The 119620-nt window shown below is 54.3% G+C and overlaps 3 protein-coding genes, 1 long non-coding RNA gene and 1 other non-coding gene across 6 annotated transcripts; 2 read left to right on the top strand and 3 right to left on the bottom strand.

Moving 5' to 3' along the window:
* Positions 1 to 29667: 29667 nt before the first annotated feature.
* Positions 29668 to 33147, top strand: LOC147414441 (uncharacterized). Of its 2 annotated transcripts, none has more exons than XR_015183907.1 (5): positions 29668 to 29704; positions 30477 to 30565; positions 31545 to 31713; positions 32440 to 32506; positions 33057 to 33147. It is a non-coding gene; the product is annotated as an uncharacterized LOC147414441 (long non-coding RNA). The 2 variants fall into 2 exon arrangements; XR_015183908.1 differs by having other exon boundaries at positions 31542 to 31713.
* LOC147414442 (small nucleolar RNA R38) lies at positions 30332 to 30406 on the top strand. The gene has a single exon (XR_015183912.1). It is a non-coding gene; the product is annotated as a small nucleolar RNA R38 (small nucleolar RNA).
* Positions 33148 to 35452: 2305 nt separating the features above from the next.
* ST6GALNAC2 (ST6 N-acetylgalactosaminide alpha-2,6-sialyltransferase 2) lies at positions 35453 to 45038 on the bottom strand. The gene is made up of 10 exons (XM_086473751.1): positions 44914 to 45038; positions 39254 to 39346; positions 39075 to 39132; positions 38246 to 38420; positions 37297 to 37462; positions 37072 to 37210; positions 36803 to 36906; positions 36558 to 36641; positions 35862 to 35961; positions 35453 to 35644 (listed from the first exon to the last, which is right to left on the bottom strand). Exons 1-10 carry the CDS (start codon positions 45036 to 45038, stop codon positions 35477 to 35479), a joined length of 1212 nt encoding a protein of 403 aa, XP_086329877.1. The 3' UTR covers positions 35453 to 35476.
* Positions 45039 to 54182: 9144 nt separating this feature from the next.
* Positions 54183 to 66734, bottom strand: ST6GALNAC1 (ST6 N-acetylgalactosaminide alpha-2,6-sialyltransferase 1). The gene is given in 9 exon segments (XM_086473767.1): positions 54183 to 54353; positions 54776 to 54875; positions 56068 to 56153; positions 56479 to 56595; positions 56978 to 57116; positions 57497 to 57668; positions 57860 to 58028; positions 62834 to 63443; positions 66604 to 66734. Coding segments are annotated over 9 exon segments (1695 nt in total).
* Positions 66735 to 86858: 20124 nt separating this feature from the next.
* MXRA7 (matrix remodeling associated 7) lies at positions 86859 to 115901 on the bottom strand. Its single transcript, XM_086473705.1, has 5 exons — positions 115464 to 115901; positions 108021 to 108116; positions 105599 to 105659; positions 101409 to 101508; positions 86859 to 86973 (listed from the first exon to the last, which is right to left on the bottom strand). Exons 1-5 carry the CDS (start codon positions 115899 to 115901, stop codon positions 86859 to 86861), a joined length of 810 nt encoding a protein of 269 aa, XP_086329831.1.
* Positions 115902 to 119620: the final 3719 nt, after the last annotated feature.

The following is a 119620-nucleotide window of genomic DNA, read 5'->3' as shown; positions in this document are numbered from 1 at the left end:
GCAGGAACAGGCTGGAGACAACATGCTGGGGGATTAAAAGGGGCTACAGCCAACAGGACACCCCCCCCGGCCCCAGATCCAGCTGGGGGTGCATCACTGCCTGCACCTCCATCACGTGGGGGTGGTGAGCCCACGCAGCGTGTTGTGGGATCCCCGTTTAATCACGCAGCCGTTGCTGGTGTCGCTGGCACGCTTGGTCGCCAATTTACTCATAAAGACCAGTAGTATCAAAAGACTGGGATTCCCCCAGCTCCACGTCCTCAACACAGCTTGGGAAGAGCTGGGCGAGGGAAGTGACAGTGCAGAGAGCTGCTGTCGTCGTCCCCCCGCACCGCTGGCCCTGGGCAGCCCGGGGAGGCGAAACCCAGGCTGCCTGTGCAGGGCAAAGCCAGGGGCAGACATTCCTCCTCTGATTGAAACCAGACCTCAGGCGGTGCTGCCGGAGCTGGTGGGGAATGTGTTTAAACCAAACCAGCCTGGACTCTCCTTCTTACACAGAAACTGGACTTGTCTGCTCTGGGTCAACGTCCAAACAGATTTTTGCAGAGTCCGAGGTCTGCGGTGCCACCGAGGCAAACCCCCCAGTGGGGCCCTGCCCCAGGTCCCCAGCTCCCAGAGGGGACCCCAACCCCTGGGGCCACCCCCGCCTCCAGTTTGCCACCCCTACCTGTGGGAGCAGGATGGTGTGGGATGCTGGGAACACTGGCTTGGGGGTGAGGATGGCAGCAGCGCTGGGGTGACGCCTGGGAAGGGAGCACGGGATGAAGATACCCAGGTAGGACCCTTGGCGGCAGCAGGCAGAGGGGAGGTGGGTGGGTAGGATGGGGACAGCGCAGCCTCCCTGCGACTTTCTCAAACCTTGTGTCAGCTTTCCACTTCCCTCTCCCAAAAGTCCCTGCCAACCTACGCAACTTAAATAAACCCAAGGATTAGGAAATCCAGGGGAACAAAAGGAAGCAGAGAGGGGCCCTGGGAGCAGGGCTGAGTGCTGCCTGGTGCTCACAGGCAGGGCAGGGTAGGACGAGAAGATGCAAAGGCAGCCCTGGAGAGCACTTCCCACCCAGATCAACCTGATCCTGGCCTGGGAACTGTTGCAAAAACCCCCAGTCCCACCCTGAGATTTGAGGAAACTGAAACCTCGTGGTGCAACCAAGAGGGATGAAGCAAGAGTCGCTCGCTCAGGAAGCAGATCCAGCACCACGGGGGCGCAGGGACAAGGCATCAGCCAGCTGCTAAACCTCCTCGGACCCTGAACAGCCTCCAGTGTCAACACCTTTCCCTTCACTCCCCCCATGCCGAGCTCTCCTGCCCGCAGGAACTGGCCACCCCCCCAGGAGCACAGCCCTTGTCATAGCCGGACCCTTCAGCAGTAAGCAAGGATGACAGGGTTATTGGGAAACAAGTCGACACTTCCAAACAGATTCTCTTTGCTGCTCTTTTGCTTCCTGAAGCTGGTCTGAGCGTGGCAGGGGTTGCTCAGGAAAGCCAGCAAGCTAATGTATTCATGTCATCTTGCATTTGGTGCCAGGACATGAAGTAAACACCGTCAGGGACCTCGCTCCGGTTCAAAGACAAGCCCTGTTTCTTATTCCGATCACATTATCCATGCTCCCCGTACAGCTTCATTGATTCATATCTTAAAAAGAAAAGCCTTCAAAACCCATTAAGTCTGCCTTGCCATTCCAGCCCTGCTCTCAAGGGCTAGGGCAAGAAGCATTAACTAATCTGCTCACATTACCTTGCCTTTGAACCGAGCATCTCTTGGTGTCAATCAAGAGTGTTTGGAAGTGATACGCTCCTGCGCAGGGTGAGTTTTGGCCACTGAGGTCACCCAATGTCAAGCAAGCAGAGGGACTGGCCACTTTGCACCAGGGAGCACCCAGGGTTCGTGCCTACAGAGGCGTGGTGGAGCAGTCCAAGACCGTACGGTCTTCTCTTTGGTGGTGGTGGAGGACCACAGGGTTATAAACAAGCCCATGAAGGAGCAAGCTCCTGCGGCTGCTCTTTCTCAGGGCCTCAGACAGCATTTGGGGCGCGAGAGCGGGGACACTGCTGGTGTCAGCACGGCTGGGTGTCGGCGAGGGGAGAAGGGTTTGCAAGCAGTGATGTCCTCCCAGGGGTTATGAAAGCTACACTGCCTATTGCCAGGGAAAAGAAGGTCCTTCCAGCCTCTCGGGCTCCAGCTCAGCCAGCAGCCGCTGTTTATCTGGCTTCAGCAATTTCACAACGTACTGAAATGTGCTCCTGGGGACCCAGTGTGCTCCAGCGTGGCTGGTCGGGACGTCGGGCTCGGCTGCCCCACGCACTCCCTGGCGCCTTGCGTAAGGCAGCTCTGCACCCTTGGCCTGACTTCTGCTTGGGAAGAAATGATTCACTCTGGATTTTCCAACCGGCTGCAGGAGACACTTGGGATGTTCTTTCTGCCGCCCTCCCGAAGGCTTCCCACCCCGCCAGTGCCAGCAGCGAGGCTTGATCCATCCCCTCTGCCCCTGGCTGACCCCCAAGGTCAGGGTCGGAGACTGTTTACTGGACGGGCTTAGAGGGATTTGGTTTTACTGACATCCCAAGTGCTGCTCGTGACTGTTGTTTTTAGGGTTTGGAGCACTTTGAGAGGACGTGTCCACCATGAGGGGATCAACCCCAGGTGCCTGCCATGGTTCAATTTGGGGGGACACTTCCAGCCCCAGCTGGAGCGGATGGAAAGCCAGGCTTCCTGGAAAGCTCGGCTTTGCTTTCTCTTTCAGACGCAACCAGCCACTGAACCTGGGCTGCTCAAGGTTGCTTGGATTCAGTTCTGGTTTCGAAATCCTTTTGCAGGGGGAAGCCGCTTTCTAACTGACTTACTTCAACGGCCAGCTTGGGGCTTGTCTCAGCCGTCCTGCTGCAGTCAGCGTCCATCCCACGTCAGCCCCCATCTTGCACCCCGGGGCCAAAACGGAGCCGAGGCATGGTGTGAGAGGAAGAACACACAGGGTTGTGTGCTGCTCCCTGGGCATGGCCCCAAAGGGAGACACGTCCCAGCTTTGGGGAGCATGAGCGTTAGACCCCCGAGGGTCTCCATGGCCCAGAGCCTGCTGCCGCGGTGTCAGTGCGGGGCAGGCAGGGAGCATTCACCTGAGGTCCCTTGGGGCAAAACCCCACCCTGTGGGCAAAAAACCACAGGGGGACAAAAACCCACAGGGGCACCGACCCATGGCTGCCTGGGGGCTGCCCCTCTGCTTGCTCCGGGGCTCTTCTCCAGGTCAGGACCCCCATGCACCACTAAACCCTACGTGCGTGCGTTCACAGGCACACACGTGCACACACACGGCTGTCTTCCCCTCACCCTCTCTCTTACAGAGGTTCCTTTCCCAGTTGTTCTCTTTAACCTAAACCCACAAAGTGACTCGACTCCAGAAGACGTGGTTTGCATTGCAAAGGCCTGAGCTGGGACGAGGTGTGTGAAGGCACTTTGGGGACATCTAAGGAGCTTATAGGGGAGGGAAAGGCTTCCCTGGCAAGACAATGGAAACAGGCACAGAGGTCTGGGGGGAGACGGTGGGGCCAGAGCTGTGCCGTGGGGAGAGGCGTGCGTGCTGCTGAGTGATGGGAGAGCGGGGAGGAGGAGGAGGAAAACCCAGCCTGGGTGAGGGGAGGATGCAGACAAGGGATCAGCTGGCTGAGACACGTCCATGCGGAATTACAGACGGGTCTGAGCCTGTCAGATTACCGGAGATGGGAAGGGGGAGCTGGTTGAGGCAGGTCTGGCAGGACCTGGAGGGAAAGGGAGGAACAGGAGGGAAGGTGGGCAAAGGGGAGAGGGAGGCACATGGGAAAGGGGGGAGCAGAGGGGAGCACTCAGCCCTGGTGGTGATGGGGCTGGTGGGGGGCAGGAAGACAGGCTGGGGGAGCCACGGCATGGATGGGGTGGCAAATGGCTCGGTCCATCACACGCCACCCCCAGCACCTGCCTGGCTGAGGTGTGGGGCCGGGGGCCAGCCGGGGCGGGAGCACCGCACGCCAAAACTAATTAAGTGCTCAAAGAGTCACGGACCAGCTGCTCAGCTCCCTCCTACCCGAAGGTCAGAGGAGAGCGTCCTCATTTGTTGCCTCTTAATTACATCTGATCCTGCCCTAATTCCTCCTAAAACCAGCCTTGAGAGCCTTCAGGTGACTGCTGGGGAGAGGTGCCTGCCAGCCACGGTGACAGGCCAGCCGGGCACGGGTGACAGCCCCGGGCTGAGTGGTGCCTCCGGGAGGGACGTGAGGGGCCGGCAGCGCTGCGTGGTGATGGAGGAAGCGCCATGTGCACCACCGTCCTGCTCCTCGGCACGTTGGTCATGATGCTGCGGCGCCGCTTCTTCAACAAAGTCGAACCGTACGTCCTCTCCTGTCCCCTTCCCGTCCCCTCGGGGCCCTGGGCTGGCGATGGGAGGGTGAGGGGTGACCCTGGGGTGGAGGATCTCACTATTCAGCCTAAGATCCATCCTTGGAGATACTTGCTTTCCTTCTAGTTTCGGTCCTCTGGGTGACACCAGGAGACATTCCCTGGTGCTGGGCAGAGGGGAGCCTTCTGTGACGTGCTGTCACCTCCTCCCTGTTGCACCAGTGCGAGCGAGGAGGAAATGCAGGATTGGTCCCCTGTCTTCTGGTGCAAAGAGACAGGGCAGAACTCCTGGGGTGCTTTTACACGCATCGATCCAGGTGTTTCCCAAATGGAGCAGTCCAGCACCCTGCTGTCCATCCAGGCGAGCAGCCTGGCTGCCTGTTTGTCTTCATGCCTCAGCTGGGGAGGAGACTGAGCAGGGCTCTCGGCCGGCGGGGAATCACCAGGCTGTCAGTGACACCCAGCAGCACCCAGCTGGCAAACCTTCATCTGGCGTAAAATAGCCCCGGGGAGGTTCCACTCCATCCCTGGGGTGCTGGGAGGTTGGGTGAGGGTCTGGGTACGGAGGATGCTTGAGAGCATCAGCTAAATGTTGGCTCTGGGAAGAGCCAGCAGCCACCACCCTGCAGCTGTGGCCCTGTTGCGCTGCGCTCCGTGCCCACGCACACGCTCACACACACACTCACGCACGTCCTGGCTCCGAGGCAATGGCAGGGAGCAGATGGGAAGGGACTTGCTGCAGTCCCACGTCAAGGCAATGACAAAGCCGTGACCGGAGCACAGGGTCACCTCCTGCTTGGTGCAGCCCCGCCGCACCACGGGCACGGTGCCGGCGGCTGCGGCTTGCCACTACCTGCAGCTCCCCGTGTCTTTCGGGAGGGAGTTTTGTTCCCGTTCAGCGCTCGCTTGGCTTCAGCTCGGCGGCAGCGGGGCCACGCTCACGGCGGGGCCGAGCATCGCCCGCACTTGCTGTGCAGCCGCTTGCTCCAACGCCAGGCTCAGCTCGAGGAGGTTTCCGCTGGAGACGCACAAATCTATTTACCAGTGGAGACTGGAGACATCTGAAAGTGGGGAGGTCAAATTAGCACTTAATGAGCCAATTAAGTCGGGGGAAGGAGAAACAAGACTGGAAGCAGGGAAGGCATCTCCCGGCCTGCGTGCTCCTGTCCCTCCCCGTGTTACCTGCAGCACCGTCTGAACGAAAGACTCATTAAGTGCCTGAGCAAACACCCGCTCGCTGCAGAGGTGGGGGCTGTCTCTGGGCAGGGGGTACGAGGGCGGCTGGCGAGGCCAGCAGAGCTGGCAGCCTGCAGGTCCATCCCTTGGGAAGCTGCAGGGCGAGCGGGCAGCGCTGCCTGCACGCAGGGCGGGTACGTGGCTGGGGGACAGGTCGCCTGGAGCGATGGCACCGGTGCGGGCAGCCCAGGGACCCGGCCTCGGGGAGGCAGCTCCAGCCACAGGAGAAGCCCTGCCCGTGGGAGCAGCCGTGAGCTGCCTTCAGGGCGGCTGGGGCAGGGGCGTGGGGGCAGCTCTGCGGCTGCCTTGGCACCCTGTTAGGTGTCAGGGCTGCAGGACTGGTTTGCGGCTCAGCCACTGTGTCCTGGCTGTTAGGAGCAAGCAAAGGGAAAGCACAAAGCCTTGTAGGAGGAGGTAGGATGGAGCCTGGAGCCAAAAAAAAAGCTGGGCTTGGGAGGGACAGCGAGGCAGTGTGAGAAGGGAGTATGCCTGGGGCTGGCACCAGCAGCTCAAGGCTGGACTCGGCTCATGGCTGTGCCCCAGCATGGCTCAGGGCCCCAGGGAACACAAGGGAGACTCACAGCTGGATGGCCGGGAGCAGCTCCCTTCCAGCCCCGCTGCAGCTTTCAGGCTGGCACCTGGTCCGGATGCAAAAGCACCAGCCAACAGAGAAGCCAGTCGCTGCTAGATGAGTTCTATCGGTGATTAATTGTTCTCATCATTAGAGGCCAGCGGCTATTAACAGGTTTTCTACTTGCTCTATTTTGGACTCTCATCTACCCACCTCACTCTGTGCTGGCATAAATCAGCGCGGTTCCACTGACAGCTTTATACCAGGAGGGAATTTGTCTCCAGGCTTTTTGTGTTTTGGAAAAGAGAAGTAGCAGAAGCAAGAGAAAGAAGCGCTGCCAGCCAGGGACTGGGGAGAAATGGTACAGGTGACTAAGGCAGAAGGACTGAGGCTTCGGATGGGCACGGTGGAGGGCAGGCAGCGTCCTCCAGACCACAAACAGACTCGAGTCACCAGAGCCCAAATCCAGTTTTGATCCAGCTGGATTTTGGTGAGTTAGAGGACCAGGCTCAGGCTGGGCAGGCACCAGGACCCCATACAGCAACAAGGAGCAGCACTTTCAATATGTGCATTAGTCTGGATGACCCCTGGATTAAACACATCCCTGAAAATCAGCACATAGCGAAGAAAAAGACATGTTTCACAGGATAAAGCTGCCTCGGCGCAGGAACGTCCCTCTGGCTCTGACGTCCCCCTGTGCAAAGCAGAGCGTGCGTCCTGGGCAAAGGACACAAATGAACAGCACAGGCAAGATCAGATTATGTGAAATCCCCTGCTCACTTGACCTCCTTCACGTCCCATCTTCTATTTATATGCCTTGGGGCTGCCAGGGACAGCGCAGGTTGTCCTTGGCCCAGGCTCACAGGGCTGGTGGGCTCAGCCATGGGTCCGTGGGGTTAGGGTTGGTCCCTGGAGCTGGCTGCTGCTGTCTGGAAAGGAGAGGTTTGAAGGGTTTCCTCCTACCAGCCAGACTGTGGGGTCTGCTATCCCCTCTTCGCTGGAGGTGACAAGCAAACTGAAAGTCTACCCTGGACGAAGCTCCCTGTCAAGGGACAGGAAGGTCAAGGGGGACTCCTTGGGCTTTGGTGCTTCAGTTTCCTCAACAAGCAGTGATTTATTCTTTGGTTTACGCAATATTTAACGAGAAGGTCCTGGCCAGGGGCCAGGGCTGGTTACAGATGCCTGCTCTGTTTGTCTTTCACATGTTCTACCCCTCTGGTCCCTTCCCGGTGGGGGCTGCTCACTGCCTGCTCCTGAGCAACGTGGGGGTTTGGGGAGGCAGAGGTGGCCCTAACCCGGAGCCTGGGGTTTTGTCTGGGTACCGGTCCAGTGTGGGGTGACACAGGGCAGCAGGCACCTACGGGAGTACAGGAGCACCCAAAGGAGCCTGCTGGGAAGAGCCAGGTCTGTCAGGGGAGACGTCCTCCATGGAGAGCTCTTGGAGACAGATCAGGTCAGGGGCTTGGTGGGGCAGGGCTGGACTGTGGCAAAGCAAAGGAGGCGCTTTGGGGAAGTGAAATGTGCGTTTGCCTTTACTGCTGCTTTCTCAGCCCCCTCACAACAGGCTGGACACGAACCCCCCAGGCCCCAGAGGGTTTATTTTCCTAGGACTGGGAGCTAAGGCCACGGAGAGAGGGAGCGTTTGATGCCTGTGCCCATCTCTCCCCCCATGAGGACACCCTCGTCGCACCCCACACACCGTGCTGCAAAGCAAGAACAGACCCTCTGCACCTCAGGCTGGAGAAAACAGAGCCGGTAGCTTGGCATCATCTGGATTTAACCTTCCAGCTTAGCCCTCTCTGGGAAGCAGGAGGTGACCTCCTCATTTCCAGCACCCAGGCACGGCTGGCAGGCGGCGGCACACGGCTCTGCATCTCCGGGCTGGAGCAATCAGCGCGCAGCAGGCATGCACAGACAAGTGTCAGCTGAATTTCTGTACGACTTTAAATACATTAGCAAGGCCACAAACACAGCTCCGAAGTGCTGCAGGCACAGCCGAGCCGATAAATAACCGCCAAACCCCCCGGCAAGAAAATAACCCCCCCTTTTACACAGGAGACGAGGCTTAGCATCGCTTTCCCCCTTATATCTGTACAGCAGCCGAGCAGATCCACCCTCTACCTTGCTGTGTTTGAATCCAGTACCAGAAGGGTCAATTCTGTGCCACTTCTGCGGAGTCATTATACTGTCGGTTATATAAATGTCTGGGCATGCACAAAAGGCAGTGCTGATACAGTGACTCCAACACCAACTCTCTCCAACACCTGCTTTTCAGCTGGAGAGAAAGCCGAGCACAAGAACATCTCGAGAGCTGTCACACAGAAGGCTGCTGTCTTTCAAGCTGAATGGAGGTCTAAATAGCTCTCACTTCTCCTTTAGAATCTCATTTCTAAATGCAATTAATACTGGCACATGCATAATGAGAGACTGACGAGTGAATACAGACTCCGGCAATAAAGAAGCCAGCCCCAAGTGCTATGTAAATATTACAAATCCTCACTAGAAGCTGACCCGGGGAAGACAGCTTTCTGATGATTAAACCCAAGTGACAATACGACTGGATTCCTACATCTGTCACAATACTACCTGCTGATACATAATGAGCTACGCTAAAAGAACTAGCTCTTGCTGCTCTTCAATGCAGATAAAATGTCTATTTGCAGAATGTAATTAATCTCTTCTTCAAAATCAGGAACCTTAGTGTCCTTGGTAACAACATGCCAGTGACTCAGAGAGCATCTCCGGCTTTTTCTTCTGATTTTTGATCAAGTTATTGAAAGTGACCCCAAATTCTAGCACTGAAAAGGAGCTGTGCTTCAGAAGTGGAAAAGCCAGACGGGTATCTGGAGGTGGGGATGGGTTTTACCCTCTCTGGTCTCTACAGGGCTTCTTCGGCAGCTTAAGGAGTTTCCTGGACTTGTTTCAGCCATGTTCCCTAGGATGAGACGAGCTCTGTCCCAAGACCCGGTCCCCAACCCAGAGAGCACAAATTCTGTTTTACCATCAGGTGTAACCAGGCAGAGAGTAATACTGAAAGCAGAGCAAGGGTGAGAGTCAAAGGATGAAGCTGCTCCCTCTTCGGCGTGGTTTCCACAGGCAGTAAGCACTGTGTGGTCACGTTCTGGGGTGGGGGGGCATGGACACACGTGTGTGGCTGCTCCCCCGGATGGTTTTCAAGCCTGCTGGCTTACTTCAGCCAAGCGTGGTGGGGGATAGAGGTTCAAAGACATCCAGTCCCTACCCGGTGGCGAAGATGCAAAGCCATGAGGACTGGCGCGGCAGAGGGATGCAGGGAATTGTTGTTGGCAGAGCCCCAGGTCCCTCGGAGGGTTGTGCTTGGGCATTGCCAGCTCCTCCAGCCATCCCACTCCGGGCTGGCTGAGATGGGTGCCAAAAAGGGAAAGCTGGCCCACTCAAAAGCACCCAGGGGCCATATCTGCTTTCTATGAATTTCAGTGGGAAGCAACCGCTGCTGGATGTCGCTCACTGACCCAGTTCCGAAGCCCAGGGGAAGGATGGGCTGTGATGAGGGACAGCTGGTTGGAGAGAGGCAGTGATGGAGGACTTGCATGATTTATTTATCTACGGGCAAAAAAAAAGGAGAAAAAGAATTGTTGGCTGAAATCAGCGTATTCCAAACTGTGCTGCAGCAACGTCTCATGGGACTTGAGCTGAGGTGCCTGGTCCCCTGCAAGGGATGTTCACCCCTGCCCTCTGCACCCTGCTTTGCAGAGCCAGGGGGGACATGGGGAAAAGGAGGATTTTGTTGTTACTGCGGGCTCAGCTCCTTCCACGAAGAGCCGCCCTTTCTTGTAGCAAGTTAACACCTTTCGTTCAAAAAGCCAAACTAGTCCAGAGGCTCTGCTCCCACTGAGAGCGAGGGTTCAGAGCAATTTGCCTCCAGGCTGCCTAGGGGCTGCAGTCGGCACCGCTCACCCCATCTCCTCTGTCCCCAGGCACCCCGAGGGAGAGGAAGAGACCAGGACAGAGGCTGGCTCTGATCCTCACGCCACATAACACCGCTTCGGAGTAAAATCCAGGTGGGATGTAGCAGTTATCTGGGATAGATGCAGCTTCGGGGAAATTGTGGAAAGAAATTGCTAGTTTGGGGTAAGAAGCCTAGTCTTTGCCTTTCTGTCCTGCTCACAGACACCTCAGGCATTTTAATGATGGTTTCTTCCTGTTTCACCCAGGATTTATAGGTCTCTCTGCCTACTGGTGAGGCTCTGAAGGCTCTAGAAAAGTGGCTCGCTCTGAGGGAAGGGAATTAGAGCCTGAAAAGGCCAGATTGGAAGGGAAAAGCCCGTTTTCCCATCACTTTCAATAGCAGTTCAGTTCCCAGGTAAAGGCACATCCAGCCCTTTCTCTGCAACCTCCCACCCGCTGCCTGGATGCCAGGCGTGTCTCGTAGGGACAGAAAAGGCAGCAGAGCCACTGGTGATCCAGGCGGGGTGGGGATGGGGTGCATGTGACGTGGGGAGTTGGGACTGATGTGGCTTTGTCTCCTGCACAGTGACCTCAGAGAGCGAGGGCCAGCTCCAGGCTGTCCATCCGCAGTTCCCGGCAAAGGCAGGGCAACTCACGTCGCTGTCTTGGCTCCGGGAGGAAACCTTTGGAGTTGAGGGTGAGGGGATGCTGGCCTGGGCTGGGGCATATGGGGTTTCGGGGGCAATTGAGGCCAGGGCTGTCTTTCCTAATCCCCCCCCCGCCCCAAACCATGAGGCACTGAATGCCCGTGAGCAGCTCACAGACTCACCCTGCCCTGCCTTCCCTTCGGCAGATCCCCCAAGGCTCACAACCTCATCCGTCCCAGCTCTCAGCAAACGATTAACCACGATTCCTTCTCCTCCTGCAGCATCCCTGCGCCCCGCAGCCGGCACCCAGCGCGCCCCAGCCTTGGCACATGCCAAAACCCCCGGCAAACCAACCCACGACGCCAACCCGCGCGCCGAGGAACCCACGTCACCCCGGCTCCCCTCCCGCAGCTCAGGGGGGACCAGCCACGGGGTTAAATGCCGGTGCAGTAAAGCCATTTGCCTCTCTTCAAGGCTGAGCCCTGCGGGGTGGCCGGCAGCCCCGCGGTGATGCCCTCTGCAAGCCGTGCCACAGCCTGCGGGCACAGGGCGACCGGGCGTCCCGCTCCGGGCAGTGGGGTTCACCCACCCTCCGCTGCTTTCCCATCTATGTAAATACATTAATAAAAGATCAGTTTGCAGACGCAGCTTGCTGTAGATGACAGCATTAGAGGCGCATCTGTTTCTACTAAGCACCAGTCTCGTGCTGGGTTTATTTGGTCCATTTGCGGCGGGGAAGAGTTGCTTTCGGCATTCAGAGATGTCTCGTGTCTGGGAGAAGTGGGGGGGGGGGGGGAGATACATTTTTGGCTCTATTTAGCCACAAAAATTTGGTTTTAGAGTAAAGAAAAATATTCCTGTTTTCTGTTTGCTGCCAAACTGAGGCAGGCGATTTCTTGTGCAAGCCTTCATTTGTTTGAGAACTCCGTGTCCTGTTGGAAAAATAAATGTTCTGATGGGAAAACTCTATCAGCGTGTATTGATCAGTCATTGCTGGACTTGCAAACACCAGCTTTGACCTAACTGAAAAAGCAGTTCCAAAAGCTTTTGCTAATACAAATAAGGCAGAAGGAGACAGGTCTTTGCTTTTTTGGTGAGTGAAGTAGTCGCACAGCAGAATCCTTTCTGCAGGCACAGTTGTGCCGGCCTCACCATAGCTGGGATGAATTTTCAGTGCCAGCTACACCCCTTTTGCACCCAGAATAGGCTGTTTGCTCCTTTCTGAGAGCCGACCACCGCTCGCAGCCACGAGCAGGACACAGCACCGGGGGAAGGAGAGCGGCTGATCAATGACAGAAGCAGCCCGGGATGTGGCTCCTGCCTGGGATGCTCCCGGCTGATGGCAGCACCTTCTCCCCATCCTGGGGCTGTAGGGTTACCTCCCCGCCACCGAGGTAAGGCCAGACATACGGACAAGAGCTCCCAGCAGCTTGGTTCTCCACAGTAAGAATCTCACAAATGTCTGTAGAGCTTTCCTAATTTTTTCCCCTGAAGCTTTTTAATTAAGCCTTTACAACCTCAACTCAATTTAAACAAATTTTTTTCCCTTCTTTTTGGTAAAGGAAATATTACAATCAGGAAGAATAAAACTGCTGTTTTACCTGGAGCTGCCTTCATTTTATAGCAGCTTAAAAGCAAGATGGAGAGTTAATAATGCCAGGAAGGGGGTGGGTCAGGGATGAATACAACATACATGCACTGAAGGCAGCGCAGAACAGATTGGAGGCTGGAAAGACAAAAGCTTATCAGGATTGAAGCCTCAAAAGTAGAATCAGCTCCTCAGATGATATAAATCACCTGGACGCCCCTGACATGCTGGTATTGCTGTAGCATGGCTTTTCTGTATTGATTTAACAGAAAATAAAGGTCAGGGGCTTAGCTGCCGAGGAGGCATCAGGGCTAAAGCTGTTCAGCTCTGGGTGGGAAGCGATGAGCAACAGGGAGGATCTGCAAGGTCAGAAACAGGATGGAGAGGAGCCCCAAGAGATGCACACATGCTGGAGCTGCGATAGCCCCAAAGACGAGGAGCAGAGCCTCGTGTAACCACCGAAGGCAGCCGACCGGAGCACAAATTTGCAGGGTTAGCCCAGGCACAGTCATCCTGGGCTTAGGGAAAATCCAGATTTCAGTCTAGACCTTACCATCAGTAACTCCGACCTTTCTCCCCATCTGGACTAGCACACAGAAAAAATCCCAGAAAGGACAACGTGGGGCTAGCTGGAAATGCCGCCTACAAATGTCACGGTGCTGCCGGGAACGGGGCCACTGCACCGCAAACCCGGGTGTGCAAACACCGCTTGCTAAATCGACTGCACGGGGGTGTTGTAGATTTGGGGGATGAAGATTTCCTGAGCCGCAGAAAGGCCAGCTCTCCGCCTGGGGACCTCCGAGAGGGTGGATTTCGTGAGAAATGTTCTTTATTTACTCAATCAGCAGCAGCCAGCAGCTGAGCTAAGAGCGGGCGAGTCTGCCTGTAGCGCGCGGCTGCGCGAGGGTTGCTGGCCGCGACGAGGTGTTTGCTGTCTGCAGTGAGATTTGTGATGGTCCCGGAAGGCCCTCGGTGGGTGGGAGTGGGAATTTGCTTAACCTCGTTAACTGCGTCCTCTCCGCTGGCCAAAACCACCCTCCGCTTTACGAGAAACACAAGACTCGGTAGTGACAGCCCTCGTGGGCCAAGCGCGGTGTCACCAGGGGTTCTCCGAGGGCTGGGAGGCTGATGGTCTCCTCGGGGCCAGGAGGCTGAATGACACGGTCCCGCCGTCACGGTCCTGCTGTCGTGGTCCCGCTGAGGAGACGCCGTTTGTGCGAGGAGGCAGGAAGGATTGCGACATCTCTGCTCTTCTTCTTTCCATCTCTGTCCCCACTGAAACACACTTTTGGAAAAAGCAAAAGGGAAATGAAACAGTGAGTGGGCTACACCCAGCTGGGGGGTGGCGGAGGTGGTGTGGGAGCAGCAGTCCCACGCAGCCTGGAGGAGGCGAAGCTGTGGGGCCTTGCCGGGCCCAGCTCCCCGGGGTTTATCTAACTGTCTGTTTTCATCATTTCTCTTTGAGAATGGAAAGGGACCACACAGCAGCAGAAAGCCCTGGAAATCTGCGAGGGAGATCGTTCCCAGCACCCTCCCCTCCACCGTCGCCCCTGTATACAATTGGCTATGGAGGACCTATGGCTCTGTATAGGCTCCAACTCGGTGAGATAACGCCTCGCAAATAAATTCCTAATTACAGGCAGTGACTGCGCTTTCCCAGCTCTGACCCTCCCGTCTCGGTTGCACACGTGGTCACTCTGACGGACCAAGCGGACCAGTGCTGGGGTCACTCCATCTTGACTGGCCTGTCTGCTCCAACCCCTCCATACCAGACGCTGCTGTCTCTCCTTTGCTCCTGCTTCTGAGGCATCCTAAAGGCTGCTTGTGCCCTATTACTTTTCCTTTTCTCAAAAAGCAAAACAAACAAAAAAAATCAATCAAAAACCTACAGTAGAAGCAAGGGGAGGAAATTGCTTCACGTTTCTTAACTATCTCATGGAACAAAAATGCTTCTTAAGACTGTTCAGGGAAAGAGAGGGTCAAATGTCCCTCATTAACGCTGATTTACTGTGAGGGCTGGGAAGTGGAAGAGGGAGACGGTCCAGCTGCCTGTCTCAGTGCACAAGGAGCCCAGTCTGGGATCCAGGCTGTGAGGTGAGAGCTGGTCCCACCAGCAAGAGACCGGGGTGATGGGTTTACCAGCAGAAGGTACAGTGGGGTGCAGGCTGCTGTGCACCCACGCTGGGCTGCCCACACCCCAGAGCAGACCAGACCTGCACTGTGTTACGGCAGAGCTCTCTTGGCTTTCAGCAGCTGTTTGGAAATTTGGTGACTTTCTGAAGAAAAGAGCAGAAGTTGAGTCCTTTGCAGGGAGGCTGGTGCTGGGTCAGGGCAGTTTCCTTGCACCAACCTCAGCCCCTGCTGCCCTTCGCTGGGCAGCCTTCAGCTGGAGCCTGGCGGAGAGCAAAGGGAGAAGGCTGGCCCAGATTTGAGGGTGTAAATCAGCAGGGTTCCTCTCCAGAGAGAGCTCAATTACACTGATTTACACTTGCTGTGGATTTGGTCCATTCAACCCAATTAAAACTCCAGAGGAAGTGCAGAGAGGCAGGATGTAATTACCCGCGCTGGAATCCCAGTTCAGAACAGGAGGCAGAGCTCTCCGGATCAAATTAATCCCTGGTGTAACTCTGCCGAAGTTACACCAGGGCTATAATTGGCCTGAAACATTTTAACTATCTCATTTAATGTTATTCATGCTCTGCTGGAGATGAGAATGTTTATCCTAAATGAGAGACTCTAATGCTCCGTAGCAATAATAGAGTGTGAGGCTTATGCGGTTTCTCATTTACAAGGATGCTGGGGAGGCCAGATTGTCACGGAAGATGCAGCAGATATGGACTCCCCAAATCTTTAACCATTTCCACGGCTTCTGCGGTAGCTGGTTGTCCAGTTGTCCTTCGTCCAGTGTGCCCATCCTCCTCATGCCCAGGCTGCTTTCCCATCCCTTGGAGATGTTGGGGACTTGTAACCCAGACCCACCCAGGGGCAGAAGTAGGAGGAGAAGTAAAGCGGTAGAAGAGGGAACAGAAAGCACTGAGAGAGGCCTTTCAAGATTAAACCTCCTATAATTCAGCAGGAACGAGATTTCACAGCAACAGACTTGCTCCCCGGCGATGCTAAAAGAGGGGATTTCCATCGCTGAGACCTGGCTCCACGGCCGTTCTCTGAGTGACTCCAGGGAAGCGGCCCCCCAGGCTCCTGCAGAAGGAGCAGGATCAGCGCCGCAGGTAGCTTAGCAAGCACGCAGAGCACCACGGTCCCCGCTGCCAGCCCCTACGGACAGTGTTTCCAGCTGGGTTATCCACCAGGCTTAGAGAATGACCCCACAGCCACCTGAGCCGCCACCCCAGAGGAGGCCTGAGCCCTCTCCCCACGGTGGGAGGCAGCAAGGGACTGTCACCCTCCACGGGTAACACGTCTTGGGAACGGCGATCCATCCCGTTCCCCTTCCCATGGCGATGCCGTCGGCCAGCCCAAGCACGCATCCTGCCGCTTGGAAAGCCCAGCCTGCGGGTTACCTCCCTCCCTGTCACAGCTGTACCCTGGCTAGTGGCACCCTGCCAGGGATGCCATTTGGCCCCGAACCTCCGCTGCGCGGCCGGCATCCTCCCTGAGCCAGCCCTGGCAGGCGCCGCTCACTGCAGGCTCTGCGTCGGCATTACCGGGCTTTTGGAGGATTGTGATTATCTGTCATTAAATCGTACTTCCACTCCCTAGGCTGTTTTTCAGACAGACCCCTGGTCTTTCCCTCTGCTCCCTTGCCAGTGGAAACCGCAGGAAAGGCAGATCTGTTTGTTCCGAAGCAATTTTTAATGCCCTGTAGCTTAGTAGAGGCTCAAGCATTACAATTCATTCTGGCTCCTCTCTGTTCCTCAGAGGATATTAGAATCTTCTCTTGATAGTTCCTCACTCTTTGTAGATGTTACCCTAGTTTTAAGTTCCAGGGCTTCCAGACTGTTTTTAACAATGCTGAGCTTTCAAGTTGCTTCCTTCAAACTTTCTCCAGCCATGCTTTCCCAGAGCCTAAATAGCTTTGATTACTCCCAGATGTTTCTAGTTTGTTAACCCCAGAGTAGTATTGTGTAATGGCTTGGAAAGAAGACTGGTAGCAGGCGTCCTGGGTTCTCTTTCCTGGTTCACCAAACTACTTCCCCAGCAGAACATCTACGGGGTTTATCCTACAGAAGCAATGCCATTAGCACCAGGTTGTCTCGCTGTAGAGAACAGGACTAGAGGTGGCTGAAATCCTCTTGCTGACAAAGATAACCCTATGAAAGCACGTGTCGTTTTCTCCACCCAGTTCCTCCTCATCCTCTCTGCTGAGATTTCTAAGCAGGATGACACGTTGGGGCAACAGGCCCGCAGGGAAGCCTTTGAGCAGGCATCACCAAGGCTGCCAGGCAGCACCTCATGGAAAAGACCTTGTTCACCTCCAGGTCAGGCTGGAGTCAAGCTGTGGCCATCCCTGCCCGCCAGCCACCCGGCCAACAGCAGCTCCACTTTTCCCTCCAGTTTCCCTTGGCCAGGGAGGGTGCAGGCGTGTATCCTGACAGGCCGAAGTGTGGGGAGTAAGGAGGTTTACACAACTGGCTGAGCTCCTAACAAACCTCTGCGGCCCTCCTGACTCCAGCAATCCTGCCGCTCTCATGCTTAAGCCATTGCATTGCCAAACACACATAAAAAATATCCCCGTTCCCACTAGCGGAGAGCCAGGGTGTAGCCGAGCTGGCAGGGGATGCGGTTGCTCTTGATCATCCATAAATCTTCTCGAGATCACCCCAAACACCCCATGTTTCTTGGTGCCTCCACCCAGCCCGCTGGGTCCTTCCATTTCCATTTCTCAGCCCAGTGCTCAGCTCCTCAAAAGCCCAAGGTTACTGGGGTGGATGTGAACACATCACATAGCATCTCCCTCCCATATGCGGAGGACCACGCCTGGACAGGGCAAGGAACAACAACAAAGAAGAAGGAAAACAAGATGAGAAAAGGCAAAAAAAGCACCATGGGATTGTTTTTCTAGCAGAGGGCTAAGCTAAGGGGTACACCAACCTGCCCTGGGGTGTCCCCATGACTGCAGTGTGGTACCCAGCCTTGCCAGCTTGTACCAGCTACAGCTGGGAGAGCAGGTGAGAAGCAATCCAGCAGCTTTAAGCCCTTGTACAGCCAAACTCACCTGCTGTACGAAGACCCTACCTCAAGGAAAACGTCCATGCCTCTGCCTGGGACACAGAGCACCCCCAGCACCCAGCCCCACCACAGCAGGGTGCGGCGTAGATGTGCCTCAGATCAGCTCTGTGTGAGCTGGTCGGACCAGGGCTGCACCAGAGATGCTCAGGAGAGCAGGGAGAAGGTTGAGGGAGGAGGATCAGAAAGCCAAGCTGTGAGTGAAGTGTGTCAGTGCTTGGAAAGCGCAACCAATTTGCTTTTAGTACAGTTCATGCCTCTCCAACAGTGCCTAGAATAATAAATTCCTTCCACCCTCCGAGCCTGAATGCTGGAGGAAGCTGCTGAGAAACTTAATTGATTAGCTGGATGCGTGCACAGAAAAAAATTGCCCAGCATCAAGGAAGTCACTGTCTTGACAGTTAATGCAGACACTGCTGGGAGACTAGAGAGACCAGCTGCAGTTTTTTATCACACAACCCCTTCTTTTTGGCTGGGAACAAGGCAAGGTCTGTTTTGATGGGGGGGGACACCCACTTTGCAGTGGCATCGAAGGGCTGGAGCATTAGGGCTGTGTCCACGCTGCGCTCACCACCCACCCAGGGCTCGCTGGGCAGCACGGCCCAATGCTCAGTCCCGGCACCTTCAGCTGGGGAAGGGCAAGGAGGCAAGCTTTGGGCTGCCTGCACCTCTCACCCCCCACTCTCCAGCCCCAGGGGTCCTACCAGCCCTGGCAGCCCCTGAGCAGCAGGAAGAGATGCCCTGAGAGCAACTTCAGCATCCAGGGTGTAGCGGAGGGCGCTGAGCACATTGGAGGAGCCGAGTTGCCAGATGTCTGAGAGCATCCTCCCAAAAAAAGAGGTGCCCAGCTTCCCTAGCCCCCGCAGGCCATCCCCCCCCCCCCCCCCCCCGCTCCCAGCCCCTGCCTAGGCTTTCTGCTTTGCTCCCAGCATCTCTAGCTCTGCCCTGCCCACCACAGGGTCACCGCCTGCGACTCTGTCACCGCGCAGGATTGCTTTCGCCATTTGGCAGAAGAAAACAAGAAGCCAAAGGCCTGCAGGGGCTGTGAACTTGCCTGTCATGTTCTCTGACAGTATCAAAACCTTTTGCTGCTTGTGTTTTTCTGAAACTGTCATTGCTCATCCCCCCCCCCTTGTTTAAACCTCTGATCCTGAAAGCTTCCCTGATCCTTCTGCAAAACAAATGGAGAGAGCATGATCTGTTCTCCAAGGGGATCAAACACCCCCTCAAAAGCAACGAGGCTGGCAATGCCAGAGCTCCCCAGAGCAGGTACAGGCAGAGCCAAGCATGCACGCCTGTGCTGTGTGGCTGCCAGAGGCGGGAGGCAGGCAGCCTGCTAACCCCCAGCTTCCTCCTCTCCCTCAAACTGCTCAGCTCCTGCTTTTTGCCTCGGAGGAGGATGAAAGAGAAAGAGCTTGGCCCTCCTGTTTGCTCTCTGCTGAGCAAAACTGCTCTCCTGCCCCTCATTTCCCCTGTTGCTGCTATTTGCTTTTTGACCTGAGCAGCCCAGAGGAATTTTAGTCACAGCGCATTCCTAGCACAGCATCGGTTTTCTAGCGCAAAACGGGAACAGCTGCCAAGAAACAAATCTTCCCCTGACGCCTGGCACTTCTCATGGGTGGAACAAACCTTCTTGAAAGCCCAGGGGAAAACCCACCAGAGCTCAGCTGCAGCAAAACCCATCCCACTCCAGCCCGTCCCCTCCAGGGATTTTTGCAGCATGAGGGGGCTCAGACAGAGACTAATGAACATCATGATAGCATCCATACGGCATCACTTTGAAAGCCTTGAGTGAAAGAGGAGCTAAAGAGAGATCTTTTCTTTAGCTGAAGGCAGAGTGCTGTGGGAATGAGTGCACTCTGGCTGAACCCTCCCAGCCCCGGCATCCAAGTCCAACTGTGACCAGTGTCCTCCTACCTGTCCAGGCCTGTTGTGCCTATTGTAACCGGGCAGGATAGAGGCAGGTAGATGGTGCTGATACGGGACACATTGAGTTCACACATGACTTGCCGTGAAAGAGCTCTTGAGGCTTGTCAGGGCTAAGTGAGGTTTGTCCCCATGAGCTGTGAGAAAGCCTGGTGCTATCGGAGCCAGCCTAGCGAGGGGGGGTGCACGCAGGGATTGCACGGGCTGAGCTGGCTCTCGGATTTCAGGCGGAGGTGTCTGTGTCCATGGGATTACTGCATGCTTGAAGAGCAGAGCTGACAGATGTACAAACCCCTTTCTCCATGAAAGGTCAATATCTCCCCAGGTATTAACCAAACGTGGGACAGAGCCAGCAGTACTCTCTCTGCCATGCTCATCGGTTTCTTCTCGGATTGCTGTGGCTCAGCAGGGTTTTCAATGGAGGCCAACAACTGATGTACAGAGTCTCTGGTTACTGGGAGGAGTAAGGAGCAGGGCAGCTCAGGTAGCTGATGCCCTCAGGCAGAGCTCCAGCAATGCTTCGGGAGCAGCAGCAGCATTACTTGGGAACAGGGAGATGGTCAGGCATAGCCAGAAGGGAACTGAGGAAAGACTTTCTGGAGGCCTGGGACCAGCTGAGACACACAAGCAGCCTCAGAGCACATGGTTTCTTGGCCCTTCCAGCTGAAGGAACAACACTTGCTCTGTGTTTGCTCACATCTTGAATGCGATAAAGATCAGAAATATTGATAACCCAGTTTCTTGGGGGGCTTGTATCAGCTGACATCTGGTTTTTTTGTAGGTAACGAGGTTCCACCCTCAGCCATGATCCAGAAGGACAATAGCAAGGCACTATGCTTTTTCTTGTTCACCCCGACTGAGACTGAGATTTATCTTGAAAGCACCTATTGCAGTTAGGGCTCAGCAGTCTGAAAGCAATGGGCCTGATGGAGGTTCAGGTTCACCTTCCCAGTGCATCATTTTAGCAGGACGTGCTGGAACAGGCTCAGCCAGCAGCAGTACCAGCCAGTAACTCACACCATCTCAGTGGTTCACTCATGTAAGGGCACTGTTTCACCAACCGTGAGGATTTTTAGGCATGAAGCACGTACAGTTCACAACTAGGCCAGATGTAGCACCGACCTGCTAAAGCCTAAGGCGGTGACACCAGGTTAACCCCAGTTAAGATGCATTTAGGTTTTCTGTGAAGGTAACATGAAGTTCACGTTGCAACACGCACCACATCCTCAGTCACTGCGAGTCCTGGGAGATCGCCGTGAATGCTGCAGAGCGACTAGAGCTACGGGCTGCAGGCAAGTTATGACAGCACTTCAGTTTGTAAGGTGAAGATGGCCAAAAAGTCTGATCCTTGAAAAAGCAAGAGTTCCTTTGTGATCCAGGCTCTCAGGCCAGGTTTACATAGCAAGCCAGTCTCAGCAAGACTAGACTGCGGCTTCTCCTTCCACTTCTTGGCTAGACCAGGGCGTTCTGTTATAACAACACAAGCAAAGTCCACCGTCACAAACACCATCTGCTGAAGAGGAGGAAGGTTTCACACAGTGTCAGTCTCTTTTATCTCAGTGTAGGTTCCGCACAGGAGCTGGCTGAAGTTAGAAAAGCAAAGGAGATCCCAGCAACAGCTTTTCCCGGTGCTGTCTGTGGGTAGTTACTGAATTGATGGGAACAGGACTTCAGAGAGGCAGGACAGCACACAGGCAGTCCCTCACATCACTTTTCAGGCTTTGGTTGAAAGCAGTATCAGAATTTTCCCCCACCAAATTGCATGAAGCCGCAGGCAACAGAAGCAGCCCTGCTCAAGAGCTAAGCCAGCCCAGCTGAGCAAAGTCCTTCTGCTTTGGACCAGGTCACTCCAGCAACAGCCAGGATGGGACTAGCTGCAAGAGGAACAACTACATCCATCTTCCCTCCTGTATCTGCACAGAGGTGTGGCCACACACAAGTCAGCAGCAGCATCTTAAGCCACCCAACAGGTATTTGAGCTTCTCTGGAAACAGCATCTTCAGATCAGAGCTCAGTACCATTTGCCAGACTGACCAGCAGAAGCAGGAACAAAATTCTAGAGACTGTAGAGCAAATACAGCAGATCAGAGCACATTTCTGTAGTGATACAGGTCGCACACACCATCCAAAGCAACTCACAGCAGAAAGTGGCTACCCAGCTAGGGGTGCTGAGGTGATACATACCCCACAGCTCGGCGTGGGGCTGAGCAGGATTGGGCCAGAAGGCGACCAGGGCAAGGAGTAGACTAGGCAGGAGCACAAGCCCTTTCCCTGGTTGGGCCGCAGCAGAGCAGGTGGGACTGGGCAGAATTTAGCCCCAACTGGGGGCTGGCGGCCAGCTGGGGCCTCAGGCAGGTACAGTCCTCTGCTACTCCCCAGGGACCTTGTTCACATACATCCTTCTTACGGGTGCACCCTCATTTTCCCAGCCCAAAGTCTCCCCCGTGCTGAGAAGGATGCCCCCCTTCCCCTAAGATCCCACACAGATGATGGTCCTGCTCCCAGGCAGATGCTCCGGGGCTTGGGATCTGGGACCCAGAGCTTCAGATCCATACGGAGGCTGGAGAACAGCCACCAGTCTCCAGCAGCCTGCAATACCCAGGGCTTCAGATCAAGTCCCTCTCAGCCTGGAGCCAAACCAGGATACAGCTCCAGCTCTCAAACAGCAAAAAGCTGAATTAGCTAAAGTCGTGTTGCCAGCTGCATATTTAAAGCAGGAATTACACAGGGTTTCTGCTGTGGTAATGCACCAGGTGCCGGTAGTGCTACCGAAGCCGATGAGGAAGGAGGGGCAGTGGGCTGGGAACTGGTGCCCCCATCTCCTGAAAGAGGTGCTCAGGGGAAACAGGGGCTCCCAATTCCTGCCCCGCTCACATGCAAGCAAGGTACCCCAGCAGTCAGCCAGCCCGCAGCACCTTGCTCCTTCGAGCTCCCTGGCTCCTGCTGAGCTTTGACCACCACGAACCTTAGGTCTGGGAAAGAAAAACATTGTTGGGAGCACTCCCAGCCCCTGACTCCTCGCATAGATGCCCTGGCCATGAAGAGCGATCCTACGGCACGAGGTGCTGGCCAAACGCAGACATCAAAGGTGGCGCCTGTGCCAAACTGCAGCCTCCTGGAGGAAGACGTTAGGGAAGCGGTTATGAATTTGGAGGCTCCCAAAGCACGTTAGCAGCTGGATCCTCTGGATGAATAAAACCCTGCCAAAAATTAAGATCTGTTTCTGTGAAGCTGAAACAGCAAACTTGTTTGTCTTTCCTCCTTCCCCTCCCAACCATGTTGTTGTTTTAAACATTTACAGAGACCTTTTTACCGTTTAAATAATGATGGGGGGGGGGGGGGGGGGGTGTGTTTTCATTTTTTTTGCCAGCTGCTCCAAGTCAGCAGCACTTCACACACCACTTCTGGTAAATCAGGTGTTGTGGTTTGAGACAGTACCACCCACACTGTCCTGGTTACCCCTGCCTCAGTTTGCCTGCCCTGCAGCTGGTCTGGCAGAAGGAACCCTCACGCCCCCCCCCAAGCCTCAGTCATGCCCCCTCCAGCTGCTGGGGAAGGGGGTTACCCTGAGCTGCCACAGCTCCCCCTCCTCCTCCGGCTCTGCTGGGTGTCTGGGCAGGAGGAGTGCCAGCAAGTGCAGCCCCTGGTTTGCTAAAGGGGTGTATGTCCAGCTCCCACCACCCTCAACCCCCCCCCCCCAGCAGCACTCCCCAAGCCACAGAGCTCGCACGCCAGTGCTGGTGCGCACATACGTGCCCAGCAGCTGTGGTGGGGCTTTCTCCCCTTGACACGGCGAGGAGAGATGGAGGAGGATGCTGCCGTGGCTGAGTTCTCCCACCCCTGAGCACAAGTGCTACGGAAGATCAGCCATCTCCCACGGCGCGAGTTCTCCCGCCCACCTCCTTCAGCAGCAAGGCTGCTTGAGATGACAGCTCAGGGGGGAGAAAGGAGAGCACTTGAAATGTGCAGCGGGAGAGACGGCTGAAGACAGACCGACCTTTATGCAACAGCAGAAGCACCAGGTCAACAGCAAAGCAGCAGTACATGTGTTGGTAGTTAAATCAGAAAGGCACGTGAGTCTCTCCCTCACGGGCAGGTCTCCAAAAATTTTAGGGGCTGTGTTGGGCTGATCGAATTTTATTTGTAACCTGGCAGAGGCTGGGGGGGGGTGGGGAAAGGGAGTGAGGAAGGCTGTTGGGGAGACCTGGAGGCTTTTTGCAGGATGTTTGGACTGAAGGAAAGGACAGAGAAGGGAGTACGAGACATGCTGTGGAAGCAGGATGTGGGATATAGAGAATGTTTATACAGTCAACTGTGGGCTAATCCACGGGAGGCTTTAGAGACCATAAAAGCCATCTGCAAGTGGATAGATCACATTCTGTAGGAAACTAGTGGTTTAAAACAATGCTACCCTCACTCTTTGAAGAGATCAGGCTTAGGAGCCTGAAGAGAAGGGTAGGATAAGTGGATCCATAAGTTCTGCCTGCACAGGCAGGGTGGGTAGGAAAAGGCATTCATGGTCTCTTTGTGTACAAGAACTCGGGGCCATCAAATAAACTAACAGGAGCCAGACACAGAACAAACAAAAACCCCTCTCGCAGCACGGGCTGACCTGTGCAAGTCCTCCCCACGGGAGGGAGCGGCTGTTACAGGTTCGCAGGGGGACTGGGCAAGTTCATGGAAAAGAAAATTACCGAGATCTCCATTCCAGAGAAAACCCGTTAGTGGAGGCACTGAACTGACATCTGGCTCTCGAAGTTTGCACCCCTCGAACGGTTGGTGGCTGGGAAGGTACTGGGAGACGTACCATAGTTAATCACCCTGCACTTGCACTTTCCTAGGCATCTATTTTGGACATCTCTTGGAAAAACTACAGTAGTCTGGATGGCCCTTGGTCTGATGCCCTGCAGCAGGGCTGCTTCAAGGAGATGTCACCCAGAGGCTGCCCTCAACACATCTTCTTACAGACAGCAGGAGGAACAACTGCGGCTTTTAACCAACTGCCCTCTCGTGAGACCTCAGTCTACCACTTTGGACTTGGTCAAATGAGGGATTTGACCTGCTTTCCCGGCATAAGGGCAAGAAAAATGACCTAACAGGTCCTGAAATAATGTGGCCTTTCGTCATTTAAACGTGTTCTTTCCCACTAAGCAATGAAAGTAGCAGAGATGCTGTTCTCAAAAGTACCTCAAAAGAATTATCTCCTTCCTCTGATATAAACGATGGGAAGCAAGAGGTGAGCCAGAGACATGGCATTTGCAATTCTCCATTTCCAGTCTTCAGTGGGAAGAAATGTTGACGATTCGCATTGTGCTCTGACACAACCGCTTCACCTCAGTGCAGCTTATGCTAATCACTTGCAAGAATATGCTTGTTTGCTCCGTGCGTGCCTAGCATATTCCTTGTATCTAAGCTTGATAGATGAAATATTGCTTATATGACAGTGCAGATTGGGCTGACAGAATCAACGGCTGGTTGGCCGAGTAATCCAAGCAAACAGAAATACTGTTTGCCATAAAAGAGACCTGAGAAGTTCCTCATACAATATTGCCTAGATATTTTTATACCAACTCACTCCCTTTCTGCTTAGCACGTCTTTAATCTCTCAGGCCGACACAGGAAATAGAAGATCCATCTCTTTGCCCAAAGCAAGGTCAACTCTCCATTCCTGGTAACTGCTTATCTAGTTTGGGCTTACAAACCTTCTGTGATAGAAATCTTACTCCTGGTTTCACTAGCTTTACAGCGCTAGGTTTTTCCTGCTGTCTTTGAGTGCATTTGTGTAGCTGTACACATCTGCCGCCTCCGAGTACGCTCTGAGGATATATATTTTAATTAAACATATTCATCCATGAAGAAGCTGGATTCCTACTGCTACTGTTCAACAAGTGCATATGGCCGGCCCCAGGATTTATCCGTGCATGCACTGCAATCGGAACCGTTCCTTGTGTGCTCTCCCTTCCGAACGGCTCCTCCAAGGAGCGAAGCCGTGAATGCGAGCTGGCTAGCTCTGACAAGATGGTCACTTTGCCTAGCTGGGACATCGGACCTGAAGCGATCCAGTCAGTCGATCAGCTTGTCTCCATTCCCCTGACACGATCTCCTCAAGCTCCATTCCCTGTTGCACTTGAAGACGGTACCTTATGGCTGGGTTTGTTGCACTGTGCCCAAAACTCAGTCGAGGAAGGGGGGAAGCAGCGGGAGGAACAGCCGAGTGGCTGAAGTTGCCATTTCCTTTGCTGTTCAGCACCATCGGGAGGAGAATGTTTTCTGTTCTCCACCCGCAGGAATCTATATCATAGCCCTGCCCCCAGATACTACCATGCTCCCAGGAAAGCCATCCCTTCGCTGCGCAGGTACTCCATAAAGATAAAGCTCTTGTGGGTGTACAAGGTTCAGCCTTTAGATAGGCCCCAGTTACAGCAGAACATTTCTGAACCTGCTAAAATTCTCCGTAAGCACACAGGACACGCTGAGGAGGAATGGGTTTAAGCGTGTATTTAACATTAAAGGGAGGCTTAAGGGCTTTGCTGCTGGGAGAAGGGAAGGACGTTTTGTTTGCAGCGTGCCTTGTCCTGCGTGGGAAGATGTTGCTCGTCTGCTACCGAGCTCCAGAGAGCCTTTCTGGTATCTCTTGGGACTGATTTGAAGCAGCAGACACCAGGATCTGGGACCTCATGGCAGGCTTTTTTTTTTAACACTACAGATCTTTTCTCTCAAAAGTCTGGCACCTGAAATACCAGCAAGCAGTCTCCACCCATACCCCAAGGGACTGTTCTTTGTGCACTCCTGTGCACACAGCGTATGGAACAGAGACAAGCTGCAACCGAGCTGCCCCCTGCACCTCGGCAGCTCCTCATGCCTCGCACACTCAAGCCATGCAGGGGGCTGGTGCCTTCCAGACGCGGTTAGCAATGGGGGATTAGCTTTTGAATGTGTTGAAATATCCTGGTTGCTTCCCCCAGCCATATGTAGGGGATGATAACCACAGCGGGGCACCTCTGAATGATCAGATGCTTTGTTTCTCCGGGAGCCTTGTCTGCAGGGTGGGACCAGGAGAGGCAGAGGGGGAAATCAAGAGGAAATCGAGTTGCTGTCAGTAAATATGGAGAGTTTCTCCCTGGAGGGACTCACAGGCAGCCAAGAGGGGAAATGGGTGGGAAATTGGGAGGGGATCTTGTCCTTCAATTTAAGCGTGGGATCAAAGCTCAGCTGAAGTTGGAGAGGTTCTGCCATTGATTTCTGTTTGTCTTTCCACCTTTCCCTTCTGTGTCACATATTCTGTCCTCCTGTTATCTGCTCTAGGGATACCCAAATACCCCACAGCTGAGCTCAGATCTCTTTGTAGGGGATAATGCTGTGGCTTTGCCAGACAGATACTGAAGTGCCTTGAGAAACCAGAAAGATGGGTACTTAACATAGCATACGACTAGCAGGAAGAAGTAAACCCCTCCAGATCCTCTGCTAGGAAGTTGAGAGCAGCCCCAAAACATTCACATGTAGAAGATCTCCGTGCCCTTTTAATAGCTTTCCTTACTTGCTCAAGCTTTCAAAGACTGGAGCAAGAAAATCCATAACTGATGGAGATTGTCCACAGGAAATCTACCCAAATTGGCTTTGGGATCGCATTGCAACTGCCTGAGGAAGGAGGCTAGGTTCAAACAGAACCGTTCAGACCAGTCTGTAACTTCCTTCACGTCCCTAGGAAGGTTCACAGACTCTTCAGAAGAGCCACCATGTTCTGCTGACCTCTGGGAGGCTTTGCCTTGTACTGCAGCTCCCGGGTGATGGTCACACACCGAAGCTGCGTGTGACATGGACGCCCTCTAAAGGGAAGAGCTGAGAAGACTTCATTGAGTCCCACACAGGCGAAGTTGCAGAGATTTGGGAGAGCGTGGGCATGGGCGAGGCGACGACCATCTCTCTTCATCCAGTCTTTGTTCTGCCTCTAGAATACACTTGGAAGCACTGCCTATGAACAGCAACCGTGAATAATTATAGCCAATCTTCTGCACACTTAGCTTACGCCTTTCTACCGAGACTTTTTTTTTGAGCCACTTCATTACTCAGCACCTGGCAGAACGTATCCATTTCTAGCCACAAGCAGTTCAGTCCATGGTCTGAGCAGCTTCAGCCCAAAAATCAAGATGGTGACAAATCCCTCAGTACACCCAAGCCTATGTCTTCTCTCCTTCCAGGATCTGAACCCTGCACAACGAGCAATTTCAGTTGTTTCATTTTATAAAAAAACTGATGTCCCTTGGGGACTTAGAGGGCTAATTGTAGTTGTGGGGGGTTATGTATTTTATTTATTTGGAAAGCTAAAAGTCATCAGGCAGATTGCCAGCCGCATCTTCACGGAGCAAAGGCCGCAGCAACGAAGGCTGTGATAATCACCGCCGCTCTGTATCGTCGTCTGCCTTCCCACCAGGCCAAACACTCGTGCCACAGGCTCCTGCGGGGCAGGAAGGTGCTGAAGCTCTCTCACATCCTCATGCCAGAGGATGGGACTTGCTGCAGGCTGCTGCCTCCAGGCTCCCGCCCAACCCACCGCGGCAGCTGCTGGGCTTTCTGCGGCTAGCAGAGGCCACAGAGGGCTGGGGAAGACCTCAGTCAGCCACTTAGGTTGCAAGCGGCTTATTTTTAATAGCACGTTGGCATCTCTTTACAGCCGCCTTGCACCACTAAAAAAAAAAACAAAAAAAAACAAAAAGTGCCTCTTGCAGCCTGCTGACTTTTTAGGAGAGAGTTTTAAGAAACAACATGGGCCATTCTGGAAGGCAAAGGACTCACCAGTTGGGTTAAATCTATGCTCTTGGGGGAAAAAAAAATAAAAAAATCAGGTTCTAAACCAGGAACAAGGCCAGGAGGATCCACGAGCTAAAAATAACCGTGAAGTCATGCTGCCTTTCCCTGGGAACTCATCTGCCTTGCCTGGAGAGGGGCCTCCCGGAGCGCAGGGCCGGCTGGTGCAGGGAGCAGCACGGAGCCATGTCCCCGCCGTCGGAGGGAATCCAGGAGCAGAGGGACACTGAGCTCCGCGGCAGCGCTTCCCTCCAGCTCAGGGGACTCAGCTGTTCGGGGTAACACGAGGTGCTGTTTTCAGGCTCAGCAGCCAGGTCAGACCACAGCGCTGGCCACGCCGTACAACGCCGACGCAGGAAGCGTACTCCCGCTGTCGCTGTGAGGAACCGGGCAGCTTTCCACGAGCACATCTTCAATTCAAACGCCCCAAGGGACTGCGGATCCCCCACTTCTCTCAGGTATTTTAGGGTGACACTGGTTAAATACAGGACTTTTATCTGTACTCAGACTTCTCCGCTTTCAGTCTCGAGTTTGTCTGCTTTCCATTTTCAGTCACTGGAGCTTTTCACCACAAGGGCGGATAAAGCTTTGGGGCAAAAAGTGGCTCTCAGCTACTCCAATTTTTCCTCCCCTTGATTCTGTTTAAGCTTTGTTATTGTTCATAAGCTAAACAGGATCCTATAGATTTCATGGCAGGTCTTAACAGCGAGGAACACAGTGCACACTGGAAGCATCACATATTCGAAGCATGGCACATACGTTTACTAACTAACCTCTGACTAACCCCCAATCTCCAGCTAATTAGCCTTTTTTGCAGTGTGCCCCTTCCTACACGAGCTAAGCCTTGTTCGGCCTTCGGAAGCATTTAGCGTGCTAAGTTCAACCAGCGTGTTTCCCTAGCAAACCGGGCACACGCCGTTAACGAGCACACGCCGTTAACGAGCAGCACCATGCCGCCAAAGCTCGGCGTGCCGAGCCCGGAGCTCACACGCCGCCATCCCCCAGGCTGACCCCATCCCCGCACCGCCTGCTGAGCCCTCGGCCGAGGCCCCAGCTGCAGAAGGGGCCTCTGGAAGAGTCAGTCCTCACCCTAGCGCGACACGACACCCGCCTCCGTCCATCCTCCTCTCCTTTCTCTACCCCAGCAGACACGGGACGGAGCCAGGCAGCTCCTGCCACAGGAGCCCTGGCCCCCGCACGGTCCCACCTCGTCCTCCCCCCTCGCTCCCGGGGGCCGGCCCCGAGGGCAGGGTGCCCCCGGCCGTACGGAAGGAGGGCCCGGAGCAGGGGGGGGGGGAGCACGGAGGGGCTGGTCGGGCCCGGCGGGACAGGCCGCGGCGGGACGGGACTACAGTTCCCATCGGCCCCCGCGCCTCCCGTCAGCCTCAGCGGGCGCGCGCAGCCCGCCCCCCTCTCTCTCCCCCGCCGCTCCGGCTAAACATGGCGGCTCGGTGGTGAGTAGGGACGCGCGCTATCGCCAGCCATCCGCAGGCACGGCTGTCCCGAGGGGCTCGGGGACAGCGCGAGGGGGAGCGGGGGACTCCAGCGAACCGCCGAGGCTTCCTATGGGGGGGGGTGGCGAGGCCTCGATGCGCGCCTGCGGGGACGGAATGGTGGCCCCCACCCCGCCATGGCGGGGGGAGGGAGGCGCTGCCGGCTGCCCTGGGCCCCGCGGCTCCTGCTCGCCGTCTGCACGGGGCTCCGGCTGTCGCCGTGCGGGGGATGCTCCTGCTGCACGGCCTGGCCCGGGCGGTGCTGGGCTCACAGATTTTGGCTGCGCTTGGACCGATTCTTCCCCAGCAGCGCCTGCGGGAGGGTGTTCGATACCGCGGCCTGAGCGTGCCCCTCGCCCGGGCAGCAGCCGCCCCGGGTGGGTCCGGCCCGCTCCGGAGCCCCCTCTGCGCCGGCACTCGGCCGAGTTCGATGGGCAGCGAGGGCTCAGCCCTGCTCGCAGCGTGCTCGGAGACAAGCCCCGATGCTGCCCTGATGGCAACGCTCAGGCCGCGGTGTTAAAGACGGAGTCAAGAAGAGGCTTGAGCCCTTGGGGTGGGTGCACGGTACAGGTTTGGCCGCTCTGGAAGCTGAGCTAGTGATGATAAAGTTATCCCTGTCTGAAATCCATCTTTCCTCTGTGGAAGCACCTCTCTGAGGCTCAGCGTTAAGTGCACAAAGGTAAAAAAAGAATGGTCTGTTACGTGGATTAACTGTCCCCTTCCTCTGGTTCAGGGCACAGCATGGTGTCAAGCAAGGGTGGAAACACTCACCTGGCTGGGGACCCGATTCCTTCGCTGGACTGACAGTAAACCTGCACGATGGTGAGAAACACCAGCATCTCTCTTACCGTGGTCTAGTTTTCGCCTCTTGCTGAACTGTGGAAGTAAAGACTCATTCTGCTGTGTCAGATGATATCCTTCTGTGCCCCTGGGGCTACTGGGAGGAGAGAGAAAAGCCCAATGGCTTGATTAATGTAATTAAGCCAATCAAGGCTGCAGCTTTGTTGCAGTGGCCACCTGAGTGGGCAGCCCTTTGCTGCCACCGAGCAGGAGTTGAAAGGCAGCACAGAATGAATGGAAATTTAACTGCAGGTGGTGCCCAGCAGACCACCTGCTTGTCAGCGTGGTCAAAGATGAGCAAGAGTAGAAGGGATCAGAAGTAGGAGGGATTGGATGACAGTCCATTATGGGGACACTTGACACAGCTCATCTCATAACTGTATTTGTCACAGAAATAGACCTAGTGAAAGAATAATTGGTCTCGTTCGCCTGCCTGCAGGTGCACTGGGACGGTTTCAGACTTGCATCAGGTTGCTGGGGGTGGGGAGGTGCAGTTCATGCACAGCAAAGGGTCATCCTAGAAAGGACACACCCTGAGGAATCCTTCCCCAGAAGGGATGTGTCTCTCTTCAGTCTGCTGGAATGCATTTCTCAAGATAAACCTGTAGACAGTTTACATCCTGGATGAACAGATTGTTCTTGTGTGCAGGGAGGGAGTTGGGTTAAGGTGTTTCTGTATGACGAGGAGGGGGATGTCTGCTTGAAACAGCTAAAAAGGGTCTAAACCACACAAGTCTCAGAGCTGTTGGGGTTTTTTGCTAAGCAAGGATTTAAATAGCATCCACCTCCCAAAGTTTCTTGTCTCTGAGTGAGACAACTCACTGGCAAACATGTTCCTTTGTCTCCAAGGGACAGGTTTCTGCTCTGCTTAAGTTTGTGAGACCAAAATTGCCTGCGTCTGAAGAGAAAACTTCCTGTCTTTAATTCTTGCTCTGTGACCCAGTGCTGTTTTGTTCAGCAGGGGCGGCGAAGAAATGAGCGGAGGAAAAACTCTACGCGAAGTGCTGTCGCTAACAGTGTTCAGCGCAACTTGTATTGAGGAGGAAATCGGCCTGCAGCATCCTGGGGCTGTGCTGTTGCCCAAAGACAGCTCTGGCAAGAGGGCAGCTGCTGAGTTGGGCTTCAGGCTGGTAAGAGAATGCTTCGGTGTTGCATGTTGCTCGTTTTTAATTTATTAACTGTGTATCAGATCCGTAGGCAGCGTGACTCGTCTGCTGAGCAAAATACCTACTGTTTGACCACGTAACCGGGGAAAATCTAGTCAGCAGGAAGAACACCGGCCGTCGGCATCAGGGCGTCTTTGCTGCGTGTAATTTTGTAGAACTCGCGGAGTTCATACAGCCACGGGCAGGAGGGAAACTGAGCCCGTGATGTGCTGTTATCCCTGTCTGACAACTTGGCTGTGAGGCAGAAACAGCTGTCCACTGAGGCTTATGTACTTCCCGTTAGCGGGTCTCCTGCCCCTTGCAAAGACTGAGACGACACCAGTGGCACCAGTAGGGCAAAAGCAGCGCCTCTGCCCTTTCCTCCTGCCCTTGGGGTGTGCGGCTGCAGCCCAAGCGCTGTCCCATACCCCCCAGGCTGCTCAGCAGCCAGCTCACCAGAGCCCAGGCACGGTACAGGGACTGTGAGCCCTGGCTGCTGTTGTCATAGCACAGTTTAGATCTGTGGAGAGCTTTTAAGTTGCTTATCCAAACAGTGAGGCACAGTGGAAGGGCAGTTAATTGCGTTTTTATCTCACCTGATACACAGTCACTGAACACACACGCTGTAACAGCACTTTGTCTCTAGGTCGCTGACAGCTGCATTCTAAATAATTTCACGCTTTATTTAACAGAATTTGTATTTGTTTGCAGAAGATCAATAACCTTCACTGACAGCCTGAACCGGCAAACTTGACGAGAGTGGACTTAAGAAACCAAGGTTGGTATGCAGGAGGGGAGGGAATGGCACTACAAGGCAGCAGGCCGGTTGCTCTGTCAGTGCAGCTGTGTTCCACCTACGGCCAGGCACTGGGAAGAGCCCGTGGCTTCCGAGGAGCGAGGGGCAAAAAGCGAAGAGGCAGCCCGATGATAAATGGGAGAAGTAAAAGCTGCTCAGTCCTTTGAGAATAGAGAGGGGCAGGAATCGGTTCAGAAGAAACATTTTCAGGAAACCAATTCCAGCGTTGCTTTGTGGTGTCTCCTGACTCCAGAAGCAGCAGAAGGAAGATTGTTCTGGAGTGGGTCTGGATACGGTGTGAAATGGCCGCCTGTGCCTAACGGCAGGCTCCGCCTCGCCGCTGGGTGCTTGCTGCCGCCCCATCACGGGTACCTTCCCAGTAAAGCCAAGGAGGATTTGGGGTACTAGTGCCAGTGGCTTGGGGGGAGCAAGTTTTTGACTCCTGAGACCTCTACTCTCGGTTAAATCGTGCAAATCAGGAACTTGTCAGCTGACAGTTGCTTTCCTCTGACACTGTCTTTTTTTCCACTAGGACCTGATCTGACAGCTGGCTGGAGGATAAAGTGGTTCCCTGCTGTCTTCTGTTCCAGAATAAAATAAGAGATGGAAAATCCTGGGAGCTGAAGTTGGGTTTTGTTTGGTTATTTTTATAAAGGTTATGTACTTGAACAGCAATGGTTCTGAGCAGGTAGGTGGGATTTGGGGTTAAAAAGCTTTCTGAAATTCAAGCGGTTGTGAGCTTACCCTTCATAGCAAAACCTGCTCCTCCCTAAAGACTTCAGTGCCTGCAGCCGCTGAAAGTTGAAGAAAAGCAATTCCTGGTACCAGTGGGACAAAACTACTTGTGGCTAAGCCAGGACTGGTCACAGAAATGGTTCTTGTGGTCTGCTCGGAAGCTCAAAGGTGAGGGAGAAGTGAGAGGCAGTAGTACAGCCGGCAGCTTCCTTGTCTGGTAAGATGGAGTGAGTTTCACTCCAGGGCTAGGCTGCACCCTTAGCTAGAAAGCCTCCCTTTGTGAGATGAGGGAGGAGGGCGTGCGTAGTCGTTCCTGATGTGCACAGACAGCTCTGCCCGTGAGCTGGATGGCATTCCTGGCACCATGCTGCCCTGCGACAAGCGCTTGGTTTTTAAAACCTGTTCTTTCTGCTCTGTGTCAAGGCGCTGCCGACTGCCCTGTTCAAAGCATGGGCTGTGCTCAGGCTTGGCCAGAGCTGGTTTGAGGAGGTTTTGGTGCTGTCTTGGTCAGGTGATGTGAGAATCGGGCTCGTTCTTGTCATGAAAGGTTTTGCTGAGTGCTTGTGAATGAAGAAAACAGGCCTGACAGGCTGCCTCGGTACCATTGCAAGGTGGCTCTGATGCAAACAAAGGCAAATTTGAGACCTGGGAACACAGGATGGGCTCCAAGCTAGAGATTACATCTGAAACGGGCGTATAGACTAACCTGCAATGCTCATTTGAACTGGCTGAAAGCAGCCTGCTGGGAGCTGGAGGGGGTTTTGAGGTTCCCTGGCTCAGGGCCACGATATCTCTCGCCATCTCTGCAGTTAAATCGTTCCTCCCCAGCTGACATACAGCAAAAGCATCCCAAGTGGAAAACGGCCATGCTCAGAGCTGCTCCCAGCGAGCCAGCAGAGCCTCCCTGCCAGCCCAGGTCACGGCTGAACCCCGCTGCCATTCCCATCCCTGCCTCTGGGGCCCTTCCCCGGTCGAAGGCTCGCTCCACGATGTGCTACAGCTCATCTGCGGGAGGGAGGAGGGCTCGTCCCCACCGAGTTCATGAGAACAACAGAAAGGGCAGAAAAGAAAACGATCATTCAACATTTATATGATTGCACAGAGCGGGGACGTGTCCCAGATGCCGCCGCTCACTGCCATGCCGTACCAACCCTCCGGCACCGCCGCTGGAGCAGCCTCCCCGGTGGCCCTTCCGCAGCGGCGCTGGCTGACACGGGGTGGCTGAAGGGTTCAAGCCCTTCGCCTCCCTCGTTTTCAAAGAGTCACTCTCACTTAGACTCACCCCACGGTGAGCTGGCAGGTTCCCTCACCCACCTGGCACGGGGCTGCCTTCTCAAAGCACTGGAGACACCACGTGGTGCCCGTGCAAGGGAACAAACCCAGCAGACCCGTAGCCAGCTCTCGTCTCCAGGGTGCTCCAAGGCCAGCCACGTTTCTGACGTCCCCGCTGAGCTGCAGTACCCCTGCTCTTGGCTGATGGCTTTTTAAGACCCTTGGTTGATGGCACCATGACCTAGAGAAGGGGAAAACGCCAGGGCACACTGTGCATCTGTCACAGGAGAGCGTGGCCCAGCCGCTCCCTTTCCAGCTGATCATGGAGGCAACCAGGTTCTTCTGGAAAGCAGCTCATGGCAACCTAGAGCTGGCTGGAGTCCGGGCTTTCTGCAGTCTTGGGGGGAGGTGTTCTCCAAACACACCACCTTCCTGTTAGCTGGATGAGCTATTCTCCACGCCAGGGATTCGTCGTGCCTGGTGTGGTCCCACCACGGTGCCGAGCAGTGGAGCCAGAGTGGGATGGCAAGGTGAAGGGCGTTTTCCAGCCAGAGGCTTCCAGATGTACACATCTCCAGCGTCCTCTTCCAGCATCGCCCAGCCCCTCGCGTGCTTCACAGGGGCCACTGCTGCCCCCCAGCTGCGTTTGTGGGGCTGGGAGGTCACAGCCACGTGCCGTGGTGCTCCTTGGTGCTCCAAAGGCCACGTTCAATCACAACGAGCCACGAAACATTGCCGGAGATCCCCGAGGAAATGCAATATTTCTCTCCCAGCTTCGGCTTGCCCCTTACCACCACACCGCTGCCAGCTGGAGTGCGGCGGGTCTGCTCCCTGGGCGGGCTGGCCAGCTGGGAAAAGCCCTCAGGAGGGAGAAGGTGGCCTTCGGGAAAGAGGAGAAGAGCCACAGGAGTCCTTGGACTTGCCCCCGTGGCCGCCCGCCTGGCCTCACCGCTGGTAGAGGGTCATGATCCCTGCCCGGTGCAGGCTCCTCCACAGCGCCGCCTCCAGCATCATGTCGTGGTTGGCGTAAAACACCAGCGGTTTCTTCTCCAGCTCGTAGTAGTGGTCTGAGAACTGCTCGTAGTTGGTGGTGATGAACCCGTAGGCACTGACCTGTGGGACAGACGGACAAAAGACAAGCTCAAGAATCCACCTCGGGTGACCCGTGCAGCACCCCCACCACCCCCCTCCAGGGGCAGGCGGCGTAGGACAGCCACCAGGACACGCCGGTCCCCACCAGGAGCCTTCCAGCAGCTGTTCACAAGCCCCCAGCAGCCAAAGCGGGGGATGCCCTTGCCCCCAGAAGGAAGGTGGCCCCGCGGCCTCTTACCTGGTCGCAGGTGTGGAGCGCGGTGAGGAGCATGAGGGCGCCGGTGCTGGGCATGTAGAGCGAGCCGTACTGCGTGTTCAGCAGCTCCGACTGCAGGAACCTGCCAGAGACACGGCAGGTCGGGGCGGGGGGGCTCATGGCTGCCATGGCACCGCGACCCCCAGCGCCAGACCCGGCAGCACCCAGCACCCATCCAGTCCCCACCAGTGATGCCAGTGCCCGGTAAGGCAGGAGCACCGAGTGGAATGCGGGGGGGCGGGGGGGGGGGGCTGGTGTGGGTTCTCTGATGGCTGCTACGAAGGTTCAGCTCATTTGCCGCGGGTCACCAAAAGGCACCTCTCCGCTGTTCGAAATCGCCACAACCCAGGTGCTGGCTTTCGTGAAAGGTAGGAGAAGACAATCCCTCCGGGCCCTAACTCTGCTCCTGTTAGTCTAGGTCAAAATTGAATTTATTTTGGGAAGTGGGAGGTTGGAGGAGGGGGTGTGAGCTGTGCTGCGGCGAGTGGGAATGGCAGGGGAGAGCCTTGTCTGCAGAGAGCAGGGCAGAGTGGTGCCAGTGGCTGGGGAGGACTGGGACTGCCCTTTGATGCTGGGCAGCCACTGGTCTGTACCGGAGAGAGCAGTGGCAGGAGGCAGGTGGTCTGAGCCCAGCCTGGAGCAGAACTGGGCAGCAGCCGCGGACCTCCTCATCCTCACCTCGCTGTCAGGTACTGCAAGAAATCTGGATGCAGCAGCGTGAACTTCTCTGCCGACGCCTCTGGTCCAAAATACTTCTGTGGCCTGCAGAGGGACGAGGAGAAGGGCAGAATTCGTGTCACGGGAGTCCTGGAGCGACTTGGGGTTTATCCCACCAGGGACAGAGAGGGGGTGAGGGGCAGACAAGTCCTGCTCCCTCCGGTGCATCACCAAAGGTGCTGGGGGGATCTTGGGGGGGTACTTACTCATCCCCCTTGTCCGAACCCTCGGGGACTGGGCTGCCCTGGATGGCTGACTTCAGCATAACGTAGTCACGGACATCCGAGGGGATGAAGATGTACCTCAGGTTCTGCAGGGGGGACACGGATGTGGCACTTGGGGGGGCTTTGGGGCACTGCCAGCACCAATGGGGTGAGGACTGAGGGCTCCTGAGATGGGGAGAAGGTTTGGGGGGCAAGTCCAGCCTCAAGAGACAATTTGGGGTCAGCTCCCCAACAAGCCCTCGGGATCTCACCTTGGCCTGGGGTATCTGGGTGAAGCCATACTCCTCGTAGGCAATGAGGGAGTTCTTCATGGTGTTCACCGTGAAGCCGTAGAAGGAGATCTTGGTCCCGACGTCCTCCTCGAAGCCTTTGATCACAGCGCCGTTGAGCCTGCGGGAAAAAGCACAGGACGCGTGTCCAGGGCTGGCCTCTCCCCAGCACCCATGGCCCCATCCTGCCCGGGACCCCTTCCGCACCTGAAGACCAGGTCGTGGGCATCGATCGCCTTGCCCTGCCGCGAGCCGTTGAGGATGCCGCCGTTGCCCACCACGGCGCAGCGGACGCAGCCCCCGGGGAAGGCGTCCCTGTCGAAGAGGTGCCTGTTGGCGGAGGCGTTGAGGAGCCGGAGGGTGCTGCCCACCACTGGAACGGAGCAGGATGGGGCCGGTCAGCAGGGAGAAGGTGTGCCTCAGCCCGCGTGAGCACGCTTGGTGCAAGAGCCCGCACGGGCAAGCTCACGTGAAAGCACATCGCGCAAGAAAGCTCACACCATCCTGGTGCAGGCGAGGGGTCTGCCGGTGAGGTGGGGAGACACGAGCCAGTCCCTCCTCTCCCAGGCTTGGTGTCACCCTCTCGCAGCCAACCCCCCCCTCCCCATTCCTAAGGCTGCTCCAGTGGCCACCTGAGGCCGTGCAAGGCGCAGGGACACATCCAGACATCTCCAGCCCTGCGGATGTCGCTGCCCATGTCCCCTCCCAACAATGTCTCTTTGCAGCGGCACCGGTTCACTCCCCCCGCGCCGTCCCCAGCACTTCCCAGCCCAGGGATTGAAGCCGGCAGCTGCCGGGAAGAGCAGAGAGTGGGTTTGGGGTAGGAAGGGAAACAATTTCCATCCACAACAATGGTGCGGGTTGTCCAAGCTCCTCCGGCCCCAGTTAATAATCGTGCACACACTGGAGCTTTTATTCGGGGAAAATGTCACAAGATGCAGCAAGCGGCATTTGCAAAGCTGTCCCCTCCACCCCGCACCCCAGGAGGCAGAGTGGGAGGAGATCAAGGTCCGTGGCTCCTCTGCAGAGCTTTTCTGCCTGCCCCATGACTTCAGTCCCTTCTGCTGGGCTCCCTGGGGCCCTCGAGCTGCTCCGCACCCTCCTGTCACCCACCTTGCCCCATCTGCTGCCACCCCCATCCCGGCTGGGTCTGTACCTGCGTGGGACAAGCCTTGCCAGCCATAGGGGACGTGTCGTGTCTTCAGCCTGTCCCAGGTCTCCGGGGTGAAGTGCTGGTCCCACATCAGCACAGGGGTGTCGAAGCGGAAGATCTCCCCAAACTTGGGGTCTGCCTTTGCTCTGGCCGTCACCGAGCGGAGGCATGTGCTGGGCTGGAGGGGACGAGGACCTTGGCTCAGTCTCCAGCCTGGGTCTACCTTCCCTCCAACATCTCCACCCCTCAGCAGGCACCAAGGAGAGGACAAACCCACGGGCAGAAATGTTCCTTGTCCATCACACACTCTGCTGGGTCACCCAGGCAGGGCACTGTCTCATGCCTCACTGTCCTGCTGCAAAACACCCTTTGGTACCCAGCTCACTGGGGCTGGAGGGACCGGGGCTTACAGGGTCACCTGAAAGCATGAGCCCCGTGAAAGATCCAGCACCTTCTAGTGTGGACACCCTGCTAAAGGCCTTTGCCGTATGGGAACAGCCCCAGCGCCCAGGACCGGTCCCTCCCAGAGCCTGGGTCCATCCTCACAAGTCTCCAGCCTGGGCTGGTGGCCTAGGTGTCACGGGGTTGGAGGGAGCTGGTGATGCTGGCTCCAGCCTCCACATTGGGGAATTGCTCCGCGGGGTGCTGCAGCCGCAGCAGGGAGGCCCGGGAGGCCCACGTGCATGGACGGAGGAGGTTGCCCCTCCACACACAACACAAGAGCCCTTCCAGACCATGCTGCTCCTCCTCAGCTTCCCACACAGACCTTCAACCAACAAAACCCACCAAGGAGGGGCACTGGGGACACTAACCGTACCGTGCTAACAATTACCTGCTTTCTGCTGGGCTTGGGCTCCTCCAGCTTGGTGGAAGGCTTGAAGGACTTCCCACTGGGAAGGGGGGAATGTATAGGGGAGTTAAAAATTCATCACTGGGGCACTGGGGAACCCCACAGAGGGCAGGGGGCTCCCAGCTTGTGCCAGGACCACCGTGCACACCTTCCCCCCTTACCTCTCTAAGCTGCCTTCAGGGGTCTCTCTGCGGCCGCCGGCTCGGAGCGATGTCCCCGTCGGAGCCAGGACCAGCGGCTCTGGCTGCAGCAGGCTGGGGGAAGAAGCCAGTTGGGGGCTCAGCCGAGGAGGTGACACTGAGCCGCCGCACCCTGCCACCCCCCTAGCTGCGAGAGCCACGGCCAGGACCGTGTCACCTCCACCGCTGCCTGCACCCACCCCCCCATCTGCACGTGTTTCTGCGAGCAGAGAGCCATGGATTTGCAAAATACCGGGTTTATGCAGAAAGCGGCAACCATCTCCTGATGGGTCCCAACTCCAGGACCCCCACGTGCCAAAACCCGCTGCCTGCAGCATTGAAGGGACCCTGTAGAGACCCCCTGGCTCTTCCCACCATCCCACCCTCCATGAGCCCAGGGGGGACAGGCCTTCGACAAGCTGGGCAGACCAGCAGGACACATTTAGTTGCTGCACTGGAGAAGCAACTGGCAACTGGGATCTGGAGGCTCTCGGGGTGTAGGTGACCCCGCTCTGCCACGGGGCCAGCTGGGGTGTGCCCTGGTCCTTCATTCAGCGCTGGGGGACAGAGGCAGAGGGCTCCCCACCCTGAGCATTTCAGGGTGCCCTGAGCCCCGGGGGGCCAGGCAGAGCAGACCTAGTCTCCCGGGGGGAGATGTGGGGCTGGGGGCCGGGGGCGGGCAGGGTCGCAGCCTGGCAAGCAGGAGGTGGGAGCCCACCGGAGGGGAACAGGCTCCCATTCATCCCCGCACAGAAGGGCCCTTCAGAGCCCCCCGGCGCCTCCTCCAGCCCAGCCGGCAGGTGCTCAGGCCAGAAGGGGGGTATTGTGGAGGAGACAAGGGCCCCCTTGTTACGGGATCTCTGCTCGGGAGCCCGGGGACAGGTAGAGGCAGGTGGGGAGCGGAGCTCTGCCTCCCCCCCCGGCCCCCGCCGGCGCGCCGCTGCCCAGCACAGCAGGCGTTGGGTTTCCGTCCCCGCCACAGCCCCTGTCGACACCAGCAGCACCCACAGCCCTGCTCGGGAGTGGATCCAGACCTGTTTGCCACCCAAACGCTGCTCTGTGCCACCCCAGGGCTATGGCACGACATGGGGGGGGGGGGGGGGGACAGCCCAGCGCCTCGCCTGGGTGCTGGCAGCGGGGGCTGGAGCATCTCCCCAGGCATGGATGGGGAGTCAGAGCCAAGTGGGCTTTAGTCCCAGCTCCCTCCTTGCACCATCCCAGCACCACCAGCTCTGGGCAGGGGATGCCAAGGGCGAAGGCATGTCCCCAGCACTGCTAGCAGAGCAGGGCAGCATTTTAAATGAGACCAGTGCGTCTTGCCTCTGTGTCCCATAAAAAGGCAGCTGCTGCCCTGCAGAGCCCCCACCATTCCAAACACACACTCGCCAGCCCAGGGGCAAGGTCCGCGGCTCAGCCCTGTCCCGTGGCCGCATCCTGCCCTCCAAACACGTACGAAGAGCCAACTTGTTGCGTACAGGAGTGCTGACACCGGGGCTGGCCCCAGAGTCGGGAGAGGGGTCAGGCACGGCGCTGCCCCCACCTCCCCTCACAGCCACCAGCTTATCCCTGAGGCTCCTCCTGGGAGCACCTAAACTGGTGGAGAGGAGGGAGGGCAAATCCCCAGGAGGGTCCACCAAGGTGGGACTGAGCATTCCAGGGAGATGCTGGAGCCGCAGCTTTCTGCGGAGCCCTTCTGGCGCTGCCGTTGTGAACATCGAACTGAGCCCAGCCTGACCAAACTCGCCTGCTCCCTGGGCTTGCGGGCAGGAGCGGAGGGACCTGGCAGGGTCTGCGCACAGCAAGGCACCGGCTGGGAAAGGCCATCCAAAGCCTGTACAAAACCCCGTGGTTACGCTGGAGGCTGCTCTCCCAGCCCATCTCTGCCAGGTACAGGCAGCACACCCTGCTCCAAGCAAAACTCACCCACCCAAGGCTTGCAGCAGCTCCAAGGCGAGCTCTGCGTGCTGAGCCGGCTCAGCGGCAGCGACCTGCCGTGGGACCCCCAAGGAGCTCACCCCCAGCGAGCCGCCCCAGCCCTGCTTGCTCCCTCCATCTCATGCCACGGGAGATCCCCGGCCCATGGGCCTCCTCAGCAGGAGCTTGTTGACACGACCAGCACCCGAACGACGACGGACCAGGGACTGAAGAAACCTCCCTGCTCCAAACCCCAGAGCCAGCTCCTGCCAAGCACAGAACTCCGTGCCGCAGCAACCCCCTGCCCCCAGCACGCAAAGCCCCTGCTTTGGCCACTCACCCTTTTTCTGGACGCGGAGGCGCAGCCCATCACCAAACCCCAAACACACCGTGCCCAGGCTCTCCTGGCCCTGCTGCCTTCCCAGCCCTTCCCCGTCAGGCTCACGAGCCCCAGCTGCACATCTCTGCCCACCCAGCCCCTCCCCAGCCCTCCAAGCTCTCCCACTCGTGTTTCTTGGTACAGAGCTTTCCCTTCCCCTTCCCCGGCTCATCCCAGTCCTGCAGGACAAGGCGAAGACCCGGGCACTGGCAGCAGGAGGGTGCTGTACTTCTTCCTGAGCTGCCAGGGGTGCTGTGGGAGCGCCCAGGGCAGTGCAGGGGGCTCAGACCCCGCTGTGCTCAGGCTGGCTGGAGGGAGGTGGGTGCAGGCTGGGAGCTGGGGCCAGGCACAGCACGTGGCACTTGCTCACCGCTTCTTCCAGGACTTGTGCTGACGTGGTAAAACTCAGCCCCCACGTCAGCACCTCCTTGCGCTCGCATCCCGGCTGTGGGTGCTGGAGCCAGCTCCCCAGCATCGCGGCAGCCATCCTGGCTGTGGCTGCTGCCCAAACCCCTGCCGGGAAGGGCGTGGGGCGGCTGGGTGCCCCCTGCCAAATGGCAGCTCAGCGGCGCATTGGGGAGCCAAACGTTTTGACGTCACCCGCCAGGATGTGGTGAAGCACCTTGTGATGCTTGATTGACTCAGAAGATGACAACCCGCCCCGGGCCCGGCCGATGCACAATGGGGCTCTGGGGAAGGAGTGGCCCATGGCTGCCCAGGCACCAGCGCCAGCCAAGCCCGGGTACACTCTCTCACCACCGTGGCATTCACAAATATGACGTCTCTGGTCCACGGCCACCCCCTTTTTCCAGAAGATAACGCTGTGTACGAGTGTGGCAAGCATAAACTCCGGCCTTATCTTCAGCAAACACTCCAAGGGCCCCGCAGAGCCATTTGAGAGAGCTGAAGCAGCAACGTGAAGTCGCTCTTGGAAGGCGTTTGCTCCATCCCACTGCGAAGGGCCGAGCTCCAGAAAGGATCTTTCTCCAGCACAGAGCCAGAGCAGCACAGCAAGGCTGGTCCAAGCTCCACACTCATCCCATCTGCCCCGATAACAAAGCCACAAGCGGTTCCGGCAGCTCGCCGGCGGGATTTCAGAGAGGTGGCCAGGCAGGAGTGGGGCTGGGCTGTGCCCGGCTGCACCCTGGGGACTCCAGGGATTCGGCTGACTGCAAGGTGGCCAGCTCTGAGGAAACGGGGGCATTTTGCCCATCTCCATAGTGGTTTCACTGCTGCCACCAGCTCTGCACTGAACTGCAGGGGGACTCGGCGTTGCCGTGGGTATCTGGTCTTTGGGTGAGTTGGTGCTGGCAGGAGCCAGCATCAATCCGGGGGTCAGCTTCCTCCCTACTCCCTTCATTCCCCCCTAAGTCTGCACGGAGATACTGCTCACATAAACCTCCCTGCCGAAATGCGGCTGCCTGCACCGACGTGTGAGCACCCGCCACCCTCCCTTTCTGCCCCGATGGCAGGCAGAGCGGGAAGCGTGCGCTCTGATGGTGCATCAGCCATGCGAAACACCAGCCATCCCGGTTCCACCTCCGGACCCAGCCCCGCATCCGTCGCCGGTTCCTCTGGATGCATGGTTCAGGCTGGAGAAGCGGCAATCACGGGGCGGCGTGTTTGTAAACACAGGGAATCGGAGCGAACAGGACTCGCGCTCGTTTGGGTCTATCTTTAGTGCTTGGATTAAAGCCAAGAGGAAAAGTCCAGGAGAGCTCTGGAGCGCAGCTCAGCTCCCCGTTACCTCGCCCTGGGCGCCTCGCTGGGGCTGGATGAGCTGACCCTTGGTCCCACCGCTCATGGGGTGGGAGTCCGAGCTGGGTCTGTGGTGGGGGCACCCGGGGCTGGGGCAGGTGCAGGCAGGGCCAGGCGGTGGCTGAGTGACCTGCAGCCTGCCACATGGTGGGGGGAACCTGCTCCCGGCTCCCACCCCATGGGTCTCCTCTGCACCCTGCAGAGGCTGGGCCACGGACCCTGGACCAGGGCAGGGCTGGTTTCCATTCCCAGCTCCAGTGCAGTCCTTGGGCACGTCCTGTTGTCGTCATGGGCCTCAGTTTCCCCTCTCATGGCCATCAAGCTCTTTGCGAGGAGCTGCTCCACACTTCAGCCGCAACCTGCCCCGAGCACTGTGCGGGGTGGGGCTGATGCTGCTCACCCAGCACAGCCGAGGGTGGAAACAGCCAACCTCTGCCCAGGCTGCTGGGGATACTTCTGCTCTGCCAGCCCAGCAGGAGAGGGGATCTCTGCCCTGGGCAGGACAGGAGGGGGCAAGGAGAGCTCCTAGCTCCCAGCTGGGGAAGAGAGAGCATCTGACCCCCAGGGCAGCCCAGCCAGCTGCATCCCCAGAACTCCCAGAGCAAATCTGGCTGCACTCAGCTCACCCCGTGCAGGACCGGCTCCCGTCCCCACAGCATCCTCCATTACTGGGCAGCACCCAGGCAGCGGGGCTCTGTCGCACCAAAGCACCCAAGAGCAGCCAGTGTGGAGGCAAGGGCCACCCGCAGCACTCTCCTGGTACACTGCCTGCTGCTCGCAGGGGAGGAGGGCGGCTGGTCCTGCAGGCCAAGGGCTGTGCAGGCTCCCTCACCCCCTGCCCGCTCAGCCACCCTCCCCAGCACTCCCCAGGGCGCCCTGGGGGACCCCAGCACCCTCGCCTGCCTGGCACCGGGGAGACTTGGGGAAGGGGCTTGGGGAGGTTGGGGGAGGCAGGGAAGGCAGACGGGACCACAAAGGGGGAGGTGAAAATTGCTGGAGTTTGGGGAATGCTGCAGCCCTTGGGAGTTTGCAAGCGGTGGGGCAGGAGGTCGCCCTGGGGAGCCAAGCGGGCTGCAGGCAGCTCTGCCTGCCCCTGCAGCAGGGGGGGTCAGCACAGCTCCACAGGGGCCAAACCCCCCCCCAGCTCCGATCCTGAATCAGCCCAGCGGGGACATGCGGGGCTCGCAGAGGGTCTGGCTGGAGGCTGAAGGGGGTTTGATCCTGCCGGGGGCTGAACACTGGACCCAGCAATGGTTTCTTTACGCTGGGATGGGCTGAACTCATGTGGGGACCCCTGCAGCCCCCCACGGCCCTGGGGTCCCGCTCTGGGCACCCTAAGGCTTGGCTAGCGGCCGTGGGCAGGACCCGGTGCCCAGGACGTTTCGGGGCGGGGGGGGGGGGGGGGGGGGCAGAGCCTGCTCCAAGCCCATTTCTCAAACCAGCCAACAACCAGCAGCACAGCTGGGAGAACCTCCACTAAGGGGCCCCCACCAACACCCCAATTCCCCCTCCCCATCCCAGCGCATGGTACCTCATGCTGGATTTGCACATCTCTGCTTCCCACCCCCCCTTCCCCGTCCCCCCCCCTTACCTGGCTATGATCCTCTGGCTGGTGGGCGACTCCACCGTAGCGTAGTAGTGCCCGTAGAGGAGCAGGGAGGATGTTAGACCAGCCAGGAGCAAAAGGCAGAGCCGTTTCCAGTGCGGGGACCCCATCCCAGGCACTTCAACTGGGAAGCAAGCCTGGAGCAGAGCCGGCAGGCAGGAGGGTGGGAGCCCACCGTCCCGCCGCTGACTGCGAGGGGCCCCTGCAAACTTCCCAGCCCCTCTCCTCTCCTGGTCCGGTGGGTGCAGACGCTGCTCCAGCCTGGCTCCGTCCTGCCCTGGCTGCCCAGTTGCACCTTGGAGCAGGCTGGGATATTCCTCCGGAGCGGTGGGAGGGAGGGTGTGAGCCGGAGGGAGGAGGCACCAGGCTGACTGGTTCAGACTTGCTGAGAAAAAAAGCACTTTTGAGCTGCTTTTTTTCTCCGAGCTGAGGATTAAACATTTACTCAGACCAGCAAGGAAATGTGCTTTTTTTTTTTTTTTTTTTTTTTTTTTTTTTTGCCTCCTTTTCATCCCACCCACCCACCTCCAGCTCCCAAAGAGGTTCCCCCTTTCTGTAACTTTCTTGTTCGGCTAAAACACGTGCCTTCGTGACCGGCTGTTTCACAACCAGCCCACGCCAACACCCGGCGACCCCTCGGTGCAGCCACCGCCGAGCGTGGCTGGAGGCATCTGCTCTTCGGTCTGGGTTTGTCAGAAACTCCGAAGTAAAGCCGGGCTCCGGCCCTGGGGTGCCCGGCGGCGGCACCACCGCACACACCCGCACCGTGCCGCGGGCAGGCAAACCCGCGGGAGCAAAGCTGGTGCAAAAGGGGACAAGTGGGGGGACGCTGGTGGGGTGCTGCCTCCGGGTGCCTGGCTGCTTTCTGCCTGAACAGATCGCTCCCCCACGACGTGGTTTTGCAGCAAACAAAACGGTTGAGGGCTTTGTGCCCAGTTTGACAAACGGTTTGGGCTGGGGGAAAGGAAAAACGGGTTTGGGTTTTTTTTTGGGGAAATTCGAATGAAGCATTTCGACATTTGTAGAAGGGAAGTGCTTCGGTTTCTCTTTTGAAAGAGTATTTCGACGTTACTTCGGTTAAACTCAACTAAACAAAGAAAACAGCCCTGCAAACTAAAGGGTATGCATACCAAAATGTTTGTGACAGCGGGGGAAGGGACTCGGCAAGGAAAACAAGCGTTTTCAGTTGATCTGCAGTGATTTCGGGGGGGTGGGGGGGTGGGTGTTGGATTTTTAGGAAGCCACCGAACTCGGGGAGCGGGAGCGGCAGCGCATTGAGCCCCGCTCCAGCCAAACCCTCAGCCCTGTGCCTGCAGCCCCCTGAGCACCCACCCCGTGTCGCCCCAAATACCCGCTGTTGCTATTCAGCCCCAGAAACGCGGAGCCAAACCCCATCCCTGCTCCCACCCGCGCACCCCCAGGCTGCCGTATTCACGGCTGCATTTTCCCCAACACTTTTCCCCCCAGATCCATCCACCCCCCGCTTGCATTCCTCCCGCACAGACGTGTTTCCAACGGTGCTGCTGCTCAAAGGAAGATAAATGCAAAAATAATTTCGTATGAGTTTGCTTCAGTCTCCGTTTACTTGCATTCCTGCAAATCCCCCAGTTGCTGGCCCCTCGTCCTCTGGGAATTTTGGCTGTGCAGGGGTGGCACCATTCCGGCATCTGTGAAGTACCCGGGTTGCGTTGGTGACGACATCCCGGTGTGAACACGGGCGCAGGTCCGTGACCCAGAGCTGGCAGTGGTGGCACTGCTGGCCTTGTCCCACTGGGAGAGTGGACATCGGACCCAGGTCACCATGAGGGGATGGTGGCCAGGCTGATTTTAAAGAAAAACTTACTGGGAACAAGCCCTGCCGTCGTGCAGGGGCTGGGGAGCTGCGGCAGGCAGGCTTGGCTGGGCACGGGGCGTCTCAGCGAAGAAGAGAGCAGGCAAGAAGCAGGAAGGACAGGACAGACCATCACAGCTTGGACAGGCAGGGATGAAAGCGGGTCTAAAGCTCAGCTGGACCTAAAACCGCAAACAGAAGGGCAGGAAGAGGGAGTTAACTCGTACCCTAGGAGCAAAGGGCGGCTCAGAGAAACGTGGGTGCACTGATGGAGGAATCCGCTGCTTTTTGCCCCGATCAGTAAAGCCTGCTCCCAGCCCCCGGGGGTCTAGAAGACTCAGGGCCAGCAGAGGCAGGACAAGATTCTGGGGTACTGCTCAAAGGTCCCCCAGCCTGGAGCTTGTCCCCATCCAGTGCGATTCAGGGGTCACCCTTGGTTTGCTCTGACCCGAGGGATTTGCGCCCTGTGACCCAGCGCCTTGGGTCACGCGTTCCCAGCGCTGGCCCTTCGTTAATCACGGCTAATTATTACCAACTGTTCTTGTAAGTCACACGGGACAGAGCAAGGCTTGGCCCCGGAGGTGGACGACTGATGGTCCGGAGCGAATGGCTCGGGCAAAGTCAGGAATTTGCCATCCGGAGACACTTAGAGCCCAATTATGCAAATGCTGCCGAGCAGCAGCTTCGTGCATTTGCCCAGAGGGAGGGAGGAGCTGGTTTCTTCACACCGCTCTCATCTCCTATCTGTTTCCATGATATATGGTTTTCTACTGTTGGTTTTTTTTCACATGGGTGAAAATAAGATGCACAGTTCTTCATCTGCTCTACTTGTTTTGCGCTACAATGCATTTTGGCCCATGTCCCGAAATTAAGTGGTGCTTATTTAGAAGTTACATAAGTGTGAAAACCTTTCAGGATGATAGTTGCCAAATAAAGATTAGGAAAATAACACAAAAGAAATCACAACAAAAACCAGCAAGCATAATTTTTAGCCTGGGTTTTTTATTCCAGTGATTACTTCTTGGAAACAAAACCCAAGCCATCCACATGGCTAGAGAAAGCAAGAGGAAAATAAGGACATTTTGCACCAGTTGGCTGTTGGCCATGGGTTGGTGGAAGAAAGTCTTGTGGTCTTTGCCATGAGGAACTGTCCAGCTGGGAGAAAGAGATCTCCAAAAACCTCCTGGAGGATTTATATATCCCCATTTGTTCAGCAACGGTCAACGGTGCACGTAAGAAAGTGCCAAAAATCTGCTCGTAGGAAATTTCCTTGAAATGCAAAGTCTGGACCTGGGAACGTGCTGCCGTGTCAGCCCGGCTGGAGAACGTGGAGCCATATGGCTGCCTGGGGAGGCACGAGAAATTGGTCAGCAGATGCCTCGGGAGGCTGACGCGCAGCCCCTTGCCTCGGCCAAACCTCCCCGCAGCCGCGGGGCGAGGCAGAGCGCCCGCCCGCCCGCCCGCCCCAGCGCTGCCTGGGCAGTGCCGCGGGTGCTCCCCGACGGCCTTCGCTCGGGTTTTGAGGGGTTACTGCAACCAAAGTCGGGGGGTGAGGGGGGAAGTGACCACGCGGAGGAGGTTTGGACACGGGGACCCCGGCAGCCGCGTGCCGGCAGCGCGGTGGCAGCGCCCGACTGTGGGACTGGAGAGGCTCAGGGCTGGGCTGGGCGTCACCCCACGGCAAGCGCAGCCCCGAGCGTGGGGCTCTGCCTTTCTGCCTCGCCCCCAGGCCCACGGGAGGGGTAGGGCGAGGGGCTGGGGATGCAGTTTGGGGAGGGCGAGGGGCTGGGGATGCAGTTTGGGGAGGGCGAGGGGCTGGGGGACGCAGCTCGGGGAGGGCGAGGGGCTGGGGGACGCAGCTCGGGGAGGGCGAGGGGCTGGGGGACGCAGCTCGGGGAGGGCGAGGGGCTGGGGGACGCAGCCGCGCAGTGAAACTGAGCTGACGTGCCCCACCTTGGTGCCGATCGGGCAGGATACGGCCCATGAGGGAAACACATCCTTCAGCCCCCTCCGGCGCCTCGCCACGCCAGGAAGGGTGCAGGGACGCGCCGTGGGCCGTGGTGGCAGGTTGGGACCTCGCAGGCGGTGGCAGGAGGTGGCTTACATTGGCTCGCTCCCCTCGGCGCTGCTGGGGCCCAGCCCGGCTCTTATCACGGAGAAGCCTGCGACCAGGGCCAAGATAAGCCGAACACACAGTCCAAAGGCTGAGCCCGCTCTGCCGGCCACGAGGCACCCTGGGAGGCTCTGGATTGTGCCCTGGAGGGGCGCAGAGCTGGGAAACGTCTTTGAGAAATGAGGGTGACAACGCAAACCGCTGCCTTGCCCTTTCTTGCTGGCTCTGGACCAGGCAGAGCAGGTGAGGGCTGATCCTGCCCTGTTCTTAGCAGCGTAACAGTCCCTGAGCTCGGCTGAAACGTGGGGGCCTCAAAGCCACGTGGGCCAGGGGTTGGGACGGGCTCTGTCCCCAAAACACACAGCTGGGGAGAGGACACCGTCTCTGGGTGTGGATGGGTGCCAGCCCCTGGTCCGCCTGGGCGGTCCCACCTGGCTGCCACGGGAGGGACAGAGGGAGCCTTGGGATGTCCCAGGATTTACCACCCCGAGGGCTGGGTCAGGCTAAGCTGGGAAAGCCCTGCAGCACCCAGGGCCCTGCTGCTCAGCCCGGCAGAGGAGCCTGGAGTACCCCAGCCCCTTGGCGGGGGAAGAAGGGGCTGCTGCACCCCCAGGAGCTGTTTGCCTGCAGGGCCCTGCCCCAGCACCTGGAAATCCGGGCTGGCTGCAGGGGAGGTGCTTGGAGATCACCTGGTGCTTTTTGCACCACAAAGCCATGGGCTGCTCCTTTATCTTGTTCTCCCTCCCCTATTATCAATAGTTTTTCTGGTCCAACTGGATTTCCCTGCTGCCACATCCCCAACAAAGGGAGAAGGTCCACACAGCGGAGGTGAGGAGGGTGAACCCCCCGACCCCTGTGCACCCACGGCCTGCCCCAACCTCTCTGCGACCAGGGAACATAAATAGCAACCGGTAAGTCATCGGCACAGGGGTTTTTGTGCTGACCTGGAGCAGGCACATGCTGCTTCTACACTCCCCTGGCACTTGTCAGCCGTGGCTGCTCAAGAGCGATGCATCCGGAGGGAGCACCCACTCCATGCTGGGAAGCTGGGTGCTGGTGTCCAGCTCTGGCCGCTCTGGGCCTCAGCTTCTTGTCTAGGAAGAAGAGAGACAGGAGTGACAATCTGGATGTGCCACCACAGCGCAAGGCTGCCTTGTGTGGCACACGCAGGTGGCTCCCTCTGGCACTTCGGTTGGGTTTGGTCTTGGTTGTCAGCGCCAGCAGGCACCCCAAGCCCCAGGAGACGGCGCAGAGCCCATCTCGTCCCCGCTCCTCGTCAGCCCAGCCCTGAAAGGCTCCAGAGGGCAGGGCAGGGCTGACGAGGAGCGGGGACGAGATGGGCTCTGCACCACCCGCTCATCCCCGCGCTGCATCCCCGTCCCCCAGACCAGCAAGTCCTCATCCTCTCCCTTCTGCTTCAGCCCCAGCCAAGGAGCTACGTACCTGCAAACACGCAGCAGGACATGGTCCCTGCTTCTGCTAGACAGGCAAGTCACACCACAAAAAAGGGAAGAGTTAGAAACCAAACAAAAGATTCGAAGCCCTGCCAGGAAGGTGACACCACAGGAGCTCCTGGGTGACAAGAGGGTTTGTTTCCTGCAACCTGGCAGGGAATATTTAGAGGGTGTTTACTCCTGGGGAACCCCAAGAAGAGTTGGATGTGGCTGTAATAATCGCTCATGGTACTCACCACAGCTTCCCAAAAAAGCAGGGCTGACACAACAGCAGCTTCCGGACACGCTGAAGCAAGTTGTGTATTTCTTCCCCAAATCAGACCTCTCTGTTCAAATCCAGCAGACCCTGGAGCTCCTGGCTGGCCGTGAGGAAAGACGCCGCTGGTCGCTGGCACTGGGTATCGTGCCTGGGCACGAGGAGGAGTCACTGCATTTGAGGCATCTCTGAGGATGTCAGACCTGATCCTGCCCTCGGTCCCCCGGCTTGTGCTGCCTTCAGGGCCATGCCACGCTGGGCAAGCCGAGGCTGCACCTTTGCATACACTTTGCAGCTGCACGAGCGGCACTTGCAGGTACCAAACCTCTTCTATGCATGTCCCTACGTACCCCAAAATAGCTCCTAGGCCATAAATCCTATGGGCAGGTGGGGGTTATAAAGGGGGACTAACAGTCTGATGCAGCGTGGGCAGCTGCAGGGCTGTGCACGGCCCTCAGACGCGCCTTGTGCCAAACCTGGACGTGCCAGACACGGCATGATGCTGAAAAAAAGCTGCCATCTGATGGCGCTGGGACAATCCTGCTGGCCTGCCAGCCACGAGGACCTGGCTGGGGACATGTGGGTGGCCCTGCACCGTGGCGCTGGCTCCGTTCAGCCGGGGCTACCCCGGCACAGCCCAGCATTGCTGCTTTCGCCCTGGGACACACCCCCCCCCCCAGCTCGGGGATTCACCCAAGCCCTGGATCCTGGCTCTCACCAAGGGTGCTCCCAGGTTTTGCCACCCTGGTTTGTGGCAGGCGAGAAGCCGGCCGGGAAATGTTGCCTCCAAACCCCCTTGGACTCCTGTGGTGGCTCCGGACCTGATGCCGCAAGGTCAGGTGGCTCCGGCGAGTGCTCCCTGGGATGTGTCCCCGCGTGCGCCGCAGCGCGGCCAGCCCCCAGTGGGACAGGGTGCCTTGGTGCAGGGGGGACAGGAGCAAAGCGAGGAGGTGAAGAGGACAGCCAGGTCAGAGCTGCTTGTCTGGGACCAGAGAGGATGTGGTTTTGAGCTTGCTGAGAAACGCCAAACCACTGCAAAAGCCCTTCTCCATCCAAGGTTATCCCTAATAACATTAAATTGGGCCATTGAGAGGAAAGCCTGGAGGGAACACGCTCTGCTGGTGGGGAAAGCCTCCTGGGAAGTTTCCTTCCCTTGACTCTGGGAAGCGTCAGCCACAGAGAGGAGCTGAGCGCTGGGGGAAAGCACAGGCTGGGGGCTGCCAGCCCATTCCCAAAGCCTCCTTGCCCATCACGATCCCGGCGGGACTCAGCCCCATCCCTCTTCCCAGAGGAGAGAGAAACAAAAGAGGAGGAGGGGGAAGGGTCTACGAGAAACTTCTTCCAACTTCTTGGGAAGAGAAAAGCCCTATTCAGGCAGGAAGAATACCCATGCGGAGCTGGTCACTAAGCAACCCGCAGCAATTCGGTACGGCCCGATGCACGGGCAAGGAACAAAGCTGCCTCGCTGCCCACCAAGAGCCCAGCTGAGTGAGTGTCGGGCAGGCAGAGCCTACAGGGCCTGGGGACAGCGGACACCAGCCAGGCACAGCCACCACGAGGGGCTGAGACACCCAGCGGGGTCCAGCGCTCCTGGGTGCTGTGGGAGTTTGTCCCTGGTTGGCTCCGGAGGGTGACCAGCCTCCACTGGGCTCCCCCCTCCACGGGGAGGCTGTTTACTGTTCACAAAGGATTTCGGGTCTGCTCCAAAGCCTGTGGCTCCCCATGGGTCTGGTGTTCCCGGGGGGGGGGGGGGTACATACACCACCCCCAACAGAGGCACAGTGCATTTTGGATAACTGCCTGCTCCCACAGACACTGTGGGGCTTATATGGGCAGAGCAGCCAAATGCAGGCTCGACCCCCTCCCAGATAAGCCAAATTCTTCATTTTGATTATTAATGTGCGGGGTTGTCCTTTGCAAACAAGCTTAGTGAGACATGAGAAACTGCTTGGCCTCTCCACAGCACCAGGAAGAAAGGGACAAAGGAAATCAGGCCTGACAAACCCTGCTGACAATCCACACTGAAATGCCTCCCGCAGAGCCCGGGGGGTCCCTGGAGACGCTGCTGTCCCCCCCCCAACAGAAATGCTGCACAAAGGAAAACCGCTCCCAGCCAGAGCAGGTCCACTGGGACCAGTCAGTGTGCAGCTGGGCCCCAATCCAGAGCCCGACGATGAGCCCGTGGAGATGCGCTGGACCTGCCCAGACACTAGAAGCGGCTTTTTTTTGCCTACATGGTGTCCCTGGGAAAACATCCAGCCCTTCACGCATTTGTCTCCAGCATCTGATCTACTTAGAGAGCCGTTGCTGGGACAAGGACAAACTCACCAGGTGTTTACCCGCTTCCTCAGGGAGGCGCTGGGCCAGCTCTGATCCCCATCCTGCAACAGCAAGGTGAGCAAGTGGGGGACGCTCAGGTACGTGCACACAAGCTGCAGAGCACCCGCAGATGGAGGTTTTCTCATGAACACTCAGTCCTGCCTTTTCCTGGCTTCATCATCCAGTAGCTCAGCCTTCAAGCAACTGCTTTGGACACACACTGAATAACCACAACCCACAGGGCCGCAATGAAAAAAAATCAGCTTGGCCAAAGCAGTGCCAATTTATTTTGCTCGCAAAACCCCTTTCAGAAGGCAAATACGCCGCAGGCTGGCTGGCTGGCTGCAACCAGGCTCCCCTCAGCACGATGGGGGACAGGCACTCCAGCCAGCAGCACGGACGGATGGCATCCGTCCCCGGACTTGGAGAGCTCTTACCTCCCCCAGCAAGAGGGCAAACACAGCACTCCTGGCGCAGCGGGGAGCCAAGCATGCCAAAGCCCAGCTAAGCAAGGACTTGGCACACCAGGACCTCAACACAACATTCACCTGTCCTGCAGCCAGGGCAGCCCCAGAGCAAGAGGCACCAAGTCCGGCATGCCTGCTGCGCCATGGAGAGCATTGACCTGCCCTTGAGCTGATGGTGGCGGTGCTCCTTCAGAGGTGTCGTGACAAGGCCACGCTGGGAAGCAGAAGTGAGACTCATCCTGTCTCAAATTAGTCACCTGGAAGTATCCAGCCCATCCTTTTTATCTGCAGGGAGCAGAGTGAGAGCAGCACCTCCAGGAATTAAGTGAACCTGAGACAGGATCTGTGCGTCCACCTCCATCCACTGGCTGCCGAGGGAGCTTGCTTAGACAATACACCCAAGACGGGCATCACCAATGGAGAGGATCCACCCAGAACAGAAGTAAGCCCAACCGGAGAAGCATCTCCTTGCAAAGAGGGGAAAGCCTGGCTGAAGATGCAGGATGCTGGACCATATGCTACCCTGGATTCTTCTCTTCCCAACATCAGTGCCCGCGATCGTGAGCAAGTCTCGCAGCACAGCCAGATGGGACTCCTTTGTTGGTGTGCTGCACTTTCTTGCTCTTCTTCTAGTCTGTAGTACTTGCACGTTTGTAGAAATGTTGTGAGAGAACGGAGGTGCTGAAGGAGGGAAATATCTTTGTGGGGATGAGATGTGCCTGGAAGTCCAGAGCTAACCTCGGCTCTGGTGGTCCTCTTCTGTTCCCAGTGAGGTGTTACTGAGATTTCCCAGGCAATGGCCCCTGCCACACAATCAGGATCTCTGGTAAAGCTTCATGATATTCTCGTCGTGAAGCTTTTTCCACACCTGCTTCTCCAGGTTGAAGTCATGGTTAGTGTAGAAAACCAGACGTTTCCAGTTTTTGTCATAGTAGTGATCCGAGTACTTCTCATGACCCTCCGTGATGTAGCCGTAGGCGCTCACCTGGGAAGACAGAGGATTCGCTGGGGAGAGGTACCAAGGACAGAGGGAGCCAAGTGAAATACAGGACACAGTTCCCAAATGGGGAGGGAGCACAGGACAGGGATGCCAGTCAGGGCTCCTCTGGGTGACCCTGCATGGGGTCCAGAAGGACCAGACTATGAACACTGGCTCCAGAGAGCCTGCTGTCCTCTTGTTGCCTCCCTGGGAGGCAGGATGGCTCTCAGGCCACAGCGGCTTCACAACCTCTATGTGAACTATTTTGGGGCTGTTTCTCTTGCCTTCAGTCAGCTCCTTCACAGCTGACAAGAACCCATATACCCTCAAGGCAGATGGTGGGCAGGGCTGGAGCCACCCCTGCTCAGCCCTGTTACCCTGTCCCCCCTTCCAGACAGTGCTGTACGCAAGAATCATCGTCCCCTTACCCGGTCACAGAGATGGAGGGCAGTCAGCAGCAGGAAGGCCCCCGTTGTGGGTCTGTACAGCCGCCAGTAGCGCTTCTGCAGACTTTTAGATTTTAAAAACCTGCAGCAGGAGAGAAGAAAGCACACAGCAGTGGCTGGGTATGGTGGTTCAGGCTGGTGGCACACCTTGTCCCCCCTGTGGACTGCGTGGCATCTTCCCTCCTCGCAGCAGTTTGTGACATTTCAGACAAGCCCTGAGCATGCCCACATGTGTGGGTACCGCTGTGCGCTCAGCACAGCACAAGGCCAGCCCAGAACGCTCCATCACCTGCACTGCAACCTAAGCCCAGCGCCGCCCCAGCTGTATGGAAGGGGTAGGTCTTGAGGCAGTGGGGTAGAAAGGGGGTGGATTAAAGGATCTAGTACGTTAAAGCCCACTCTTAAATCTGTGCTTTGCCTTGCAGTGCAGAAATAGCTTTGAAGCTCCCTGCTCCCCATCCACGTTCAGGAGTGAAATGAGACACAGGAAAGGGTGCGAGGAGGGTCACAAAACCTGCTAGGAGCTGTAGTTTTCTGCCAGCAGTTGTTAGGACGATAGGAGTCCACATTCAAGCTCTCTTGGCCTTGGAAAAGACCCAAGTCAAAGGGGAGACGGCAGAACGAGCAGGGAGGTGCAAGCCATCTGGCACTGCATTTGCCTTCTCTCAGAGAAGCCATAACTCAGCTCTCAAGGAGACCGAAGGGTAAGCGCAGCCAAAGCAGGGCACAACAGCAGCTCTTCCTCCCACATCTCCTGGCCACGTGGCTCACAACCAGCAGATCTTAGAGTGACAGCGTCCAGCATGCTCGTGAAAAGGATCAGAGAGGCAAAGAGCAGCATCCAGGCCAGGCAAATGGGAATCTGAAGAAGTGCCTGTTATCATGTTTGGGGGCACAACCAACCTCTCGAGTCAAGAAGGGATCTCGGGAGAGAAGGGCTGTTACAGAGCCTTCCTCCAAGGTGCTGAGCAATGGGGAACGTGAAAGGTCGGTCCTGAATCCGATTAAGTATTCTGGCACTTCAGCAACATTCTTCCCACGTCTCAAGTTGCCATTTGCCCAGGACCTCTTTCAGACGCAGAAAGCCAAACTGCCTAACTGCTGTTGCTTCCCCAGCTCACAGATGCTGGACATCTACTTGCCACTAATATCCCCCTGGTGGGGCTAAACTGCAGTTACAAGGGAGTGAGCTGGGAGGATAGAGCCCAGAGACAGAGAGAGATGGTGCTGGCCAGAAAAAATAAGCCCGTTAGAGCACATAACCCCCAGCTCACCTGTTTTTCATGTATCTGAGGAAATCGGGGTGAACCACCAAGTATCTGTCCATTGTGAAATCCTTATCAAACCTCTCCCGGGGCCTCTGCCTAAGGACAGGAATGGGGAGACTCAGGACAAGCTCCTATATTTCATCACAGCCCTGATGCGCTCGGTGATAAGAACCACAAAGCTTTCTCCAAGCTCTGGCCACCCATCATTGAAATCAGCTGCTTCTGGGAAGGTGGTGTATCGGTTGCAGCAGCGCTCAGAGCTGTGGAGGAAATAAGGTATTTCTCCAGACAAAATCTGCCAGGGGAGGGAGGCTTTAACGTGGCTTTACCCTGGTCTGCACCCCAGCAGGGCTGAGCACTGTGGAGAGGAAAAGGGCACAACAGAATGCTCCACACTGAAGGGTATAGAGATAGGGCCAGTTTGTTTTACCCGTAGATGTTCAAGAATCCATCCCTGATGTTCTTGTTCAGCAGAAGAGCCTTCAGCCACTCGTAGTCTCTAGCTCCCTCTAGGAAGTGAATGTATCTGACATCCTAAGAAAACAAGTGAGCGTTAATGAACAGCACAGGAGAGACACATCCTTTAAAAACAAAAAAGCAAGCGGGCACCTAGGCCCACCGAGTTTCTCAGACACACATCTTCGGTCTGCAGCCTTTAATTATCCCACAGAAGCGGAAAGGAGAAAACATCTGATGTGCAGACACTTCTACATGCCAAAAGGCTGGGGCTGGACTGATGCAACTTGCCACTGCAAATACACTGAGCCAAGCCAATGCAGGTTTCCTCACTACGGGTGACGCTAAAGCGTTAGCTCAGCCCCTTTGCTCCTCATGCATGGCAAGATCAGAACGGAAGGCCACAGACTAAGAGCGTCCCATCAAAGCTGTGCATGCATGCAGCATGGGCCTGACTTACTTTTCCCTGTGGGATGTGGCTGAACCCTCTGTATCTCAAGATCTGGAGAGAGGACACCAGGGAGTAGGCTGTGAATCCATAAAAGGAGGTTTTTGTTCCCACATCTTTTTCGTAACCTTTGATCACAGCCCCACTCACCCTAGCCAAGGAAATCAAACAGAGGAGCAGGGTTAGCAGGTGACCATTGAAAACCCTCACATCCACATTTACAACAGGAAAAGACAGCGTTAGTCTGGAGGAAGAGTAGGATTAGGCCCATTTTGAGCTACACCTCTTGCCCTGCAGGAGAGCCCCTCCTTTGTAGAAAGCTCTTCATGGTTCATCTGTGAACCCAGGCTCTTCCGGGGTGTTCAGGAACTTTCCAATTCCTTTTTGGGTTTTCATCACCTCCTGCCATCAGTCTCATTTTGGCACTTGGGAGTCAGTGCAATACTAGAAGAGGTGAAGTTATCCAGCCATAATTATCTGCTAGCCGGAATAAGCTAGCTGTGTATCTTCTGAGAAGGAAGCCTGCCTTACCGGAAGACGTAGTCATGGGAGTCAATCTCCTGGCCCATCCCAGAGTTATTCAGTATTCCTCCGTTCCCCACAACGGCACAGCTGATGCATGTCGGCACGCTGCTGTTGCTGTTGGCCAGGAGCAGCTGCTGGTGGGGATTTGGGGGCAGCAGGGACATGACCTCCTCCACCACTGTGAAGCAAACATGGTGGAGAGTCAGCTTCAAGAGCCTTTGGGCTGGAGGCAGTGAAAACAGTTACCTCCATGAGATCCATCTAGCCTGATGCCTTTGACAGGGAGATGCTGCAAACCTCCAGCAACTCAGCATAAGCTTGCTGTTGGGAGTGTGATGGTCCCATCCTGACATGCCCTGAGGGACTCACGTGAATAATTCAGCTCCATGAAGCCATACGGAGGTGCAAAATGCTCCAGGCGGTCCCACTCACTGCCACTGAAGTATCGCTTGTCTGTGAAGAGCGTGATGTTGGGCAGGAAAAGATGTCGCAGCCAGTCAGACTTGGCAGCTTTGGCCTTCACTGATTCAGAGCAGGTCTTGAAAAACAGAAAGAAAACAATAAGGACTGATTAGCAGGGAGCTGAGAAACCTGACTGAGCGCCAGCACTTGCGTGCCTGCGTGTGACAGTATCGGAAAGAAGCACAGAAACTCCAGTGGTACATCATCCCTTCCCCTCAGTGTCCCCATCACATGAGGCACAATTTCAGCACTACAGCAATAACTAGCTGGTGAAAAGACACCTACAGGGAAGCCACGGTGACTCCAGAGCCAATTTGGGCTCTAATTTCTTAGACATCACCTCCAAATACCTACCACAATACCTACTGAAAAGACAAAATAGGAGACCAAGTGGACCCCCATGCCCAGCTCAAATCCCCAGCAATGACCAGACTGCATTGCAAAAGCCTTGCTGTGTGCTCCACAGCTGAGCTGGGCTCTCTGCTGTGGGTGAGGGTGACAATCTGGTCACAGACTGAGGAGACAGCCCTCATTCTGCCTGTCACAACAGGAGTGCAATGAGAAGAACATTGTGGAAGGTTTCATGCTGGCTTCATTTCACTTGCAGCACATTTCACGTCCAGAGACAGGGACATTCCCTTCCTGCTCAAGCTGTCCTTTGTACTGTCCAAGGCTTGGTACTTCTTGTGCCTCCACAGCTAGACTGGATCAATACCAGAGGAACTAGGGAAAAGTCTGATCACGTAGGAAATGAAGGAGGTGGGAGTGCTTCTCGTCACTCTCTCTCTCTGCAGAACCAGAGATCAGGTTTGGGAGCGAGACCCAACATGTGATGTCTGGATACACATCTTCACTAAAGACCCTTCTGCACGCGTTTTCTCCTCTTATCCCTACTGAGGAAGGGTTTCCCCCACTGTCTCAGCTGTTCTGCACACTCAGATGCTCTGCAGCCTCAGTTCAGTGGAGGGTGCTCTCGGCTTCCTGCTGTGAACTGTTGCCTCCTATTTCTCTGCCAGCTCCTGCTCTGCCCTTCTGAGATGGCTGCATGTGCTCCGGAGCTCACAGAGGAGAAAACGGGAGAACCTGGCAGCCAACGAGCAGGCTCCTGGTGACCTAACCCCACTGTGTACACAGGTGACAACGCTGGGCAGGAGAGGTGAGGTACTGTTTCATGTGGCGTACGTACTCTTAGCCATGTAATTTGCCCACTCCCATTTGTACTCCGGGTGCCTCAAGACCACAGGGAGCCCAGGAAGAAGGATGCACATCCTGCAGCACGGACTGGGTCACCTGCCAGGCCCTTCTGCTGTGACTCAGTAAACCTGGGCCAGTGCACGAGCTCAAGCGTTTAACCGCCAAACAAATTCCTCACTTAATAGTCACAGATCTTGGGATAACAGAGGTACCCTTAGGGCTAGCTGCTCCTCTCAAGCAGCTCAACGCCACAACGAAGAGCACACCCCATCAGCAAAAGAATGGCTCACGCTACCAAAAGGGGCAACAGGGAACAACATCAAAATACCACAAGGGAGAGAGAACTCAAAAATAATGTTATGAAGTATTAGCTCTTCAGCTTAAATAATAAGTTTTAAACAGAATGAAATGCTCCAAGACAACCATTTAGCATTAGGATGCAGGAGTTACAGCATAATGCTGTGCATTTGGTACACTGATAGCGTTACTTAGCAGGAGTAACTAGATTTGCTGAAGCCTTAGGCCGCACGCTGTGAGCTTTCACCGAGATAATAGAACCACAGACTGGTTTGGGTCAGAAGGGACCTTAAAGACCATCCAGTTCCACCCCCCTGCCATGGGCAGGGACACCTCCCACCAGACCAGGTTGCTCCCAGCCCCATCCAGCCTGGCCTTGAGCACTGCCAGGGAGGGGGCAGCCACGGCTGCTCTGGGCAACCTGGGCCAGTGTCTCACCGCCCTCACAGTAAAGAATTTCTTAATAGCTAATCTCAATCTACCCTCCTTCGGTTTGAACTTCAGTTACCCCTCATCCTATCACTACACCCCCGATCAAGAGTCCCTCCCCATCTGGTGGACTTCTACCTAGTTAAGCAAAAGAGGGCCCCCAGGGTCAGCACAAACCAGAAGATAAGGAGGCTACCACCGGCAGCAGAGGCTGCAACCTGAGGAGATAAGAACAGTTAATGGCCTGCCTGGAGACAGAGAAGGAATCCAATACGGTGTTAGGGGATCCCAGACCAAAAATCACCATTGGACCAAAAGGCACATGAAGAGTGCGTGAGGGGTGGGTGTCTAGATCGTAAGGGTACAACTGCCCAGGGGTTTCTTGGTGCTGGGTCCTTCTCTGGAGGCACGCAGCTCAAGCTGGGTTGTTTTTTTTTTCTGCTGTACCATCTGAATAAATTATTTTTATAAGATTCAATGCTTAAGACTCCGCTACAGGAAACCTAGGGCTGAACCTGAGGAAAAGAGAAGCACTCGAGAATGAGAATGTGTGTGCGAAAGGAGTGGAAAGGGGCAACCATCAGTTCACTGGAGTCACCTATTGCAAAGGGACTCTGGTCCCAGCAGGAAAGCCTCAGATGGTCTGTGTGCGACTCCTGGGATGGTGTATATGTGCTCAAGTGGCTACTCCCTTCACAAATAAAACATCAGAACAGTAAAACTCATCCTAGGATTTTTTTTTTTTTATCGGCCCAGTTCATCCACCTCTGCTTTCTTCATGTCTCCCAGGGCATCCTGGGGTTGGGGAATGGGATTAAATTTTTCAAGAGTAGCCCCTGCTCCACTGGGAGAGGTCTGAGCAGAACGACACGGTACCTGCAGCCCTGGCAGTTCCCTGAAACAACATCTACATTCGCCCTAATGCCACGAAAATGACACATGGCAATGGTGGAAGGTTGCAGCACTGAGACCTTAAATGGGCAAATGACTCATCTAAGACCACCGAGCTAGAACAGGTGCTCCGACCTCTGCTACACCCTGCCTCCTCCCTGAGCACAAGCAGTGTGTAAAGGCCACTTACACCCATGTATAAAAGACCTTCCTCACTCTAGAAAGGGTTGCCTGCCTGTCCAAGCCTTCCAGCAACAGGGGTGCCAGGGAAAACTGCTCTGGGTAAGCTTTACAAAGAATTACGAGTGTAACATGGTGGGCAGAGACAATATTGTGCACCACAACCTGCCCCATCTGCTTGCTGAGAACTTTGCTATAGTTTACGACTTTCCTAAAGGCCCTGTTCCTGGACCCGAGTAATTATGAGACACTCAGATTTCATTTTAAATTAGTTCCAAACCCTCATACCTACAAAGGAAAGGTCAAAAAATATGGTCAGAACAAGAGTTCCGTGCAAAACAGAAAAGAAAAAGACAGACTTTCAATTCCATGGCTGTTAAGACAACCTGATGGTGGGCACCAGACTTACTGGTTTGGAAGATCACATCAGTAACATGACCTACACAGGCAGAGGTGACCACGAGAACTAACCTACAGAACAGCATCTGTAAGAAAACTTAGAAGCTGTAGCTCTGTGAGTGCTACTGCCTTGACAAATACACCTGTATCATCTCAGATCCTCATCTTCACCTCTACCAAAATACTTTATCTGTGCTGACAAGGCCTACAGCAGTTCCTGCTTAACAAAGAGGAACAAAGCAAGGCTTGTTGAATGCCAGATCTGTTATGAATGATTCGCTCTGTTGTGATGAAGGTTCAATGCATAGCAAGAAAATCCTAGACAGGAACCCAACACGCTGGGACCATCTGAGTCGTGGAGCTCTGAATGGGTAACGAATCTGTCTGCTCACTACAGATGTCTGTACACAGGGTGGAAAAGGTGAACTGGCGACACCTGGGAAAGACTCTCCCCTTGTTGATAATAAACCACAAGAATAGTAAAAAAATTACTTTTTAACCATCATTTCTCCAATGAGGCACATACACACATATCTGAATTTCCGCCAACATTGACAGAAAACCTTAAAAACAGGAATGGTCCCCACCCTCCTGTCTCCAAAGCAGGCAGATACATGCTTGTCAATCCTCATTTAACCCTTTTTCTTTGACCTTATTTTGACTTTAATACAAGCAACGAACAAAGCCTCCATTCCTGTGAACCGTGACCTTCCTCACCACCGCTGCCAGCATCACTCTTCGCAGTCCAGCACAGCACAAGCGTCACAGCTGCCCCGCTGCTGCCAAAGCTTTGGACTTGGTTTGGTACGTGTGTGCTTGAGTGAACAGGCACACGGAGGCATCCCTATTCCCTCACCATGACCCTGCTTCTTTGCTTTAGCTGGGCTGCGTAAAACAAACATCAAGGCAAACCTGGGGATTGTAAACCTGAGTCTTCGTAGGAATGCAGATGTTCGGTTCCCCAAGAGATCAGGTGAGAAAGGGGACACCTGTATGTAGACTGCCATTTAGAGCCAGACACCTAATGCCTGCCCGTAGGCATCACAAGACTGGGTGTGACCCAACTGACCTTAGGGTGCCAAGTCACAGGGAACATACACACTGCACTACGTGTCTAAGTCCCCTATGCAATATACCCAAGAGTGGGACCGTCTTGTAGCACATCTAGAAGGACAGATATTTTCCCCAGCTTATGATGCACCTGAGCTCCAGAAAGGGCTGCTCAGTCTGACTTTCAAAGGAACCCCTGGAAATGTGTGCAATTGCAGCCCAGTTCCCACACTGGAGCACAGCGGAGGACTGGCTAGGCTGAGCCGTACATACAGGTCTCCCTCTCTGGGTCCCAGCAGCATCTGCATATACCAGTGAGTTGACCTACCAGCTCAGAGATCATCCTCAACTGCAAAGGGCACACGTGCCCAGGGGACAGCAGACAAGGAGGTCAACAGGGAGGCATCATTCTTGGCGAATACACGTGGCCATCACACCTACCGATGGTGGAGATGAGTTGTCCAGCAGGTACTTGTCCTCAAAATCCCACCGTGGCTCAGACTTGAAGTCAGCAGCCCTCAGTTTCTTCTTTTCGGTCACTGCAGCAGCCTGAGGAACAGGTCTTACAGTTGGCTTTGTTTGGTCTTTGGATATGTTGTTTTCCTGAGCTCCCTTCACCCCAGGGAATGGTTTCACTGTTGCCTTCTCCTTCTCCTCCACAGCGGGAAGTGGTTTCACTATTGTCTTTTCCTTGGCTTCTTCCATCCCTGGGGATGGTCTCACTGTTGTTTTCGTCTTGTTTTCCTGCACCCTAGGGCCTGTTTTCACTGTTGTCTTCTTCATTCTCTCCAACCCAGGAGGTGGTTTCACAGTCATGTTCTCCTTTGCTTCCTCCACCCTGGCAACTGGTTTCATCATTTTCTTCTGCTTGTCCTTTCCTTCCCATCTTGGTGTCCTCTCAACCGTATCTTGTTCAAGCCTCGTGATGTCTCTCCCCAAAGTCACCTTTAAAAAGCCCCTTGAGTCCCCATTATCAGAGTAGTTTAAACCCTGATGATCCTGGGTGTCCTCTTGTAGCATACGTGGGGCATGCTGGAAAACGCCCAGTTGCCTGAATGCAATCAAAGGAAAAGCAGACACGTCACACACACTTTCCACTTAACGCTGAACACCTTCCAGCCCATTTCTAGTGCTCTTGACTCTGAGCCCCTCTCTGCTTCAGACCAACCACTGCATATGACCACCACACTCCGAGGACTTGCCTTGGCAACTGCCACTGAGTTTTTGCAGGATGCTGTATGAATTCAATTTCATTTTCAACTTCACCATCGAAGTGTTATTCAACTTCCCACATCATTCTGGCCAGAATACCGCTTATCTCCCCACTAAGCAAATCCCAGAGGCTACACACTTCTCTTCAGCACTTGGCTCATGAAACATCCACACTGGCAGTAAGGGCAAACCAGCACAGAACAGCTTTGCCCTGCCCTGGGCAGGACCCCTGGCAATGTCCCCAGAGCACTGCAGGACTGTTTTGGAGATCCTGAGTTCAGGGCATGGCACACAGCATGAAGGCAGCCATCTGGCTCTCTTCTTTGCCAGCAGAGCCAAGGGCTTCAGCAACAGAGCATGAAGATCTTCCAGAATTCAGTAAGGGAAGTCTAATAAGAAGTGAAACTCACTCCTTTACCATACAGCACTTCTTGAGCGTTCGGGGCCAACAAGGCATTTTTTTCTCTGCTCCCTCCCCTTAGCCAGCTAATGCAGTGGCATCACACAGCACTCGCCAGGTACTCATGCCTTAAGACAGGCACTTTGAGGCTATTAAAATACATTCTGAAGCTTAAAAATGTAAAATCTTTGCATTTTCAGCAACCGCCTCTAACACTGCAGCTCCCCTGTTGCCTGAATCAGAGGCACAGGCAGGTACAAGGATATCATAGGAGGGTACAGCTGCCAACAGCAGAAGAGCCACCTGAAACAAGACTGGGCTGAAATCCAGCAAAAAAAATCAAGGCAGAAGTGGTGGGGGTTTCTCCCAAACATTCATGCTTATCTGCACGTTGGCTGAGGGTGGAACAGGAAAAAGGAAGGTGAAAAATTGCTGCAGCTGAGCTTTTATGTACAGCAAAGCTTTTCAGGAGAAATCAGCGTAGTTGTGTCAGTCTGATTTCACACTCACCTTCAGCCTATGCATGATGCATTTGTTTCAGAGAGCTGTGGATTGCTTCCAAGGTGACGAATGGGGGGAAAAAAGCACCTCTGCAAATAGCAGGCTGTAGATAACAGCTCAATTGTTGCTTAAGCTTCAAGGTGGCATGACATTCATTAAAGTGACTGGGAAATTATCAATTAAGGAAGCTTTTAAAAATCATTTTGTATCAGATAAATACAACACCTTTTCCAAGAACCTTTCCAACACCTTTTCCAAGAAAAAGAGGTTGTGGCAAATGGCCTATCAGCTCTTTCTCTGCCTCCTCTCATAATCATTCACCAGTTTCAACCAAGTATGCAGCAAGTATTGCTTTCTGTCATAGTGCTTCACCTATAAACTTGTGTTACTGTTTACTGACTAATAAGAGGAAAGATTTTACATATACACTCTAAGTAAAGAGGAATTTGGTAAGGTTGCTCAGGCAGTTCTTAAATCCATGGATGAATTTCTGTTGTATTTTTAAGATGACGTTCAAAATTTTGAAATTAAAGGGCAGAGAGCAAATGAAACAGGACAGTATGGCAAACCAGACTTTCCACATGTGCAGCCTCGCGGGGCACAGATTCCATCTCAGCTTTATACTTTAACTTCAAATACTGTGCCAAACACACACAGACCAAAATGTAAAACCGAGGGCCCTCCACATCCAAAACCTGGCTCCCTACAGTCAGAGCCACATGGCCAGGCACTTGTGCCTACACAGCACCCTGCTCTCCTGACCAGCATTTTAAATCCAGACAAATGGTCAGAGCAGCTCATCAAATTTCAGGCTCTAAAGTCCAGCTGGCAAACAACTGCAGAAACTCAATGACATTTACTGTCATTTTCCTCTCCATTTACAAAGCCCTAGGACAAATAGAGGATAAAGCCATGAAAATGCTGCTTTGTGTATTTTATGTTACATACAAAGGTACAGAAATCGAACTGACACACAGATAACCACACACAGCTCATGCCTAATTGCAAAGGTATGGACATTTCCATTATCTGAAACTATGGCAAAACGAAGTGGCTTCAAGCCGTTGGGCACGGAGAGTTCTTGTCCCAGCTCTGCCACTGATGGGCTCTGTGATCAAGGACAACTCACTTCACTTCTCTACACCTTCTCCTTCTCTCCTTCCCTCCACCTCCCTTGTGCAGGTTCCCACCTCTCCAACTTGAGAGCCATCCTCAAGGTGCAGTCTCAAGTTGCTGGAGCTGAGCTAAACTCATGCCACCTCCAGAAGAGATGTAGGTGTTCCCAGCCCCACCCCTCCTGCCTGCCCCTAGGGCATCAGCCCTGAGGGGTCTACCTGAAAACTAACCCCACCAAGACAAGCCAGACAAGCTCACTTGGGAGAGCTGGGACCACATTAGGCCTGATGGGGAGGCTGGGGAGCGGTGCTTCCTAGACACAGCACAGGGCACCAACGCATAAGGGAGCCACGCTTGTAGCAGGAAAGGCTCAGATATCTGCTGTGCTCATGCAAGGAACAGCGGTTCCTGCCAAAGATGCTGGAGACATTTTACTGCAGTCTACACTGCAATTCCCTCCACACCCATTCTTGTAGAATTGACTTGACCATTTACATAAAAAAAAATATAGGTATTGATCATGTCTCCATGCATGGTCTGCCGGTATGCGGCGTATTTGTACTAGGAATCACATGCCGAACTTAGGATAAATGTGAAGGTATCCCACCAAATTCAACGTCCAGCAATGCAATCTGGACCAGGGCTGGACGAGGTCCTTCTGGGAGCCACCAGGAAAAGCAAATACTATGTAGTGCCGAAGTATGAAAACAGGCAGCATTAGTGAAGCAAAAGCTGCTTTTCTTAAACAGCTACACAAGGAAACACAGGGAACTAGAGATCCAGCAGAAGCAAGTTTTTGACTGTGGATCTTCCAACACCATGCTCTGATGGTGCACAGCGTGGTCTGCTAAAGCAAAGCAGTCATCTAACTCAGATCAAAAGTGCAAGTATCAGAGTAAAAAGACACGGAGACAGAGAGAAAGTAAGTGAGTACAAGCACTATATTCAGGCAGCGCGTATCACAAGAAAGCTGGTCTCTTACCTCAAAATCCACGTCTTTGACAAGCCAAAAAGGGAGTTGAAATAAGCAGTGAAGATGCCAAGGTGTATTAAAAGAATGAGCCAAATGAGGGCTCTGGGAATTTTAGGAACCCTTCTCCTGAAAAACCCCATGGTGAGATGCCTGAGAGTGACAAAGGCTCTGCTGCTGCTGCCCAGAGCTGCTCACTAGGCACTGCTTTCCTACGGTGTGTTGAATGAGTGGGCTGGTCTTCTCTCTGGATTTCCCTACAAGAACGTGCACACCCGCTTTGCACTGTTCCTGTCTATCACCCTAAGCTTATTGCAACACAGAGTGGAGAAAGAAACACGTCTTACTGCAAACAATGGAAGTTTCCTATGTTTTCCTTAATGAGGTTAGTCCAGTGTAAGAAGGAAACTTTTACCTCTAATCTGGTGGAACCATCACGGGGAACATTTGTCTGAATTATGGAAGTAGCCGTAGTTACAGCCAAAGAAATTAGCTTTCAGACCACCACCTGCCCAAGGGCTCAGGGAAGATTCTAGGCAGAACCATAAACAAATCTTTATTTTCTTCTTCATGCAGTAATTGCTTATAGCTCCAATCCAGAAGCAATCCCCACCCCTAAAAGCTGATGGCTAGACACACATCCATTTCCCCTTGTGATTGCTTTGAAATAAGTCAAAGCAAGACTCCTTGCAAATCCACCATGGAACAGAGGAGTTTGTGTTTCAAGGCAGATTAGTGCTTGGGTGAAGCATTAGAGGACAGGGCTCAGACAGACCCCCTCCTTCTCTAACAAAGCTGACCTGCCTTTAGGGCAACAGGAAAAACTTCAGTCCAGCATTTCACTTGTCTGAAAGGTGCCGGCTCCATCGCAATCTAACACCACGACTGCTGACAAACTCGTTACACAGGCCTGTCTGCAGCTCGGGTTCCCAAGCTGAACCGAGAGCGGTCACTTCAGCTCCGAGCTGCTTGTACAGATAGCAGCAACACACACTTTCCAGCTGCTCCCCTTTTTGAGCTCTCAGGCAAGCTGCTTCCAGTACCAACATTAAGACTAGTCTTTTACTTTTGGCTTTTGAACATTTCAGAGGGATCACTGAGTGGCCAGGAAATGACAGCTATGTCAGTTCACCACTAAAACAGGATCTGGATGGATTTGAGTCCGTGGCTAGTTGTAGAATTTAAAAGAACTAGATGAGCCTGAAGACCCGAACAGTACAGCCTCTTGAAATTCAGTTGATTTCAAGGGAGCATCTAATATTTTATCCCACATAACACCAAAAATAAATTTCAAGTTTCTCATACCTGCGAATCATGACATCATGGACAGACAGACAACTGCCTTCTACAGGACTGCCCTCAGTGGGAGCCTGGTCATTTGGGGTTTGCACAGAACAACCAGGCTTTGCTCATCAACAGTGTCAGTTAAAACAAAGCTTCGCGAATGCCACGTGCACAGGAAAGGCTCCAAAGGTAACCGCAACCCCAGGGGTTTGCACTACACTTGATCTGAGCTGTGAGCATATTCAGATCCAGGCTATGTTGCTTCTCATTGATAGGCAGCACCTGACAATCTCTCTCTCCCCTCCCAAGCTCCACAGTAGGTATTTCACTGTCTCCTCTTCAGGAAAATCAGCAGTCTGCCTGGCAATCAACTGTTGGCAGTCTAGAATACATCTCCCCACCAGCAGAGATGAACACCACAGCCAGAGAAACGCTTACCTGTCCACAGATGTAGTTTTACATGTTACAGCAAAGGGTGATTTTAGCTCATGGTGAGCTAGCTGTTAAATACCAACCCTGACAGTTCAAAGGGAGATGGCCATATTGCTTCTTGTGACACAGGCTGCTTTTGCACAGCTCTTATGAAAAATTAAATTCAGCTATAAAGAAGCTTTCGTTGACAATAGCACAAATCTCAGAAGCTAGCACTCACACCGTTACTGAATACACAGAGAACTGAAGATGTTTGCTTTACTGTCCTGGGTTACAGTGTAAAATGTGCCAAAAGAAAAAAAAGTATTCTATTACCATCTTCAGGAGCTGTTGAGACCAGGTGGGGCGGTGCTCCCTGCCTCCCCCCTCTGGACTGTCTCCTGTTAATGGCCCATCAAGGAACTGCCTCACCACTCCCCATCCCATTGTGAGATGCTCCGCCCGGGGGTAAGGAGCCGAGCAGTCCATGCCAAATAAAAACGGAGATCTCCAACACCCTAGCAGCCTTCTTCCACTGGATTCCCAGAGGAGCTTTTCCCCTCACTGGAGTTCCAGAGGACAAGAGCTACCTACCTACCACTGGACCTTCGGAGGAAGACCAGACCCTTTTACAAGATCGCTGCTTCCACAGCACTACACCCATCGCTTCAGGAGGACTGCAGCCAGCATCTTATCGGACTGCTACTGCCCCCCTAACAGGGTGTCAGGTTGTAGTTCTGACTCTGGCAGTGTAAACCAGGGGGTTGGCTTTTTTCCTGCCTTGTGTTATATATATATATATATATATATTAGTAAAGAACTGTTATTCCTATTCCCCATATCTTTGCCTGAAGGCCCGTTAATTTCAAAATTTATTATAATTTGGAGGGAAGGGGGTTGCACTTTCCATTTCAAGGGAGGCTCCTGCCTTCCTCCCCAGACACCTGTCTTTCAAACCAAGACATTTACGCTACAGGAAAGCCAGTCAACAGGTTTCACACCTACCTTGCACCCCTTCACGCCTCAGAGCAAAAAGCTGCAAGGATTCCCTGTACAAGGCTCAGCAGTAGCTGCATTTCTTTATTGACCATACTTCCTGACAAGTTACTCTCTCTGGATTTAAGTGCAAGACATTGGTTATCAGAGGACCTAGGAGAGAAAAATCAAACAATAACACACGTTTGAAAAGCTCTTGAAGAAACATGAGGAAGGTTGTTACGCCAGGGTACAACCCTGCCTACAGCAAAACATTTCACTATTGTTCAAACTGGGATCAAAGAAGATCTGTTGATCAATTACAGGCCATGAGAAAGGGATCAGCCAAGTTATTGCCATATTCCTGGGCAACCCTCACTAGCTCCAGGCAATTCTGGAGAGCTGGGCTACAGGTCTGGGTGTGCAGCAGCCAAGTAGCAACTCTGTGCCCGCAAGATATCCCACCCAACAGGATATTCTTACAGGGACCTGAAGCACTGATATGCAGCATACATAGCAACAGCTTCATTTTAGCCTTCCTCTTTCAAGCCCTGTGCACCTTCAGGCATACTTCTTTGAAGAAGCTCCTTGAGTGCAACTACAAGGGGTTTTTTGTTAATAAGGTCCCAAAGTGAAATTCTGGAGGCAGCAAACATTTTCCTTCAACCTCCTCCATGTAACATGACTGTGAAACCAAGAGCTACAAGTGATAGTAAGATTCCTACAACCAGAAAAACACAGCTTGGTTTGCTTTTAAGGAACTGGGCTGGCATTTGTGGAGAACATGTCTGTAGTACTCTATGTTCAGGAAAGACTGTGCATGGAGGAATATCCAAATCTCTGGCAAGCTCATTAGCCAAAATCAGGCTTGCTATGCAAAACACACAGCTTTTCACTTTCTTGGTGTAAGAAAAGAAAACCTGAAAAAAAACCCAAAACTATCAAAGTACTGGCTTTCACTTCCTTGGAGTACTACTTCATCACCCTCAACCCTGACTGCTGAAATCAGCCTCAGAGCTCAGGCAGCAGGCTGGTTAGCTCCAAGGTGAGGTCAGATTGGGAAATGAGGATATATTGTAACTCATCCGTGTGAAAACTGAAGCCAAGAGCAGAGCTGCTCCCTTATAAAGCTCTAAATGAAGTATGATTCTCGGGATACACAGGGCTCCCAGCCCACAGACAGGAAGACAGTAAGTAAAGACTGCACCTAACACAGGGGTTGGCAACCTCTCAGGGGCCACAGCCCAGATACCAGCTTCCTTTTCCAAAGGGGAGGTTTCCCTGGCAGTCCTACCAGCAATCCCAGGAGATGCTGCTTCTCTCACGGTGTACAGACTCCGAGCCTGGTACTGCTGCTCCATGTTCAAGCGTGTATCCAGCCACCAACACCAATGCCCATACCAGAAGTTCTTCTATTCTTTAGTGCTGTGAAGACAAGACCTTTTTTTAAATTTTTTAAGCAAACTCCAGCTAGGACCATCAAGTCAAGGTGGTTATCTGTTAGCCCTTTTCCATCTCCAACAGTCCTTTTAATTCCACATCCACTTTACATCCTTAGTTACATCCTGGACAGGTACAAGGCAGATTTACCTTTCTGTTTTGTTGTTGTTTTTTTTTTTCATAAACAAACTTCATCTCCATTAGATCTTAAGCTCTGCATGTTGTCGGTGTCGGCTAAAGTCTGAACTACACCAACAATTTACCTGCGTGCAGCTCTCCAGAGGGCTGTGTATCAGACCTTGTTTACTTGCCTCTGCCCTTTGTGCTTTCCACCTTCCCATGGCTCTGGGCTAGTGAACAGGACTTGTCATTCAGTGATGTCCACAACACATCAAAACCAGTACTTAACTGTGGAAGCCTGAGGAATAAGGAGCTGCTAAAGAAGCTGGGGAGGTCTTTGGACGTGTTAAGAGTATTATTTAATGATATAAGAACTGAGCGGTTGGACTCGATGATCTTAGAGGTCTTTTCCAACCTAATGACTCCATGATGCTATGAGTGAGTTATGACTGGCAGAGAAAAAGAATGACATAGCCTGCAGCACGCGACTGCTCAGTGGTCATGCCTGCGGGTTAGCAAAGGCTACGCTAGCAAAGGCTTGGCTCGGAAACGTCAGGCTCTTGTTCTCCCCTCCCAGTTCAGCAGTCATCTTCAGAAGCACATGCCTACAGGCTGTGAATCCAAGGAGGGAAAAAATTACAAGAGCAAACTGCACAGCTATTTGTCTTGCTCTGACCAAACAAAACTGATAGCCCAAAAAACTCCCAAGCTTGCCTTAATTCCACACTCACCGGCCGTTTTCCAGCAAGTCCCTTCTGCACCAAACCTCTTCTCAAAACCACTGAACAACCAACCAGAGACAATAGCATTTACGGAGGCAAAGCCCCCACCTCTTCTACTGCTGCACTTGCAAGGACACCCACAGTTTTGTCACAGAGCAAAGCCTCAGAGAACTGCACCAGGAGGTGGGGAACAGGTTCATGAGCCAACTGGTCTGTGTTCTCCATGGGCCGAAATGCCAAGGAGAGAAAGAGACTGTGGCTTTCACCACCATGCTAGCAAGCGCCTCCTCAGTGTCCACACAGCACAGTTGCAGAGAATGCAAAATTCATTGGTTTTTTATTAGTGCTGTTTTGTCTGCTTGGTACCCAGCCCCACCCAGCTAATGCCCCAGTAAAGAAACTGCCTTGAATCTATGTTGTGACAGCGGATACGGGTCTAAACTGGAATATTTCCCCCTCTCCCACACAATAACGGGACCACAGGCAGGCTCCTCCAGCCAGCTTCCACGCACCAGGGAAAGTCCTCGCCTGAAGCAATGGGAGATGGGGTGTAAGTGCTCTGAATTTGGCCGTATTACAGCCTCTGGTCACTGGAACTTCTGGTCACTGGCACTTTTTTGAGTTCTTTCTGTAAGCACAATGACCACCTAGCTATTGAGCACGGTCCCTATGGCCACAGTTATACATCTTAACCTCTCTGTATTGAGTGAAGGAGCCCAAGTCTTGCACCACACTGCTTTTGTGCTTCTTGAGCTCTTCACCACTCACCCCAGCCCACTGAAGCTGCAACACTGAAATGGCTCTGGTCCCAGCATTCCTTTCTCAGATACACAAAGTTGAGAAGACTGATGAGCCACTTCATTTGAGGGAAATTAAAAAACAAAACAAAACAAAAACAAAACCCAAAAAACCCCAGAAAAATAAACTCCCAGCAACAATGGCTGGAAACTCAACTGGAGTTACACAGGCTGGAAAGAACCAGGGATCCTTTATCCAAATGCCTCCCTGAACAGCCTTTTGTCTGTGCCATCCCAGCAGGAAACCTAGCATATCACCAGTTGCTGACAGACAGAGACACAAACTGACACCACTTCAGGGCTGATGTGGGCTGTGGATTTTTTCTCCCCTTTAAAATCTGTTTGATGGAAAGGAAGAAAATATTCTATTCCTTGACTAGGAATCTCTCAGGATGCTGTTCCCCCAAGGAGCGGGGCAGTGTTGCAGACAGGTGAGGAGGTAATTTATTAAACTCTTGGCTAGCTGTCCTCCCAGCAGAAAAGCAGCCTCTCCAGCTCCTGTCCCTGACAGCTGCCAGGAGTAGGAGCGTTCAGGACTCTCCACTGCTCCAGAGAGAGAAACACAAAGGTGAAATCTTTCTCCATACCCCTGGCAAAAAATGCAGGCATATTATCTCGGCGCTTCACATCTGGCTGCAAAAATCAGGCCCTGCACAGATATGAAGTACAGAATCACATCTCTGTGTGGGTCTACTAATCGTAGAGCCAGAAGTGAGATATTTCTTGCTAAATACTCGTCCCACTGACTTTAACATCAGAAACCATCACTCTGGACATCTGGCAGGACAAATGTGTCATTTGGCATCCTTTGGGGTGAAAAGTGCTACAGGAATGCAAGATGTAAGCCTGCTTCTTGACTGGTATAAATCATAGCGTCCCTGACTTACAGTTGAAAAATGTGGCCTCACAGTGCCTTCCTCTCTGTTCCTGACTTACAGATGCATCAGAGAAGTGCCGTCACATTTTTAGTTGCAAGAGCAGCACACAGCCACAGGGTCCTGTGAGAAGCAACATGGATTTACTGATGGAAATCACATGCTTCTCTTCCCTTCTCTCTTTTTTGTCTATTGTCTTCTACTTAACAGTTCTTCTCCTGCTTTATTTAGATACCTAGAGAGTCCTGTGCTACTTATCTCCATCCTCCTCCTATTACCTTGACAGAGGCTTTTGCCAGCCATGGAGAGCAGGTAATTCTTTGCCACCCCAGTTACACAACACCTATCAACCTCATACTGGGAAACCGAAGGCAAAGTAATTGCCAGGCAAAAGAGCAGTGCCCTGTGCTATTGTAGTGGAAATGCAAGATCCTCGTGCTCAGGAAGGGCAGGTTATTCTCTCCTCGTTCCCTGGGTGCTGCTTAGCATCTGTTCAATCAGGGTTTGTCTCACAGGCCTTAGATCTCAGTGAAGGACGCTCAGCCAGGGCTGAGAGGATCAGCCAGTCTGTTTCTAATGATGTTGTGCAATGACATTATTCATCTCCTCTGTGAGCTGTACGTCCTAAAGATGGGCGTCACTCTCGTGAAAAGCACGGAACGGGGAACTCAGGCAGGACATACACTGAGTATGTTTGTTCCTAGCTCTGCAGCCTCCATCTCAAGCCTTATGTCCCCATTTTTAGTTATCAAATGAGAATGATCAGGCTTACAACAGGAACAGTCTAAGCTGTGTTGGTAACAGGATGATGTCAAATTCAGGTGGTGTCTAGCCCTTGTGCTAATCTCTGCTAGCCTGCCCTTATAGCTCTCCTCTCTAGCCGGCATTTTGCTCTCACTGAGACACTACCCTTTCATCTACATGAGTCACACTGCAGAGCCACAGCAACAAAGGCTGGAAGAGACACCTTGAAAGGTCGTCTCACGCAGCTCCAAGCTTCAGTGACATCTAAACAGGTGACTCCAAGCAGATGTAGGTTGGGGCTTGTTTCTCTCTCAGCATTTGAGGTTTCCCTCCCTCTCCCTAAGCAATCTACACCCTCATGTCATACTCCGCTGACTGCCATCAAAGGGCACCCCCTTTGCACCACCTCACGTTTCAGCTTGATCAATGTTTGAGTTCAGATCTACCCCTTGGTATTTTAATCATAAGTAAACACAAGCCCAGTTAACTAAAATAACGCCTATCTTGAGAGTAAATGCACAGAACAATTAAGAGCAAGAGGACACCCAGAGCTCCATAGAAAAATAAGGACTGTGGAAAACAACTCTTCTGGTTGTTTAAGGACACGTGCTATTCTGTGAAACCATATGGTAAAGCACTCTGAGAATCCATGAGCAAATAACAAGCCCTTGGGTTTATAAACTTCATGTAATTTACCATAAAGCACTTGCAAATTACCTGACTGTGTTTCTTTCAGCTGATACTGAAAGGCAGTCACTGCTGAACGGCACCACACACTTTTCCAGACAGCAGGTCTCTGAAATAAACAGAAAGGAGACAGAGCGGTAAGAAGCAGTTAATCACATGAGAATTTAACCAGGATGGTGCCAACAGCCCTGCTTTTGCCCAGAACTACGCAGATATCTTTTTGTTTTCAGCTTCATCTAGACACTGGTAGCTCCACCACAACGTCCTCAAAACCCTGATGGCTGAAGCCACAATGCTCCAGCAGCTCACAAGTCCAAGGTGGGCTACTTGTTTTGCCACTGCCAAAGTATTTCACTGTTGTTCAGAAGGACCACCTATCAAAAACATTTGGATATGTCAAGAGCCCACAAACACATTAAAATAACTACACTGTTCCATGGATGGCAGTTCAGGGAAATACAAATCAAATACAATTTGATTTGAGAATTAGCTGTATCTCACTCATAATTCACATTTACAAAACACACATTGTTTCTTCAAGATAAATAGTCGGCATTTCAGTTGTGGAATTTCACATGGTTTGCTATCTCATCTCTCCAGGAAAAAAAAAATTTCCCATCTTGTCTTGTGGTTAGTCTTTGGGTTTTCTGTTATCCTGTAAAACAATTTATTGCCGCGGGATTGCAGTTGAATTACAAGACAGTTTTTCTAGGCAGCCAGTTCCTTCAGTTGTTTCCCGTTCCCCGTAGTACGCTGTATTCAGCCAGCCTCTCACTTTTCTTAGTATCAGCATTTGATAAGGTCTGGCCTTACAACTTCCAGTAAACCAGAAGACTGCAGCTCCATTTATGCATGAATTGTGCGTGCTTCATGCAAAGGCCATTCACTGTAGATAACCCAGGTGCAAGTTTATCTGCTACAAATTTTGAAGTGCACCACTGGTCTAGAAAATCCACAAAAACAGTGTCTTAAGGCTGCCTGATCTTGTGCCGGGGTCTCTGGGTTAGAAACACTGTCACAGATACCTGTTCTACCTGCCCACTCTGCTGCCTGCATCCAAAATGTCAAAATCAAGGCAGGCTTGGCGGTCACCCACACTACCAAGGTTTTCCTGCAGGCCAAACCAAGTCGCACTCATGGCTGCAAACCCTTGGGCACCAGTTTTATTAACCTGGTTTGACTCGGAGCACAGTCCAGGTGATCAAATTTTGTTACCGCACGGCAAGTGGAACTGATGCACGGAGAACAGATGAGCAGAACTAGCAAAGAACAGCCCACCTGTCCTGGTTTGGGCTAAATCAGAACTAATTCAGTTTTAGTGCTTTAACTTTTCAGTTAAGTCTCCTCTAACTACCAGCACTTTCTGAAACAGCAGCATGTTTTTCCAGACAGTGACTGCTCCTAGCAGTGATAAGGCCTGATGTTTATAGTTCGTACCAAGGAACGGGATGCAGAGAGGCCCTGGCTTATACTTGTTCTTATGGCAACCAAGGTCACTGCTGAATCTTGTACTCCGTGTTGGGGTGCCAGGAGTGAAAAGGGTCGCACCTACAGGGAGGAGCGAACTGGACAGGTGACCCAAACCTGACCCACAGAGTATTCCATCCCATAGACGTCATATTCAGTATAAAGCTGAGAGATCACGAGGGTCTCGCCCCTTTGCTCTTCTTCGATGGCCGACATCTGAGGAGGACTGATCCGTGCATCCCTGAATCCAGTGCCTGAGTCCAGCTCCTGCATCCCGTCCCTGTCTGCTGCCGAGTCCAGCCTGGGACTGCCCCAGTGCCAGCCCTGCGGTGTGGTGGTGACGTATTGTCATCAGGGTGGGGGGGAGTTGGGTTCGGTATTGGTTTTGTATATATTTGTACATATTGTATATATTTCATTTTTTTTCCTTATTCTTATTATTATCTTTTCTTTTATTGTTATTGTTCCATTAAAGCTGTTTTAGTTTTCTTTTCCAAACCGTAAAGTCTCTCTCCCTTGTTCTCTCTCCTTTTCCCTTTTGGGAGGGGAGAGGGGTTAGTAGAGAGCGTCTGTCATTCGTTAGTGGCCGGCCCAGCCTCAAAGCGTGACACCATCCTTACACCACCCCCTCCTATGTGCACCGAAACACGACTTTAAACACCACGCTGTCAGCTACGCGACCCGAGGAGCACACTCGCAGTACCCCAGCCACCTCTTTCTCCAAAACCAGCTGCACACATGGCTATTTGTGATATTTCAGGACTTCAAAGAAGGAAAAAGAATCGAGAACATGAGACAGGCAGCTAATGCAGCGTCCTGTCCTCGGACAGATTTGTTTAGAGAAAGAAGGGTTTGTACGAGGGGGTCTCGCATCACAGCTCTGCTATCCCACCGCGTGCCGATCACCCCCTAGGCTGAGGGGACAGAACCCTGCCCATTACCATCACCACATGCTCTCCCACCTTAGATCAACGTGGCGGATCAGTCTTGAGCTCCCAGATCCTGCACGTGTGTGCCCCCAAAGACACTGCAACAGCCACTTGTTCCCAGATGAGTCAGTGGCTGTGACTGCAGAGGGCAGGATAAAGCCCACCAGATTTTGACACAATTAGCAAGAGGCTGTCTGCCTCACCTCCCTGCAGAAAGGTGAGCAGGGGCACCGACACCATCATCACGGGCTTGTCAGCATAAATGCTACCAAACTGTCGTGCACGATGCAGAGCGTTCCTGGGTACAGAACATCCATGTAGAAACAAACCCACCCTTTACTAAGAAACAGCTCCAGGAGGAGCTGGCAAAAACGATGGTGGAAGCCAGAGAGAGCGGGTGATCCTCCTGCAGCTCCATGGGGTCATCACTCGGCTGCAACGACAGACCTTTGTCATGAAGGAGCCTGGGAACAGAGGGGCGTCCAAGACAGCACTGCTACTGGAAACCAGTATAAAGGTACTGGATGCAAGTCCATCATCTCCTCTGCCTGTGCAGCCCAAGTTTTGCAGTGATAAAGATGCCGCTCCCCATGAGTACCAGCAGTGGAGCAGCTCTGCTAGCGGCCTAGCACGGATTAAGGGGCTGCTCGTAAACCTGCAGCACCCCTGCTGAGATGAGCGCTGAGCTGCAGGTGAGACGGCAAAGTGCGAGAGGAGACGGACCCGAATTTTGTCTGCACAAGTTCTCAGCCCTCAGAACGGGAAACCACTTGCAAACACCACAGGTAGCAGGATCTTCACAGCCGTGACAGCACTGCATCCCAGGCAGAACACCTCAGCAGTGAAAGCTTCCCAGGAGGCATTTCCTCAGGATCGACACACAGGTCCGAGAGCCACTGGCGCAGGGTTTTCTTTCTATGACTTTGTTTCACACAGGAATTCCTCCCTGCTGTAGAAGTTACATTCCCAGTTACATCAACATCAGATTTTCTGCCCTAGTTCTGCTCTCTGATGTGGCTGCACGTCTGTGAGAACGGACATAGGGGATAAAGGTAAACTCGGGACCAGAATCCCTCACAGCTCTCGGGAGCAGCACAAAGGACTGCTGGATCTTCCAGTCGCCTCAATGACATGTTAAATTAAACAGCCAAACTGAAAATTTCCCACTTCAACTGTGTTGACAGCTGGTTTTTTTCTTTAAAAAAACGAGGTGTGTAGGACAGTGTGCAATGGCCTCAGGACATTTTAGGGAACCATCTCATCAACCTACTCACAGCACTGCCAATTTAACGGTGCAATTATTAACGGCGCAACCCTTGCTGAAACCGTCACGGTCCGCACACAAAATGATGGTAAAGAACTGAGGCCAAACATTCTTGGGTGTTTATGGGCAGCTTGAAAATAGCTGGAAGATAAAATCCCCCCCCTAAAAACAAGTTTCAGAATGCCTCTGCTCCTATCTCAAGGTCACTGTGTTCATACACGGTGATACTTCCCTTCTTCACTAAGGTCATACAGCTCTACCCTGCCACAAGGACAGCTGACGAGACACAGGAATCCTTTATTGCAGGACAAAAACAGAGCCCACAGAGGAGCAAGAACCGGCAACACCCAACCTACAATTTCCATGCAGCACTGCCTGAAATAGAAACCTTTTTGCTCAGGCCAAAAGTCAGAACTTCACCACTACAAAGCTGATTTAAGCGCGTGGGTGTGAAAATTTCAGCCTAGTCTATACAGAGAAAAGCCAGGTTTTCTATTTTCTCCATCTGGTTTCCACTGGTCTTTCTATTGTTAATATGCAGGTAACACCCTGTGTAACTCATCCGATAGCCTCCCATCACAGTGGAAAAACAAACGAAACAAAGACCACGGAAGAGCAACAGACAACAGCTACCCCAGCTGATCAAAACTAAGGTGCACAAACAGGTGTGAGTCTCTCTCCCAGCCGTTCTGACCACACATAGACCACATCTTAGAAGTACCCAGAAACTGTAACTCCTCCATTTTGCAAAAGACACAGCTCTGACTTTGAGCGCAAACGTCAGATGCTGGGACGAGGCTAGGCAGTCAGTCATTCCACCTCCCTGCAAATCTGTTTCCCAAGGCAGTCCTGGTTTATCCATCCAGTCACATCATCAGTAAGTCCCTCTTCCCTCCACAGGTCACAGTCATCTTCATCACCTGCTGAACTGCAGTACTTCTCCTCCAAAAGGAAACAGCTGGGTTTTTAAATGGTCCTTGCTGACATGAAAGGACACACTCCACACAAACGGAGCGTCAGCTACAGGGAATTCAGGGTGACAGGAGCGATTAGAAAGATCCCATGCTTCAATGGGGAACCACTACCCTGAGTCCAAACCGCTTACAGTAAGACAAGAAATTAAGGCATGAATCTGATGCTGTTACCCATCTGAAGTCAGCACTTGCTTCACACATGAAGCACTGGCCGCCTCCAAATAAAGTACTCTCTCTTCTGAGCTCTGTGTTCCCCCACTTGCCAGTCTCTAGACCCCGGTTAGTGACCCCCACGCACGCCTCCCACCGGATCAGCTCTCGAGTCGCTCAGACCGCGGCAGGAACACGGGTACCAACAAAAGCCTCGCCAGTGACACAGAACACAACGCTCTGCACTGAACCAGTGCCAGCACACAGGGGCTTTCTACCTGTACCCCACAGACTAGCAACGGTCGCCAGAAACATCTACTGCCAGCAGACTGCAGTCTTTGCAAAGTTCTCCTCTGCTACCTGCATTCGGGGTATCAGGAAACCGAAAGAAGCTGACAGCCAGCCCTCTGATGCTGGAAGGCACTAAAAATTCAAAGTATTACCTTTCAGAAGAGTTACTGAACCAATGCAACCATCTTCGCTTTACTACAAACTAAACGCTTCCTTTCCCACCCTCCCATTTCCTTAAAACCAGCATCTTGAGTTAATTTCTACTTCCATCAATGATCAGCAGCAGAATTACAATAACTAAGTCACAGGCAGGGCTTGCAAAACATTTCTCACACCACATGGGCTACTATTCTGTGTCTCCTTTCTAATAAAAGGCTGTAAAAGTGTTGACAAGGAAGACAAATCACAGAGGCAACGATCCAGGAAGCCCTCTCCTTCGCAGTTATAGCTTTAAGAGACAGTTATGGAACAACACAATAGAATAAAAACTTACAAGGACGTTAGAACAATGTCACACAAGTCGCAAATACCTATTTCAGCTCTTATCTGATGCCATGCCAGCTGATGCTACGGCAGGCAAACAAAATTCAAACTCAAGTCCTGGCCTCTGGAAAGGTGGTTTCATCAGAGGAACGTTGCGTTCTCTTCCCCCACAATGAAGTATAACCACTGACTCTGAAAACAAGCTTTTCCTCCAGCGACTCCTAGCTAGCTTATTGCACTTGACTGAGCCAACAAATACTCATCCTGCAGGTGAAACGAAGCTGAACTCTTGGGGGCTGGAGGGAAGTTCTAAATGAGCTTGGCTGGTTTGGTGGTTTGTTTTGGGGTTTTTTAGAAAAGTTGTGGTCCTGATCAGGAGGAATTGCTCAGAAAATGAGTCTTCTCATCTGCAGTCATTAGCTAAATTTAGCCGGTCTCAGGAATGCTGGATAACAGGCAGATCACAACATGCAGGATTCGTGAGAGATTTGCTAAGGAGAAAGGGACGGTGCATATCCTTCCTAATTCTCTCTGAAGTAAAACAGTACTCGAGGTCTTCAGCAGGAGCTGTGCAGGACCCCTCCGCTCCCTGTACAAAACAACAGCACCATCCAGTGGATAACCAGTACTCGCTCGTCCTCTCCCACCACCTCACATTTATCTACAGAATACGCAGTATTGAAACTTTCTTCCAACTGTGAGCACTTTAGGGCTGCATTTACATCAGCCTTGGGTACGAAAACGTGAGCTGCTTCAGGAAAGTGGTAAAAAAAGCTCCAAAAAGAACCAGACTTTCTACTGCCAGGCAGCTCTGCCAGCACCGAATTACACAGCACCATCTCATTCCCAGTGTCACCTTCCCTTGCACCAGGGCTGCGACCTCTTAACCAGTGTGGAGGGAGAAAAACGGACCCCAATGGAGATAAGGACCCACCATACCCCACCCTTGGATTTTACCACTGGGAGCAATTTCGCAGCCAGACCGGCTGCAGCGAGCCCACAGGCGACCACGTGGAGAAGGCACGGAACCTCCCCTGCCATGTTTGGCCCAGTTGGCCAGCGCTGGAGATGTGCTGAGACTGCTTCTGATTCCCCAGGATGACGGTTGGCTGCTGCTTCTCTTTCTAGAGCGGCGTCCCTATCAATTTGCCTTAATCCTTGAGAACAGTCGCAATCCCCACAGTAAGGTGGACACTGCCCTCTCATGGAAACAAGATCAATTATCCCCTTTCTTTGAGACAAACGAAGATGAAACAAAGCAGCAATACCTCCTCTTTGTTAGTTTATTGTTCCCAACACAACTCAGCAGTTGAGAAACCCGAGCGGCACACAGCATTCCCAACAGCTGATCCCATCATGACTCACTCCCTACACATAGGCATCTCAACCTCTGCATTCCTGACCTACTTTGGGAATTAAGAAAGCAGTTGAGACAGATTTTTTTTTTTTCCCCCCTTTAGAAAATGGGGTGTCCCACAGCTATTCCAGAGTCGTAGGCTGGGATCCAGCCATCAGGTATGTTGGATGTGCACGAGATCTAGTCAAAGGTTTCTTAAAAAAATAAATCACAAGGATTTCCGTGTTTTGCTCTGTTCCCATCCTAGCAGAAAGCTGGATTCAAATGCATGGTACTAGCACTCCATCCCTATCTCCTGAGCTTATCTTTAGGAATTCTTACCATCTCGTGCCGCTTCTGTAACTCGGTCTCAACACGTACTCACAGATGAGAATCTCTGCTGTTTCACTTGACATTTAGAGGACTGACAAGAAAGATCACATTCCTGGAACATGTCAAAATCCCTGTAAAAACTCACCTTTGTGAGAAAAGCTTTAGTCATATTATGGAGAAAGGAGAATAAACCAAAATACCATTCACTCGCCACAAACAGAAGCGAGCAGACACCACTGTACATTCTCCACCACCTCTGAGGTTATGTTGGTCAGGCAACTTCTAGAGAAATGAAGGCAGAAAAGGCTACAATATCAAGGGATTTATAAAGATACTTGTCTTTGGCCCTTTTTATACCTTCCTTATGTTATATCAAAATGTGATTCACCAACACAAGTGTGGGTGGTAATACCCTCTTAAAACAGGAGATGTTTATGCCACATTCACTGCTTGATGACTACACAAATTCCCTATAGTCAGCTGTTACTGCAAGTTTCAGAACCAGTTATTTCACTCCCCCGAGGAAATTATATTCTCTAAAATGGGATGTTATCTATAACATGATTTCTGAACTTTATTCCCACCATTCTTATGGGAATAAACCAGTCTATTACAAATTCAGAGACTGTGGATTTAATTCCCTGTCAAATGCTTGTAGCCTGGATACGCTGATTAAGAGCCATGAGGGACCGGGGGAGGGCAGGAAGAGTGGGTTTTTTTAGTGTTGTGGTAACTCCAAAGCTGGTCTGGAAACTCCTACTTGTTCTCCTCTGGTGGATATTAACGAGGACTTTTGCCTTTGATTCATTCTCAGAAATGCCCCTGAGGAATTTATTCAAAATATTTGACATAGTTTGCAAAAAATCCGGTAATACCCCTGAACAGCGCAGAAGGAAACACAAGATGGAAAATAACCTTGTAGGAGCCAAAAGGAGAGGGTTTATGGCGGGTGTGGGGCCACGCTCTTTCCCATCTGCTCACTGCAGGGGGGTTGGACTAGATGACCTCTAAAAGTCCCTTCCAACCCAAACTATTCCACAATTCTACGATTCTATTCCCATTTCCTTCAAAGAAAAGGACAATGGAAACCCACCTCTTCACTATCAGATACACTTGACAAGTTCACTGGAACAATTCCTCATGCTGTTGGCACACCCATCCACTTTGTCTGCTCTGCTAATGCGCTGGGCCAAGCCCAGTTCACGTAACTTACACCAGCTCTAGAGTGTAACACAGATGCTATCGCATCACGGAGCACAAGGTTTACCAATTCCAGAGGCAACCTATGCAAAAAAGCTCATTTAAATGATCCGTGAAGTCTCCAAACCCAAAATCCCTATGAAAGCTACCTACCTACAGAGCCAGAGGAGGGGAATTCTGCTTGCTCTTTCCTCTGCCTGTGCCTCCCCTGCTTACTAAAGCTCCTTAACTAAATCATTCCAGATTTTTTCTTAAACCTGGATTTCTGTTTGGTGCTCAAAAACTGCCTGAGCTTGAATGAGAAACGAGAAACACAATCAAGAACACTGAGGATGCAGAACAGAACGCCCTCATTCTTTGACGTACCCAAGATTAGGATCAAGGCAACACAATCTATTCCTTATCTGCAGGACCAAAAGCTGTAACAAATTACACTACAGAATGCTTAGTGGGATGTCGGGAACACAGGTAAATAATAGTACCAGAAAAAAGGGGCTACAAAACACCTTGGCAAAGATCTAGGATGCACCGTTCTTGCCAAGCGCCCAGTCAGGGCAGCAGCACACACCTCCCCTTGCTGGGGGCGTTCTGAGAGGGACAGAAGATTCACCTCCCCAGGGGCAGGCACAGGCGCGTCCCAAAGCCGCCGCCGAGCACGGATTTACCAACCAACAGCTAAAACCACAGTCACCCCGACCCATCTCATTGCACTCCCACTGAAGCGAATGTCCTGACCGCTCCAACGGACTCTGGGTGAGGCCAACCCCCCGGTGAACACGGGTTAACGTGGGGGCCTCCCCAAGCCGGAGCCCGGCGCGCTGCCCGCCGGCTGCCCAAGGGCCGGCAGCTAAGGCCTAAGGCCTAAGGCCCCTGCCTCCCCCCGCGGCAGCCCACCCCCGGGCACCGAAGCGGCCCTCTCGGAGCGGCCAGGGGCGCAGCCCCGCCGCTGAGGCCGGTCCCGGTCCCGGCCCCGGCCCCGGTCCCGGTCCCGGCCCCGGCCCCGGCCCCGGCCCCGGCGGCGGCCCCGGCCCCGGCCCCGGTCCCGGCGGCGGCCCCGCCTTGCGCATGCGCACTGCGAGATAACAGCGGTTTTTTTTTGACGTCTCCTCGGTCCGCCCCTCCCCTGCCGCCGCGGGTGACGGGGGCCGGCGAGGGACAAGCCAGTCCCGTTCCGCGCTGCTCTACGGGACCCGCCGCGCCGGGGCCGCGGTCCCTTCGTGCCCCGGTCGCTTTCCCGAAGCGGCCGCGACAGGCGTGGGCAGGAGCCGGTCCCAGCCACGGGGAGTATGTGTGTGTGTGTGGGTGGGGGGGTTAGACATGGCCGAGACTGGGGCTCACAGGAGGCCTCCGTGTTCTGGAGGGCCGTGAGAGGCCCCTCCGCGCCAGCGCTGATTCGGGATCCTCCGGCCCGTGTTGGTGGCCCCAGAGCTTGGCCAAGGGGAGGCCGGTTGCCCCACCGGCCCTCGCAGTTGTACCCCCGGCCCTGCTGCCTGCGGGTACGGCCACGTTGGTGCCCTGCAGCCCGGCGTGAGGCTGCGGAAAAGGAGCCGGCGTTATTTCAAGGACAATACCCAGAAGGGGAGATCCTAGCAACGGGTGAAATTTCCTGTATAAATATTGATGAGCCCAAAGGGAAAAGGAAATTAGAAGCTGGCCGGCCAAGTCGGGCCGTACGCCATCGCTGCAGGTCCCAGCGGCAGCCAGTGGCCTCAGAGGCGGCCTCCCAGTGCCACCTCCCCGCCGCCGACCACAGACTCACACGGACGCGTCCAGTGGGCTCCTCTTTATTACAGCCTTGCAACTGCACGCAGAGAAAACGTACCGTTTGAATCCCGTGGGTTTTACATCTAGACATGCCCTTTTTCCATGTCTTGGGCAGAGGCTTTTTTACTTAGCTTCCTTTCTTTCTTAAATTTGGGCCTGGTGAATGCCAGATCTTTTACCACTGTCCCGTCATCGAGAGCATCTTGACATTTTGGTGACGCTGCTTGGGAGTTGGTACAAGCAGGACATGTTTAATGCCAGCTAATCTGTCTTATTCAGCATTATCATTGCTGGCATAATGTGAAGCTGAGGAGTTGAGGAATTTTTTTTTTCCCAGAAATGTTTCTAGTCAGAGAAGGCCCAAATGTAAAAGAAGAAATAGAAAGTTATTTTGGAAATAAACTGTAAAGTCTACGAGACTAAAAATCAACTAAACCTTAACTCTCCTTTGCTTGCTTTCAAGAATTGTGTTGGAAAACGTCCTACTTTCAGTTTTGAACTAGGGAGAAGCCCCATTTACAAATTTTCTACATGTCTTCCTTTGCACAGCTTGACAGAGGAAATTGTTGCCTAGGGACACAGCAAGCTAGCATGGTATTTCACATCATGAGACTCTTTTTCCCACTTAATTCCTTCATGTTCAATAAGAAGAGGTAATTTCCAGACATTAAATTTAGATTAAGTCATGACTGGTAGTAAAACCAGCTTGATCTCACAATAACTGTGCTTTACTACAAGTGAAAACAATTAGAAGATAAAATGATTCTTAAAAGTCAAATAGTACGGTGTTACAGGATCTACTGTGGTGGGAAACAGTGACCAGACAATGAGATACTTGGTTTCCCAGACTCAAAAGGATTACACAAAGTAAAGCAAACCTAATCTTTTAAGAGATCATTCCCTGAAACTGGGTCAGAATATGTTGCCTCCCTTTGTCAGCAGTTATTAAAACTGAGAAAATCCTTCCTGATAATAAGGTATTTAACAGGATTTCATAGGAGAGATAAGTACACCAGAAGACATTCAGTTAAAATTAGGAATGCTCGTTGATTGACTCTATCCAAACCACCAAGGATTGGTCAAGACTGTTCAAAATACTTGCTAAATTCACAGAGATTTCCTAACTATGTCGTTTCACATATAAAAATGATGTGAACAGGATCTGAGTTGGACACAATCATCCTCGTAAAAAAGACAGCCACCTTTCTGTACTACTTTTACCAGTGTCAAGAGGCGAAGAGATGTTTGTGTTTCCAGGCTGAAGTTAGCTGCTGTTTTCTCAGGCGTGAAGATGAGCTCAACGAGGTCAGCCGGAACTGACTTGGATTTCTTTCAGAAAGCCAGTGTGAAGGAGGATGAAGCGTTCCTTCCAAGGAGATGAGAACGGCAACTCACCTCTAATTGGAGCACTAATGCCTTGCCTTTGGCTATTCATTTTCTGACTGTAGGATTGGAAGCCTCTCTGCCAAAAGAGGTTGTGTAGTCTCCATCTTTGGAAGTTTTCAAGACCCAACAGGATAAAGCCCTGAGTAACCTGGCTTGGTCTCACAGCTGAAGCTGCTTTGAGCAGGAGGTTGGACTACAGACCTCCTTAGATCCCTTCCAACCTGAGTTATCCTATGATTCTATTATTATCATCCATTTTACATCTATCATCTTTGGCTTTCTTCAGATAACAAACTCATCAAGACTAGGTTTGAAAGTTCATTTTTATAAAGCATGGCCAGGAAAAAGTTGCAAGTTTAACTGCTTTGTATGACTGAGAAATATGACCCAGCCAGAGAGAGGTAAAAATCTCTGTACGAGATGAAAATACCATGATAGCTCTTTAAGGAAAAATGATTTAAAAAGTGAGAAATTACAGGTCTTTTGAAATACATATCACAGGCTTATATACATTTGCAAAACAAACTGGAACTGCAAAATAACTACCGAAACATGTTTATAGCACTACAGCCTCCGGTGTCCTGCATGGTAAGGGCCAAGATGACTTTTGGTCATAGTCTCCACTGCCTGCAAGGTTATATATCATACAGTCTAAGCTGCTCCTTCATGTCTCCTTCAGACATCTCTCCAAATGTGTCACTTTTTTCCTTCATGAGCCTGAAGATGGCAGCCAGCTGCTCTCTCTGAACCCTGTCAAGAAGAAAAGGAGAAGTAGGAATAGCCAGTCCCCAGAAGGCACTTTGAGCAAGAACACCATGGTCAAATGAAACACGAAGCCATACGCAGGTCATTTCACAAGCCTTACTGGCTGCAGGAAATCTGCTCATGTGAGATAAGAAAGGAATAGCCTGTGGTTCTCTTTCCTCCACCTTCCTGTCTATCCAATCATCCTGCCCATCTCCCTGCAGTTCTTTAGATATGGCGATAAACCAGACTGCTTTAACACTAGCTTTGGAGTTCCTTAGGGCTTATCTATGCTCAGAGTTTCAAGATAACTCAACGTGTGGAATTTCATAAGACCAACATGTCCCAGTTTAGCAGACTCCGTAATGAAACTGGATTCAGCTTCGTCAGCACAGTGTCCATTCTGTAATGACAGTATGTAGATACAGAGCAACTCTGGAACAGCTATTAAATTTTAAATGCATACCCTACCGTAAAACTAGAGACCAGACTGCCTTCCAGTGCGGGCACGACTTTAATCAGCCGCTAGAAGATACAATCACAGACAGAAATTTGCTTTGATTAGAGTTCACCTGCCAGTGTCAAATGGTGAGAGGGACTCAGTAGCCAGTCCAGCAATGAGATGTTCCCTGTGTGGGCAGAGGCTGACCAGTGGACCACTAGCTCGGATTTCCATCCCTAGAGAGCCCCATAGTAGATGATTAACTCTCTTTTCCCTGTAACAAATGATATCCTGGTTTTTCCCTAACCTGAAGCAGTTAACCATTGTTGTATGTCCCGCAGCACAAAGATTTGTGTCTGTCACAGGGCTTTATCTGAGGAAGCTTTATAGGAGGGCTTATGCTGGTCATACATCTACCGAACATCACTCAGGGATACGGAAGGGTGGGCAGCACATGAGTGTCATTTGTTCGCAAGTAGCTCATGAACTGATGCAGCTGTTTACAGAACCCTCTTTTAGGGTAAAACGAATGTTCACCTTGGCTCCAGTCAGGGCTGGCTGGGGGCTGGTACGTTCTCATTGCCAGACTCCTGCCTGCTTGGGAGCAGACTGCAGTATTGCCTAACACACCTCATACCTGACTCTCCTGTGTGAGATTAACAGAAGTAGTGAGGTTACGGTGCTTTATGGCTGAAACAAGGGAGAAGATTTATGGCTGAAACAAGGCTCATTTTGCCCCTACGTGACTGTAGGGCCAGAATTCAGTGACAGCTTAGCAGCTCAGAGCACAGATCTGCTGCAATCCCAGCTCCTCCTGCTTGTTTAGCATCTTTAGACCTCCTGTGGGCTAGAAAGACTCTGGCTTTTACTTCCACTTGTCACCCTGTCAAGAGTCTTCTGTCCCTGTCACAGCCAGCTTTCCACATAGGACTTTAATACACTGTAATTAATCCTTTTAAATGCACGCCATTCGTTAACCTGGGGTGGTCTTCCTGCAAGTCCTGTGTGGACAAGTTATTACCTGTTCCAGTAACAGGAGGGGTAGAAATACCTATTGGCAGGCAAAACCAGCACACAGTCTTTGCTTGAAAGAAGAGAGGGCAGCATCAACACATCAGAAGCAACCAAGCCACAAACAAGATCCACGGAAGGAGACAGTCAGGAACAAGCAGAGGAGCTGTCATGTGCTGAGCTCCTGCTGAGGGGGTCTCTGCATTTTCCCCTCTCCTGGACTAAGCCCCAGCAGAAGCAGGAACAGCAGGCTGTCCTCCCAGCACCACTGCGGCAGGCAGGGCAAGAAAAAAGCAGATCCTGGCAAAAGCTCATTTGCCAGTTCTTTTCTATTGCAATTAAAATGCAATTGTCCTAAGGCTAAACGTATCCTGATAATGATGTGGGATCTTTTGGTTATGAAAGCTCTGGCCACGGGCTGTCAAGTGCCTGGATTTGTCTGTCTCTTCTGTAGTTTTTTGTGCTCACATGAATAGCAACCAACTGCCCTTTCCAGACGAGAGGAAGGGAAGCACAGTCGTTAGTGATCAATATTTTATTTTAGATCACCGCTGGGCACCAGAGGGCATATTTCCAGTCTGGTCTGGAGAAATTCAATACACAGCTTTGCCTCACATGTCTGAAATGCGTGCCGGCTGGGAGTGCGCCACACAGGTCTGCATCTCTCACGCATTATTCCACACATTAACACTGCTGAAACCTCCCCAAAGGCCCATTTCCTCATCTCCAAACCTCCAGAATCAAGATCACAGGCAATGTTCACTCTGGTTTTTTAAGCACAGCATCGATGCATTTTGGCTCTCCCCTCAACTTTAAATATCATGACTGTGCATTTGAAAAACAGAAATAAAAAAGAGCTGCTACTGCTGTTACTTCTCTGCGCCACGTAATCTACAACAAAGGGAGAGCAAAACAAAGATAAAGAGAGAAAAGAGCCTGGGAAGGAAGCGTAAGGCATCAAAAACATGAAACTGATTTCAAAAAGGAGGTTCTCCTATCAAAGGCGACCTTGGAAAACAACTCTGTAGTGCTCCAGGTTGTGGGTTTTTTTTTAATTATTTCAGATCCAACCCACCCCATTCATGAGTAAAATCATTCTCTCTTCCCATAAGGCTGTCCTCAAAACTACTTGGATTCAGGAGGTCAAACAGGATTTTATTTATTGCTGACAAAATAGATTAATTAAGGATTTTCAAAGCACCATAATTCTTCTTGATAGGCAATTGAATTTGCATACTTAACCCCCTTAGGCTCTTTTCAGACATTTCAGTCCAAGACTTTTACAATTAACTGGAGGTTTGGGGCAGTAAGCCACAGGCAGTGAGATCTGTTTCAGGAACTGCTGTGTTCACAGCAGCTGAAATCTTGGGCAGAGCTCTGCATTGGGAACATTGTTGATTGCTCTGCAGCCAAACAAGACCAGGATCCTGTGGCAACACTGCGTTGCTCCAGCAGAAATAAGGGAAAATCCCTGACTTTCACCACTGGTCTGACTCTGTAGTTAAGGAAGCCAGTGCAATCATTTATGGGGTAAAAGGCATAGCAGGGCAGAATGTACCTCTAACCTAAAATCCAGATTTTCAACACAAATCTCTTGAGAAAGAAGTTACAAGCTGCTGGAGGCAGGGAGAACAAGCACAAACCAAATAAACTATTCAAAGGTTTATTGGACCAAACAAAGGCAATTTTTACAGATTCAAGCCACTAGAATTACAGTCCTTTGTATAAGAGCCACCATCAGATACAAAACAAACAAACAAAACAAACAAAAGTAAAAAATACCCAGACAGCCATTTGAGTTGAAGAAATAGTTTGTCTCGCTGCCACTAGCAAAAAACTGGACTCAACTATAGACTTTGCTCGATGTACATATTGCCATGTAACTTAAACACAATGTATATAAGGCATTCTTTGCATAGTTGGGTGCTCGGGACACAGTCAGCCAGCCAGCACCGAGGGGAGACAGCGGCTGTACCAGCGGGACGTTGAAGCAAAGGGTCCAGATGTGCCTAAATTCATATGCATACCACTGAACACACTTGCAGTTGTCGGCTGGGAAGGGGCAGCCCAGCCTCTTCTAAAGCTGAAGCCTCCTGCTGTTCTTTAAATGAGCCCTTTTGTTAAGAGTTTGCCAACCCCAGGCGCTGGAAAGGACAACTGTGTACAAGGTTTCAAGTATTGTCTGCATAGGAATTAAAAAGGAAAAATAAAAAGCAGCCTGTTGGGTTTCTGATATGTTTGCAGCGTTAGCCAAGAGGCAGTTGTCCGGCAGTGAAAGAGAAACTTTGAAGGACACATCCCCACCCAGCCTGGTGTTTCTACATCGCTAGAGGACTTGGACCCTCCTCTCACTCTCACAAACCAACGGGGGTTGATTTGAAGCCTGCTGTGTCTGAAGCAGGTATACGCGCCCAGCCGAATTCATCTTCTGTAGGTGACAGAAGTGAGGAGCAATGCTGAGCTCTGGCTCCCGTGGACAAGCCACAGGGCTAGCAAGAGAAGAGGGCACTGGAACAGCAAGCAGGAAGAGGAATGGGGAGCATGTCTCTTCCAGGACCCCTACTGTCTCATCCTGAGCCAGGGGGAACCCCTGAGGCTATAGCTGCCTCCTTGGGTCTCTCCTCTTGGGAACCAGAGTAGGGAAAAGTGAGAATCCAGATATTAACAGCAGCCAAAGTGGGGTCTCCTAAACCTTCACCACTAGCAGAACAGCTAAACTCTTTGTCACTTCTCGCGTCTTCTGTCTACCTACACAATCAGCTCTCTGCTAAATAACTACAGAAGCAAGATTTGAGTCAGTCCAGCTACCGTCTGCCATCCCTCACTTGGACCCCGCTTTGTCCCTCCGCCCCTCAGAATAAAGCAGAGCGGTACAACATTTGAAATCGTAGGCAGTTCCCACCCTCCAGCAATAAAGAGGAGTTTGGCCCCAGGAAGAAACAACTTAATAGTCTGGTATAAGGTCCAGGCTGGTCTGGGAGAAGAGCTATGGTTCGCCCACCCCAATAAATGGACAACACAGATTTCATGGCAGGCCTAATACATAGTAATGAACACAACTAATAGACTTGCTGCATATTTAGTGTCCAGTCTGGGTTCTGTTTGGGGGAGAGGGAGGAAGGTTCATCCCAGCCCCCAAACACAACTCAGGTCACTGCGTGGGCCCAGCCCCAGTCCATGGAGCCACACGACAGGATCTCCTCAAACTTGACACCACAGGACTTTTTGAAGAACTCAACTTCAGACCAAGAGGGGATCCCAAGTTTTGAGGGTTTATGGATTTCTCTTATGGGTGTGTTTGGTTGGTTTTGGTATTTCTCTCAAGCCTTTAAAGATGCCAAGGGATGCCTTTAGGAGGAGGCTAGGGACAACTTCATATAGTCTTCAGTTCTGCAAAGAGAAACAGGGAGAGAAGAGAAATCATTTCAGTCATTTCACCCCTCAGGTTGGTTCATTATTATTCACATAAATGAGCAGGGGGAAAATTCAGTGTGTGGGAAGGCAAGGCAACTTCCCACCTCAGGGCAGAACAAGCCTCCGTTTGCAAACCTCACGCCTCTGAGGAGGCGGCACTTTGCTTCATCAACTGCAGCAGGATAGTCAGAACCCAGTCAGAAGCATCAATCCTCTCCTCTGGCACCAATCTAAGTTACAACCCTTCTGACCTATTGATGAAAGCTGGAAAAGCCCAACGAATTGGAAGCCTTCATTAGCTCCAGGGGTTACTGCCTCAATGTCCTGTGCAGAGTCTCTCTGGGCTGCTGGCAGCCTTGCCCAGCCCAGATTCCTCTTCCCACCTGCAGCCAGATGAGCCAGGAACAAGTACTGGTTTCACAGGGCAGTGTGCCTGAACAGGTAGACCTTTCTCAATCTTCCTACAGAGGGGTCTGTTCAAGGGAAGGAGGCAAAAACCCCAAACTCTCTGCAGGTCATGAGGCTTCCTTTTGATGGGAAGCTCTCCCAAGGGTGAGATGATTAGTTGTGTTTCATGTGTGGGGACATCCAGGCACTCCCTGAGGTCTTGCAGCATGTTGTTAGAGGAGCCAGGGCTAAAAAAAATGTGCTACCTTGTCCTCAGATTGAACCTTTCAGACACTCTGCCCTTGCCGCCCCAGCATCTCTCTGGTCCAACCATCCACCATGGGAAGCACCTGACAGTAGGCTGGGAAGTTGCCCACAGACAGAGACCTGCACTGAGGTCGAGGGAAGCTACAACACACATTACCTGGGCACTTATAAATACACACAGATGCACCCCAGCCTAATTCCTCCTGAATTCAAGAGGGTTCACTGTCCATAACACCTGAACCCCATTTGAAAGTCCCCTAACTCCTGCCAGCCACAGCACGAAGGCAAGAGTGAGGAAGAAATGAAGCTGTGACTTCTGCCAAAGGTTGCCTTCTCCAGCAGCCACGACCTGGATCCCAGATGGGAGGTGCAGGGTGAAACATCACGTGGGACCAGGGTTGTTCAAGCGAGGCTGTGGAGGCTCAGTGGCCGGCCCATTAGGACAAAGAAAGGAAATTCTCCGGAGTGGATAATCGCTCTGCGGGATTCGCAGCACTGAGGATCGGATCATCCCGCTCAAGTCACGCAAACATAATCAGATTTCATGCGTGAGGGCACAGGCTTGTTGCCACAGGGGTCCAGAAGGAAAAGTCCCCTCCAGCATGCCGCAGTTGGAGCAGGGAGGGATGGACGATGTCAGGGAGGGTGGATGAGGCTCAGTTGCAGCCTGAAGCCCCTCACAGGGATACTTACCTCCAGGACAGGGCCAGGCCGATAGCTGGGGTGAGAAAATCTTAAACCAAGCATGAACTTAATGGAGCATGTCCGTCAGAGCCATAAATTCCGCATCTGCACAACAAGGATACCCCTTTCTGCTCCTAGAGCAAGCTGTGAGGGGATTAGACTAAAGAGCATAAGGCAGTCCATCACTGGGGATATCGAGGCCATAAAACCCCCCAGACTGAGAAGCTCTGGCATTGCTGCCACAGAGCCTGAAAGACTTAATTAGCTTGGGATGGAGGCTGAGATCTTTGAGCCGCTGCTTATCCTTGGCTCTTCCCTCCTTTCTGTTCGCCTTGAAATCAACCTGAGCAGCATGCTTTTCCCCAGCAGCACATCAATCAAACCAGGTTAGGGTCTTCTTTTGCTGGAAAGCCATATCCTATCTCCAGATACAGACTTCTGTGCTCTGGCTCAAGCTGAGGGCCAAGCCAGTGAATCATATGATTTATCAGCTGGACATGGTTCTGGGCAAGGAACAGCTGGAGAACAAGGAGCTCAGACAAGAGCAGGTCCTGGATTATAAGGGAGGCTCAGGTACTGAAGGTCTCAAAAGACCATGCTTCTCCTGAAGCATAGAAAATGGATGTCCTTCTGGTGGCCTCAGAAGCATTCCCCTCATTCCAACTCAGCCACGGCATAGGCACAAGTCTTGTCTTTGAGATCAGGCAGCATCCCAGCACTGACAAACAGGGTGGGCAGGTGGCATTCCTGTGTGCCTTTATCCCTCACATGTGCAAAATCTGCAGCAGCTCAGGAAATCCTGTAGCCCATCCATAGCTTATAGCTTTTCCAAAGGAGTCCTGACCCAACCTAAGGAGATCTCGGAGCATCTTGCTGTAACCACCTCTAGTAATTGTTTGTGCCCTCTTCAGGAATAGCCTCACTCAGAAAGCTGATTTTCAGAAGCGAGGAGCATTCACAGCTCCTTCCCTTGGCACAGGGAGAAAGTACTCGGCTTGTCGGGACCATCAGTCCTCTGGTCTGAAATCCTGGCAAGGAGGACAGATAGCAAATCTGGCTCCAGATACTTCTCACTCCAGACAGGCTAGGATTGACCCTTGAGGATCAAGACCAGTGAAGAAAGGCTCTGGGTGCTGGGCAGACCTGGCGCTGGGTGGTCAAGCTCTCCCCAGGCAGTTCCCTCCCATCTCGCTGCTGGGGATGGTCCATCACCACTGCTTCCCACTTCTTTACCACTGGAATGGCTGCCATCTCATTTCTGGTAGTGACCATAACCCAGTCTTGTCCAGGATCAGTATTGCAGGAGGAATGTGAGGAACGACATACTAAATCTAAGCTTTCCCAGTGGTCCCAAAAGTGTGGGCCTGTTGCTTCAGCCAATAGGTGCAACACAGAGAGAGAGAGAGAGGACTTAAATGCAGATCAGGGAGAGACAGTCAGTGCTTAGAAAAGAGAAGAGTGGGAGAGCAAGAGGTACCAAAGCGAGTTTATACCAACACAAATCCCAAATTCCTCCAGTGGGACAGAGAAGTTGAAAGGTGCACTCGACCTCGGGAAATACCTACTGCTCCTCAGGAACACCAGGAAAGCAATCGAGACTGATGGAGCCTGTGCGACCAGGGAGCACAAGTCCCGTTGCCTTTAGGATAGGGGCCAGCGAGGAGTCAGTGGGGTCAGGGACTGTGTCACCCCCCAAGCAGACCTTCCCTACTGCTGTTTCAAGGCAGAAGCCTCCCATGTTTTCCAACCACAGCAGCAGCAAAGGCCAGAGCACCAGGAAGGTGGCTCAAGCTCCCGACTAGCTCAGCTGAGAGGCCACGATCACCTCCTTCAGCCGTGTGCCCATCCCCTTGCAACACTCCTGACCCCCCAGCAGTGGAGAAAGCCATGGACGGGCCAGCCTGCACTTTCCTCTGTTGCTCCATCGTTTGTGCTCCACCTCGCTGTCTACCAGTTTGCACCCAGCCTGGTGTGATGCCCCAATTCCCTGCAGCCCTCGGTCTCCCCGGGCCACAGGGCAGCTGCAGGAGAGGCAGAGCCAGGCTCCCCGAGAGTTAGCAGATAGAGAACGGCAAGCTGCCCATGCCGCACAGGATTAAGCGGAAGCAGATGAAGACGAGTTGTGAGCGTTGGGCGAGGGAGACACGGACAAGCAGCCACAAACTAGGACAATTCAGGACCTGAGCCAAAAGAAAAAACCCAGGAGCTCAAGCAGAGTTGCTGTCTGGTCTGAAATCTCATGCCAGAGCAGGGGCAGAGACTCACACCCTGCAAAGGCTATGGGGGAGCTTGCAAAAAGTTTCTTCTCTGGGGCAGGAGTGGAGGAGATGGGGAAGAGGCTTCCTGGCCTCACCTTCCCTGGGTTTCTGAGGGAGGCATCCTGAGTTGCTCTTGTTTTTAAAGCTGCTGGGGACTCATGACTCAATCACATGCTTTATAAATAGGGCCAGAGCTCAAGTCCACTGACATCTTGTAGGTCAGAGGACATTTTCCCTGGGGCCGTGGTGGAGGCAGGGAACAGCACTGGGCCACCAGAAGACTCCCTCCTTCATACAAGCAGAGTCTGGCACCTATGGAGGGAGCATCAGAGCAGGGGGAGCTCAGCAGTGACCCCCAAACACCACACAGTCCCCCTTTCCTACCAAAGGTAGGTGGGAAAGAAAGGCGCCTCGTGCTGGGTGTTTTGTGGCTGAAAGCAGCCTTGCCCATGGTCAGTGCCATCCCCGTGGCTGGTGGCCACAGTGAAGCCGTGGGCAGCCTGACCTGAAGAGTCCCACGGCCCTAGGCTTTGCGGTCCCTTGCTGCTGCTACTCCTCCCTCAGCCCAGGACGACTATCGTGCTGCAGAAGATGAAAAGCAAACAAATAATAAACCCCCAAAGAAAGCTCAAACTTACCAGCTTCCCTCATCCAAAAGAAGCATCATGCTGGACAGGACAGGACAGCAAAGCCGCTGGGTTGGGGGTGAAGGTGAGCAAAAAGAGAAGGGAGGAGAAAGAGGCCCAGATCCCATGCTATGCAGAGCGGGGAGCAAGCGAGGCAGGGCTATGTGATGGCAATGCAGAGGGTGGACAGGGACAGATGCTGATGGAGAGCTCTCCTGAAATGCAACCTCCCCCAGCCCAGTCCACCCACTTATTTTTGGAGGGCCAGTACTGGAGATGTTTGAAATAGGTCATGGTCTGTCAACATGGTCATTAAACCCCTGCAGCTGCTTCCTGCCCTTGTGTGCTCCAGAGTTGTCATCATGAGCATTGTCTCTTTCCAAACCAAACTTCGACACGGTTCTCCCTCAAGCCACAGCTGCGTTCCCACTTTGATCCAGGATGTCTAGCAGAGCAGGGAAAGGTCTCTCCTCTGTGCCATTCCCTAGAGCCAGGGTCTGATCAGGGCACCCTGCCTTGCTGAAATTCCAGGGTACAAGCCCAGTTTTATTCAGTGCCTCGTAACCATACTCTGGGGAGGAGACAGGTTTCCATCGCTAAAGTACCATCAAGAAAAGGACTGAGTATGAGATTTACAGCCATCCAATTCCCCTTGCATGAATTCCAACTTGCAGTTGAGCCCTAGGCTTAAATCTAGTCTGGATTCAAGCAGTGTCTCCTCAAGCCATACATGACTGGCCAGAAGATGAAAGGATTGAGAGGCAGGAGGAGAATTTAGTCCTAGAACGGGTCACCTGGCTGCAGGAACTAGGCCCATTAGCCAAGGGAACTGGGCAGCCATCCCCATCTTCTCCTCAGTCTTACAGACACTGGACTGTGCTCTGCTCCACCCATGAGTGCACCTGCAAACAGCAGAGAGTACCTGAGCAGTTTGGTGCCATTCACTCGGACGCTGCTCAAGGGTGCAGCTTCTGGCTCTCCACCCCCACCTCTTCCAAAACCCCAGAAACAGGAGAGGTGACAGAGAGGAGAGACCTTTCCACAGAGCACCAGATGGGATCTGCTCTCCTTTCTTCAGCCAAAACACCTAGCGAAGAGTGGCAACGACAGAGCACAGACAGCTCAACCCGTCAGCATCACTGAGGCCAACCAAGAGTTGGCTGGGACCTGCTCTGCCTCATGGAAGGAGAGAACTGAAAGCAGAGACCCAAGAGAGTCATTTCTCCCAATTGTCTTCTCTTTTACTACGAGTGGAGCCTTGTTGCAGCTGTCAGTGCTCAACAAAGTCCTGATCATACCCCTTTCTAACTGCAAAAAAACACCACTAACCTCTTTCAACCTCGAGGGAGGTTTGAAGAGCAGCTGGCAGAGACCACTTCAATCCATCCATGTGAGGCAGGCCCCGAGGGCACACTGGGGAGCCCTTCCTCTTCCTCCCTCATCTGCACAAGGTGCTCAGCCAGGACAGCAGCACCCAACAGTCAGACCTTGTGGGCTGCGTCTCGTGCCTACACAACTCAGCCCTGCCTGAACAGGGGCAAGCTGCACCACTAAGAGACTTATTTCCCAAACTGAACTAGTGCTTTGCACCACGGCAGCTACAGCTGGCAATAGATGGCCAAAAGCCTCAGGTGCAGAAGAGAAGGATTTGGGAAATACACAGTGCTGGCTTGATGAAGGGCTGCATCCTTCCCCTGCACTCTTCCCCTTCCTGCCCAGTCTATTTTTCTCCCCCAGGGGAGCAAAGGCTACGTGCTTCTCTTCTAGAAGTACTGGTGACCCACCAGGTGTGATCAAGTACAGCCACCCCCTGAACAGATGTATTTGCCAAACAGATTTACTATCCTCCTCCCTTGGTGAGCAGTCCCTCTTTTTTTTAAGCCTGAAGTAACCAGAAGCAGGAAGTTGCATCACTCGGTAAAGGTCACATTCCTTCCCCTTTTAGTCCAGATTTAGCACCAGTTTGAAGCCACAAGACTCAAGTGAGTACTAGGCAAGACAACCACGACTTCTGGAGTGATGCAGGTTAGAGCAGAAGTGGGTTTTTCATTAAATAACCCAATCTACTCCATGCCTGTCTTCTCCTGTCCAAATTCCTATAGCTCTTCCTGGAAAAGGCAAGTAATTCTTACCTTTGCACCTCTAAGATTAGGGGTCCCTAAATTAAGACTCGTGGACTACTGATAAACACAAATAGCCTCAAGGGGGTCTGGGGGACCCACTTGCATTTTTGGGATGTTGCTTACAAGCTGCTTCACATGGGAACCAGTGAGTCCATGGGAAAACTGGAAAAGTGACAGGGCTAAAAGCAAAGACTAAGCCTATCCCAGCTTTGGCAACACATCTTAGGACTAACTACCCACTCAGCAGCCCTAATTTTCCAAATCAGTAAGCAGAAGTGGTTGCGGGATGTCCAGCTTCAGGCATCCAAGACTGAAGAGGTGAGCATCCCAACGTGAGAGCCCCTGTTCCCCCCGGAGCGCTCATGGAAAGCGAGATGGAGGCAGAGGAGAGTGGACTCATTAATCCGTTATGAGGAGGGAAGGGGGAGGGAGGTGGGGAGGGAGGTGGAACAGGCAGTCAACTGCAGCTCAGACACAAACCCTCCCCCAGAAATTGAGACCCAAAAGCAAAAAAACCCCAATGCATTAGCAGATGTTACCAGTGGTACCACTACTTCTAAGAAACAGCGTGTCCTTACCAAAAAGATTTGCAAGAATGTTTGTGGCCGAGGACCTAAGGTACTTGCTACAGAGATGTGAGATCAGAGGTCAGCTCAATCCTGCAACATAAAGGTGGCAAACCTGGGTCACAGCAGAGCAGCAGCATGGTTGGGGGTGCATGGAGTCGGGGAGAGGGATGGGACTGCTGAGGGGGAAGGATGCAGGACTGGGCTGAGCCGTTGTGCTCAGCTTTCCTGGGAGCTTACCTGGCAGCAGCCCTGCCCCCTTACACCACCTGCGAGGCCTGAAATGAAAAGCTGCTGATGGCGCAGTGAAGAGTTGGAGGGAGGAAAAAAATAAGCCGGCAACAAAGCAAGACAACAAAAGTTCACAAAGCTGCCTTAAAGGAATGAACAACACAAATATGGAAGAGAAGAAAATAAAGGAGCAGTAGGAAATACACGTCTGCCAATGGCCCTCCGTGTGGAAGGCTGCTGGGAGCCTCCAAGGGACTGTCCGTCAGTTCTAGGTGCACTGTCCTGCCCTGGGACCGCTCCAGACAGACGTGAGCAGCGATGCCTGGGAGGTCCCACGTGCCCAGGAAAGGTCCATCACCCCCAGAGCCTGTTCTACAGTCCTGAGCACAGAACCCCCCTCCCACTGCTGTCCGTAGGCAATGTCCCCTCAGTGTCCCCATGTGACAGCAGGAGCATTTGCTGCCACAGAGGACCCAGCCCAAGGCCCTACAGGACTCCTGGCCCAGAAAATCTGAACAGCGATTGCTCAGCTGGTTTGGATGGAGCTGCTGGTGCAAAGGGTTTGAATTTGACTGCTACAGGTAGATTTTTACATTGGTGCTTCGCAGGATCCTGAAAAGCAATTCCCACTGAGCCCCACAGGTTTCTCTCACTTTCACTCAGTTCATTCCATCACCAACCTCCCTAAGTGAAAAATACAGTGACACTAACCAACCTGCTTAGCATTTTACAGGTTGGGGGCTTCAGGCACGATAAAGAGATAACAAAAGGAAGAAAGCAAACAAACAACATTTTTCCTGATGCCACCAATGCAGAATCAACCCCATGCCTGAGGAAACCAGAGCTCACTTCTGTTGTTGACCCCAGAGCCCTTGCAAATCTTTGCTCCTGGCAGTGCTATAAGGCAGGAGAAGCCCCAGATCTGAGGACAACTGGGAGTCCAGAACCCAGGGGAGAAAGGGAGGACAATTCTTGTTGGGAAAGTCGTGGTTTAGTACGGAAAGAATGGCTGCAGGCTTGGATAGTGAAGGCAGCCTGCACAGAGCCCCACGCACCACCTGAATCTTTCCCAAGACCAGAGTGAGTGTGTGCCAGTGCCAGCCCTCAGGTGGGTCTCTGGATTTACGCTGCCTGCCACATTGCCCTGCTCACACCACAGAGACAAACCTCAGCCAGCCCAGCTGCTGGCAACACAGAGATGCTGCCCTGGGTCCCCAAAGCAAGGCTGGCCAGCAGGAGCATGCCTGACCCAGGGGTGAGGTGTGATCCCTCCATCCTTGCCTTCCCTGCTGCGCTCAAGTTTCCCCACTTGGTCCGTGTCAGGCCTTTACACTATGCCAGTTGTGGTGGTACTTAGACCACTGCATCACAGGCAAGGGGTGACAAATTCCCCCAAATTGTTCTAGGAGGTGCACACCACTGGGTGGAGAATTGGGTCCCACAGCCCTTGGGACAGCAATGGAGAGAACAACATCTCCCAGGCTTGTTGAGCCATCACTGGGAAACCAGTTCCCTGCAGCTCGCCCAAGAGGGAAGGGGTACGAGCTGCACACATCTGCTAGGGAGCAGCCTGCCACAGAGCCTGCTTGTAGGGCAAAGCCCTTAGCTGGGGGGTTTCACATCTCTGGTTTCGTGTGGGCTCTGTGCACCCATGGGCCGAAGGACTCCTTCCACACGTGGGCAGAGACTTCACACTGACAGCACAGACTGGATTTGGATAGGGCTTTGCAGCTCAAGGTGCAAGGTTGGGTTGATTTTCCTTGTACAGGCTGGGAAATCTTGAGCCAGAAAACTTGTTTTCTGTCACAGGACAGGCTCTTCCTTTCCTCCTGCAGGGCTGAGACTCAGGAGGAAAGTTTAGCAAAAAGTGCAAGATGGACAATTCTCTGTCTCTGCCAGGCCCACCACATGGCAAATCCCCACCACTTACAGCTGAGGACCCAGCCCTGAGTACAGACATCTCCAGTCTCAGCCCCATCGCAGTGAACTCTAAAGCTCCACACTCATTCACTTTGCTCCAGTATTTCTGAGCTCTGCCCGTGTCCTCAGTTTGAGGCCATCCACAGGTAGAGGGAGGGGAAGTAGCTAGAAATCAGGTCCTCAACAGATGTAAATCAACATGGTGCTAACGGGATCAGGGGCACTTACAGCAGCTTGCATCAGCTGGAAAATTTGGTCTAAGCATCCAGAGAAGGAGCTTGAACAGCCTTAAAGATATTTAGGGCCACAGTGTCTCCTTCTTCTGAATCAGCATGACTTTATTTGTTCTCATGTCTTCCTGGGTGGGAGCTGTCTGGACCATGGTGCAACGAGATGTTGAACCCAAGGCTGCCAAGGTAGTATGGGGAGAGAGGTCTGAACGCACCCAGCTTGCTTCAAGAGGATGCCAACCAGATGACCTTGGGCAAGAAGAAGAAGGAAACTCAACTTACCTTTGTTCTTCCTCGAGTTCCTCTTTGGTCATCATTGACTTGTACTGGTTTCCCCTCAGCTTTCCAGGACTATATTTAAAAGAGAATGTCTCATCTGCAGCTGGAGAGTGGGAGAGGGAGAGACAAAGAAGAGCAAGAGATTACGTGAACCAGAGACCTCCACAGAGCAACGATCAACAGCAGCGGGCTTGTTCCCTTGAGATGCTCACCGACCCCTGCTCCTGCACACAGCCCAAACACTACGGCCACCCCAAAACACTCTTCCTCAGTCAGCTCCAGCCTCCAGAAAGCCTGGGCAGCGTCAGAAAAGCTGTGTGGATTGCAGCAGAGAACCAAGGTGTTGCTGGCTAGAGGACAGCAGGAGTCCTGGCTGCAGCTAGCACTGGAAACAGCGAGGACTGCTGCGAGCGAGCGGCCCTGCTTGGAAGCAGATGCAAGTAAATCCTAGAGCGCAGGAACCATATGCTATTGCTCTGCCTGGATTCAAAGCCTTGCAGGCCCATCTTGGCTTATCAAGACATGCTAATCCTGCCCTGATTAGCTCGCAGCATTTTCCACTTCTCTCCAGACTTGCATTCTTCCTCCCTCCCTCTCCTCATCCAGGGGCCCTTTCCCATGCTTGGGGCTCACAGATCGTGCCACGAGCAGAGCTGTCCCAGGCCACGCAGCCCAGCAGCTCTCCTGCAGCCCTTCACGAAGCTCGTGGGAAAAAAAAAAAAAGAGATGCCACACTGCAAATCCTGGGGCTGCAAAGAGCTGAGCCGACCACCAGCACAGCTGGGCCCACGTCCCTCTGTCACCAGACGACAGACCTGAGGAGGAAACTGAGGTCTCCTTCTCCCAGCCGGGGCGCTTTCCCACCCGGCTCGCCAGCCTCAGCCCTGTGCTAATTAGAGCACTGAAGCTCACAGACTCTGAGCCAAAGCCGATCCTTTTCCAATCGGATTTTGTTCGAGCACTATTTGCTTTTAAAAACCTCTCCCCTGCTTTATCTTCCTACAGATGGGAGAAGACAACAGGAGTGGAGGTCAATCCAAAGGACAGCCCAGGAAGAGCGGCTGCTTCGGGTAGTTGCCTTTATTGGTTATCTGTGGGCTGTTATCTGCGAGCCTTTATCTCCCAAGGACTGCAGGACTCAGCTGCTTCACGTCAAGCCATCAAGCATTGCTGTTTCCACATCCACCCAGAAACATCTGCTGCTTTCACCGACCCTCGGAGCCCTGGGGAAGTTTCCAAGGGGTCCACAAAAGGAAGATGTTATTGTACTATCTGCACGGCCCTGGAAAATTGCACGTTATCCACAAACCAAATATCCAGGATGATACCTCCCAGAACCAGCAAGTCGCCCAAAGTGGTGAAACTCCCCTGACTTCTGTGGCAGGAGAGAAAGCCTCAACTTGTACAGGACCCATAGACCCATCCCCTGTCCCCAGCCACCTAAGAAGCCCCTTCCAATCCTCACCGCTGCTATTGCGGGCACCACACTCATGAAAGTCTCTCCTTCTCCACCTGCCCTGATGGAAAACACCCCATGGCCCCACTCTTCCCTTCCTCACACCCAGAAGGATTCAGCACCGGCAGCTTCCCTCTATGTTTTCTGATCAATGCTGCCCTTAAGGATTTTCTCCCTGTGTCCAAGGTCAGCTGCCTGCTTTAGCGATTTCTCCAACCCCAAGCTCACGCACGCAGTCAGCTGCTGCCAGAGCTCTCGCAGACCGTGGGGACCCCCACGCAAAAGGCAAGTCATTTTCACTCATTTCACCTCATTTTGTAGATGGGGAAACATGAGATCTCAAAACCAAGCTGTGCAAGGCTGGGCGGGCAGGTACGGGACCACGGGTGCCGACTGCTGCAGGGTCACTGCCGCTGGCCTACGGAGTGTGCCTGGAGCGATGGTGGCAGGCTGGGAGTGGAAGAAAAGCCTCCTCCCTGCAAATATCCACATTTCCTCCCTTCTTCTCTGTATCTCTGCATCCCTGATGTTGGGAGCTTCCCTGCGAAGTCCTGGTGGGTTACTGCTCAGATAGTGATGCAGAGTGTTTCTCTAATCCCCAAACACCATTGGGGCTCCTGGGGGAACAAGGAGGCAAACCCTTTCCCTAGCATCTTCACAAGTGTCCAAACACAAGCACCCCAATTCTCTGGTCCTGCAGCTCCAAACATACAGCTTGGCCATATCCCATCCTCTTGTTGGGAAAACCCTCCGAACGGGCAGACAAACAAGTCTGGCCAGCTGGAAACAAGCAGTAATGCTGCAGTTTATCAGTCCTTCAGGTGGCTATAAAAGTGTACAGAAAGAAAATTCAGCTGGCTGCTGCTTTGGGAGATATTAAAAGAAAAAAAAAAAAAAAAAAAGAGGGTGTAACATCCTGTTTCTTACCCTGATGCAGAGCAGGAGCTGTTTCATTACCTTTGTATAGCTTGCCTGATTTCAAGGACAATTAAGATCATTTCCCTCATGTGGTTTTCTGCCAAGTCAATTGAGATTTAGGATTTTGCCCGTCCCAAAAAAGGGCAGTTTAATTGCCACCCCACCAGAAAAGAATAAGGGAAGAGGGTGCTGAGAAAGATACCCATCTCCCTGCCCACACGTTGTGGTTAAAAAGGAGCCAGTGTGCAGCTTTGGAAACCACTGGCTGCTTTCTGAGCTCTTTGCAGACTGAAAACAAACTTCAGGAAACACACAGAAAAGGGGAGGCTGGGTTTTCACGTAGACAGCAGAGCCACTACAGAAATATGAGGTGACCTACTTACTCAGAGCCTCCGTGAGTTCATATTAAAGAAAACATTTGTCTTTCATCTCTCTGCCCTCGCGTTGCCAACGCCGTGACCCTGGACTGGCGGGGTGAGAGCAGCCCCGAGAGCGCCCCTCGCCCCTGAACGTGCTCGCTCTGGTGTGCTCCACACGCGCTCCCTGCCAGCCCCCTGCCAGCCTTGCTGCCCGAAGTGGGGAGAAGGCAGCTCTAACGGTTTTGGCCACTGCGGCAGCATCCCGGGCCGGTGACAGACTGCCTGGAGGATCCCCACGTGCCCAAGGGGAATCTCTGCTCGTGGGCTTGCCGGGCAGCAGCTCAGCGGAGTTGGGCCAGGACCAAGCGACGTGCAGGAGAGGCAGTGAAGGAAGGAGCGGGGTTGCTCCCCAGTGAAGCCAGGGCACTGCCGTTATTCCCAGCAGCACACCCCTTGCCGCCTCCTCATCAGGCTGAGCCATCACTTGACCCAGTCCTGTCCTAAAACACTTCAGAAATGGTGCAAATAATTCAGGAGAGGAGTCGGTGGCTGTCTGCAGGAGGTGCTTAGGGGGGATGCTGGGCTAGCCACAACTCACAGCCAGGGACCGTCATCTCCTTCTGATCCCAAGCCACAGCCACTTTGGGGTGATGCACAGCAGGAGCAGCCCTGAAGCAGCTGAACTGAAGGAGGCAGACCCTGGCTGAGCAGCGTTACTGAGCACCCAGTTGGCAGGATACGTCCATCACTCCTCAAACCAGATCTCCCGCAGTCCTGCATGGTAACATCCCTGATCACCAGTGCTGCGAGGAAGCCTAACAGGGAGGAATAAGTGTCTTTGGGGAACCCCGTCTCCAAAGGCGCTTCCCCCACCTTGCGGCCATGGCACCAGGATTAAAATTTGATTCTCTGTGGTATTAGGCATAATCCTCCCAAGCCAGGGGATTGCCACACAGCGCCTTTAAAAGGGCATGCAGAAGGTGGGGCAGGGAAGGGGGAACACCCCAACTCTCCTGCTGCCCCAAGACCCCCCCGACAGGGACTCTTGGGGACATCCCAGTGTCTCCGGGGCTGCTCAGGAGAGCAGAGTCCCCTTCAGACACACACTCTTGCTTGGCACCATCTGTTCCATTTTCTTACGAGCGTGGCAGTTGTCACCCCAATTAGTCAATTAATTATTTTCCAATCAACTAATTGGCTAATCAGTTAAACATGGCTCTGACTAAAGCCCCTGGAGATCGTCCTGGATGCAAGCAAGGAGCTTTGGGGCAGCTTCATTGCAAAGCTACCCCATAGCAAACAGCTCAAGGGCATCTGGGAAAGCAAAGAGGGGCTGTTGCCACGTAGGAAATTCCTCTGCCTTTCCTGGAGGAAGGACACCAGCCCCAAGCACCTGGGGCTTCAGCCCCTTCGACCCGTCCATGCCCTCCCTGCAGGGTGCTGGCTTGCTTGGCACTCACCATCCTCATCTTCCGGCTCTCTCACCACCAGCTTCTCGTTTTCTGAGTCCGGATCTTCCTCCTGGAGGAGTTAAAAAACAGAGCAGCCATGAAGAGAAGGTGCTGTGCTAAATACCCTGTGCTCGGTCAGGGCACCAGAGCCCACACGGCAGGGAGGCAGAGACCGGAGCTCCTATGGCAAGGGCTGGGTACCTCCCTTCCCTGCCTCCTTCACGGGATAGGGCAAACAAAACTCGCTAATGAGCAAGGTTCATTAGTCTGCTTTCTTCTCACTAGTGGGGGCAAGGGGGGAATTTGGCCTTGCATACTGCAGTCCCACCCAAAGGCTGCAAACTGCAAGTGTCTCCCCATAATCGAGGGGATATTAAGGTTTTTAAGAAGAACCTGCTATCCCGGTGTCCCCAGGCACAGCCTGGAGCCTGAGCACCCCCTACACTCCCCACCCTGCCCAGGGACGGGCAGGGGGACTGAGCCACAAACCACAGGGACTCCTGTATGCCCCCAGGCCAGGCTGGGACAGGCCATGCCAGCACTAGGAAAAGGTGGGTCCCCAAAAGCCATCAGCCACAGGCCAAGTGGCTGCTCCAAAGCACAGGAGCACTCACCAGCCAGGACCAGTGGTTGAAGCCAGTGCTGGGGCGTTTGTGCTGGGACCCCACCAGGAGCCCTCCCAGCCTCGCCTGGCAGCAACCCCCAGAGACATCGCTGGGTCCTGCCCACGTTCCCCGGGCCCCTCGCTCCGTGCGCTGCGGTGGCACAGCTGATCTCTGGAGCACAGACAGGAGCAGCAGCAGCACGTTGGGGTTTGGGTTTGTTTATTTTTTTTTTTTCTCCTTTTAAACGCAAAGCAATTTTGGAAGTTTTGGGGGTTGCCTCCTACAAGCTACCACAAGCTTTATCAAGCCCAGATTCCTTCCCCTTGCAGCATATCATGCAAACTGCAAGCAGGGAGGAAGAGGAGCGCTCCCGCTCCGGAGATAAGACAGGGACACATGGCAATGCCCCCATGTGCGTACAGACGTGCCTTCCTGCTGCAAACCCCAGCACCCAGGCTGCAAACCCCAGCACCCAGGCTGCAAACCCCAGCACCCAGGCTGCAAACCCCGGAGGTCAACAGCACCCAGGAGCACACCCCCTCCTGCGCCCTCCCTGCCCCCGTGCCTCCCATTCGAAGTAACGGGGCCGTGGGAGAGGGGGGAAGGAGCACGGAGGGAGCCCAGTGAGCCACCACACTACCGAGGGGGACACGGGAGAAGTCGGGGTGAAGGAGACCCGAGGGAAACCAAGACGATCCGAGAAGGACCCCGAGCCGAGCGTCGGCTTTGCAGCACACGGCTTTCGGTGGCCTGCTGGAGCGCGGCACGCGGCCCTGACCTAGAACTCGGTTCCTTTGTCATCAGTGAGGAATGCACATTATTCACAGCCATTTGGCTTCTCCTCGCCACCCTCCTCTTCGGCTCCCCAGAAGGACACGCTGCCGAGACCTCCGCCCGCCCCCCTCCCCCCCCGCAGCCACCGCTATTTTGGGCCACGCTTCCAAACATGGGCACTTCCCACCGGACTCCCGGGTTTCCCCTAGGGATGGCTGGCAGCGGGGAAGCACCCAAAGGAGTGGCCTCGGGGAGGGTGCAGGGAGCGGATGCTCAGCCCTGGCCCCGGGGACTCGGCCACAAGCCCAGGGCAGCGGTTCCCCATCCCATCTGTCAATCCCTGGGAGCTGGGATGCCCCCAGGGAGACCCAACCTGGCACAAGAAGGGGTATTTTAGCCCATTCCCTGCCCAGGCATTAGGAACTGAGCATTCCTGAGCGTTTAACAGTGGAAGCAAGTAGGAAATTTGGGTGTCAAACCTCCAAGGAAGGAAAATACCTCTGCTGCAACCCAGGGGAAGAAACATTTGATGGGAGCAGAGAGGGAGCAGCCGGCGATGCCAGGCGACAGCAACGTGCCATGGCTGTGGCTGTGCTGGGAAGCCCCTGCTCATGGCAGCCTGTAGCTCGCTGCAGCACCACGTTTTTCTGCTCGGATGGCTTAGAGGCAGATGCCAGCATCTCCCTGCCCCCACACTGCAGCCCCAGCCTCGACATCCCCATCCTTCTGCCTCGCCAGGGCTGCTCGCTCCCTTGCGCCCATGCCCATCACTGCCCCACTGCCAGAGCCCCCCAGGCTGCCTTAGTGTGACCCCCTCCCCTCGCTCCCTGCACATCTGAGAAGCACATTTGCACTTGAAGCGCTGTTTCTCTCTACTTTAAATGGACCAAGCTGTTAAAATCCCACCCAAACCCCCTCAAGAGAGCGCAGCAGGCAAGCTTTGCCTCCCCTCCCCACAGCCACTGCTACCCTGGGGTGACATCCCATCCATGCAGGGACACCAGCACGTTTGCTGTGCCACGCTCCCCGCGCCGGCTCTCCGTCCCACGCACCTCTGCCTTGCTGGAAAGCGCTGCGTGGCCACCTCCATCCTCCGCTTGTCCCGTGTGCCCAAGGCTGGACTCAGGTGAGGCACCCAAAGGTGGTATCTGGAAAAAGGCAAAAGCTTTGAGCACAAACGCTCCCAAGCCCTCCCCGTGCTCAACCGACCAGCCCCGGCAGCATCAGCGCACACGGACAAGTCTCTGGAGGAGGCCAGCAGCCCGCCTTGCCCCGGTGCCCGAGCCTGTGCCGCCTCCAATCCGTGTGCCAAGCCATGGCACAGCTGCTGGAGTGAGGAACACCAGAGACCTTCAATGCCCAGCCCTGGAGCCAGGGCTTGGAGCTCCTGAGCTGCCCTCTGCAGCGGCCTCAGCCCACGGGACCCTTGCAAGGAGCCATCGGGGAGGGGGAGCAGCTCGGCCAGCACCGGGCTGGGCTGCCCGGGATGCTGATGCAGCAGATCAGGGCTAGCAGGAGGGGAGAGGAGAGGAACAGCACAGCACGCTCAGTTCATTAGTGCTTCCAGGGCCTGCTCTGCCAGCTGCCTTCTCCATCACCGGGTAACACCCCCCTGAAACCCTCCCGCCCCCCCGCTGCAATCCCAGAGCTGGGGTTTCCATGCCTTTCCAGTCCCACGTCGGCTTTGAACACAGAATGGCCTCGGCCCCCCGTGCGAAGCCTTCCTTCCCCTGCCCTTTCCCAGCTCAAACACTTCCCAGCTGAACCTTTCCCCACCGTGCCGGGAGGGCAGCCGTGGAGGAGGATACGCGTGGGCAGGGAGCGGGGACATCGCGTCCGTTGACCTTGCAGCGAAATACCAGCGCTGGGCTGGGAGCAGCTTTTCAAGCTTGAAAAAAACCCTGTCAGCAGGGACAAAACCCCCACCCTGACCCTGGCTGTGCCCACAGACCCTGCCAGCCAGGATGAAGTGGAGAGTCCTCCCTGCTTGGAGCATCTCAACACCTCCAGGGAGCTGGCTCCCAAATTTCAGGGCTCCTCAGCCCCGCCGTGGCCGGTGGGTGCTGCTGTGCCAGTTCCCCTCGCAGCACAGCGGCTGAGCTGGGGGCTGCCGTGCCCCGGCCATGAGATGCTCTGCGAGAGGAGGGCAACATCTGAAAAACGGAGGGGGATAGGTGTTAAGGCGAGGCTGGGAGACTTGACAACCAAAGTGGACACCATGGCACCCCAGGCACTGCTCTTCTGTAAGAAGCGCAGCCCAGGGACAACGCAGGGAGACTGTTTCGGGTGGTAGGGAAAGAGGGAAGCATGGACCAGGGCCAGATGGCAGCAGGAGCTGCTGAAGAAGCAAGGACCTGAGTGCTCCAGCCACCAGCCCGTGAGCCAGCATCTCTCCATGGTTGCATGACGACCAAGAAAGCCTCCCCACAGAAAAAATAAAAAAAGGCAACAGGCAGCACTGCAGGGAGACCTCTGCTCGTCATTACCCAGGGGCATCTGGAGGAGACTTGACACGGGCCGCCCAGGCCAGCTGCTGCAGCAAACAAAGATCGCATTGGCATCGGCAAGGGGACACGGTTGGCAGCAGCTGCCTGGCCCCGAGGCCACGCAGGGCTGGGAACGTGCCCTGCGCTCCCTGCCTGCTCCTGCTCGCGGGCAGGACGGACCCAGCCTGTTCCACAGCGCACCCCGTGCCCGCTTACATCTCAATCATACCTCTGCACAGCTTGCCGGCGGCTCTGGAAAGCCCAGCACCTGCCACCGCAGGGTTAAAATCCAACAAGTCATTTCCCTTCAATACCAAAGTGGCAACACATCTGTCTGGGCTTTTGGCAGCTCTTGGCTTCAGAGCTGAAGCGTTTGTTGGATCAGCAGAAACGCGCTTTTGCCCTTTAGCTTCCACAGCCAACAAGCTCGACACCCACGCGTGAAGCTGACTCCGGCAGTGGAGGCTTTGGACCAAAGCCGGAGCAAAGACAAGACCTCCAAGGACATTTTGGGCACAGGCAGCACCAACAACGGCTGGCCCCAAGTCACCCAGGGGAAGACGGCTCAGACACTGGAGCTTGGTGGCGTCACACACCCTCCTCCCCCCCCCCCAATCCTCCCTCATGGCTTTGCCACCACATGAGCCCTCTCCCAGCCCTACGGGAGGTGGAGGCCAGGCTCCCCATCACAGCATCATCTGGTTTTCAGCTCATTTCTGGCCGTTTCCTCCCTGCTTCCTCCATCCCCAGCACAAACCCCTCTGAGCAATGGGCTTCCCTTCTTAGAAAGGACACGAGGAGGCTGTGGGGCTGGTATGTCCCTCTCCCTTTCCTTAGTTGAAGGAACAACCCTGGCACCTATGGGCAGGATGGGGACAAATGACTGTCCCACTCCAGCTCCGGGAAAAGGGAAGATCCCAGGCTGCAAAGCAGAGGGAGAAAATTGACTTGGATTAAACTCCCAGGCCCTGTGTGTTGCCATTTATGGCTGCACTTTCTGCTCCAAGCCTGATGCAAGACCTTGCAAGAGGGAAAGAAAGCAGACAGGAGACAGCCAGCCAGAAAGAAAAAAGCCAGGAGGTAAAGAGGAAGGAAGAAGCCTTGAAAAAAAAAAAATAATAATAATATTGGGCAGAATTTAGCAAAGCAAAGCAGCTGCTACATTGGCAACTCCCTTTCACCCCACCGCTGCGGCTCTCCATCCTCCCACCAGCCAGAGAAGCAGCTACTACAGAACGAGAGCAGGTTTCTTGCCCCAGGCAATGGTCCTGTCAGCCCCGGGTTGGACATGCCCTTGTGTGGAAGCAGCACTTTGCAGGTCTGACACCCCCAAAGCATGGGGAGCGGATGCTCCCCCCAGTCCCCCCCATCTCCACCGCGGGCAAGGACAAGCCATAGAGCGGCCAGAGCCCTGCCACAGCTCCAGGGCCATCCAGCCCTTGGCAAGGGGTCAGGCAGCCACAGGTGTGATGAGGAACACAGCGGTGCATCGCATGGCAGGGTGAGGAGCCCCAGCTCAGCAGCACCATCCATCCCTGCAGGCACCATCACGCCCCGGTGCAGCACCCCCAGCATTGCACCCAGCCGGTTCATCCGCTGCGCTCCCATTTTTGCTCTCGCTTCTGGCAAGGAAACGCCACCGGCACCAGCACCGGGACATCTCTTGCTGCCACAAACAAACCAGATGGCACCCTCGGGCCGGGAGCAGGGGCAGGCAAAGCCTGCCCTCACTTTGGAGCCTCACCTGGCGACCACACACATGGGTGGGCACTTCAGAAGGCAAAGCGTCCTTGTGGCTTGTCCTCCAGCAGCGCACTCGCTCCCGGGGCTGCACCCAGCCCAGAAGGGACTGGGCAGCAGCCCGACCTGCCAGACCTGCTGTAAGGGACACAACACAACCGTGCCCCACACCACCTCCCAGCACCAGCCCTGTGCTCCAGCCCCACGGGATGCAGAGGAGGGCACAACACATGCACCGGCTCCCTGGGAGGGGTGACACACGTCCTGCCTCTCTGCCCAGTTTGCAGCCACTGCAAGAGAAGATCCATTTGTTATCGGCACAGATGGCACTGGGTGAGATCTGGGGCGCATCTGAGAGTTATGGGTCTGGCCAGAGACCCCACATCCCGCCGGCCCGTGCCACGGCCAAGGCTGCGACGAGGGGTAGCACATCGCTGCATCCCTCCCCACCGTGCTGCGGGACGGCAGAGCTCCTGCCTCAGCCCCGTGGCAGCCTGCACAGCCACCAATTAAAGCCAGACTAATTAGACACGCTCTCCCCTCCAGCACTGGGAAGGCAGGCAGGAGGTGTTAGAGGGGGAGATGCTGACTTCTTAAATTTAAAGAGGGTCCCTGCTGGGAGCTGGGTGGTTTGTGCTTCTGCTGCCTGGTGTGTCCAGAGGCACCAGGAGCCCTCAGGAAGGCAGAGATGGGGGTGGGGGGCACAGGGGAAAGGCAACGGGAGCTTTGCAGAACAAGGAGGTGACACCCCCTTTGTGCCTTTGCTGTCCAGGTGACAGCACCCCACGGTGCCCCAGTCAGGCTGGGTTTGGATGGCTCCCTAGCTGGGGTGAGCTGGGCACCTCTCAAGTGTGAGGCCCCCCCTTGCTGGATCACCGCCAGAGCTGTCCCCTCTCCCCACGGTCACCCACTTGACCCCGCTCTGTGTGAAGCCACCAGCTGCAGTTAACCCTTGGCAAACCAGCCAGGCTGCCATGCCCAGCCATCTCCAGAGCATCCTGACCAGCTCCGGACCACCACTGAAAACCTTGCCCTGTCCCTGCCATCAGCCATTTCCAGGACAGAAACACTCATTACAGAATTGTAGTTTTCTGACTGTTTCTCACAAGAACCAGACTCAGCAGCTCCAGCGACGCTGTGGTTCCCACCCAACAGCTTTTCATTAGGGGATGGCTTTGACAGCACTGCCTCATCCATTAACAAGCTGGGGATGGGGATGAGAACAGACAGCGACACACTAATTAACTTTTTTTTCTGTGATGGGAACCAGCAGAGACAAGGGGAACCACTACCAGCAGTTACTGGAGACAAGGACTCCTGGACACCCTTCCCTGCTCTGCCACTGCTTCATTTTATAGCCGTGGGTACGATGCTGCAACCGTCCCTTCCTCCCAGAGAGGCGCAGGGAAGCCTTGACCCACACAGATTTTTCCAGCTGGTTTCACAACACAGGCTGCCCTTGCAGGAGGTGGGAGCAGGAGGGAGGCTGAGCCATGCAGCTGCCCCAGCAGATACTGGTTTGCAGAGGCAGGGAGGAGGGAAGGAAGGAGGCAGAGGGTTGCACAGCTCCAGCGAGCCATTAAACACGCCGAGGCTGCTCTCCCCAAGCGGGTTCATCCATCAGCATTTTGGTCGAGTGGTTAATGGCTGCAGTGAATCCGAACCAGCCTGGCGCAGTACATGCTGAGCAAACAGGATGGGGGGAGGAAAGAAAGAAATAAGGGGGGGAAAGAAAGCTCTGCGAGTGCCAAGCACAGCCCTCTGCTTGCTGATGTAGTGAGAAGCCCTGAGCCTGCAGCAGCCCCGAGTGGATGGTGTCTGGGAGCCTCGTCTGCTGAGTCACATCAGGGGACTGCAGCCCTCAGCCGAGCCAAGATGGGTTTGATAGGGCACGTTTCCACCAGCAGCCACCTGCAAAGCGCTCGCTGCTCTGCCCAAGGCCAGTCCCATCCCTGCCTGTAACATCTGCTGAGCTCCGGCCTAAGGAGGAGGAGGAGAAGGATGAAGCAACTTGGAGGATATTTGCAGGGAGCAGAACCAGGGAACCCAGGGGAGACCCTGCAGAGCTGTGGATGGTCTCCCCCAGGCATCCCACAGGATCGGCCCCTGGATCAGCAGCCGGGGCGCTGCTCCCCGCTCACACGTGTGCGGTGCCTGCTGGAAGCGCACGTACTCCCTCCGCCGTGCCACCCAGCGCCACGGGACCGGCTGCCCCAGCCAGGCAGCCTGCGCCGAGCAGTCCTGGCAGCAGCGAGATCACGCGGGGGGGGGCAGCGCTCCCAAACACTTACTCAGCAGCGAGAAGCATCCCTCCCCCTTCCCGCTGCTCTCCACCACCACCCAGATCCCAGCCACGACCTGGTCCTCCCTGTCCTTCCCAAAGGAGATGCTGCTCAGGCCCAGGGCGACTTGTCCTGCCTTGCTCCTACGTGGTGGTAACCATTTCCCAGGAGGAAAAACTGGCCAGGACCCTACTCAGCCCCAGTGTCTCCCGTGCCCTGCTGTAAGAGGGGCTAAGGGCAGCGCAGCAGAGACCACAGCCCCACGGAGCCCAGCCAGGCTTCAGGAGGACACAGGACTCCCTGTGCCTTCAGTAAGAGCTCACCTCCCAGCACGCAAACCCCTGATACTGCACCCGTGCCCGAGCGGCACTAAGAGCTGAGCCCAGCTCTGAAGGCGACAGGCATTGCAGCAGTGCCTGGTCAAAGAAATCGGGACTGAAGAGCAGCCAGAGGGGAGGAAAAACATTCCCAAGACTCACGCTAGCAAGACAGCAGGGGACCCTGGGAGCTCCAGCAGCACTGGGTACAGCCGTCTGTCCCAATGGGGTGCTGCGCTTCATCAGAGCGCACTGGGTGCACCCCAGGCCCTGCAGCAGCTCCGGCCAGGTGGCCAGCTTTGGTGCCCAGCTGGCTAACGGCGGCCCAGGGGCTCTGCAGCTTGACAAAGATCTCGGTACTCAAAGGTACCGATAAATCATGTGGCAGAGGGACAGATACGGCATCCGGGACGCCAGGACAAGGGAGGGGGCTGTGCTGTACCCACAGCCAAGGGGTGCTGGGAAGGGAGAGGGAAAGCTCCGAGGCTCAGAAACGACAAGGGGAGGTGAGGAGGAGCACGGGGAGGCAGACCCACGTCCCAGCCCCGAGAGAGCGGCTCAGGGCTCACCCTGGGCGTTGCAGAGCATCACGGTCCAGAGGGGAGTATGCAGCCCCCTAGGACTTGCCCAAGGCCGTCCAGTGAGTCAGTGGTGATGCTTTCCAAGGCGAGGGCTGGCTGAGCGCTGCCCGGCAGCCTGGATACAGTCGCTGAGGATTACAAATGCTGCTAATAATAGCCGGCAGGCGCCTGGGCCCCAGGCCTGCGCTCCCCGGTCGAAACACGTTGCCTGCACACGGACGAAGCATCGCTCCTGGATTTCGGAGCCACCCCATTACTCACTTCCCCCCATTGGGACAAGGGGCCGCCCCAGGAGAAAGCCACCAACGCAGGGAGTTCAGGCACCTCGGGATGTCACCGAGTCCCGTCTGGGCCAGGCAAGAGCAGAGCGAGTTCTTTCTGCAGACGCCCTTTTATTTTTAAACAAGATCCGGTGCCCGAGCAGGATTTATCGGGTGTTTATAGGCATCGCTGCCCGCCCCCCCCCCCCCCCCCCAGTTCAGCCAGGGGTCAGACCTTGGGGCCAGCGTCCTGCTGGGGTTGGGAGGGAGGGGGCAGGCAGTCCCTTCCCCTGGGGCAGGCAAGGACAACCAGCCCGTGCTGGCAAGGGGACAGTTCGCTGCAACCCACAGAAGGAGGACGCAGCCGGGGAGAATAACCACACCGCCACCCCCAGCACCTGGATTAGCTCTTGGGAGAAGGAAAAGACTCCCAGGGGCTTGATGTGCAGACAGGAGAGGCTCACACCGACATAAGCTTCTCTTCCCTTAAATCTTCACTATCTTGATTATTTTTAAGTGTATACTTTGGGGGAGCGGTGGTGGAAAGCAGCCCGAAACACCCCCCCCACCACCACCACCCCCTCCACCGCTGCCACCGCCCTCGGGGACAACGGGCTTGTCCCCACCCGAGGGTAAAACCCGGCTTTTGCCGAGACTTCTTCTCTTTTAGAGGAAAACCCCGGGCGCTGCACTCCCGCACCAGCCCCTCCCAGGAAAGGACACTGCCGGGGGCGGGGGGGGGGGACACGACAGACAGGACACACCGGCTGCGGGGACCCCAACCGTCCCGGGGGCGGGGGGGGTGGGCTCCGCAGGGAACCGGCCTTACCTTGCTCTCCGCCTCCTCCCGGTGCCCGGGCTCCCGGGGCTCGGCGGGCGGCTGCCGGGGGACGATGCTCTCGGCCGCCGCGGGGGTGGGCTCGGCCGCAGGGCCCGGCTCCGCCGCCGCCGCCTCCCGCCGCTCTCCAGCCGCCTCCTCCTTCCCCTCCTCGCCCGCCCCGACCTCCTCCACCGGCACCCGGCCCCCTTCGTCCTCCGGCCCCTCGACCGCTCCCGCTCCCTCCTCCTCCTCCGCCGCCGCCGTCTCGCCCCCGGGGCCGCCCTCCCGGGCCGGCTCAGCCGCCGCCGCCGCCGCCGGCTCCCGGGGCCGCTCGGCCGCCCGTTCCCCCTCGCCTCTCCGCATGATCACGAAGATGGAGGCGAGGACGACGGCCAGGACGGTGGAAAGCAAAGCGACGGCCAGGTACCAGTCCATGGCCACCTCCATCCTGCCCAGCTACCGGAGGGACGGAGGGAGGGAGCCCGCCCGACCCGACTGCGCGGCCGCGGAGGGTGCGCGACCAGCCCGCTCGGCCTGCGGCGGGGCTGGGCAGGCTCTCAGCCGGCTTTACCCGGCGTCATCTGCCGGGGCCCTGCCCACAGACCCGGGCCCCCGCCCCCCCACCCCACCCCCCGCCCCCCCACCCCACCCCCCGCCTCCCTCTCCCGCAGCCGGAGCGATTCACACCCCCCCCCCCCCGCCCCGCACCCGCCGGGGATGCACACCCGCACCCCCGGGGGGGATTTGGGCGAAGGGGACCGGGCGAGGAAGGCTGGCCTCAAGCAGCCCGGCGCTGCTCGATGCGAGTGTCCGGCTCGGGACAGGAGGATCTTTCCTTACCCACCGCCCTGCGTGTCTTCACGAAGTCGTTCCCAAACCATCCCGCACGCCCGCTTGCGTCATGCCTAACGGTTTGGCTTGGGAAGGTCTGGCCCTCCTGGGATGCTCCCTGTGGGCATCCACGGCTTGGCGAGCTCAGCACAGTCGCGGGCAGCTCTGTGCAGGCCGGGGTTTCAGCTGGCCACCATGTAGTGCTTAAGGAGCGTTTACACTTTGTTAGCCCTCGGCTGGGTAGCGGAGGAGCTGGCAGGGCAAGGGAAGGGCTGTCCTGATGCTCCTCGGTGAGGAGCACCTGGCAGCGCATCGACGCCAAGCTTCAGAGCGTCGCTCCGCCTTCCCCAGGAGCCACGGGCGATATCGGTGGCACGTTTGTGCCATAAACTGCTGTCGCACCCACCAGGTAAGTGGGTGCTGGGAGTAAATGGGATACCAGAGCCCCCCACCCCGAGCACCTTGCTGCTGGGGCGTCTGAAAAACAGGAGGCTCAAGAAACGGGATGAGCCCAAAAGCAATCACCAGCTGGCAAGGAGACTGGCCGAGGGGTTGTCAGGTCCTTCCAGACTCTGCCACCAAGGATTTCCTGCCTCTTGAGACCGCTGGGAGGATTAGCCAACCTTTCACAAAGCAGGCTGAAATTAGAAGGCCTAAGCTATTCCTGCCAGGGTAAAACCAGCACGAAGCTTTCTCCCAGCTGCATGTGAGGGGAGCAGACATGGGAATCCGCCCCCAAAGTTTCCTCAAGGGAAGAGGCTTTGGAGATATCTCTGGGAGCAGAGTTTGTTATTGACTGGCTAAAAACAAAACACAAACAAAGCCAGGATTAAATCCCCAGGGCAAGAGGAAGGAAGTGAAGCCATGATCCTCACTGCAGTTTGTCTTTATTGATAATCCTATCAGGCAGGCAATCGTTAGCATATGGATAACTGTATTCTTAGTAACAACCAACTATGGTGCTTATCTTCCCTTCTCCTGCATAGCTTTGCATTTCCTGGGCCCTGATCACCAGAGCAGCTCTAGAGCTCAGCCAGACCATCCAGAGATGGCAGCGCCACAGCGCTGTTTGGTTCAGCATCTTTTTTGATGAGTATTTGGTCCCTTCTTCTGCCTTCCTGCCCAAAGACACTCCAGCTTGATGAAGCTACCGGCTTTCAAAAGTTTGACTCGCTAGATGGAAGTAGTGGAAAAGCAGGAGGGATGGGACAGCCAGGACTGTTCCACCACCAGGTAGCTACAAAAGGGTGTAAACAGGTTTGGAGCACAGCGAGACTGAAATGCTCTCTCAAGCAGCTCCTGGAAGACCCTTCCAGGGGCAGAAGGAGCAAAGAGCCTCAGCCAAAGGGTTTCCAGCAGAGCCCATCCGACAGGACAGGGTGATCATTGTTTAGAGCCTGGCACAGCCTCTGGTATGTGGCACATCGCTGTGTGTTTGGGGAGGCAGTTTGGGAAGGAGCAGTTAATCAGGTTTGTTTGTATTTCTCCAGGTTTTTAAGCAGAGCTGAGCCACGGAGGCATGTTCCTGAATCCAACACCTCACTTGCCTTCCGAGACTTCTCCCGAGCCCTGGAAATTGCTCACAGCTGGAGACAGAACCAGGGTGGGGAAACTCACGGGACTGGGTCTTTGCTCCTGCACTCATGCAGACACTCAGTTTTAGGGACAAAGAGGAATTTTGGGTGAAACTGCCAGAGACTGACCACCGCGGCCTGCTGGTAGCGTGACTTGGGGTGTTCTGGCCTTACGCACTGACGCACACGTTTGCAGCTGTCCCAGTGCTCTCGATTCCTGCCGACAGCCAGGACATCTCCTGCTCTTTCCCCTGCCACCGTCTGTTTTCATGGCTCTCGGCTGGAAGGCTGTTAGAGGGCGTTTGCCCGTGGCAGGAACGCAGGGGCGTGTGGCTTGCATTAGCCCAGTGCAGAGACCGAGCGCTTCAGCGGGTACCCGCCCCAGCAGGATTTATCACCGCCTTAAAACAGGAGGCGCTGGCCCTCACAGCTGCTGCTGCGATCGGGACCGCTGATGGGGGAACCAAACCGGAGCCACAGCCAGAGAGAGCCACCAGCGGCTCCTGCCTCCGGCCCTGCCGTGATTCCCTATCAGGTTGCTGGGACCTGTTGCACCCGTAGGAGTCGTGAGAGCTGCAGGGCTCGGACGTCTCTGAAAAACAACACTCCTGGTCTTGAGAGCAACAGCCGGGAGCACCAAGGACACATCTGCAAGAACAGCTGCTCTACCCGAGCTGACTTCGTACAGTAACGAGGGGGCGGAATCAGGACAGGGCTCAGCTCCCCACATCCAGACCTGGGGTGCCAGCTAGGCTCTCCTGCAGAATAGGATCTGTTGGGGGTGATCCCCCAAGCAGAAACCAGGCCCAGCACGTCCCGTGTGATCTCCACTGGTCCCCTCTGTGGCTCTCCAGAGGCAACTGGGTGGAGTAAACTTGCCCTGACACAGCAAGGCTCCCACTGGGAGGGACAGTGGGGATCTGTGTGGTTTCCCCCATCAACTCACTCACAAAAATACGGCGCTGTCTCTCTGAATGCCAAGGTAGATGGGAAAAGCGGCTGTCCGGCAGAGCCGGCGGCCCATGGAAGCCGGTGGTGACTCTCCTGTGCTTCCCTGGAGCTGTGCCGGTGTCCTGGCCTGGGCTCCCAAAGGATGGCAGCCATGGAGCCTCTCCGAAACCAAGGAGCAGGGACTACAACCCAAGAGCAAGATGAACACCTCTGGCTCCTGCCATGCAGCCGCCGGCTCCGGGCCAGGAGGGGATGGATTCACACTCCGGGTCAGCCAGGCTCTGGGGGGGACACGAGCTGCGGAGGGGCTGTCACAGCCTCTGCACAGAACCGGCTGGCAAGGGGGCTCGGGGAGGACAATCCTCCTCGGGGGCGGCATCCCCGTCCCAGGTCGGGGTCCGGCTGAAGCCGGGGGGCGCTGCCAGCCGCATGAGGACGGTGCCCTCTCTTGGGAGGAGAGCGGCTCTGCACCAGGGAAGGAGCCTGGGAAGGGCTGGGAGCCGGGAAAGAGCTCGCTGAGAGACAGCCCCGGGCCCCCCCCCCCCAAAAAAAAAAAGCTGCTTTTACAGGGCTGGCAGCGCCGGGCTGCAGCAAAGGGCTGGGTAGCAGCTGAAAGGCTTCACCCACAAAGGGGGGATTCAGGAGAGCTGCGGTGACAACTGCTCCGGGCAGCAGCCCTGGCACGGGAAAGGCTGTGCTGCAGGAGGGATTTAGCTCAGCTGGCTCCCTGCAGCCCAGGCTGCTCCAGTCGGCACTGCTCCCAGCGTCACAGCCAGGAGAGCCTTCCACAGGCACAGAAAAAAAGACCCG

This window comes from Leptosomus discolor, chromosome 15 (genome assembly GCF_034619465.1).
Source record: "Leptosomus discolor isolate bLepDis1 chromosome 15, bLepDis1.hap2, whole genome shotgun sequence".
In the NCBI taxonomy this organism is placed as follows: Eukaryota; Metazoa; Chordata; class Aves; order Leptosomiformes; family Leptosomidae; genus Leptosomus; species Leptosomus discolor.
Note: the sequence above shows the minus strand (reverse complement) of the source record. Positions and strands in the feature narration are given on the sequence as shown.

What these genes read in the sequence shown, in the direction of transcription:
- ST6GALNAC2 (XM_086473751.1), bottom strand. Translation starts at nt 45,038, where the DNA reads ATGGGGTCCCCGCACTGGAAACGGCTCTGCCTTTTGCTCCTGGCTGGT. An exon ending in GGTTCGGACAAGGGGGATGA is followed by an intron (nt 36,642 to 36,802) that starts GTAAGTACCCCC and finishes GTCCCTCTGCAG; the next exon opens with GCCACAGAAGTATTTTGGAC. An exon ending in TTGCAGTACCTGACAGCGAG is followed by an intron (nt 35,962 to 36,557) that starts GTGAGGATGAGG and finishes TGTCTCTGGCAG; the next exon opens with GTTCCTGCAGTCGGAGCTGC.
- MXRA7 (XM_086473705.1), bottom strand. Translation starts at nt 115,901, where the DNA reads ATGGAGGTGGCCATGGACTGGTACCTGGCCGTCGCTTTGCTTTCCACC. An exon ending in CGCTTTCCAGCAAGGCAGAG is followed by an intron (nt 105,660 to 108,020) that starts GTGCGTGGGACG and finishes TAACTCCTCCAG; the next exon opens with GAGGAAGATCCGGACTCAGA. An exon ending in AGAGCCGGAAGATGAGGATG is followed by an intron (nt 101,509 to 105,598) that starts GTGAGTGCCAAG and finishes CCCACTCTCCAG; the next exon opens with CTGCAGATGAGACATTCTCT.